Source organism: Puccinia triticina, chromosome 5A (assembly GCF_026914185.1).
Source record: "Puccinia triticina chromosome 5A, complete sequence".
Classification (NCBI taxonomy): domain Eukaryota; kingdom Fungi; phylum Basidiomycota; class Pucciniomycetes; order Pucciniales; family Pucciniaceae; genus Puccinia; species Puccinia triticina.
Window position 1 is genome coordinate 4,372,830 of NC_070562.1, and position 101,509 is coordinate 4,474,338.

The 101,509-nt window shown below is 47.1% G+C and overlaps 14 protein-coding genes across 14 annotated transcripts; 9 read left to right on the forward strand and 5 right to left on the reverse strand.

Annotated features, from left to right (window-relative positions):
- Window positions 1-641: 641 nt before the first annotated feature.
- On the reverse strand, window positions 642-1,787 carry PtA15_5A540 (uncharacterized protein; the record flags this gene model as incomplete). Its single annotated transcript, XM_053169313.1, has 6 exons — window positions 642-668; window positions 763-798; window positions 883-956; window positions 1,043-1,177; window positions 1,343-1,457; window positions 1,584-1,787. 6 exons carry the CDS (start codon window positions 1,785-1,787, stop codon window positions 642-644), a joined length of 591 nt encoding a protein of 196 aa, XP_053020522.1.
- Window positions 1,788-2,554: 767 nt separating this feature from the next.
- PtA15_5A541 (uncharacterized protein) lies at window positions 2,555-3,109 on the forward strand (the record flags this gene model as incomplete). The annotated part of the gene is made up of 3 exons (XM_053169314.1): window positions 2,555-2,717; window positions 2,794-2,861; window positions 2,993-3,109. The coding sequence occupies 3 exons, from the start codon at window positions 2,555-2,557 to the stop codon at window positions 3,107-3,109; spliced, it is 348 nt and encodes a 115-aa protein (XP_053020523.1).
- A 16,401-nt stretch (window positions 3,110-19,510) lies between these two features.
- On the reverse strand, window positions 19,511-24,025 carry PtA15_5A542 (uncharacterized protein; the record flags this gene model as incomplete). The annotated part of the gene is made up of 6 exons (XM_053169315.1): window positions 19,511-19,902; window positions 19,976-20,300; window positions 20,372-22,807; window positions 22,882-23,090; window positions 23,165-23,459; window positions 23,528-24,025. 6 exons carry the CDS (start codon window positions 24,023-24,025, stop codon window positions 19,511-19,513), a joined length of 4,155 nt encoding a protein of 1,384 aa, XP_053020524.1.
- A 5,554-nt stretch (window positions 24,026-29,579) lies between these two features.
- PtA15_5A543 (uncharacterized protein) lies at window positions 29,580-33,623 on the forward strand (the record flags this gene model as incomplete). The annotated part of the gene is made up of 10 exons (XM_053169316.1): window positions 29,580-30,422; window positions 30,675-30,956; window positions 31,022-31,162; window positions 31,286-31,566; window positions 31,645-31,734; window positions 31,814-32,174; window positions 32,266-32,482; window positions 32,567-32,719; window positions 32,798-33,361; window positions 33,421-33,623. 10 exons carry the CDS (start codon window positions 29,580-29,582, stop codon window positions 33,621-33,623), a joined length of 3,135 nt encoding a protein of 1,044 aa, XP_053020525.1.
- Window positions 33,624-42,234: 8,611 nt separating this feature from the next.
- On the reverse strand, window positions 42,235-44,349 carry PtA15_5A544 (uncharacterized protein; the record flags this gene model as incomplete). Its single annotated transcript, XM_053169317.1, has 11 exons — window positions 42,235-42,333; window positions 42,419-42,591; window positions 42,671-42,701; window positions 42,784-42,849; window positions 42,926-43,148; window positions 43,223-43,309; window positions 43,565-43,664; window positions 43,734-43,797; window positions 43,915-43,989; window positions 44,140-44,204; window positions 44,280-44,349. The coding sequence occupies 11 exons, from the start codon at window positions 44,347-44,349 to the stop codon at window positions 42,235-42,237; spliced, it is 1,053 nt and encodes a 350-aa protein (XP_053020526.1).
- A 3,580-nt stretch (window positions 44,350-47,929) lies between these two features.
- PtA15_5A545 (uncharacterized protein) lies at window positions 47,930-48,332 on the forward strand (the record flags this gene model as incomplete). Its single annotated transcript, XM_053169318.1, has 2 exons — window positions 47,930-47,940; window positions 48,107-48,332. 2 exons carry the CDS (start codon window positions 47,930-47,932, stop codon window positions 48,330-48,332), a joined length of 237 nt encoding a protein of 78 aa, XP_053020527.1.
- Window positions 48,333-67,934: 19,602 nt separating this feature from the next.
- Window positions 67,935-68,398, forward strand: PtA15_5A546 (uncharacterized protein; the record flags this gene model as incomplete). The annotated part of the gene is made up of 2 exons (XM_053169319.1): window positions 67,935-67,985; window positions 68,060-68,398. 2 exons carry the CDS (start codon window positions 67,935-67,937, stop codon window positions 68,396-68,398), a joined length of 390 nt encoding a protein of 129 aa, XP_053020528.1.
- Window positions 68,399-68,447: 49 nt separating this feature from the next.
- On the forward strand, window positions 68,448-68,910 carry PtA15_5A547 (uncharacterized protein; the record flags this gene model as incomplete). Its single annotated transcript, XM_053169320.1, has 3 exons — window positions 68,448-68,529; window positions 68,705-68,719; window positions 68,795-68,910. The coding sequence occupies 3 exons, from the start codon at window positions 68,448-68,450 to the stop codon at window positions 68,908-68,910; spliced, it is 213 nt and encodes a 70-aa protein (XP_053020529.1).
- A 6,212-nt stretch (window positions 68,911-75,122) lies between these two features.
- On the reverse strand, window positions 75,123-78,216 carry PtA15_5A548 (uncharacterized protein; the record flags this gene model as incomplete). The annotated part of the gene is made up of 18 exons (XM_053169321.1): window positions 75,123-75,215; window positions 75,285-75,457; window positions 75,543-75,573; window positions 75,643-75,708; window positions 75,793-76,015; window positions 76,092-76,181; window positions 76,260-76,322; window positions 76,401-76,510; window positions 76,618-76,630; window positions 76,702-76,776; window positions 76,843-76,850; window positions 76,924-77,197; window positions 77,539-77,578; window positions 77,643-77,730; window positions 77,803-77,888; window positions 77,955-78,003; window positions 78,059-78,091; window positions 78,157-78,216. The coding sequence occupies 18 exons, from the start codon at window positions 78,214-78,216 to the stop codon at window positions 75,123-75,125; spliced, it is 1,575 nt and encodes a 524-aa protein (XP_053020530.1).
- A 196-nt stretch (window positions 78,217-78,412) lies between these two features.
- On the forward strand, window positions 78,413-83,490 carry PtA15_5A549 (uncharacterized protein; the record flags this gene model as incomplete). The annotated part of the gene is made up of 9 exons (XM_053169322.1): window positions 78,413-78,448; window positions 78,560-79,534; window positions 79,600-79,637; window positions 79,710-80,044; window positions 80,160-80,901; window positions 80,958-81,612; window positions 81,700-81,787; window positions 81,872-83,131; window positions 83,453-83,490. The coding sequence occupies 9 exons, from the start codon at window positions 78,413-78,415 to the stop codon at window positions 83,488-83,490; spliced, it is 4,167 nt and encodes a 1,388-aa protein (XP_053020531.1).
- An 8,748-nt stretch (window positions 83,491-92,238) lies between these two features.
- Window positions 92,239-92,725, forward strand: PtA15_5A550 (uncharacterized protein; the record flags this gene model as incomplete). The annotated part of the gene is made up of 2 exons (XM_053169324.1): window positions 92,239-92,383; window positions 92,457-92,725. 2 exons carry the CDS (start codon window positions 92,239-92,241, stop codon window positions 92,723-92,725), a joined length of 414 nt encoding a protein of 137 aa, XP_053020532.1.
- Window positions 92,726-93,081: 356 nt separating this feature from the next.
- Window positions 93,082-95,634, forward strand: PtA15_5A551 (uncharacterized protein; the record flags this gene model as incomplete). Its single annotated transcript, XM_053169325.1, has 2 exons — window positions 93,082-93,700; window positions 94,451-95,634. The coding sequence occupies 2 exons, from the start codon at window positions 93,082-93,084 to the stop codon at window positions 95,632-95,634; spliced, it is 1,803 nt and encodes a 600-aa protein (XP_053020533.1).
- Window positions 95,635-96,029: 395 nt separating this feature from the next.
- On the forward strand, window positions 96,030-96,557 carry PtA15_5A552 (uncharacterized protein; the record flags this gene model as incomplete). The annotated part of the gene is made up of 2 exons (XM_053169326.1): window positions 96,030-96,244; window positions 96,326-96,557. 2 exons carry the CDS (start codon window positions 96,030-96,032, stop codon window positions 96,555-96,557), a joined length of 447 nt encoding a protein of 148 aa, XP_053020534.1.
- Window positions 96,558-97,122: 565 nt separating this feature from the next.
- Window positions 97,123-99,773, reverse strand: PtA15_5A553 (uncharacterized protein; the record flags this gene model as incomplete). The annotated part of the gene is made up of 7 exons (XM_053169327.1): window positions 97,123-97,180; window positions 97,269-98,061; window positions 98,146-98,713; window positions 98,790-99,066; window positions 99,136-99,323; window positions 99,458-99,566; window positions 99,664-99,773. 7 exons carry the CDS (start codon window positions 99,771-99,773, stop codon window positions 97,123-97,125), a joined length of 2,103 nt encoding a protein of 700 aa, XP_053020535.1.
- Window positions 99,774-101,509: the final 1,736 nt, after the last annotated feature.

Sequence of the window (101,509 nt, forward strand, 5' to 3'; positions counted from 1 at the left end):
CTGCTGCGATGGCCGGTTCGTTCCGGACATCGAGAGGAGTAATAACTCCCCTCGATGGCCGGAACGGAGCAGTCATCGAGAGGATAATAACTCTCCTCGACGGCTGGTTTGTTCCGGTCATTGATAGGAGCAATAAATCTCCTTGATGGCCGGTTCGTTCCGGTCATCAAGATGAGTAATAATTCTCCTTGATGGTCGGTTCTTTCCGGTCACCGAGAGGAGCAATACATCTCCTCGATGGCCGGTTGGTTCCGTTCATTGAGATGAGTACATATTGTAAGATTGGTTCCGTTCATCGAGGAGGTGACCAATGGAGTTTCACAATGTTGTTGTTATGTGACAGTGTCTTTTGGGTTGTTGGAGAGAGTCTCTAGGAGTCCCTACATGTACGGACTCGGGCATGAAATTTGGGGACACCTGTAAAATTTTGACGCTAATAGCGCCCGCGGTGGGTCGGGTTGAGTCGGTAAATTCCAACTAGAGACCCAATTTAGGGCCCGCGGTGGAGTTGCTCTTACCAAAGGAGACTGAAGAGACTTGGCTTTTTTTTTAGGCTTTCTTCTAATTTGCCCCCAAAAGGCTAAGTTTATTATAACACAATCAAAGGTTTTTGTAATAAATTCCAAACAGTAGTCACTCTTCTATTTAGATTGGACAAAAGTCTTGGCCTACAATGAGTTGATTGATTGAAAACGAAGAATCAATAAGAAGATATCCAAGCAAATATCTTTGAATGATCCAATTTAAAGCATCTGTGCTTACCTTTTCACCTTGGGCGCTTGCACCAGTGAACGGGTCCTAATAAAACCGAAAAAGAAACAAGTCAAACACTCCACGAACTGGAAATCATCTCAGCAAAAAAAATGAAGAAAGATGAGGTACCATCTTCTGTTCAATAGCGCGCTCAGTGGCAGCTTCCTGCCATTCCTTGGTCATAGTCCTCGGGAGGTCAGGGGCTGCATTCATTATGGTCATAAACAAGGCGGTATCAGACAGTTGCTGCAATTCACGGGGAGATGATGATTGCTCGAGTCTGACTCACATGCTGATCTGATCAGGACGAATAACGCGATCGCAGCCGAGACGCATCCGGTGATCCCGAGAAGGAGTTTGATCCCTGAGCCAGGGGCGTGGAGGGGCTCACGGGGACCGTGTGGACCGAACGAAACCCAGTAAGCTGATGATTTTCGTAGACGAGTTGTGCACGACGAAACGATGATTAAAGAGCAAGAATGAAGGACAATTAGTCAATCAAAAAGGTCTGAAGGTGATCGCTTTTCTTCCCGAAAGGGAGCGCATAAAGAGATACACGAAAAAAGTCGTTGAAGGAGGAGAGACAAACATGCTTTCTTCTCGTCAAGGCTGAGTTGAGTCCAGTCTTTCTTTTGTAAACCTTCGAGATGATGAAAGATGGCTTCTTGTTCTTGCGGGGACATCTCTTTCCATGCTGCTTCGATCTGAATGATGCAATGGGGATAGTGAATGATGATCAGTTTTGCGTAATTTTGCTGTCATATCACACCAAAGCAAATTTTGTTTTTTGCAACTCCTTGACAAGATAAAGATTATAAATAATAATTTACATTACTGATCGACGGTAAGGACGAAGTTCTGGAGGTGGCTGCTGATTGATCGGCTGATACAGCGACGGTGGCTAGGCTTCGGTTCTCCGCCTTGAAGCTCCATCTCAATCTGAGCACCGCCAGTTTTTGAGAGGCCGGTAATAGGTTTGGGGTCTGGACAGCCCGTTGAAGGATGACTAGTCGGTTAGCAGCGTTGGTCAACATCTTCGGTAGGAGCGGTTCGATCGGATCGGATGGGTGAGATGGTTGGAAAGATGCCAAGTTATTCTTTGTTGTACCGGTTGTTGATGTGCTTCTTCAAACTTTGGCTCTCTCTTGTTCTCCAGCTCAGCGTGGCTTGTGCTTGCCTGCCAGTCGGGAGTTGATGGGACCCGGCTGAAACCGGGAAAACGTCGAGCCGACGAGGCCAAAACAGGATTAAACCTGGCAGAAACACACTCACAATACATAGCTCAACTGTCACACAGCAAGAATAGATTTCCAATTCAAGAAAACACCTCAATCACACCCTGCGCGATTTTCGCCAGCATCCATCCTGTCACAGAAGCTTCAACTGTGGAGTGCCTCTTATCGATCCTCGCCCATCCGCTCCACTCGCGGATCCCCCCGAGGATCGATTAGTCCGGTCAAAGAACTCGGCCGACGTCTCGTTTCTCGGCCCTACCCATGTAATTACCCGGCGGGAGCGATCGATGCAGATGCGTTGGGTCCTGAAACGGCCCCAAATGACGGCAAATTGTCATCGTGATACATATTTAGCTTGCATAAATTGAGGACTTGCGAGTCCCGGTTAGCGAGTCCGTTGGAGATGCTCTAAACAACCTGCTCTATGTAACAGTGTGGTCCGACCTCGCGCAGGGTTTCACCGTGGGATCCACGTGGATTCCCGGTGGGAGGGACTCCCCGAGTGCAGCGCCCAAGCCGGAAGATCAACCAGACTCAAATACATAAATACATCAGCGGGCCAGTCGATGAAATCGGAAATGTACAATCTCATTCCTCCCAAGGCACCGCCGAATCTAACGAACCCAAATCTGTACGCCGGTCGCTCGACAAAACCCATCCCATTGGAACTATCTTTGCCTCTACGCTGGCAAAGAGGAGCTCAGTTTTTAGGTGTTTCACTGTCAATCAGTAAGCCCTCATTTGTTTGTTCTCTATGCCTTGTTGAAAAATGTTATCTGCTCACTTCTCGCATTTTGGTTGACAGCCTGTGGCATCTGGGGGGTACTTTTTGCTGATTTTGGAAATGGCGATCGCGAGATCGTATTCTCACCAGTTAAGTCCAAACACGCGTGTGAAAGCGTTTGAAGATTTTGAGTTTCAGGAGCATTAATGGCCTGCGTTCTTTTTGTGCACTTTTTTGCTGACTGATTTCGACGGCTGCTGTTTCCTCGCTTTCTCAATAGATTCGCCGATGGTTCGCTCCTTACAAGTCACTCATCTTCGGTGACAGTACCAATCATCATTTAACACACGCTCAAGCAGATAATGTGCTTTCGAATACCGAACCTAAGCCGGCTTGAGTAATTAGCCTCTCGAAGGGACCCCGCATCCCCGCGGGACGCTCTCCATAGAAGAGGCTTGTGAGTGATGTTGCAATTCTCGCGGTAACGGGACCCTGGCAAGCGCGGCCAGAGGGTACGCATGAAAATCAATTCAAAAATTGTGGGATTCATACATTTTTAAAAGACATTTTTGGCTTTTCTTGCCAACATTTACCACATTTTGAGGAGAAATTAGCAGTACATTATTCTCCCTTTAAGCCTACATGTGCCCATCTTTTCAGAATCCATTTATCATGTTTGGTTGTGAGCCAAAGTGGCTTTAAACATTCATACATTTTCATGCGTACCCTCTGGCCGCGCTTGCCAGGGTCCTGTGGTAACAGTTTGAGTTATTGATTGCAACAAGATTGAAAATCAGCCGTTCAGGTTATGGGAAAGCTGCTTCCTATAAAATGTAGTCCAGATGCTAGCACATGTTGATGTCTCATGACTCCACTCAAATTGAATAGCCTGATTTTATAAGATACCACACTGCAAGAAAAACTCGCGCAACTGACGCCAGTTGACATGCAAGAGCTCTGAAGAAGCTTGTGGTGCTGTGCAAGCCTCTGTTCAAGGCTTCTGTCCACCAAGCTTCAATGCACAGTTACTGTGCATGATGTGCAGTGACTGTGCAAAAATAAACTGTTGAGTCTTTGGTCAACGCTCAAACTTGACCAAGTCCCTCAAGAATGTGCAGCAATCCCATTAGCATGGAGGGTGGTGGTACATACATAAACAATAAATATAGAAGTATGCACACAGAGTTACTTTGTGCACTGCACAAAACCCTTAGCTCACCACACCTACACCACAGGTTGCATTCCTGGAAATGTGCTGCATCCCGCGGAAGTTTCTGACTGAGAAATGTCCAGAGGATGTCCGTGGAGAATCCAGCGGACGCGAGGGGAAATGAGCATCACTGGGACGCTTCCGGAAGTGTCCAAGTGATGCTTTCTCCTTCAAACCATTGGGTGGACATCAAAAATAGCCGCCGTCCATTGGATACTCTCAAATTGAGAGTGTCCAATGGACATTTTGACAGTCCAAACACACTCAATCAGGTCATCTCTTGATGACCAGTCTGTGCCGGTCATTGAGCGAATCAGGTCTCGCCGGTCATTGAGAGGACTCAGGTCTCCTCTTGATGACCGGTCTGTGCCAGTCATTGAGGGGACTCAGGTCTCCTCTTGATGATCGGTTTGTGCCGGTCATTGAGGGGATTCAGGTCTTCTCTTGATGACCGGTCTGTGCCGGTCATTGAGGGGACTCAGGTCTCCTCTTGATCACCGGTCTCTACCGGTCATCAAGAGGGTCTTGCCGGTCATTGAGGGGAATCAGGTCTCCTCTCAATGACTGGCTCTGCCGGTCATCAAGCAATGGAAATGAGACAAAGCTGTCAACCAGAAACTCTCCGTTGAGAGTGTCTGGTGGACACCAAAACTGTTGTCCATTGGAGCCTCTGGCTGGAGTGTCTGATGGATGTTTGGAAACAAGTCTCCAGTGTGTTGTGGTGGGTGTGTGGGCCCCTTCAGCAATATAGCTGGCATTTTGTAGCTGGTAGCGGCTGCCCTAGATACAGCCATACCCCCACCCCCTCCCGTGTTTGGTTCTGGGTCTGCTGTTCCCCCCCCCCCCCCCCCCCCCACCCCGCTTGCTAATCATCCATCCATCACCAGCCCATTGGGCTACCCGCAGTCAACCACCCCCCATACACTCAGGCCAGTTGGGCTGGCCTAATATTTTGACCAAAAGGGCATGGTGGCTGACATCCCGCTGATGTTTGCTCACCATCCAGCGGATGCATACAAGAGAAATGTCCACCATTGCGCAATGCAAGTGGAATCCAGCGGACGTTTCCTGCCGCGCCAGAGCTGGACGTCTGCAGACATGTCCAAATGCATTTCCAATCAACGTCCGCAATGGCCCGTGGTGTAACTTAACACAAGTCCCCCCTAGTTGAAGACTCACTGTGGCTGGCAGTGAAGCCACCCCTCCAGCAGGGAGGGACTTGTGTATTATCACAAATTTTAAGTGGGAGCAGAAATTTTGTTTGACTGGGAGTGTTTGAAATTTTTTATGGCTCCTCCTGCTTTGTTATTGTCAGAAACCAAAATAGATGTGCACTATGGGAATTGAACCCATGACTCCAAACTTCATGAGTGTTGCTTTAACCACTAACACTGCGGGCATCTCGATGTCTCTGCGGTCCGCAGCGACATCTGACGATTCAGTGGGGATTCAAACCCCGCGCAACAAGTATTGCAGCAACACTTGGCCGGCTGATGGACAGCCGGCCACCGGGGTATGTACACACAACGCACCTCTTGATGGCCGGCACAACGACCGGTCACCAAGAGGAGTACGCACTCCTCTCAATGGCTGGCCCAAGGACCGGCCATCAGTAGGAGTCCTTGTGCCGGCCATTGAGAGTTTTCCACACTCCTCTCAATGACCAGCATAACGACTGGTCATTGGGAGGAGGAGTCCACACTGCTCTTGATGACCAGCACAAGGACCGGTCATCGGGAGAGGAATCCATACTCCTCTCAATGCCAACACAGGCCAGCGTCGAGAGGAGTACATGCACCTCGATGCCCGGTCTGTGCCATCCATCGAGGGAAGTGTGTATGTACTCCTCCCAATGACCAGGCCTTGGGCCAGCCATTGAGAGGAGTGCGTACTCCTCTCGGTGACCGGTTGTTGTGCCGGCCATTGAGAGGTGTCTGTACTCCTCTTGAAGCCGGTGTGTGCTGGCATCAAGAGGAGTGTGGACTCCTCCCAATGACCGGTCCATGAGCTGGTCACCGAGAGGAGTGAGAGGAGTGTGTAATCCTCTCAATGGCCGGCACAAGGACCGGTCATCAAGAGGTTTTTATGTATTGGTGGCCGGCTGTCCAAAGGCAAATTGATCAGCCGGCCAGATGTCGCTGCAGCTGACGCTGCATTCTGATATGCAGCGTCATGATGTCGCTGCGGCCCGCAGCGACAGCGAGATGCCCGCAGTGACAGCGAGATGCCCGCAGTGTAAGCTAAGTGTGATAATGCATGCTGGGCTCATTTAGTCTAGACATTATCCGCCATTATGCTTGTATGCAATCCTGGGATGACAAGTCTTATTGGCATTGCTTATCACTATATCAGGACCATCAAGTCTAAAAAAGAGTGGGTTTCAGAATCCTTAGAGCAGGAATGGAATATAAAAGTTATCCAAGCTATGCAGTCAGTATATTGGTCACTCCATTGAAATTTGTCCTCACCCATGGTCATCATCAAGTGCTCCAAGAGCTCCTCAAAGCTTTGAACAACCAGAGACCTGCAGTTTCAAGCCATCTTGGCCGCCTTGAACAGCCTTGTCAAGATCATGACCCAGCTACATCATGTTTGGCCTGAGCCAGCCAGCCTGACCGCCTCAAAGGGGTGTAAAAATCACAGGTTGTGAAAGGCAGAAGGGAAGAGTCCACTGCACTATATGATTTTTCTACACACTGATATACCAAGTCCAATCAAGCGGAGGCATACAACAGAGTCTATATTGAATGGACACAGTCAGGGCAAAAGAGGGGCATTGATGCCGGTGTTACATTGTATGAAATGCAATGTAGTGGCCGTTTTTTTGGCCCCCAGAGGCTACTCCATGAGTTATATGTAGATGATATACATAAAAGAAGCTTATTTGGAATTTTTTACCCAATTTGTGCATCAATATGTAAAAAAAAAATCAAGGGTTCCCCCTATAAAATCACACAAGAAAGAAAAAAAAAATCAAGGTTTTCCCCTTATTTAAAACTTCCAAAAAATAGCCACACTAATCTCCATACAATAGTCATTCAAAGAAAAAAAATCTTGACCTAGCCCCCCAACAACAGCAGAGCTGTGTACTCAGGCTCACCCTCCAGCCCGCGTCTAGCGCCCGGGTCAAAAGGGATGGACATGAAGGCCCCTGGACCGCAGCTAAAGCCACGGACCCGTGGGGGGCCCACTCTTTGCTCCTTGGACTGCACACGTGCAACAGCGGAGGGGTTGAGGGCAATGGATAGCTGGAATTTCAGCATCCCCAATCACCCTGAGGAACTATCTACAACATGTGAGCAATGGTGAAACAACCCAATACAATCTGGGTATTGTCCAATACGGCATATTGTATTGTATTGAAAAAGAGATACAATACACTGTATCGTATTGAAACAAACAATACAGTGTAGATCCCAGCAATACACAGAATATGGGACTGTATTGGCAACCCAATACGGATGTATCGGACTGTATTGGCAACCCAATACGGATGTATTGGACTGTATTGGATTGTATTGGCAACCTGATACACCGTATTGGATTGGATCAGCCGACCAATACAATACTGATACAATGTATTGGGACCAAAACCAATCCAATACAGATAAATACCAATACATGTATTCGATTGGTTGCAGAGTAGATGTGAGCGTCTTTTATATCCACATGTTAAAAAACCCTGGTCTATAATCTTCTCCCTCTTCATGCCTATGTGCCCCTTACCCATGGTGCCAACTTCAACCAATAACCCTAACAACAATCATATTCCCCCCTGCCCACTTATCACCAGCACGTGATTCTCAAACCAGCAAGTCATTGAAGCGGAAAAAGGAATACGCTGTACCGCAGGATTATTTTGCTGATATGTAGAGCAAGTAAAAGGGGTAGTGCGCACAGGGGGAATCAAACCCGCATCTCCCCGATGCATGCTGGGTTTCTCTACCGTTGAGCTATATCCACAGGTGTGAGGTGTACCAACATATACTACCTCTACACACCCCCTGTACACCTACACCGGTGACAGAGCCCACTAATCCTCCCAGAGGCTCATCCCAGGCAGGCAGATGCCTATAGCGCTGGGCTCATAACCTCTACAGCGAGTAAAAGGAATAGTGCAGGCAGGGGAATTGAACCCGCATCTCCCCAATGCATGCTGGGTTTCTCTACCGTTAAGCTATATCCACAAGTGTTAGGTGTACCAACATATACTACCTCTACATGATACAATAGTGCTTGCAGTGTGCCTGTCCAGCTATTGCCTTCTTCCACTCAGAATATTGGGGGTCAAAGCCTCTCCTCCCACCTTGCTCCTTCCTTCCTTCGTCCTCCTCATCTAATTAATTCTTCCCTCCATATCCCATCATACTGAATCCTAGAACCTTATACAGAATCAACCATTATAGAGATAATATACCCTTATACCAGTAATATCCCCTTATAACACTGCCTTGCTTGATACACCACGCCGAACTCCCCTCCATTCCTGGTCAAGACATGTGCTCCCAATACCTTCCACCTCTTCTATTGATACACCACACCATACTCCCTTCCATTCCTGGTTGAGACATGTGCTCCCAATACCTACCACCTCTTCTGTCAATAACATCCACATAACTCCACCTCCCTGCCATCCTACCTAGTCATGGTCCTCGATTCCATCCATCGTACATAATCCTAGTCTGCTGTTCCATCCGTGATAACACCATCCATCCTACCTCCCTCTGTGATGACTCCATCCCTCCAATGTACACATACACTGCTTGTATTATATATAACTTCCTCCTCTTATAATGAATGATAGCTGTATCTATGCTGTCCCAATACCTCTGGAATTTGCTTTTGGCATTGTCACACCAATAGAGCACCACAACGGAATTGACATACTGACAAGCAACCAATTTCTCCCTGTGTAATCAAATTTTTTGACAAAAACTTAATGTTATAGTCAGCTTCTGAGTTGGAATTTTGGCATCCAAACAATCCATACACACCTGACTAGGTGGCCCAATGCAATAACTATGAAAGAGGGTTAGTTTCACCAACACACAATTGGGGGACTCTTTAAACTACAGCAAGGTGTTGTGGAATTCAGTTTTACTCACCAATGGACAAGCTGGCAACATAATTGAAGGCAACCATTTTGATTGAGATGTACACATGAACAAATAGTGGCTACTGGGCTGATATGTTGCAAATGATTGTTGGATGGTAAATGGATTTGAAAAGGAGTGACTCAAAGGCTGAATGATGGGATTGAAGGGAATAATGATGATTCTGAGTTTGAAAGCAGCTGGCTTTATAGCTGACGGGGTCTAGTACTACTTGAGGATTCTCCATCCTGCTGGTGTGGTGATCAATCTTGTGGCGCCGGTGGCGCACTCAGTTTCCAATCATTTTCCTATTCCAGGCGCAGTGGCAGCAAGATCATCAAGACTCAAGCTTCACCCTTGTTCTCCAAGCCTCAACAATTCCCCCCTCAAGGCGTCAAGATCCTCAAGTTTCATTCACCCCATCCCTGCTCATTCCTCCAACTCTCCTCTTCTTAAAATTCTTTTCCTTTGTCCCTTCCTTTTTTTCCTCTCCTCAGATTTCCACCCCTACTCCCTCTCAGTTCACCAGCGTTGTTTTCAGCTTTTCTTGGTCCTAACACAGCGCCTGCTGTGGGTTTTATTCCCTGTTTGTTTTCTGGTTTCTGCCCCTTTCTGTTTGTCATTGCCTGCCCTAAATGTTTTCTATCTTTTCTCTTTTCCCTTTTTGTTTCACTTTTGGTTCTCTTCTTTCTGCCTCATATCACTGTGTTTTCCTTATTTTCTGTGTTTTGTTTTCTTTTCTTCTGTTTCTCTTGGTTTTTGTTGCGTGCTTGTGCGCACGGGTGTATGATGACTTGTCCGCAGCATGTCACAGTCCCCGGAGTCTGAGTTCAGTTCAAACTCAGATGATGGGGCGGCATGGAATTTGTCTGAACCATAAAAGAATTTGTCTCAGATCATCCATCAATCAGAAGAATCCCAAATCTTAAGTTTATTGATCCTCATATTTGCCGATATACTTGCGGAGCTTCTGAGTTCATCCTCTCAGCCCGCGCCGATCCTCTTACAAATCACCTTTCTTTAGATCACTTCTCCCCGGCTCAGTTCGCCGGCTTTCTTTGTCCTCAGATCCTCAACATCAAAACCACCGCCGAAGGAAATCTACCTTCCGTCGTCTCTCAGAAAAATCCCCTCCCAAAAACGCTATCCCTTTGAATCCCAGAATCCTCAATCTACCCGGACCACCGCGAAGGCAGTGCTCAACAGCGCACATTCCCTTCCAGTAACTGCCGACGGCCCAGCACCGGTCGGAGTTCCACACTGGGTCATGTGTGGATCTTGAGCCATCTTAGCATCCATCACTAACAGCAATCTGTCCATGGCTAGGCATAGATTAACCTGATCACTGTCATTAGAAACAAAAAGGTGATCCCGGAAACATAATGCTCAGGGACAATCTTACAATTCTGAACAGTAATCAATAGAAATTCAACAGTGTCATTGGCTATGTGATGTGAAACAAATGCACCATTTGAGAAAGCTGTACAAGTGTCATGAAATACATCATCCCTATGGGACATTATGATCACCTGGCTTTGTTCTACTTTGGGAAAGATAATTATGTCTAGCAAATCACCCTTTTCTTGATATGAGAATCTCATTGAAGAACTTGGTGTGCACAGCGCTGTAACAGTTATGATACAATACAGTCTTGCTTATCTATCTGTATCATATCAGATAGGACAATGCACATTTTTTGCCAATCATGTATTGTATTGGATATTCTGATACATGTATTTGTATTGGATTGTGTGCCAATCCAATTGAAATCACACCAATACATCATGCGGAGCACTGATACACAGAAATGAATTTCTGTGTATCAACAGTGAAACAATACAATACAGGACTGGCATTGGCCAATACTACGTTAGGGGTGTTCAAAGTTGACTGCATAAAATTATAACACCATAAATTCATAAAATTTCAATCTGAAAAAAAGTTGTAACACCCAATCACTCAAAAAAGAGCAGCAATTCTAAAATGGTACATAAAAAATGATCACTCAAAAGTGTTATGATTTTATGATTTGAAAAAAATATGATTTCAACTTTGAACACCCTTGTTGTGGTGTTCCATATGCGTGACAATGCCAAAAGCACATTGCAGAAGTATTACCGTATAGGGAGTGTGTAATACAGTGCGGGGGAAGAAGGGAAGAAGGAGCAAGATGGGAGGAGAGGCCTTGACCCCCAACATTGGGAATGGAACAGGTTATACAGTGAATGCAGAGTGTGTGGAAGAGGATGGAAGATGGCTTGGTTGCATAGAAACACATGACATCATGCAGCGCAGTACATGCATGAAAGTGCTGTGTAGCTCAAGTGCCTCATGCAGCATATATCCCTCATTGTTTGTACGCATAGTACAGCATATGCAGGTAGATAAGCTGTACAGGAAGTGTCTCCCGCAGCACAAATCCCTCATTGTTTGTACATGTAGCACAGCATATGCAGGCAGATAAGCTGTACAGGAAGTGTCTCCTGCAGCATAAATCCCTCATTGTTTGTACATGAAGCACATCATATGCAGGTAGATAAGGTGTACAGGAGGTGTCTCCTGCAGCATAAATCCCTCATTTTTTGTAAGGCAGTGCAGCACATGCATGCAGATGCTGTGTAGTTGAGTGTCTCCTGCAGCATAAACCCCTTGTTGTTTGTACATGCAGCGCAGTACATGCATGAGAGGCTGTGTAGTTGAGATCCCCTGCAGCAATAATCCCTCATGAGGAGCTTCCCTGGAGCAAAAATCCCTCACCCTTCAATATATAAGGAGGCCCTTTCCCCCCTCATCAGACTTTTCCCCTATGAGCCTACAGAGGTTTGGTCACATATGGTAGTTTAGTCAGCAGTGCGGTTCTTAGCGGTCTAGTAGAACCAAGCATAACACAACAACAAGTTTGAGTTAAACAGCATATTAGTAACGTGTAGTACGAGTATAACAAAGTAAGTATATTGCCTGCAAGCAAAGAAGTTATAACAGATTTGCTAGCCTGTTGAATCAAGTGATCTAGGTCTGATAGAGATTACTATGTGAAAGTAAGATCTATCTTGGAATCAGCCATATCTTTATAAATATTGATTACAAGACTCTTAGATATTTGCATAGTATTATTAGAGGGGCAGGTCTTTCAAACCACCCGTAAGTTGTAATAGCCTTTCAACCTATTAAGCAATTTATTTCCCCCTCAGCGGATATTTCACCAAATTATATTTAGTGTCCTACAACGTATAGTATTGTTTTTCTGATACATCAGAATTCAATACCATGTATTTTATTGAAAAAAAGATATGATATGGTGGTATTGTATCTAAAAAAAACAGCACCTTTTCTGGGCAATTGGCGCTCAATCCAATGGCCCCTCCCAGCAATACACTTGTATTGTATTGTATCAGAATGTATTGGCAATATACATAATACCATGGATTGTATTGGTTTGGTGACTGGATGCAATACCTGTCAACCCTTGAGACATTAATATGTCCAGAAGGGTTTCAAAAACCAAACCATAGAGCAAGAATAAGCGCAGAGCGGGCGCTCAAAGAGATTATGAATAAAATTCAATATTGAATATGTTCTGTTAAACTAATTGTAACAAAATTGTAAAAACCTTAAAAAGATAAACAACAGAAATAAGACTGAAAATATCCAAAGCTGTAAGATGATGAACTCATCACCGAGTTCAGCGATGAGAGAACGTTGAGAGACTCCTTCAACTAGACAGAGGAGTGATTCTTTTCCCCGCTTGTCAGAGAAAACAAGATCATTATTATTATTCCATCCTTGTGATAGATATCCGAATTCAGTAAGAATACTACTTAGATCTCTTTCTACGATAAGACTACATTAGTACTCTACCGTTAGACCATTCTAACTAGTATTTGCATTGAATGCCTTTATCTTTCTATGAGAAGAATTTAATAACTGAACTGTTATCTTTTGATTGATCTTATAGATCTTAACTCGTTATTTAACCGTACTCGTTAGAGATATCGCTGAGGTATACCTCGTAAGTCAACTTTCTAAAAAATATTTAGAAGCATTTATTCTTATTGCTTCTTCGACTTCGAACCTCTATCCTACCCTATCTTATCCCTATTTATAAATCTTCAATACATATAAATCTTTATTATCACTGCTGGGTTTATTGGTAATAACCCAACCGCGTTCTTTAACCGGAAGAAAACCAATTACTTCTCACAAATATCTGAGAACATACCTCCAATAGCTTCTCTATCTGGAGAGGCTAGGCTAGTCCAGCTTAATCAGTCTAACATAGACTAGCAAAAGAAAATTATAATTATAATATTTAAGTCAAAGAATAGAGATTAATCAAAACATATCTTTCTATTCTCACTTTTCTTTTTCTATTCCTTGTATTTAGTCTATAGTAATATATCTTATTACTATACATTTTGTCTAGCCAGCTCTCTACGTGAGAGCACCCGCTGACAATACCAATACAGTGTATTGGACTCAAAAAAAATACCAATACATGTACTGTACCATTTCACCGTTGTGTGTATTGTATTGGTTTGGAAATACAATACAGATACATGTATCAGAAGCAAAAAACAATACAATACCAATACCTGTATTATCTCTGTCACAGCGTTGTTGTGCATAAGCACACATACCATTGATCAAAGACATATTTATAGAGGCTTGGAAAAAAAGACTCTCAAAAATTGGGAAAATGACTCTCAAAAGCTTTTTATGTTGCAAGGATAACCCTTACCGCTACCAACAGTTGCGGTGTGGTGGACAGATCAGTACACGCGGCAGTTTGCGGATTTCATTTGCGCGCGGCGCGCCAGAAAACGTCAAGACCCAAGACTCAAGATTCAAGCTTTCAGCCCTCAAGGCTTTCTCAAGTTCGACGGCTCAGCGGGGCGCGCATCCTTAAGGCGTTTCAGGCTTTTTTTCCTTTTTCTCTTCTTTTTCTTTGTTTTTTTTTGTGTGTTGATGGTCTTGTTTCTCCTGCCAGTTTCTTTTCATCCTGTTTGTTATTTTCTTCTTTCATTGTGCGCGCGTTGGATGGGGATTGAATGAGGAGGGTTTGGTTTTGTTTGGTTTTGTCTTGGTTTTGTCTTCTCCTGTTTGGTTGAGTTGTGTCCGGGGTTCTTTTCTTTCTGTTGCTAGTTGTATGGTGTGCGGGTGTGATGACGCGTCCGCAGTATGCTGCGCCCCCAGAGTCTGATTTCAGCCCGAACTCAAACAATGGGGCGGCATAGGACTTCGCCTGATCAAAAAAAAAAAGCCAGCCTATCAAACTTTATTGATCTTCCTATCCGATTCCCGACTCTTCGCCAATCTTCTGATTCACGGAATTCAAACTCAAATCTGATCCCACAAGCTCGTGGCCACGTGCCGAACTCAGACTCCTCGAGTCTTTCTTTGTTGATCACAACCCAGCCAGGAACTACCCTGGGTTTTCAGCTTTTTCAGTCCCATAAACTTTACCACTGCCGACGCGCTTCACACGCCGTTGTAAAACATTCTCACTACCCCGTTTCCGCTACCCAATTCCTCACGAGCTCTTTCGACCAGATTCACGGAGGGCCATTTCACTCAGTTTCATATTCATCCCTCCCAGCACTGCCGTCCGCCTAGCACGGACGGAGTTCCACAGCGGGGGCACTAATAACAGTTTCAGAGGCACTATTACATAACAGTTGTGGAGGTACTATCAACACTTGCAGAGGCACTATGAACAATATTTTGAATTGGCTCCCTTGGGATTTGGATTGAACTGGGGCAAATTTGTGTTCCCACAAGCATCCTGCAACTTTTCTGTCACAGGTTACATCTGTGGTGGGTGACCTGCCTTTTTGGATGAGCCTGATTAGTATACCAGATAGTTAGTAATCCAATTAACAGCCACTAGACAATAGAAGACAAAACTTGACCAAATTCAATAAGTGCAGGCCAGACTTCATCATCTGCCGTGACCATACCACCAACTTCATCCCACTCAAAACCCAACTGACCAAGGAGAAACCTCTGATCAATGTAGATTTTTTGGATGGAGCCTTTCTCATTCTTGAGTGGTTCAGTTAGGGTGTTCAAAGTTGACTTGCATAAAATCATAACACCATAAAATCATAAAATTCTAAGCTGAAAAAATATGTTGCACCCAAGCACTCAAATTAGAGCAACATTTCTACAATGGTACATATGAAATCATCACTTGAAAGTTTTATGATTTTATGATTTTATGCATTGAAAATTTTATGATTTCAACTTTGAACACCCTTAGTGGCAAAATAAATTTCAATTCAATTGGTCATATATTATATTTCACCACCACAGTCAAACCGTCCAGCTTGATATTTCTGCTGTCACACCCTTTCCAAATCAATCTGATTGATGACGAATGACCGGAGATATGTCTCCTGCTTGTTAGTCCAGGTATGGTTTCCCTTCCTCCCCATTTTTCTGTTGTTTTCTGAACCTTCTTCACTGGTATCTAGAGTAGCTTTTGGAGTTTTCTTCTTATTCAAGGAGGCCTTTGGAGGAGCAATCTTTTTGGGCTTTGGCTGAGGGGTCTTTGGGTTTTTGTTTGGCTGTTTTTTCTGGGTTTGTGGTGGCTTGATGTTATGGTCTGTTCTATGGAGAGGAAGATGGAGTCTAGGTTCTGGGGTTCTGGGGGTTCTGGATCCAAGATGGTAGATTCCAGCCTCTTGAACCTTGAGTATGGTCCGTGACATGTACATGTAGTCTATGTACATGTGAACCTGCGCTGCGGAGTCCGCAGCACGGCTCATAGCACTTGACAGTGGCCGGAGTTACCACAGGAGCTCTTGGTGGATTGGTGGATTGTTCCTTGGGCCTCAGCAGGCTAGGTCCAATCCAAAAAGACTGGGGTTGAGTGTGATTGGATTGGTATTGGCATGACAAGTGTGGTGATGATTGCAGATTATTTGTGATGATCAAGCGGTGAGATAGTAATGATGGGTGATGATGGATGGGCTGGGGTACAATGAGTGTGGTTGAATTTGAGGCAAAAGAAATAGGGGGGAGCTGTTTTTCCAAACTCAAACTCAGCTAAGTCCCTCAATTGGAGGCGCGCAAGCGCTGTTGCAAAGCAACCCTCCAAAGGAGGGACTTAGGTCCTACCTTGCAAAACAGTAGGTAGCAGAAATCCCATTTGGCTGGGGAAAATCTTCAAACAATTCAACTGTTTATATCTCAACTCAGGTAAAAGCTGTTGAAAATCTGAGCAGACAGAATTGTCCGTCTACATCTTCCCTTCCACCTGCTACCTCCCTGAGGCTGCGGCAGTGGTGCTCTATTTCCACCTTTGAATCTGAAAAGGGAAATCAGGAATTTGTGAGTGCCCTAACACAGGTTCTTGGGTAAATCCATACTTTGACACATGCCAAAGATGGTCTTGTGTACAACATCCCTCAAGTCTGACAGACCAATAAAAATGTGCAACCCAATGTGTGTGATTATCAAGAAGGTGGTGTTCAGCTGGCAGGTTTCAGAAAAACATGCACTAAAACATCTGCTAGCACTTGCAAGAAGGCAGTCAGCTATCTTGTCTTAAATAATTGTTTAAAATCAGGTTTGGCTGTTAGAAATATAACAAAAATATAAGCAGAGAGCCATGCTTCTTGCGCATCTTTTGGGGTAGCTCACTTGGCCTCAAGTAAATTTGTGTAGCTGCTACAGAATAAAACAAAACAGAAGGTCCAAAACACCCTTCTGCTGCCTACTGTTTTCTGAGGTAGGGCGTAAGTAAGTCCCTCCTTCGGAGGGTCGCTTCGCGACAGCGCTTGCGCGCCTCCGATTGATGAACTTAGCTAGTTCCAAACTGAGGAAATTGGCCTGTTTTCCACGGATTGTGAGGTTGACAAATAAGCGCTATGGTACTCCAGATTTTGGGTCACTCGGATTTCACAGAAAGTTCGGAATCCCGGGTGAGATCCTTGGAATCCGCGGGCTATGGTACAGGCGCTAAAAATATGTCTTTGCTCAATGGTATGTATCCTACACTGCCCTCTTCAATGAGACTACTGCATCAAGAAAAGGGTGGTTTGCCAATTTAAACAGAACCAAGGCTCAACAATATAGCTTGCTTGGGTGACGATTCATAAGAAACAAGTTTGGGGATCAAGTAACTTGAAGTAGCGCATGATTTGTGGACGGCATTGACAGTTTAGTGGCCACTGGTACAGAATGATGGAACAACAGTACAAAACGGGATGCAAGACTCTTGGAATAAGATGCTTTATATATTGAAATGTCATGCGGAACGGGGGACTTCCAAAGGTGGGAATCGGCAGGTATCTTATATCGGAGAATCAATCCGCACGGCCTGATGGTCTAGCAAATGCCATTAACCGGACATTCTGTATTGATTGAATAGGTCAAGTAAGGAACTCGTAAGGATTTCTGGTACCAGGTTATAGAGGGAAATTTAAGGATTCCTATGCCACTCACTCTTGCCAGGTGAGTCGTATTGCGGCCAAGGGGCTCTCTTGTTGATCAGTGATTGTTGGTCGCCGAGAGGGACAGGAGAAGCACCATACAAGTGTATGGTTGCATTAAGGAAGATTGCCAAAAAAGGCAGGATAGAGCGCATCGTGATAGCTCTTGTGGGGTGATTAGGATCTTGACAGGCTCGATGGAAGGCTACAAGATGGACAACTTGGCGAGTCGGTTTGTTCGTCGTATTGATCTTGTGCGGCTGGAAACCAAGCTGGATAAAGCTCAGATTATATACATCCTTCCTTTCCCTCGTGTCTCACTCATTGTCGAAGCTGTGACTTTTCTCATCTTCATCGTATGTACGCCGTCCCTTTTTCCCTGGACCGTCAGAGAATTTGCGCTAGCCAGTTCAAGCAACCCGGGCTATGGCCGTCTGCTAGCCTGATGTTCCTCCACCTGAGCTGATCAATGCCACCCTCGGCTGCTCCTTTTGGTATGTAAATATTTATGTAGCTTTTGCAGTGCTTGATCGGCAGCTGCCCACGTTCACAGCCCGCAACTTGAACCATGTATGTAGTGTGACAGATCATTCCTGATCATTGACATGGCGGCCACCTCACCCATCAGCCACCTCACCTTCGGGGTGACACCTAACTTAACTAAGTCCCTCTGTAACTGAAGGGGGGACGCCGTCCCGCAGGGACCCTCCGCCTCCCTCCGGTCGGCGCAATGCAACCAGTGTTTTACCACTCCACAGGTAGGAGGGTGGGACTTAGTTAAGTTAGGGGTGACGCGAGGGTCAGTCCTAGCTCTTGTGGCCAGGGTTGCGGCAACAAGATTGTGAGAGCAGCACGGTCAATCAACCACAAACATGCCGGTCTGTGGCCGGGCTGCCACCTGGTTGACTGCCAGGCTTCAGCCGGCTGACTCTTTGATATCTGGCAGAATGACCTCATGAGATTTGAATACAAATATCATCATTTGATGGTCAACCGGCCGGAAGTTGACCTGTTGCTTGTATGTAAAGTTCAACAAAAAGCGCCGCGCATCCCACAAGTGTTCTTTTCCTGTCATATGGTATTCAAAATTGCATAAGATTTTTTTACATAAAATCATAAACTGCAATTTTGGCTGGGAGATGTCACTTTAAGTTTTATGCACGCTGACATCTCCCAGCCAAAATGGGCTTTATGATTTTATGTAAACAGTGGCATATGCAATTTTGAATACCATAACTAAGGTGTTCAAAGTTGAAATCATACAATTTTTGAATCATAAAATCATAAAATCATAAAACTTTTGGGTGATAATTTTTTATGTACCATTTTTAAACTATTGCTCTGATTTGAGTGTTTGGGTGGTACATATTTGTACTGCTTAAAATTTTATGATTTTATGGTGTTATGATTTTATGCAAGTCAACTTTGAACACCTTAACTATGTTTACAAACACTGAGGACTTCCCGCCAATTTAGAAAGCAGGCTGTTTTCTATTTCTTAGCATAGAAACCACTTTTGCTCCCCTTTGATAATAGAAATAGAAAATAGTATTTAGAAGGGAAGTCCTCCACTTTTTGGCTGGATAAAAACAATGAGGGGCTTTGTCACGAGCTGAAGGCTCAGGGCCTTACACAACAATTGAATCCGCCATCTCTCAGAGCAGTGGTCTATGTATGATTGTCATCCCAATGTGTATCCATACATATAATACCGACCCACCCCCAAGAAACGCAGTAACAAAGCTTTTATTCACAGCCAAACCAGACCCCACCCAAACCATCTTTTTTGTGCACAACTGGGATATTCACACGAAACATGTGTTGTGTGCGTCAAAGCAAGACCAAAAAAAGAAACAAGATGCCACCGACAGAACAAAAGAAAGGAAGGAAACAAGAGGAGATGATGATGATGGCGACGGATGAACGAATGAAGCCACAAGCCACCACCAGTGCTCCACAAGATTTTTGGTTATTTCTCAGACATCGATTGGCAATCCTGCAAGGGAACTTCTATTGCGGAAAAGAGGGTCTAAAGAGAGCGCCAGAGAGGAAGCAGAGGCTCATTTTTTCTTTTTCTTAGCGCCGACGACGGCGAATCCCCACCCGTCGTTTTTGGGCGCCGGGGGCTGGAGCTTAACGGCGTCGGCCATAGATCCGGAGGAGTGAGTGATCGGATTGGCCGCGAGATATCCGGGTTTCTTGAGCCCGGCGAGGCCGGCGCCGAGGCCGCCGTTCGCCAGCGCGCCGGGCTTGGGCCCGCCGGCTTTCGCCGTGCCCAGGCTGCCGCTCCCTCGCGAAGCCACATCCGCGATCCGTCGCGCATTGAACTCCTTCGCGAACCGGCGCCCGTCCAGTGTCGCACTCCCTGCATACACACTATCGGAGACGATCTCGAGCACCGAGTCGTCCGGGTTCACCGGGAAATCTAGCAACATCTTCACGAAATCGTCCACTACATCACCCAACAAAAAGAGAAGAAGTCTGTGAGACGGAGGATCGGTCAGGATTGGAGCAGAGCGACTGACCGTTGTTCATTCCTCGCAAGGCTTCGCGGAGCCATTTCATGAACTCCGGCGAGGCGGGAGGAGGGCCATCAGGGTTAGTGGCTTGAGCACCGACGCCGGGGGATCCGTTAGTGGCCGAGGGTGGCGCGGCTTTACTCGCTGGTGCCTTGTTGGGCGCAGTTTTGGGCGCCGGCTTCGACACGCTCGTCCCGCCCACACGCACGACGCCTGTCCCGACCACCGCGGGCCCGGCTCCGACTACCGCCGACCGTACCGGGGCTGGGCCGGGCGGCGCAATCACCTTGCTCTTCGCACCTACCACCGCCCATGGTCCACTGACTGCAGTCTAAAACGATGCGGAGGAACGTGTCAGAAACGATCCCGAGACGGGTCTCTCCAGAGAAAGAGGAGACATACCTTGTTGGACGCTGAAGCGACAGTACCCGCATATCCGCCCACAGTCTTCATAGTTCCTGCAGCAGGTCGGGCCTGTTGTTGCTGCTGGAGCGCGAGACTCTTCTTGCGGGCCTCTTCCTCCTGGATCTGTTTCATGCTCTGTTTAGGTCCATTGGTCGTGACGGGGGCCTCGGCTTCCTTGGAGCCCCAGACGGATCCCGCGCCAGACTGCTTGGTGGGGGAGGACGCGTTGGCGGCCCAATTGGAGGCCGCAGGGAGACTCTCCTTAGCCGCCTTCATGGCCCGCTCGGCCGCCATGGCTTGCTCGGCTAACGCTCGATTCGCCGCCGCGTGCTTCTCCGCTTGTCGCCGTTTCTCTAGTTGCTTGGCTTCGATCGCTTGGATCTCCGTCAAGGATAAGTTCGACGATGCCTTCTGGTCTTCCTTCAACCATGGCGCCGGGGTGTTGAAAGAAGAGGCAGTGGCTGCGGCGGCGGCCTCAGAAGCTTCGCGTGCCGCACGCTCGACTGCTTGAGCTTCTTTGAGTTGCAATTGCGCCTTTTGGATACTAGCCGTTCGTCGGTCTTGTTCATCCTGCTGGGCTTTGCTCAGTACGACAACCTTGCCGGATGACTTGGCAGCGTGTGGAGCAGTGGATGCCGAGCCACGCGGAACACTGGGTGGTTTGGCCGCCGGTTGGTGAGTCACGTTTCGCCAAGATTGATTGGAGTTGGTTTGTTCGGTAGCCGGTGCAATTTCGGGTAGGGCTGTGCTTGGTGATAGCGGGTCGCGAGCAGATTCGGCTGGGATTTGTGCTTGGGCCGGAGTGGTGACTGGCACTACAGGTTCCTTCTCAACAGAGACAGAAGAAACATTGTTAAATGATGAAGTGACGGGAGGCGCTTGGTTTTCGGTGACAGGGAGAGCCTTTACTTCTTTCTCGGAATGGACTGCTGAGGCTGGTTGGGACTTGGGCTTGGTATGGCTCTGGTCAGGCACCGACAATTTGAGTTCTGACGGCGCTTGTGGGGTGGGCGGATATTGGCCGGATTGACGGATCTCGTCCGTCTTCTGAGGGGCAGCTGTTGGCTCGTGAATTCCTCCTTCCTCTGGCTTTGGGGGGAAGTTGTGGTGGTTTGAGGTCGCAGCCGTGGGTTGGAGAGGGTTGTGATCGGTTGTCGCGACTGAAGAGTCATTAGGAGGCGGTGGGGACATTTGCCAAGGATCGGCATGGTGGAAGTGAGGGATGAGATTCTCTTGAGTGGTCTGCTCCGCTTGGGGATCAACTGCCTCACCTCCAGCAGGTGGCGGGTTGTACAGTAATTGCGAATGCATCAGTTGAGAATGGAGTTGTGCTGCGATGAGGGGGTTCAACCTGTTGGTGGCTAAATGCGGCATTGAGGGTATCTGACCAAAGTTGGGGGGTAATGGTAAAGGGAAAGGGTAGCCGTTTGCAGCAGCCATCGACATTGCGGGATGTTGGACATGCTGAAGGAAGCGAAGGGTGTCGGGAGACATGTAGGAGTTGGGTAAGTTGGGCATGAGGCCATTGTTGAGTATGTTGGCGTTGTTGAACTCGATCAGCCCATCGTTAATGACAAAATCGTTGTTTCGGATATTGGGGTGGGCGGCAAATGCTGGTTGGGACGAATTCCACCCGGGCCCAGAGGCCAAAGGCGTCGAGGCTGGGATGTTTCCGGGATGCGGGAGAGGTGATGCTCCAGGGGCGATCCCATTCCAAGGGTCAGAGGCGGACATGGTGGCATGTTGGCTGGGCGCACTGGATAGATTAGATGGAAGGTTGGAATCTACAGCAGATGGACTATCTGTCTGGGACGGAAGACTGGAAGGTTGATCTAAGAAATTCGTTAACGGTAGTCTGGGTGAAGGTTGTGATGTGGGGAGCTGATGGTGATGAGGCTGGGCCTGCGGCAAGGGAAGATTGGGCGGTAAGGCGGGAGGAGGGCGTGACAAAAAGGGTCGATCACGATCGCCGACACGCAGGATCAAGGTTTCCAAGGTCTCAAAGGCCACGTCGATGACTCTCTTGACCAATAGATCGTCACGGAAGAACGTCGCCTTGTACCACTCTTGCATCTGGAAAGCCGTAAAGGGGCCTTGGACGGTACCGGATGGATCGCGGTATTGCCAGGCGATGTTTTCGGGGTTCAGATCGCTGCTGGGGGGTTGAGTAGCGGAAGATCTGAGATCGGTCGGTTCGCTCGAGGATAGCTGATGGTCGGTGGCAGGTTCTGTTTTGACGGGCGACTTGGCCGTCTGATTCTCATCAAAGTGGCGGCCAGCAGCATAATCTTCGACCGATTGCTGTCTAGCTGGTTCGTGACCCCCACGTTGAGGGTTTCCTGCTGGTTGATCGTCTGTTAGCGGCGCAGACTGATAAGGCTGGTGATGGGCTTCTTTGGATGATGGCTCGAGACCACCAGCAGCCTTCTCCCGCTGAGAAAGAATTAGTGGTGAATCAGCGCTAGAGACTCTTGATGTGTAGGCTATGTAGGAGTTTTGAGTCTGACCATTTTGTCTAAAACTGAGTATTTCAAGTTAGGACCACCCGGACTACTGTCTTGTGCGGACTGGCTCTTTTCCTCAAAAGACACGCCTCTCTTCCACTTGCCATCCGAGGGTGGAGCCAAGTCACGAGTTCGGCGATCGCGAGGAGTCGCGCTCCAAGGAGGGACATGTGGGGATGAATCCTCCGCGCGCTGAAAGCGACGGGGGCTCTCTGAAAATGAGAGTTTTGTTTTGAGGATCAGAGATGCTCTAGAGAGGAAACGGATGGGTATGGATGGAACGGACCATTAGAGTCGAGTTCATTCTCGGCTCGTCGTCTAGCATTAGGGTGGGAGGGTGAGGCAACACCGGCGAGGACGCCTCCCTGGATTCCGAGAGTGTTGAATCGTTCGATCGGGTTGTGTTTACCAAGTTTGACGGGGCCGCCGACCGACAGTTTGCTGTTGTTACCCAGGCCATGGTTGACGTTGGTTTCAGGGGAGCCAGGAACACCGAGATGATGATGGTCAGAGTTGGTGTGATGCTGCTGGACCTTATTGGCTGCGGATCGCTTCTCGCTATTGAACGGACCGGCAAATAACTTTGGATGGAGGGATGAGAGTGAGTGAGTGAGTGAGCACGTGGAAAGGGGGCAGGAGGGTCGCTCACTTCTTTCTCGGTCTCCGTCATCTCGACGAACGCCAGGGGGGGGCCGACGAATTCGAGGGTGACAGCAGGGTCGTGGATCGCGAGGTCGGGGGGTAACTTGCTGGCCAGATTCTCGGAGTAGAGGTTGAGGAGCGTTTCCCGAGAGTAGTCGGCGGGGCCTGAGTGGTGCTGATGGCCGTTGAGCTGGGGCGGGACGGGCTCGAGGGCGTGGATGCCGTTGGTGTGGGATCGCTGGTCGGGCTCTTTCCCGGGGGAGACGGCGGCCGAGAAGGATTTGGGGAGGGGCAGGGGGGCGGTGCTGGTTGCCGGGCTGAATGAGCCGAGGGATGGGGCGGGGTGGGTGTTTTTGAGGGCGGTGTTGGCGATGCTGAGTCGGTGGGCCTGGGCGAGTGGGGTGTGGCTATTGGTGGGCGGTTGGCCGGTCTTTGTAGTGAGCGGTGCTGGCTTCCTGCCCCTCATGAAGACTGGGCCGAAGTTGATTTCGTTGGATTGCGACATCTCGGGCAAGATCGATCGAGCGTGGCTGTGTGTGAGGGATGGTCAGCGGTGGTTGTGTGGGGGTGTGGGGGTGGGGTCTGACTGACTTGGGCTTTGGGATGGTTTTTTGTCTGGATGGTTTTTGTGGGTGGTTGGTGGGGTGGGTGCTGGTGGCTTGCAGTTGCTGGTCGACGGGAAGCCGCCCACCGCCAGGGCAGAAACTACAGTACAAAACTACCAAAAAACAGCGAAACTGAATAAGCCGACCTCACTCAAACCCATGCATACGAACCATCCCCGATCCATAAAAGGGCGCGACAAACACTCCGGGGGCAGTCGGACGGCGGGCGGACGTCCGGGCTGACGTCGGCCACCATCTGCCCCTGCAGAAAATATCAGACGCTGGGAGCAAAGTTCAGACAAGCCTTAGGTGACCAAATTATTTGTCTGTCTAAGACACCTGCTCAAAAGAAGTACAGCTATATCAGAAAAGCTTGCTGCTTCCCCCCTTTTTTTCATCTTTTTCGCCTTCCCCCCTCCCCGAAAATCTTTCTCACCCACCGAAGATCAGCGGGGGATGGCCGGTCCCCCCGCCTGCTATATCCGATTGGCCCAGCCAGTGATGAGCATCAACCCATCCCTTGTCGATTGTCGTCTTTCATGGAATACTGGCCAAAACATGGCCAAAAGTTTGTCTATTTCCTCTTCTTACCACCTTTTCTTTGCCGCTTTGAGAAACAACGTGGTCGTTCCGAGTGACTGTATATAGCCTTATCTATCCCTTCTCGCACATGCTTGTCAAGTTGTATTCTTTTCTCATCTTGCCACTTGCTATATCCTCCACTACCACCTGTATTTATTCTTGTCTCGATGTCTTCTACTCCCACCTGTATTCATTTCTCATCTTGCCACTTGCTATGTCTTCTACTCTCACCTCTCCCCTTCTCTACTTCTACAAGCGTACAAAGAAGACTTCATTCTGTGTGGTATTATCTTGTCTTATCCAAATATGCGTACAAAGTTTATATAAGGGCTTGCCCTAAAGTTAACATCAAGGGCGACAAAAAGCTACTTGGATAGTATAGGCTTGAAGAGCGCTGAGGTCTCCAAAACAGGACAATGCTATCAGGCACAGAGCAAAATAAATCGGCAATGATTGCCTGGCACCCATGGTGACAATTTATGATGATACAAACAAGGAAATACAACAACATTGAGAAAACAAAAAATGCGGATAAGTTCAGTTGACAACAGCGTAGCCAGATGCTCGGAAGAGTTTCTGGGTGAGATCCGAAGTAAAAACTAGAGGAATGAAGCCATCGATGACCTCGAAGTCTCCCTCGCCGCCTGTGAGTAACTCTTCGTTTCGCTTCAAGGTTGATTTGTAGACACTGAACGCCTTCTCAATGGGGTTGAAGTCTGGCGAGTACGCTGGCAAGTAGAGCAAAAGGCAACCGGCCGACTCGACAATATCGGCCACCACTCCATTGTGATGTATTTGCGCGTTGTCCATCACCAGGACACTGTTGGGCTGTGGAAAGGGGTTCATCGAGGGAATCTTGATTGTGAAATAACCTTTAATCAGATAAATCCTGCTTGCTGGCAATCTAACCCAATCAAATATGTAACTCACTAGCACATTCTCTAGAAAAAACTGGAAAGCCTCCCGGTCCATGGATTCCTCCTGCACCATGTGAGCAACCAATCCTGACGTCGAAATGGCTGGTACGATGTTGTATTGATGGGTGCTTCGCTCGCGTGGGACTCTAGGGGTTCGTTCGCCAACTACAGCCCATCCTTGAGTTCTTTGGACAACCTCTAGGCACACGCCTGACTCGTCTGAGTAAGCATCAAAGGAGGATTAGTGTGTATTATTAAATTATATTGAATAAGTAGGTGTTGGTCCAGAAGCTTACCAGTAAACACCAGACAGGAGGTTGGCACCGCTCCAACCTGGTAGATGTAATGGGCCCTCTCGGTTTCGTCTTGTTTGGGATGGACGGTCCGCATCGTCTTTTTCGACATGTTCAACCGGCCATGCAGGGTGTTTAAGATAGTCGATACTGATACAGTGATCCCATGTTCTTCGGCCAAGCTGCGTTGGATCTCATCCGCGTAAATTGATGGCTTATCAGTAACGAGCTCTTTGATAAACTTTAAGTCCTCATCATTCAAATCCAACGGACGTCCTCTCTGGAGATAAGTGCTGGGGTCGCAAACAACGGCACGGGTCCTCTCGTACAAGCTGGACCATCGGTAAAGGGAATCGCGGCTGATTGAAGCCCCCAGAATTTCGTTGATCTCGGCTAGATGCTTCCCCTCGATGGCGTGACTGACAGCCGCATGCTTAAGGTCTGGTGAGTATTTTCGGAAACCCATGATTGATATGGGGTATTCTTGAGCGTTACGACGATCGACAAGGGATGGGTTGATGAGCATCACTGGCTGGGCCAATCGGATATAGCAGGCGGGGGGACCGGCCGTCCCCCGCTGATCTTCGGTGGGTGAGAAAGATTTTCGGGGAGGGGGGAAGGCGAAAAAGATGAAAAAAAAGGGAGGAAGCAGCAAGCTTTTCTGATATAGCTGTACATATCAAAATCTTCACCAGGATCAATTCAGGTTGACCCATTTACATCCTGACCTGCATCATGATCTGACAGCAGGGAACCCGGGTACTGCTTGCAAGTACCCCCCTGGCCATGGATACTGTACAGTCTATGACAAGTCCCTCTTGGCTATGAAGCCTCCACAGCCTCTGTGGCCAAGGGTATTCCTTTCTGGCCGTCAAGATTGTGCAGTCGTGATTGCAGGGACAGCTTGGCCATTGGGATGGCCAAAGATCATCCATCTTGGCCTTCAAGATTGTACAGTCTTGATAGCAAGATGGCTCCTTCCCAGCCATCAAGAGTGTGTATTCTCACCCTGAAAAACCTGAGGGGACTAGTTGGTAGGTAACATGAAGCTAACTCCAACCATACACTTATTGAAAAGTGGTAGAATCCCCTGATGATGACAAAGGGGCCATTGTTATTCAAGGGGAGTAATGCTGGAGTACCACTGGAATTTCAGCATATTTTACTGAATGTCACCTGACACCTCATTTTTTCATGGATCTCAATGGCCAGGATGTCTTCAGTGTCAAGATGGCCGCTGAGGAACCATCTTGGCCATCAAGACTGTAATTTTGATGGCATAGACAATTCCTCCACAGCTATCTTGACACTAAAGGCACCCCAGCCATCAAGATATCCGGGAAGAATTTATCTTGGCACCTTGAATTGAGACTGTACAGTCTCAATGGTTAAGAATTTTCAGCAAACAAGACTGCGCAATCCTGAGGGCTGGAAGGGGTGCATTGACATGCACACCTCAGCAATGTTTTGTAGCCTGGTAACCCCCAGTGGAACACGTGGTAACCAACTTAAGTACTGCTGGTACCCGCCAAGCAATGCCGGGTGTGGTACTAGGTACCCAGTGACCCACTTTGGCCAAAAAAACAGGGAGGTACCCGGGTATACTTTGAAATGCTCTAAGCTAGCTGGCCTGATGCACATCCAGACACCCAGGCACCTGCTAAATCTTCAGCTGAGCCAACAGCAGACAGCTGGGCTTTATGCCCTATACAGCCTTCTCCATTGGGGAGGACTTCTTCCCCCCATGAAGCCTCCTGGACAGGCAGAATTTTAATCTGTGTGTAAGGAGGATACCTTCCAGAAAAAAATGTTTTACAACCTGCCCAAACAGGAAGTATAACCTCCCAATGAGAAGGCTGAATTATTTCTGCCAAAATACATTCCAGGAAAATAGAAGCTAAATAGTTTAGCACATTAGCAGTTGCTCTGTTAAAAAATAGTGCTGTAGCAATATTTCTGCTAAAAAATGGGGTATAAAGTTCTTGTTGAGATTCAATAGATCAAATTTAGCACCAATCCATTGCACTAATGTTTTTGATTGCCAGAAGTAGTATGTATTTCATATTATTCAGTGTTAGCAAAGCAGTTTTAGTTTGATCACAGCACTTATAGTTTTAGCAGAGTGCCAGGCCACTGGCAATTCTACTAGCTTGGTGTTTTAACAGAGGAGTACTGCACTGTACTGCCACTGAAACATCCATTTTCTGTAGCACAGTGAAGTGCTTATACTCTGTTGACACTGTCCTCCCAATCAAGCAGGTATGTGTTGCACGTGGGCCTATTTTTTGGGGAGGCATCCTTCCAAATGTATCAGGCCCAGGGTTTATTGTTAGAGATTCTGATTACTAGAAGGGGCCAAGGGTATGAGGTCCAATGGTCAGTCATTGGCTTGGTTGCAGTTGCATGGGTTGTGACCAATTCATGTGCACAAGGCAGCAGCAGTTGGATTGCCTCCTGAATTGCCAGATAGAGTGTCAACTGCCTGCTGGCCAGTTGGAGTTCAAACGGCAGCACCAAGCCGGAGTGCCACCTTAACCGCCAGGTCAATCACAAGGGTGACCATTTGTGCCAATCATACCCATGTTAAATCAAGCTTGGAGAGGCTTACTTGTGCTTACTTGTAAATTTGGAGGTGCGGCCTAGCAAGATTGGGATTTTCATTATATTTTGATGTCTTTTTAAATCAGCTTCATGTCGCAACTTTACCTCAGAATCTCAAAGAAAAATAAAATTGGCATAGGTGAAATCTACCCTCTTACCTATCATTCAAAAAAAAGAAACTATGTCAAAAGTGTCTTTATTGATGCTTCTACATGTGTTTCAAAAAAGATATTTTTCAGTGCCTAATGGAATCTAAGGGGTGTGATACTGTTCTACCAGGTTCTACCTCTGCAACAAATCTCTAATTTTCCTGTGACAGATGATTGGCCCATGGCTAAATTTACAAGAGGTTTTGAACAGATGGATGTTTTGATTATTATTTACAATATCAACAGTTCAGATTATGTAGAAAATGATTAGGATTATAATTAATGGTACCATTGGCTTCCCAAAATCTGATGATCTTGCTGGTCATCTGAGGGATTGTAGGGTCTGTCAAGCCATTTGGCTGGTACTCACACAAGAACCTCAACATTGCGTGCTAGTCCCTCCCTTACAGGAGGGTGGAGAGACTTGTGTTAAGTTCAATGTTGCATGTGGTGTGAAGTGTTGGGTTCTGCCTGGTAGTTCGGTTGGATGGCAACAGTAGCAGGACTGGTTCCTGTGTGGTTGTAACTTTTTGGCCGGCATGGATGGGAGGCCCACGTTGGATAGGTGGCCGACTACAGTGACCAACGGCAGGCTACCAATTGGAGTTCTGGTGACGGCGGGTGGGCGTACTGGGTTTACGTCAACCCTACGCGCTGGTCCAGCCGACGCCGAACCCGCTTTTTCCGCCTCGCAGTGCGCCCAAATTTTTGGGCGGGGCGGGAGGGGCGGCGGGCCGACGCAAATGTTTACGTCAAGTAATCGTCGACCGCGAGCTTGACTCGATCGGAGGGTCGGGGGGCCCGACCCCGCGCCCCGAAGGGGACGCCTTTGCGCCTCCTCGGAATAAGGCGACTTGCTGTTTTAGACGGAAGCAACGAGCACTTCCTCATCCAACACCAACTCGGCTCAAGATGCCCAACGACTCTGAACACATCAACCCGAACTTCTTCGCGCTAGATCCAGCATTATACGCGGAGTATCCTCCATTCGAAGCGCCGCAAGCAAGACCAACAGAAGTCCGATCAACAGCAGCACTCCCAATAGAAGTCCGATCAACGGCAGCGCCATCAACGGAAGTGTCCGCAACGGAAGTGCCAGCAACAGACGTCACAGAAACGGAAGCTCCAGAAACGGAAGTTCCAGACACGGAAGCTCCAGAAACGGAAGTGCCAGACACGGAAGCGCCAGCGACGGAAGTGCCAGCGACGGAAGTGCCAGCGACGGAGCCAGCAACGGAAGTGCCAATCTTATTTGCACCTTCGCCCACTGCCTCCGAGAACGACCCGGCGAATGACCCAACAAAATTATCATCTACTTCCCCCGAGGCCCAACAGCTTCCCGCGCACGAAAGCGAGTCCGAGAACAAAAAGGCTGCTGCTTCCGAAGATAAGCTAGCCGATAATCCATCAATATTATCCCCAACTGCCCCCGAAAACGATCAGCTTGCCGCCCCCGAGATCGAGGAAGTCAGCGTCCCCGAGAGCAAGCAGCCTGCTGTACACGAAAACCCGCTAGCCGATGTTCCATCACCATCACCCCCATCGCCGACTGCCTCCGAAAACAAGCAGATCGATGACCCATCACCCTTACCTCAACCAGTCCTCTCTCGACTAGCTAGTCTTCGTCAGAGGGTTGAAAAGGACCCGATGGATGGTGAAGCTTGGATTGAGTTGATTGCCGATGCTGATAAAAAGGGTGATCTCGAGAAGACCCGTGAAGTGTACTCATCCTTCCTCCAACATTTCCCCGATGCTGTAAGCCTCCAGATTGATGAAATAAATAACCCTTTACATGTGTTCAAGCATGTGCCCCATCTCAGAGTTCTATCTTCTTGCCTCAATTCCCAACTTGGGCTAATCGGTACCAAGTCCTATCTTCACTTGCGCATCTACTAACTGAGCATTAATTCCTACTCCACATTGCCAAACCAACATTCTTTCTCTTTAACCGATGCCTATGGTGTGTTATGTCTTGATGTGACAAATGGTCATTTAAAAAAAACGCAGGCCAATCAATGGATAGCATATGCAGATCTAGAGCTAGGACATGGCCACTTCCCAGAAGTTGAACAGATCTTTTCCCGCTGTTTACGATCATCGGTCTCAGTCGAACTATGGGCCTTCTACTTGAATTATATCCGCAGAGTCAACCCGGTCGAGGGGGATAAGGCTGCCGCCTCACGTGCTATCATCATCTCTGCTTACGACTTTAGTCTCAATCATGTCGGCATTGATCGGGAGTCTGGGCAGATTTGGCTGGACTATATCAACATTGTTAAAGCCGGTGAGGTACATAACATTCCAATCACTGCCTCCGATCATTATTGGTGCTGAATCATTTATCCCCTGGTCAGGCTGCAGGTACTTGGCAGGAACAACAAAAGATGGACTCCCTACGCAAACTTTACCAACGCGCCGTCTGCATTCCGCTGGATAACATCGAACAGATATGGAAAGAGTATGATAGTTTTGAACATCAAATGAGCAAAATGACTGTCAGTTCTTCCCTCTACTTTCCCTCCTCTGTCCAGCGCAGTCTGGAATCTTATACCCCTTCAGATCTATGCCGTCCCAAACCGTACTAATGGCCCCTTCGTCTTTATTTGGAGAGATAATAGGCCAAGAAGTTTCTAGCCGACAAATCGGCACAGTACATGATGGCGCGTGGGGCACTCAAGGAAATGAAGAACCTGACTCATTCCTTACTGCGTCCGAGAGTACCGGTCAAACCAAATTGGAAAAGAATTAATGATCATAAACAGATTGCTCAATGGAAAACCTATCTTGCTTGGGAAGAGAAGAATCCACTGGAGATTTCAGATAAAAACCTGCTGAATACTCGGATCCAGTACGCCTATCGACAGGCTATCATGCACATGCGTTTCTATCCCGAGATTTGGTATGTCTTACTTGCGTGTTTTTCGATCGGCTCACCCGACCAACGCTCAACTTCCTGATTGGGTCTACTTCCTTTCAGGTATCTCGCAGCTAACCACTTACAACAGAACGACAAGGCTGAAGAAGCACTGGCAGTTTTACAAGCTGGCTTAACAGCAAATCCCACAAGGTCCGATAACAGTTTTTTGTACGATTTGATCTGATCATTAGGTATTGATTACTTGAATTGGTCCTCACTGAATTCGTAGCATTGTATTGACTTACGCAATTGTCGAAGCACAAGAAAATCTGAAAAACTACCCAGCTTGTTATGCGGCATTTGATTCACTGATCCAATACTATCATTCAGAGATAGACGAGATCAACAAGACGATCGAGAAGGAGATCGCAAATGGGATTCCGATCATCGAGTCCAAAACTGCAAATCCAACCAGTTTACCAGATGGAGAAGCTGATCAGGAGTTAACCGAGGAAGAAAAACTGCGGGCTAAGGAAGAAGAACAACTCCGAACAAACATCACCGCACTATACAAGCCCAAGATTGATGAATTTCGAGAAGCGGCTGCCAGTGTTTGGATAACAGAGATGCGCTTTGCACGCCGAACCGAGGTGTGTTATCATTCCAGGATTTGTTTTCAACATTTTACAACCGTCCTGACCCGTTGGATTTGACCAATGTCTCTTTTTGATGATTATGTAGGGGATCAAACCAGCTCGAGCGGTCTTCACTCGGGCACGTAAATCACCCTACATCACCAGCCATGTTTTTGAAGCATCGGCTATGATGGAATATCACTGGAATAAAGAGGCTGCAGTGGCCACGAAGGTTTTTGACCTCGGCCTCAAAACATTCAGCGAAGATGTCAATTACGTGCTTCAATATCTCAACTTTTTGATCACCTTGAATGATGATAGTAGTTTGTCTTCGTCTTATTCCTTATCTCCCAATCTCCTTTTTCAGCCCCCGACTAATCGTTGATGTACTTGTCTCTTTTCCATAGATGCTCGCGCTCTATTTGAGAAAACCGTCTCGAAAATCTCCCCTGAATCCGCCCGTCCCCTCTGGCGTAGATGGGCCTCGTATGAATTCATTTATGGTGACAAAGCTGCCAGTGAAAAGTTGAACTCAAGAGTGGCTGAGATCTTTCCGGACTGTAAGTCGATTATCGTGTCATTCCTGCCTGCCTATTTTTGAAACTGATCTCCTTATTTTTCGTTTTCGAAATAAACAGGGGGTGTTGTAGAGCGTTTATCAGATAGGCATGTCTATGCTGATCTTGGAGACGTCTTGGGACGAGAGTTAGGAACGGCGATCGAGCCGATCCCGCTCCGGAACCGATCGCCATCCCCATTCTCAGGGCATCAGGAAGGCTTTGGGTTTAAGCGGGGCGGCGGGGGAGGGCACGAGCCAGGCCACCATCCAGGCGGAATTCCGTCGGGTCCGGCCGCGTACCGAAATCGGCAACAACAGCACCACCAACGTGAACGGAGTTTCTCACCAGACTTCCGGCCCAAGCGGCCCCGTGGCCAGCGCTCGTCCATCTCCCCCGACCGTCGTAACGGCCCCCCCTCTGCCGGTGCTGCAGTCCCTCCTTCCGCCAACGATCTTGCCTCTAACCCTTCTACTAAACGCGGACGCGAGAATTACGATAACAATCCGAAACGCAATCGTTTTTCTAGCCCCCCCTCAAGGAGTAGAGAAAGCCCTCCACCACAGGCTCCGAACCCTTACGCTTGGTTCCCCGAAGGCTTGCGATACTTCCTCAGTATCTTGCCTCTGGCTACAAGCTTTGAAGGTAAGAATGAGCTCTAAATAATCGAATCACATGGTTGCTAATGATTTTTTCATTAATAGGCCCTCGACTAGATACCAATACCGTTCTTCAAGTCCTCAGCGAAGCGACGATCCCAGTCAGTCCAAGCGCGCCAAAGACCAATGTCGGTGGAGCTCCACATGGGCCCAGCAATGTGTCTGGTTGGGGTCCTAATCGGGGCGGCGGTAATGGTACATCGGGGAGAGCCAATCATAACTCTGGCCGTCGTGGAAGACGGAAGTAACTTCCTCCCTTTATTACTCTTTGCCAAAAAAAAAGAATACCTCAATCCCCCCTCCTGCCTTATATTACCTACATCTATATATCCATTGTCAGTAGACCCAAATGGTTTTTGCAGGTTTCTTTTTTTGTTGGTTTCTTCAAAAGAGTATATTTAATCTATTGAATGTCAAGCAGGTCAACAAGATTCAGAAGTTTGTTCCTCTACAATCACAACCCATTTCATCCAGCAGTATAACCAACCTCCTTTTCTTGTCTTCCTTGTTTCCTGTTTCTCTGCGGGGGTACGGAGAACATCAGGGAAGTTAAATAGCTAATGATTACAAACCAAGTCAAAATAAATATATATCTATCTAAACAAAAACTGTAAAAAGGTCACTACAAGAAAAACTCTCTCAACTGTTAGCAGTTGACATATGGGCTACTGCTGTAGAACTGCTGTTCTAGCTCCACCCAAACACATAAGTTTTTTCTGCACAGTCACTGTGCATGATGCACACTGAATGTGCATCAAAGCTTGGACCTGGTCAGCAGCAAGCCTTGACAAAGGCTTGTGGCCAAAAAGCTTGCTTAGATTTCTTGCACGTCAGCTGCTTGCAGTGGGTGCTTGTAGTATGTGCCTCACAATACACTATAACATTTTGGAAAGTTGTGAGTTTCAAAAACAAACAGTTTTTTTTTGCTGCAATTACTAAATCCAAATGAACACTGTCAGATGGCCCAGAGAGGTGCCATAAGGACTTGATTTTCACACTGATCTATATGTGTTCACAGCTTGTGAACAAATGTGATCTTGTGGGGCATGCCATGGTGATTGGTGCAGCATCATCTCAAACCAACACAAAAAATGAACCTTGAATTGTGCACACACCTGGCTGCGCAGCTGTTAAGCTAACCACTGCTTAGAATTTGAAATCATGTGCTTGAGAAACTTTGTGGAACTACTGTGCAGTATGGATGGCAAGGGTTTTAAGGGGGATTCAAAGTTGGTCATGCACAACTTGCATGCACTTTTGCAAGTTGGTGTTCAAGGCTTTTATTGAACACCAACACTGCAAAAAAAACTTGGTCAACTGCTTGCAGTTGACATGCAGGATACTCAAGCCAAGCTACCATTGTAACTCCACCTGAATGCACAAGTGCCTTTGTTGGAACAGTCACTGTGCAAGGTGCACAGTGACTGTGCATTGAAGCTTTGGTTGAGTCAAACCTTGAGTAAGGCTGGTGTAACACCACAAGCTTCCTCAGAGTTACCACATGTCAACTGCTCACAGTTGACACAGTTTTTTTTGCAGTGCAAATTTCAAAAAAAAATTCAAGCAGGCTTAGGGGGTGTAGTACAGTGTGGCTTGCATCAACAGTGGATAGTTACAATACGCTACGATAACTAGCGTTATCCGCGTAACGTAACTTCATCCGTTACTGTTCAGGCCCGTTAACGGTGAAATTCCCTCTTAGAGGGTATTGTACCTTGTCTTTTTTTTTGCCTGGAAAAAACAAGTATCGTACCTTTATTGATAGCAGTTAACGCAATAACCGTGATAACTGTTAACGCGTTAACCGCAATAACTGTTAACGCGTTAGCCGCGATAACGCTTCGCGCCAGCTGCGATAAACACAACCATTTGTGCGTTAACCAAGATAAACAGGGGTTAACTGAAACACGCCAAGCTTGCCTCAGTGCACCCTTACATGTACACAGGGGGTGAAACCCAACATATTGCCCTTGAGTTCCACGAGTCTGGACTCTGAGGCCTGTTGCTTTTCAATTTGTACCGCTTCACCCTCCGCTTGCTGCCAGTGCCAGTGCTGTCAGGTTTTTCCCAAATCAAAATTCATCTTAGATTTCAATTGCTGCTGAATTAACTCAGTCCGAACTCAACAAGGACGGCAATAACCATACCGGAAACTTAACTGACCAATCACAGACCCAACGCCGCCGTTCCAGACGTTCTGCCTCAATTGATTTTGCACCAACTGACTCTGGTGGAAAACTGACCCAGCCTGCTACCTCAAAGAGAGTCATAGAATCTTCTGTTGCAGTGCATGACTGGAGCAGCGAGACACGAAGCAGTGTTGAGATGATGATGGGCGAGGAAGGATCAGACATTCATTTCCCACTCAGAGAAAAGGAGAAAGAAAGATGAACAACAAGGAAGAAAAGAAAAGAACAGAAAAGAAGAGGAAACTAACCTGGACTCTGGAGCAGCTAGACACAAAGCGGTGTCAAGATGATGATGGGCGAGGAAGGATGAGGAAAAGATCTTCCGCGCCCGCTGCTCCAGAACTACACTACAGCATGAATGTCACAGAAAAGTAAGAAAGAGAATGTGTGAAAGCATACAACCTGTGAAACTCAACATCTTCCTCTCCATTGGATTCAGATGTTCCATTGGTCCAAGGAAAGAAGAAGAAAAAAACAAAAAAAAGATGCAAACACAAGTCTCCTGCAAAAGACAATTCACCTGTGTTGGATCCTAAAAAAACTGGGAAGGATCCCAAACCACACGTGTCCAAGAAGACTGAGAATACTAAGAATTCAAGAACTAAAACTAAAAAGGTTTCAAATCATCATCAGACTTATCAATTTACACAATCTGATGATGCTTACTCTTATTGCGCTTTGCTTTCTTTTTTCTCTTCTCTAGGCAAATACAACTGACCCAGGTCACGACTACGACCAGGAAACTGATGAAGGATCCATTGAGATCAAAGAAAGGAACAAAAAGGCTGAGAAGGAATCTTTATACAATGACATTCTCAATTACTTTCACAAGCAGGTATGCAGCAAGACCAACGATGCAGAGAACCCCATGAGCTACCAATGCAAGTGGTGCCCTGCAATCTACCACGTGGGAATCTGAAGTGTCATTGGGACGGATTCACACAGAAAGGGAAGAACAACAAAGGATTTCCCAATCGCCAGAAAGCTATCCTGGAGGGGGCCAAACTGCCTCCTTCAGTTTCCGATGTCCAAAAAACTGCCACAAGCTCCACTAATGGCAAACAACAGGGGATTGCAGCTTTTATGCATGTCGCTTCTGCTTTTGATGTCTGGGTTCTCAATCAGCTGATAATGCTCTGGCAAATTTGTCAAGTGTTGCCATGGTCTCGTATTGAGGACCCTTATCTTTGGGCCGCTTTTAAATACTGTAACCAAAAGGCAAATCTATGTGGTCTCCAATGGGCCGCTGATGAGGCAAAATCTCTATATGCTTTGCTCAAGCAATCTGTCTTTGATCATTTAAATGCAAGTTCTCACAACATTTATTTCACAGAAATTCAAATTGCTCTAGTATTAATTCCCTCCCTTTTTGACAAAACAATAGAATCTAGAAACTAAGTTCACCTTGATCCATGATGTATGGACCACAAAGGGTAACCGCTTTGCCTTCATTGGCGCAGCAGCTGCGTACATTGATTCCAACTGGGAATATTGTGTTTGCCATCTGGCTTTGAAGATGATACCTTGGAAACATCATGGGCATCTCTTAGCTCGACCAATTGCAACTATACTCAAGAAGAAGAACTTGCATCATAAGATAAGTCCCCTCTGTTTTTGATTTTGCCAGGATTTGCAATCCAACAAAAAAAACTAACATCCAACTGGTACTTTCTCTACATGCTTGCCCAGACCACTGATTCCGGATCTAACAACAATACCATGGCAAGCCACATGCACGAACTTACTAATCACAGCCCCGACGGGCAAGCTTCTGTGGATGCGTGGGACCCGACCAATAGTCACATCTGGTGTTTCTGCCATAAGCTTGCATTGATTGTCAATGCAGGATTGGAAGCATTGTCGCTCAAGACCCTCCCACCTGGGAAAACCAAGGAGTCTATCCTAGGCTTTTTCCCCGTCCTTGGTTGACTAACTGAGGAACCAGAGCCAGCCAAGTCAACAATAACCATTACAGCGGCTGATGAGATTGCAACCATTGAAGGTAGTGATGTGAATCAAAAATATGATTCAGCTAGTGACTACGGGAATGCAGACGATGAAGATGATGAACCACCAGCTGGTGGAGGAAAAGATGCAGCCCCAAAAAATGTGAACAGAGATACAGTTGAAAATGATTCAAACAAAGAGACCGCTTGGGATGCTACTGCTAGTACAAACCCAAGTAAACATCAGAAGAGCTTGAAGCTCCAGGAACTATGCAATCAGGTAAGTTCAGTTTTCCTTTTATCCAACTACAATTTATACTCAGTTATTTGCTGATGTTGAATGAATGGAACTGGTATAGCTCGACACAGTTATAAAGCAAATCACAAGATTGGCGGCTCAACACACCAGTTTTGAGAAGACAGCAAGTGATATGAAAATCAACACTGCCAGAATATTTGGCTAGGATGAAGTCATCCTAGGTTAACTGGGATGCGCTCAACCAATCTTAAATGGGTTGATCTTAACCAATGAAATATAAAACCAAGGGGGGTCCCTTGGATTTTTATTTCATCAGTTGAGATCAACCAAATTTAAATTGGTTGAGTGCATCCAAGTTTAACTGGGATAACCTCAGCCCAGCTAATGATGCCAGCAGTGCAAGGTTGACCCTTTGATTGTGGGATACGGAATCAGGTGGAATATCAAGTATCAAAGCTATCAAAAAGCCGTTGACGCCTGAGATGTCATTGATTGCATGCTAAAGGACAATCAAGAAGGAAACACTGCTGTATTTGACAATGTTTTTTTCTTGCCACGTGACTGGAAAGAGATAGACAATCTCAATTGCGAGCTGGAAGTGAGTCTGGTGATTTCCCTGTCATTTGGAGCCCATTATTTATGTTTGGATTCTGTCAATTTTTCTACAGGTTTTTGTTAAAATGACCTCCTACATGGAAGGCAATCAGCCCACCGGAGCCCATGTAATCCCAAAATACCTCAAGCTCAATGAAAGCCTGAATTACAAAATCAACAGTTCCCTCAAAAAGGATACCTTGTACCCCATGTATCATGCAATGTTGAAATGAGTCAACAAATATCTTCACGAGGCAATGTAATGCCACACACTAATCCTGCCAACAATACTACACCCGTGTTACAGGATGCACTTGTTTGAGCTTGCTTTTGGATCGGAAAGCTCTGAAGTTGTTCTGAACCGTGAATTTGGAAATCACAAAGGTAAACTCAAAAAGAACCGGCCAGCGGAGGCTGTGTCCAATTCCGAGGTGATTTTCATTGACAGACCACCTAATGCTCCTCCACAACCCCTTATGGCCCGTCTAGCCTCGCGAATGACCAATCAAACACCTCAGGAGAACAAGATTGAAACTTACTTGAAGGCCAGCTTGTTGTTCAAGGATGGAGCTATCAACCGTCACAAAAAACCTTTAGAATGGTGGAAGGTACAGCAGCCTCATGTTATTCCCTGTCCGTCAAGTGCCATTGCTGAAAATCACTTGGTACCACAGTTTAATCAACAGGCCTATCCTGTTAAGGTTGTGTTGGGGTGTCTTTCCTTTTCTCTTTGTTTTTGTGCTTCGAACCTGTTTCTCACCTGTTTCAGTCTGTGACATTCCATCCTTGTAGTCACCTGGAGCAGCAGACGTGGAAGGCCTTTTCCTCATCCTTCCACGACTCTCACATCATCATCTGCTGTTCCAGGTGAGCCTCTCTTTTGTGTCTTTTTCTGTTTCTCTCTTGTGTTTCTCTCTGCTCACACTTGCAATATGGATCCTTCCACGACTCTCACATCATCATCTGCTGTTCCAGGATTCATCACTGCAACATATCCAACATTGGCCATCATGGCGCGAGCTTAATTAGGATCTGTGGGCTCATCATGTGCAGTGGAGCGACTATTCTCCGCGGCTTTGGATTTGTGTAGCAGTAACCGTGGCCGCTTACTTCCTTTGACCAAGTCCCATTGTGTCAGTAGCCTTATGTGGCTTCAGGAGGAAGTCCCTCTAACTGGTTCATTTGCCAAAGCTGGGAAGTTTTTAGCCGCGGTCCTACCCCATCAGAAGTGATTTGTCAATGTTTCTATTCTATATACATATGTGTTGTTTGTTACTAGTAACGCAAACAAGCCCCAGGCCGCAGTAACATAACGTAAAAAATCCAAGGCCATGTAGTAACGTAACGCAAAGAAAAAAAAGACGTGAAATGAATATCAGTACCGTACCGCTCACGCGTTACGGTTATTGGTAACAATAACAGAGAAAAATCCGTTACAATATTGGTACATTACCGTTACTGGCAGTGTACCTACCCACCGTTGCTTGCATACACTTTTGCAACTTGGTGTTCAAGAATGAACTTGAACACTGACTTGCAAAAGTGAATGCAAGTTGCATCTGGCCAACTTTGAAACCCCCTATTAACTGCCCCAAATTTTGTAAGTTGGTCAGCAAACTCAAGGTGTTCAAAATTGAGATTCAAACGACTGGATGAATTCCTGTGCAATCTGGGACCCCACAGATGTTGGGTCAGACCCAAAAAGTCTAGATTTTTTGAGGGAAATCTAGCTTTTTGGGCTCTGGATCACTTCTGGGAGACCCACATATCATGACGGGAAGTCATCCACTTCCTACATAAAATCATAAGTTCTACAAGTACCTCAATGTAGGCCCCACTGGGAATCCATGTGGATTCCATGGTGAACCTGTGTGCAAGGTCACCTCCCCTCCACCCCAATGATTCCAAGAGATCTTTATGCTCTCTGTCCTCCCTGCAGTCCCCAGGAGTTGTCCCCAGTGGGTGCATTCCCTGGTTGCAAAGCATTCTGCATCCTTTTTCATGAGCATTCTGAAATCACTGGGAAAATTCTTACATCACCAAATAAGCCATAAGCTCAGCCAAATCCTATGGGACTCCATTCATCCAAGGCAGAGGCAGTTGGGTGAGGGGAATGAATCATGTTTAGGATCCTCAGTGTTGTTCCAGATGATGAGGAGAAAGAATTGAAAAGGATAGCTTGGTTTGGCTGGATTTCACAAGATACACTGGGTTTGGAAGCTTGGAGGCAGTTTGGTAATGATTGGAACAAATAATAAGGGTGGAACAGACTCTGCCAGGCTCAAAAACTATGAATATCAGTCAGAAACTGCTGTGATGGTTATTCCATGAATCAGAAATTACCATGCCAACCCATCCTCTGTGTGCAAACTTGCATTTGGACTCTGGGCAGAACATGTCACAGGAGGTTTTATCCTCATACAACAACACCACACACAAAAAGAGAGAAAAAAACTGTGGGAAACAATGACACAATCAGCAGAGCAGGAAACCTTGAATATTGATTGGGCCAAGCCTTGAATATTGAACTCCACCTCTTGCAGACCTTACAAACCAACCCACTTCTGAATCTTGAGGCAGAACCTTGAATATCCCGCTCTGCCTTCCAACATCTTGAAGCGTACATGATCCTAACTTGGCACCGGTGTGAACACCACAGTGTGCATTCCCACCTGGCTATCACTGAGTGTACATTTAGCCAACTTGAGCCTAATCCACCACAATGCTTTGCGCCTCCTTGGAGCAATGGTGGGTAGTTATTGCTACAGTAACACGTAACATAACAAATTTTGGCCGTTATTGTTATCATTACAGGTAACGGCAGTGTGATATTGGTATTGCACCAAGAGTTCTTTTTTTTGCAATGGCCGTTACAATATCTGAGCACGTAGCAACAGATATTGGGCGGGATAACAAGCAATGAAAGGCCAACATGGGGCTAATTTGGCCTTTTATTGCTCAATAACGCGTTACTTTGCCGGTAACGGCCTGAAAAAAAGAGGCTTGTTAAGTTACGCATGATGCCCCTGTTCGCGTGTTACTGCTAACAATAACAGCACAAAAAGTAACGGCAGGTAGTTACTTTACAAAAATCCCGCAGATATTGTATAGTAAAGTAACTACCCACCATTGCATGGAGGAAGGGAATTGTATCAAGTTGGTGATTTTCAATGACCATCCTTCTGTCTCCACCCATTTTCTACGGGGTAATGGGGGGCACAGCGAATTCCACATGGTTTTCACCAAGCCAGTTTCACCTGTTGTATCCACAAACCTGCTTGCCAGGAAGTACCCCCAGTGTGTAGTCCGTTTGGATGTTGCATTCTACCTCAGAAGTATTCAAACTTATAATGCGCAACCCCAAGTCATAAGTATTCAAATTTATAATGCGCAACACCAAGTTCACCCCTTTTCTCCACCAAATTTCCAGAACCCCCGGGGGCTGCGCGTTGTAAATTTGACAATGGAAGTTGATCTGGAAACCCAGCTTTTCTCAGATTTTGCTGGAAATATAGGCAGATCTAGGATTTGGTACAATCAAGCCCAATATTCCCTGCAAAATCCTGAAAAATCTGAGTTCCCAGATTGACGGAAATTCCTCTAATGTATAACATATAATGTGGTGTTCAAACGGGGCAAAATTTTAGTATAGTGACAGTTGAGAGTTCTCTTCATTTCAAACACCTCTCAAAACGGTAATTCTTATGATTTTATGTAAACCAATTTTTAAAAAACAATACTGAACACCATAACTATGTGCTTCTTGGTTGTAAAGTTTTCCAGCTCCCCTGAGGTTGTTGTCGATCACGGCCAACCGAAGTGCTCTACGTAATCGAAATCTCGGGAATTGGCTCACTTAACTACGTGTTCTCTAATTTGGAATTTTTGTTTTCTCAGCGGCCAGTAGTTTTTCTTGATTGTCGATCCAGTCACCCAATATTTTGGTGACTTGACTCCGATGACTTGGTGCCTGAGGTACGCAAGTAGTAAAAGAAAGTCATGCATAAATGTCGGATTGTGGTACATGTTCATAACACAAAATTCTTCCGACTTACTTCCGTGAAAAAGTGATTACCCCCTTCAATATTTATACATTCAATGTTGCCCGAAGGAAACATGATTTTCTTTGAATCTTCTGTGAACATTTTAGGTGGTAAAGGTGGATCATTTGGAGCACCGATGAAGAGACATCGGATGTCGCTACTGAAAGCTACGGGTAGTAGAGCAGCTGGAATCGGACGGTTTGTGAATACAGCAATAATCAATTTATCTACATTCACTTCATAAAAAGAAGTGACGGCTCTTACCCTCTTCATCTCTTTGGTCTACCTCTCGAGCCTGGAAGATGTTCCACCGATGAGCTTTAAATGCCAATGTGATAGTAAACCCACCAAGAAAACAACGCTGAACTTTGACGCACTCGATACCAATTCAGAGCCGACGACAAGCCACTCTTTTTGATTTCTGAGACTACATAAGCTATCTCCTGCAGATGAGGGGGCGGGGGGTAGCATGGAGTTGTAAATTCCTGGTTTGTATGTAATTATATTGGACTGACTCACAGGGTCTTCGATCATCACCGATTCCAATTCCTCCCCCACTTCTTTCAGCTGCTTTTGAAAAACATTCTCGAAGACCATTGACTCGTCCTTGTACTTTGATAGCTTCTGCTCGATGGAGGCCTCCACTCCTCTTTCAAAGTGGAAGTAGAGCAAAAGCATCGCCGCCTTGCAATATCGATCAATCTCTTCGTTCGATTCTTCAGACATAAAATAGATTTGATAGCTGAGGAAAATTTTGCTCGTTAGAATCTGCCTTGAGGAGCAAAGGAAACAGAAATCTACCAAAATGGCTCTCACCCAAAATGCGGTATGAATTTCCTAATCATCTCAACGTAATCTATTCTTTGACCTAATTGAGCTGGTGAAGTGGGGGGAACACAGAGCCTGTTGGTATCGCAAGCAATGCCAAGAAGACATCAGGCACTTTTCGATGTCAAGCTTCAAGGAATTATTTGAAAGAAAATAAAGAGAAGCTTTGCATACGTGGCCCAAAATTTAACTTTCTCAGGATGGTATGACAAGAAACGCGCGGCCAAGATTGAACCCCTGAGCACAACAGTCTTCCTGATAAGCCAGATCCTAGTCCACTCATGTATCTTTAAAGTTGTTTTGACTTGGCTGTATCAAGGAGAGACTTACCAATCATGACTGACAATAGTTATTTTTCCTACTATGCCCTCATGATGCAAAATTTCAACGAGGGATTTACACATACTGGCTTTACCATATGCCTCGACGTCTGTTGGTTTTGACTATCAAGCGATCATCGCAAATGTAGAGAGACTTTGAGAAAAAATAATAGACTGACAGTATTGTTCAAGAAATAGAAAAACATCAAAAAAATCTGCCTGGAGCTCACCGTTCCACCAAAGCTAGATTTTTGCGGTTTGCAATATTCCAATTGAACAAGTCAGAAAATCAGAAAAAAAACTTTAACAAGATGTGGGGAAGGAAGGAATTTAGTTTTTAGCAGGGAGAAAGTCACTTACCCGAGTAAGTCTGGCGCAATCACACGGAACCCCCGTTGCACCAGGTCCACGATTTGATACCTCCAACTGAAAGCCCTATAAAAGAGTGATCAATTGAGCCAGAGAGACCTGAGAACAGAAAGCTGAAGAGGAGAACTCAAACAACTCGGGCTGACAATACGTCACTCAAACTGATCAGTCACCGTATTAGTCACTTTGATAGTTGAGGAAATGGGAAGGGCTTACGAATCCGTGAAGACAAAGCACAGTGGGAGCCGCATCTTTTCGGGCTGGCAATTGATCAATATAACCTGTTGGATAGATGAAGCCAGAATCAATTCAGATCTAGACCAATCACACATTTTTTATGAGTGTGAAATGCTCACGGTAAGTGTAACCAGCGCTGACTTGTATTGTTTTGTACGTGAATATTCCGGGATCTTGAAGGACAAGCATTCTGACTCTCGTGTGTGGAGTTCTCCGGATAATGAGATGCTTCACAGAAACGGTGTATGCAGTAAAGAACGTGTCGCGTTATAAGCTCGAACTGGAACTCGTTTAGGCTGACGGCACAAGGACAAATGTTTACCCTTTTTTCATCTCAGGGACCCCTTGCATTCAGGAACTCGTCGCTGTCTTGTGATCTACCCAGGCGGGGAACTTGGTAACTAACAAAATATCCAGTGAACTCCTGCCGTCATGTGGAATCTTGAGACATCCCCTAGGCACTATGTCCCTGCCACGGGATAAGCATTATGCAGCTGCCCCAGAGTCTATATGTAGCATCCCCTGCTCATCCCTTCATATCTCAGACAGCGCACAGCAGCACACTGAATCTGATCCCTGCCAGTCGAGCTCGCTAGCTGCCTCCGCGTCTTACGCTGGCTGAACCCAATGCCGCCAGTGGCTAAAACGACTCGCCTAGTAGTAGTCCTCCTCTACTACCTGAGCTAAACGCGAGCAAGGCCAAAAAGATACCACAATGAACCCTGGCTTGTCCCAATATTCAGGAACACCCCTGCGGATATTATGTAGGCATCTGAAACAGGAAAAATTTGAGGTGGGCCGGGTGCCCCATAATTTCCGGCGCGTAAACATGAGTGGCAGACATCATGATCTGGTCCCCGGAGCACTCCATTGCACAATTTGGGGAGATCAGAGTGGTAAACAGGGTCAAAGATCTCTGAAGAGACATTGATACAGGGTGGCCCCAAACTATCAAAGACCCTGCGAGGGGCGCCCGAAGGGCCCTCCGCAGGAGGGACTTCAACACCCGGTGAAATTTGGGGTGGCAGGAACAGAAAATCAGCTTGGAGACATTATTACCTTTGGAGACTTAATAGTACCTTCCGCGGCCCGCGGAGCGTAAGAATCCCTTGTTACATTTAAACATCACCGCGGGGTGTAAATACATTACGGGAATGTTGAATTTAACAACCTATCTTTTACATGGTATCCACATAGGATCCTGGAAACCCCCTATAAATGTGGATAATGTAAAATCCAGACTTTTGGCTAAATCCATACATCGGGGGCACCGGGGAATGGCCTTTTTGGGGCCAATTCATACATTTTCATGCGTATGCTTGAGGCAAAATCCCCCCGGGGACCCCCAAAACCCAGATAAAAAGCCGGGTTCTGCGGGTGTAGCAGATTTAACCAAGTTTTGGTGGAACTTTTGTACATTTCTGGCATGTTTGATGCCTACCCTCTTGGGTTTCAAATCCCATTCAAACCTATTTCATGCCTAACATTTTGCAAAAAAATGGAAATATTCATACATTTACATTACCCACATACTTCGGGTGGTTTTCCAGGGTCCTATCCACATTGTAAATCCCGCACAACGTAAGAATGTACTATACCATTATATGGTTGAATTTTACATGTGATCACCAAAATTTGTGTAAAAACCCCAGGGAAGGAAGAAAAAGTACCACCTGGCTACACAATTAAGGTGTTCAAAGTTGAAATCATAAAAATTTTGAATCATAAAATCATAAAATCATAAAAATTTTGGGTGATAATTTTTTATGTACCATTTTCAAACTATTGATCTGTTTTGAGTGTTTGGGTGGTACATATTTTTTCTGCTTAAAATTTTATGATTTTATGGTGTTATGATTTTATGCAAGTCAACTTTGAACACCTTAAATTATAGGGGGCATCAACTCTCTCTCAGAGAGGTATAACACCAGGCCATAACACCCCCCCGCAAGCCAATATCACTGATAACAGAGATTATATTGGATTGGACCCCAAATGGGCTGGTGTAAAACTACATATAAATCTAAGTGTTACTCCCCAACAGACTTGTTAACTGTCAACTTTCACACATACTGGCTTATACTATACCAATGCTATTTTAGAGACTATACTATGTTTTTATCTTAAAATGGGAATTTTGGCACGCATGAACCGTGGAACTATTTTGAGGCAACCACACTCCTAAAGCAATAATCAATAATATACTTATATATAAGACTAGGAGTAGCTAACACAGTTATGTCATGTTATGTGAGGGTTACAAGCTGGGGAGATGTGACATGTGGGAGATGCAGGTAATGGGAATTGAACACACAACAGAGGCAACACTGGGCTCATAACCTGTAAATTAAACCCCGGGGAAGGAAGAAAAGGTACCATCTGACTACACAATTGTAGAGGGCATCAACTCTCCCCTGGAGAGGTACAGCAGACCCATAAGAGCTTGCAACTTTTGTACCGCGCTTTGGAACTTTTGGCCGCAGCGGCCAAACTTTGCAATTGGGTTCAAGAACCCCTCATCAAGTGATGAGTATACTTCCTAGCCAAGTAAGCTATGCATCAGGCCGGACCTTTGGGAATTTCTTTCTTATGGAGCTCCTGTGAAAACAGTATTTTTTATTCCTAAGAACAAAAACCAGAGCTGAATAGAAACATTTAAGAACAATGATAAAGGAACAAATATCAATAAACCAACCCTGAACTATAAAGATAGGAAAATTGGATAAGAGAGTGGAAAGGATTTGGCTGGAAGACTATGAAGAAGTTGGAATTATTATTCAAAAAGATAATGATAGGAGACAACAATAAAAGAAAACAAAACCTATTATTATAGGTAACTAATTAAAAATCACTAATTACGTCAACAACTCCTTTTTTCGCGCAGCATTTCCCCACTGTAGGGTCTGTGAACGCTGCGCAACAAAAGGAGTTATCAATGTAATTAATGATTTTTACTGTAAGACACTCTCTGGGAGGACGACAATTACAGCAGAGCCAGTCAATACCTCCCAGGGGCCTTACCGGGACACTTCTCCGACCACGGCCCCCTTTTATATTTGTTGCCCCCCCAACTTTTGGCCTTGGTGTAGACAGGGAAATGCTGTTGCCCAACCTGACTAGCTATTCCAAGCTTGGCCAAATGCAGGTCACAACAAAAATCTGAATTGATTAAAAAAGTATAGACATGTTGCGAAGTATTTTTTTTGGCAGCACTTCCCATCTGGGTAACTTTCTAAACAAAAGCGAAAGTGCGCGGTGACAGTTCTTTTGAAGGCACAAATGCTGGTTTCATATCAGCGAGCTGAGGATCCATCTCGGGGCTCGAGAGAGCCTCTATTTAGACCCTTGGTTCTACAGTACGAGATAGTGGGCCTCAAGAGTGATGCCGAGACAAAAACCCGTATAGTACAGGACATTAGGCCAAGGATCCGGGTCAGGATAAAAGTGAATACAGCCAGAGGGCGCAGAATGGGGGTTAGAAGATATGTACGGCCAGAGGGCCGGGGAAGGTAATACAAGGAACCAGACGAGAGTGTCCGATCAGAGAGAGGATATATGTACATATTACAACAAAGAGAAGAAAGAGAGGCCAATGCTTTTCTTGGCGGCAGTCCTGGTGGACGGTGACTTCTGTAGGGATTCAATTCCGGATCTGGAGCGGAGTCCATTTGGGACACCACATCATCCCGTCTCTAGTTCCGAGTGGCTGTACTCGGTTTACCACAAAGTGCCATGCACAATACCTTTCTTGATGTTGTTTTACAAAATCATGTCTTTCAGGTCGCCATATGACAGCTTGAACGATTGCTGTTACCTCTATTTTTGATAATTTTTTCCGGTTGGGGTCTTTGAGACGCAAGCTACCATTCTTCTATACATACTACCATCAGCCTCGCAGATGACTAACCTCTTCTTGCTCATGCTATCTTCAAGGAATTCGCATTAGTCATCAGCACCCTACTTCGAAAGCGCCGAAAACAAGCTCTCCCCCCGCCACCGCCAAGGCCCAACGCCAACTGACCAGCAAGACCTCCTCCAGCACTTCCGACCATGAGATCACATCCCTCTACGGAAAATACAGCGAATCGGCCTGCTCAATCAACAAGCCCACAGACCACAAAGACTCACCCCGACACGACCGCTCACTAGACCATGCCAAAAGCTCTTGTTGACAGGAGGGCTCGTTGGCCCAAGGGAACGACGCAGCCAGACTGCTGATGCGAAAGAGCGGGGTGATTGACGAGCTGAACTGGATGCTTGGCAAGGCCATTGCAGATTCAGCCCAGCAGACAGCCCTCGCCAACTCCCAGGAGGAGGCTTCTCCAGAACAACAACATCACCACCACCACCACCTCCATGATCATCAACAGTGCTGATCCTACCAAGGATTCTCATACTGCCCCAAAATTCAATCTACCTCTCTTTTATTGACACTTAGGTCTCTTCTGAGCAAGCACATCTAATTATTACCTTATTGTTCAGCTTTTCAGGCTGCTCTTCCTGGATCTGTTGACTGTTCAAGATTGGGTTTTCTCTGTACGTTTGTGTCACAATACTTCTGGTTGCTAACCAAGAATCAAGCTTCATCAAGCTCCTGTACCATAGTACAGAAATAGTGTTTTGCCAAGGCACTACTCAGCTTGGAGTTTCAATAGCCAGGAACTGCTAAGTTGATGTGATGATCCCATTTGGCCTGCTTTTCCAGAGTGGAGGCCAGGTGGATTGCACAACCAATTCTGTAATCTACAGCAGTTGTTATAGTGGTGTGTGCAAGGGGCCAACAAAGTCCATGCCCTATTTGATGAAGGAACCTACATATGTAACAATAGGGGGTTTCAAACATGGTGCAGGTCCTGTTCCAGGAACCCCCAATTCACAAAATCCAGGAACCTGCAACACACCCACCCAATTTTACCCAAAAAACATACAGAAATAATTTGAAAATTCATTTTGCAGGAAGTTTGTCTTCCTGAACTGGGACCTGCACCATGTTTGAAACCCCCCAATGCCGGCGCGTTGATCTTGTTGAAATCCAAACCCCATTAAACGGTCCCAAGTGGCTTTTGATTTGGGTATGGTGTGTAGGTGATACACACATCAAACTATTGAATATTTTCCGGCAACCAAGACAGCCTTTGGTTCACATCTTAATTAAACAAGATGGTGTTGAAGGAGAAGTTTTGAGATGTTGGAAAAATTTGTCCTGTTCCTCCCCCTATCCAAGCACAACTTTCAACTTTTCTCTCTGACCAAACATGTAAAGTGCACTAAAAGTAATACCAGGTGAGGATTTTTTGCACAACAGTTACAACAATGGTGGGTAGTTACTTTACTTTACAATAGGCGGTTTCAAAGTTGGCCAGATGCGACTTGCATGCGCTTTTGCAAGTCGGTGTTCAAGAATGAACTTGAACACCGACTTGCAAAAGTGCATGCAAGCCACACTGTACTACACCCCCTAAGCCTTCTTGAATGTTTTTTTGAAATTTGGTGTTCAATAAAGCCTTGAACACCAACTTGCAAAAGTGTATGCAAGTTGTACATGGCCAACTTTGAATCCCCCTAATATCTGTGGGATTTTTGTAAAGTAACTGCCCGCCTTTACTTTTTGCGCCGTTATTGTTAGCAGTAATGCACAAACAGCAGCATCACTTGTAATGTAACAAGCCTCTTTTTTTGAGGCTGTTACGGGTAAATTAACGCGTTGTTGAGCAATAAAAGGCTAAATTGGACCTATTTTGGCCTTTTATTGCTTGTTATCTCGCCCAATATCTGTCACTCCGCGCTCAGTTATAGTAACGGCTGTCACAAAAAAAAACTCTTGGTGTGATATTGATATTGCACTGACGTTACCGCTAACAATAACAATAAAGGCCAAAATTTGTTATGTTGTCATTACGTTACACGTTACCGTAGCAATAAATACCCACCGTTAGTTACAACATTGCGTGGCAATTCACTTTGAGTATAAAAAAAATGCTATATTGTCATTTGTTGTAGTAATGATTGTGTCCAAAAAAGTCTTTGCTCATGCTGATTACTACTCAATTTGAATGTTTGAGGTCTGTTCTTTTGAAGAAACTTGTGCAAACTATTTTTTCCGCGGCGCAGCCGCAATTTCCCTAGTATCTTACAGAAAGGGAAATAAGGATTAGGTCAAAGACAAGAAAACTAAAGAAGAAAAGACAAGTTAGTATTGATGATCAGAGAAACCAAGAGATGCCAACAGGAGATCTGAAATGTGGATATTGCATTTCTCACCAAGTTGGAAGTCAGAAAGGCTGTCCAAGTTAATGCTTTGCCGGAGCTTGTTGGCATGAGCAAGAATTGGTCAATGGTGAGTTGTTGAATTAAGGTTTCTTGATCTGAGTTGGTAAAGTAGAATGTAGTCGAGAGAAGAGAGTCTTGAAAATCAATTGATGGAAAGATTTGAGATGAGTAAGGTTTTAAAAGAAGGAGATCACTGATCAAAAGACAGAGACAACTGTGAGAAAGGCGGAGTAGTTAACCGGACTAGTGTAGTATGCATGCTTTTTTGCCAGTTAAATTGTACTCACTTTGTCTCAGAAGAACTGCTCGAGTGAGCCAGGATTTAGAAGTGATGCTTGCATCAATTGCATGAGTAATTTGAATTTCAAGAGAGATATTGAGAGTTGCAGCCAGTAAGAGAGATAAAATTACAAAAATCCAAGACTATCTTTTTGCCTTGGTAATTGTGTATGTATTTTATTTGAAATGAAAAAGTAAAGAATTCCATTATCTGGGGGGGAGGGGGTAGTGGAGATTTCTGTATTTTTTAGGGAAGTCATGCACTGCCGTTGGGGGGGGGGGGGGGGGCAGAATACTTTAGAGAGTTACAACAGGAAAGAGAAACAAAATAATGAAAAATGGAGAGAGGGGATCAGTCAGTGTATCCTGAGCCTTGGAAAAGGCATTGCATTAGCTGAGGGGTAAAGATAAGCCTGGTGAAGGCCTCAATCTGTTCCCCGTCTTCAATGTTGTAACCGCTGCGCTGCACTAAAAAAATTGGTCATTTAGCGCAGCGCAGCGGTCACACCGCTACATCCCAGAGGCATGTAGCGGAAGCTGTTGAAAAAACCGCTGCGCTAATTGCTACGCGCCGCGGTTCACCACTACCCACCCCAGGCAATTAGCAATAGCACAGCAGAAGCAGGAATTCGCTGCGCTATCCGCTAATTTAGCGGATAGCGGAAGTTTATTGTATGTTAAACCTATTTTAACATGATTTAAACCATTTTTTTCTTCTTTTTCAAACCGCTACGCTACAGCTGAAGCGCAGCGGTTCAGCGCTACCTGACCGCTTTTTTTGACGCGCTAATTTTTTTTTTCCAGGGACAAAAAAAAGCGGTTAGCGCATTGGTCTTGCCGCTGCGCACAGTGTTTAGCGCAGCGGCACAAAAAACCGCTGAGCTAACTGCTTCGCTGCGCTAAAAGCAGCGCCGCTGTTAAACCGTTGCCTTCTGTTTGCCATATTGTCGTAAATTGGCCTTTAAGATGCTGAAAGCTTTTTTGATTGGGTTCATGTTGGGGAGTAGGCGGTGTTGTGACTGGAAAAACCCTTGAGTCTGTATTGCTCCTCCCCGACCTCCTCTTGTCTCCCGCATACTCCAAATGTGGAGTTTGTCCACCCCACACTACAACAGGCAGGAAGGTAGACAACATGACAGCCAACGTCCTCAACAAGCTCCTCAATTCAGCCATTGTGATGGATTTGAGCGTTGTCCATTACTAGGACGCTACAGGGTCCTGGAAATGGATTCATGCTGGGAAGCTTCAAGCGTGAGGTATTCAGAATGACTTCAAAAGAAGCCAATCTTACTGTCAAAGGAAAAAGACTCACCCAAGCATGTTTTAAGTAGTGCTCAAAATCAACCTGCTTGAAATTTTCTTGCTGTTTCATAATTGAAACCAGACCACTGAGATCAAGTTGAATCATTGAGTTGCCCGCACCACCAAAAGTATTGATGTCCTCTCACCAATCCGAGTACAAATTACACTGTCCAGGCACACACCACTTTCATCTTTGAGGAAGAATTTACCATAAGCTAAAATCTAGATAAATAAAAAGGAAAAGAAAAGACTCACCGGTGAAGACAAGGCAATTGGGGTCATAGTTAGCCATCATGATGATGTATTTAGCTCTTTGGATTGGGTCTTGGTTGGCATTGACCTTTCTCATTGTTTTTTTGGTCATACACAGACATTTGTGAAGTTCATTTGAGATTGTTTGTAAGGAGATTAAAACATTGTGTTGCTTGATGAGGACATATTGCATTTCTTCTAGGTAGATGGTTGGATGGTTGGTGACCATCTCCAAGAGAAAAGCGTTTTCTTTTTTATTGAGAGCCAAGGGACAACCCCTGGTTTTGTAGGTCGCTGGATCGGTGACAACAGATTGGGTTGTTTTGAAAAAAAAAACGGCGTCGCAGGGAGTCGGAACTGACCCCAGATGCATTTGCAGCATTGATTTTGGCAAGATTTTTGCCATGAAGCAACGATGAAACCGCTGCGCTGCAAACAGCGCAGCGAAGCGGTCAGCGCTGCGCTGTGTTGAAAATCAGCGGGGAAAGCGCTGCGCTAACCGCTGATTAATTTCACCGGAAAAAACTGAAGATTTCAGCGCCGCTAATGTGACAGGACAGGGACATCTGGGTTAGGGGTCACTGACCAAAGTGGAGGAAACCTAAGGGATTGTATATACTTAGTTTAGGTTTAGGTTTCATCTCTCGTTGTACATACAATAGAGCCTGTACTTCCCTTTCCTCTTCTCTTTCCTCACTCACATCGGTCACCACTTCCTCACCTCAATAGGTGATTAGTCATCCTCGTTCTTCTTCCTCGTCTCTCCGCTCCCCCACAATCTCCTCGTGTGCTCACTGCGGTCCTCTGGCGTCTCTTAAGTTTGCTTTCTTTTCCTTTTGTGTCCTGTCTTTTTCTTCTTCTTGCTATGCAATTCACACTCACATCGGTCACCACTTCCTCACCTCAATAGGTGATTAGTCATCCTCGTTCTTCTTCCTCGTCTCTCCGCTCCCCCACAATCTCCTCGCGTGCTCACTGCGGTCCTCTGGCGTCTCTTAGGTGATTAGTCATCCTTGTTCTTCTTCCTCGTCTCTCCGCTCCCCCACAATCTCCTCGCGTGCTCACTGCGGTCCTCTGGCGTCTCTTAGGTTATGAGCCCAGCCTACTAAGAGCACTGTGTCGAGTAGGGCAGCCGTTGATCCAATAGGAACAAGAACGACAAGACATCAGAATCACCATTGTGGCGGGAAATCAGGATCGCAAACCTATCCCTATTATTGGTCGCTTTCCTTTCACTCCCGACCCCGACGAAGACAGTCCAGTCCCAGAGCATCAAGACAACACTTCGGAATTGGACACCGACACCATCATTGCCGCGGCTCTCAACCCGGCCCCAGATTCATCCTCAGATCACAATCTCGATCAATTTCCCATTCCGTCCACCTCAGTCACCAACAATCCAATCAAGATGACTGAACACAATGGTCCAGCCAACATCAAACTGGTTACCAAACCTCTCAATGACTCAAACTTCGCCACATGGCGCCTAAAAATGATTAACGCGCTGGGTTTTCAAATGCTGGACAACTACATATTCGAGGAGCCCGCAAAGTTGAAAGACAATCCCGACTACAACAACAAAAAGAAGTTAGCCACCACCTTCTTAAGACTGCATCTAAACGAGGAGAACACCCATTGTTTTGTCGGCCGGGATTTTCAAACTTTTGAACCCAAGAAGCTGTGGGATGCAATCAACAAGCATTACGCCACTAGGTCCCTTGAGAACGTCGCAAATGTCTGGGATAAGCTATACAATATCCGCTTCAGTGAGGAATCAATGAAGGAGTCCATCAATCTCTTCCGGAATACCTTCGATCTTCTTTTTGAAGTTACAAACAACAAACTCGACAAGCCCACTCTCAAAACTTGCTGGGTGTTCCTCATACTCAAGCGTCTTCCAACTTCCTTTGCCACCTTCTGGACCATCCGATTCTCCAACATGAAGGAAATGAATGACACACTTGAACTCAGCAGTTTTCTCAAGGACGTTGAGGCCAAACTCCGAAGACAACAACAAGCCGATCTCACCTCTACTGGGCCCTCCAATCCAACCGCTCTGGCCGTTTCTTCTTCAACTGGTCATCAAGGAAAACCCTCCGGGGGGCGTCGAGTAAGGATCCGTTGTGAAAACAACAAACACAATCCGGAGACCTCACACTTGGAGGAAGACTGTCACGCTCTACATCCCAAAAAAGCGGTCGCCTACTTTCAAGCAGCCATGGATCAAGCGAATGCAAGGGTATCCAAAAAGGCTATGTTAAGTGTAAACTCTGGGGTCTCTGATGTCTTCATTTTTGACAGTGGAGCCACCGGTCACTACTTGAAGCATAGGTCCTACTTCACTTCTTTCAAGCCCTATTCCTCAGTAGTCTATGTGGCGAATGGGACGGCTATCCCAATAGTCGGCAAAGGTCGCGCGGTCATCCACACCAGCTCTGCTCCCCTCACAATCGATAACGCTTACTTTGTGCCAGACCTTTCCAACTCCCTCATCCCTCTCACCCATTACCTTCAAAAGGGGTTCTCCATCATTCCCATCGACAACGGCTCCAGGTTTAAGTGTGAGAAGAATGGTCGGATCCTGTGCGTCGGCAAAACTGAGGAGGAAATCCTAACAATCGAGCTCGCCTCTCAGAAAATCTTTTCCGTCACCTCCGACGCCCTTGTCCTACATAATTCCCTCGGTCATCCCAGTCTCCCTTACCTCAAGGCAGCACATCCTGATCTACACATCTCAGAGCTACCCTGCCACAACTGCGACGTCTCCAAAATGACTCAACAACCATTCCCCGGATCCTTTCCACAAGTTGATGGACTCCTCGACTGCATCCACATGGATCTCTGCGGACCCATTACTCCCGCCTCTCGGGGAGGAAATCGATATTTCCTGAAGATAATAGACGGTCACAGCAAAAACCCTTTATCTACCCGATGCCAAGTAAGTCCCATACCTTTCAGTCCTTTCTTGCCTTCCTTCTTCAGGCTGAAACATTTACCGGACGCAAATTAAAAACTGTAGTCTCCGACAACGGCGGAGAATTCATCCACAATAAATTCGCCAAACTGTTTGAAGAACGGGGGGTGAAGCACCTCACTTCGGCCCCCTACACCCCACAACAAAACCCATTCGCCGAGCGCGGAAATCGCACAACGGTAGAAAAAACCCGGGCACTCCTTCTGACGTCTGGTCTTGACCTCACCTGGTGGGGGGAGGCCGTCACCACCTCGGTTTATCTTGAAAATCAATCCCCTGACAGCTCCATTGGTATGAGATCACCAGTTGAACTCTGGACCGGAAGTCCTCCAGATCTGTCCCGCCTATATCCTTTTGGGTGTTGAGCCGTCTTCCTGGAGGAAAAGAAATGGAGGAACTCGAAATTTTCTCCTTCAGGAAAAGAAGCCATACTGGTCAGTTTCATGGAGGGACACAAGTCATATAAGTTGTGGGTTCCCGAGTCCAAATCGTTCAAAATTTCCCACCATGTCCGATTCTTTCCCACTGAATTTCCCGCACATTCCAACACAATCAATCGTAGTGACTTAATCGACTGGATGCCTGACCTCCCTGTTCAACCCGTCGATCAATCGCCGGACATCACTCAAGATAGGATCGATCCAATCCCGGGAAATCCAGAATCACTCTCTGATCGCACTGTTGAAAATCCGGAAGATTTGTCATCATCTGATACCTCGGTCGTCGACTCAACTACTCCTGCAGATGGCGACACCCTCACTGTTCCTCTCGAATCTGGCGACGACTTAGACATACCGCCAATCCCAATCATACCATCCAACGTCAAAAGTTACGCGTATGTCCCCTACTACGACGAGGCTCCAAAGAACATCTCCGGTGACGTCGACCCAAGCAACATAGTAGAAGGGTCCAGAAGACACAGGGCCAATCTCGCCGGATACCCACCAATTCATTGAGCTCTAGTCATCATAGGGGAACCGTCCTCTCTCAAGGATCCAAAGACCTTCGCGCAAGCTATGCGACGTCTTGACAGCAATGAGTGGCTCATGGCCGTAGAGGTAGAAATTGGCAACATCACTCGCCATGAGGTTTGGGTAGTCGCTCCTATGAAAGTTGGGACACGTCAGCTCGACACCGTGTGGGTTTTCAAGCGCAAATACAACGCCAATGGGGAACTTCAGAAATACAAAGCACAATTATGCATCCAAGGCTTCCGTCAGGTAGAAGGCATTGACTACGGTGAGACATTTGCTCCGACTGGAAGACTCACCACTTTTTGGGTCATTGCCGGGATTGCCGCTGCGAACAACTGGGAACTCAAACAAATGGATGTCCGTTGTGCGTTCCTCAACGGTGTCCCAGACGAGGAAATCTTCATCAAAGTTCCAGATGGAGTCAACATCAACGTACCTCCGGGATATGGCCTCAAATTGCAAAAGTCACTCTACGGACTAAAGCAAAGCCCCAGATGCTGGTACCAAGCGCTCAAAGACTTCTTTGTCTCCGTCAACTTCCAGCCCGCCCAAGCCGATGCCTGCCTGTTTGTTCACCAAGACCCGGCCAAGCCGTGTTTTGTATATGTACATGTGGACGACCTCATCATAGCCGGCCCGGACGTCAGTTTCCTCAAGACTGCCATCAAGGAAAAATTTGAAATGGAGGACCTCGGTCCCTGTGAATGGGTCTTAGGAATGAGGGTCTCTCGTAATCAACAAGCTCAAACAATCTCCCTTGCTCAAGATCGCTACATCAAGGAAATTCTAACTGAATTCAATGTCTCTGACTGCAAATCTGCATCAACCCCTCTTCCGCTCAACGCACTCACTTGCCCTGTAGACCCTAAACCTGTCTTGGAAAACTTCAATTATCAACAAGCGGTGGGACTCATCAACTACCTTGTTCAATGCACAAGGCCAGATCTAGCTTTCTTGTGCAGCTACCTCTTGCAATTCCTCAACAATCCTTCAAGAACTCATGAACTCCAAGTCAAGCATGTTTTTTGATTCCTTCAACAAACCACCAAAGCAAGACTCACACTTGGTACCCCACCATCCAAGGAAGGTCGAATTGTGGCATTCTCCGACGCCAGCTATGACAGCACCATCAGCTCGGCTGCATTCTCGGGCAGTCTTGTCCAATACTACGGAACAGTGGGCTGGCGCTGTCAGAAGCAAGACGACAACGGACCGGCAATTTCCACCACCAAAGCCAAATACCGAGCCTGCTCAGAAACCGGTCAAGACATACGCTGGCTTGAACAACTCTTGCTTGATGTTCATCCCTATATACACATATCCACAACCACAGCACTTCTCTACTGTGACAACAGGGGCGCTCTTGCTCTACTCAACAACCCGCAATATCAACATTGAACACGTCACATCAATGTCCGCCATCACTGGCTTCGTCACCACATTGAGTGAGAAGGAAATTTCCGACTAGAATACATCAAGACTGACGATAATCAAGCCGATTTCTTAACCAAACCGCTACTGCCTTTCAAGATCCGCAAAGCTCTCGAGAACATCTCTTTAAAAATTGCCTAGCAAGCACAGGGGGCTGTGACAGGACAGGGACATCTGGGTTAGGGATCACTGACCAAAGTGGAGGAAACCTAAGGGATTGTATATACTTAGTTTAGGTTTAGGTTTCATCTCTCGTTGTACATACAATAGAGCCTGTACTTTCCTTTCCTCTTCTCTTTCCTCACTCACATCGGTCACCACTTCCTCACCTCAATAGGTGATTAGTCATCCTCGTTCTTCTTCCTCGTCTCTCCGCTCCCCCACAATCTCCTCGCGTGCTCACTGCGGTCCTCTGGCGTCTCTTAGGTTTGCTTTCTTTTCCTTTTGTGTCCTGTCTTTTTCTTCTTCTTGCTATGCAATTCACACTCACATCGGTCACCACTTCCTCACCTCAATAGGTGATTAGTCATCCTCGTCTCTCCGCTCCCCCACAATCTCCTCGCGTGCTCACTGCGGTCCTCTGGCGTCTCTTAGGTGATTAGTCATCCTCGTCTCTCCGCTCCCCCACAATCTCCTTGTCCTCTGGCGTCTCTTAGCTAAATCAGCGGCCAATCAGCTCCCAACCGCTGAAAACAGCGGCAGCGCAGTGGAATGACTGCTGATTGACCGCTGACAGCTGCTGACCGCTTTTTCAGCGTCAGCGCGCTGATTTTTCGGCGCCCCAAAATAGTCATAAGGACCAATTGAGGTCCCATGAGGGGCAAACAGTTGGTGGGGAGGTTGATTGTGTGGCGGAAACTCTGTAGTTAGCGCGCTGGCAGCGCCACTGTCACTGCAACCATGGTTGTTGAAACTTGAGCTGATTGTCGCCGCGAAGAGAAGAGAAGAAAAGAGATTGAGCTCAATGGCTCAAGAATGACGGGCAGTGAGGATGGTTTTCTCACCGGATGCGGCTCAGTTGGGTGCACGGAAAAAAGAAGGAAGAGAACCAATGGTTTGATTTGCATGACAATGCTATGATATAAATAGACTATGTACATGCAACAGACTTGTGGTTTTGAGATAAATGAATAAGAGACCAAAATGAATATGAATGCTATCACAACTCTACAAATGAAGTCAGACTGACTAACACAATCTCTACTACTCAAGGTTCAAAGACTACAGGGTGTGAGAAGGTTGTACTATTTAACTTACTATTGATGCTAATGATTGATTCTAGACAAGAAGAAATTCATTCTGACAAACATGATTTTTGGGATAAGTAAGAGAGAACATCAGAAATTCAACAATGTTCAGCGCCCAATAGGGCACAGCAAAATCAGCGCGCTGACGCTGAAAAAGCGGGCAGCGGCCGTCAGCAATCATTCAGTGGTCATTCCGCTGCGCTGCGCTGATTTTCAGCATTAGCGCCCTTCAGCAGCGCTGCTCTAACGCTGATCCGCCGCGAACCGCTGAATTCAGCGTTAGCACAGCGCTTTAACTGCTGCGCTAACACTGATTGGGCTGGAGGATCAGTGGTAAGACCACTGTGCTGCGCTAAAAGTGCCGCTGATTTCAGCGCAGTGCAGCGGTTTCAGCATTGCATGAAGGGCCCCCTGAACCACGATGAATTTGAATGATGTGGTATACTTGACAAACATTGCACCTAAAAAGGAGGAGTGCCATCAGCTAGTAGTCAAGGTACAATAAAAGGAAGAAAAACCTGTTTAAACTGTTGAATTACCAGATTTGATTTTGTGGACTGTCTCAGTACAGGATGTCAAGCAAAATTTGCATCTATCATGCTTCCAATATACTGCTGACACACGCGGCCAAAATACAGGGGTAAAACTACAACTATGACAATATAAGCAACTCAACACGCAGGTTTTGGGAAACTCCTATCTCTCCCACAGAATTCTATTGTGAGTCCTGGTCCTTTTTCTTTCTCAAGAGCATTTGTATTGAACTGTGTAGTGCTGTGTATTTCTCATTTCTTAGCTTGATTAAATTTTGTGAAGTGTGCCACAGTTGTTCTCAAAACCTAGTGGATCTTCATACATACCTCTCCTTCATTATACCTGTACTTTTTCTTAATTAACTCAATAGTTTAATCAATCAAACTCGTCAAAGTACTAAGATCAAAGATCACTTTTAGGTTTGTTGTCTTATTGTGTTCATATTAGTTTTATCATGTACGTTTACTGATATCACTGGTACTGACCAAGGACTTCCCATTGATCTGGAAATTCAGATCTGAGCAGCCAGATTTCGGATTTCACAGGGAAATCTAGGTCCCCGAAGATCCTCAAAGTTATCCAGAGTTCCAGATTTTGAAATTTGAAATTCCAGATCTATTCACCATGGGAGTTTGCTTGGCTCTTGCATGCAAGTGCCATTGCACAATATTGTTTAAGAACCCTGTTAGATATATCCTGGAGCTTGAGCCTCAATGTATGCTGAATTCATGATGAATTTATGTTTAACTTATGCTCAATTGAGCTGAAGGCACTTTGGAAAGGAGTTGAATTCAATTGAAAACCAGCTCCAACTTGACTCTGGTTATTACTGGAACTATTTTAGAAAACATTTTCAACTACCTTGGAAAGAAATATCAAATACTTTGCAGAAACAAGGTATTTACCACGGGAATCATATCAACACCGCAAGAGCTGTGCTACACAAAGTGGCAAGCGTAGCAAAAGCATAGCAATTTGGGTCCCACTTCTCTGCACTTTTAGTAGCGGACTGGGCGCTACGCTTTTTGCTTTTTTTTCAAGCAGAAAAGATCCGCAAAAATAGTGAGCTATTTTCAGCGGTGAATAGCGGAATTCCGCTACGCTTATTGCTACAGTAGCATAAAAAACACTACTTTAGCGATTTTGCTGTGCTACTGTAGCAACATTCCAATATCAATCCCCAGCATCATAATTGATGGAGGATTGATTATTAATTTTCATCTAAGGCAGTTTCCACAGAAAGGCGGACTGGCCCGCTACGCTTATTCAAGAAAAGCTGCCCCATTTGCTACACTTTTGCCGCTACAAGGCGCTAATAGCGCCAAAAAGCGCCAATTTCGCCGCTACGCACAACTTTAGCAAAAGCGGAAAAAAATTTGCTGCGCTACGCGATAATCATATTTAAAGTAGTGGTACTGGCGCTTTGCTACTGCTTTAAGTAGCGGCCTTCCGCTCGCGCTATTGCTAATTATCATTTGAAAAAGTGGTACCCCCGCTTCGCCACACAAAAGCACCACTTTTTGTAGCAAAGCCTAGCTCTTGCAGTGTTGATCATACATTTCTAGAGCTGGCCCCTATCATCTTTTGGAGGGTACTTGGCACCCGCGGGCGGGTACCTGTGGAAATGCGCAGGTATCCGCCGGGTGCGGGTGCGGTTGTCCAGTCTGGGTCCAAATTCAGGCAGGTACCTGCGCACAAATTGTCATTCTGCACAGCTCTGCTTGCTCCTAGTGCCCATTGGTGGGTAACCGTGGAAGTATGCAGGTAACAGCCAGCAGGTGAGGGTGTCTGTTCTGGGTCAAAATTCAGGAAGTTACCTGCACCTGCTGCAAGTACCCATGTGCAAAGTGCCAGCTTTATATATTTCATTCTATCATGCACCAGGGAGGGATTTGTTGCACTCTCTAGAGAGTGCCAGACCGTAATTTTGTCAGTTGCTTGGTATGATGTGAGTTCAATGTCATCTGTAACTTTGTTAGACATCCTGCCCAATAGAAGGGTAAATGTAGGTGAAGTTGTTGTGAAATGATCTGTCACTCAATGTCAACACATCATTATTGCTCTGTTGGATTTTTGTGTTTGGTTCATCATGATCACAATTTTGAACACAAGCTTCAATGCACAAAAGTGTTGCCAAGAATGTACCTATCCTTATGCTAAAATATAGCTTTAGCCAAGTGACAGGTAATATTTTTCATTGCAGAATTGTCTCAATTCACAAACCAAACAACACCACATTATGAAAAATACTTGTCAAGTATAGCAACTTCAGAGGATCAGCCAAATGGTGGATGAATCCTAGTGAGTGACATATTTCAGCCATGATATTATTTGGGGAGAGTGGTTTGGTATCAAATTTATATTCTTCAAGAACAGGGAAAAAGGTAGGAAAACCTGTGTAACATGCAATTTGACTCCCAGAAATACAAAATGTGAAACTAATGGATTTAGTTTTCCCTAAACTTTTTACTAAGTGATGGAAAATTCAAGAATTTTAGATTTTGAAGTGTGAATAGCTTATTATCATTTCGGAATACACACCTTGTGTACAGGACTACACATTGTACAATTTTCATACCTTTAATTAAAACTTACTGAAAAATGCAGGGTTCAGAGCCACAAAAAAATTGTTCAATGCAAAAGGGGGCTAGATTGGTGGATGTTAACAGGAAATTCAATATCCCCTTGCTTCTGAAAACAGCTGGAGAAATAATTCAACAGTTTGCCTGGGACCTCCAAGGCAAACAGTCAATTCTTAAATGCTCACACACATCTTGGTTTGGGTTATGTATGCCTTTTGTCTTTTAGATTGATTGTCTTCACATAGTTTCCATACATATTTTCCATGAATTTTCTCCTGCACGTAGGATTCATTAATCACAGGTAAATTTGTTTCCATGTGCATGGTGCAAAAATGTGGTGTTGATTGCTCTTATCACATGCCACTTAAGTAGTACAGGCTGCTAGATAAGCCTTTGGTACTGCAGACCTGCTGTATACAGACCACTGAAAATTATTGGCCTTGGAACAGCAGGAGTGGCGTGCACATGTGAGGAAAAGAGTTATTTTTTTTTTTGTCCGGTGGTTTGAAGGTGGGAAGAAGTAAACTATGGCGCGTGGGGAAAGTTGAATTGGTTTTGTATCCCCCTGTGTCCCCCGGGCAGTGTTATTTTCTTATATAACATCCACCCTCAGGTTTGGGCGAACGTGAGGGTGGACATTGGCAAGTCGCTGGCACATGTACTGCAAGTTGATGAACAGTGTGTACTGTTCATCGCACTGGGAAAGTCCCAGCTTACTCCCAGTACATGCTGGCAATCAAGCTGGGTGTATCCAAGCCTTGTAGGGAGTATAAACTGCCTACCAACAGCAATGGGCCACTGCACTACACTAACGTTATTGGACAATAACTGTTAGTGTAGCCATTTTATTGACTCCCAAATTCATGTTATTTGTTATCTCAGATACAAGTATCCATACTAACAATAACAGGAAATAACAGCAATAGCAACAATAACAGGCCTTTTATTGCTACTAACAGGATACAATAACAGTTATTGCTGTTATCCATCACCATTTCCTGGGCAAGTTCCTGTATTGTTAGCAACACAAAAAACAAGATAACAGAAAATGTTGTTATTGTTTGCTGGTTTTGGCTAAAATACACTACACTAACAAATAATGTTAGTGTATTGGCCCACCGTTGCTACCAAGCTCAGATAGGCCCAGATAGATGACCAGCATGTGCTGGTCATTGGGCTAGGGCTTCTCCGTCTCAATGACAAGCACAAACTGGTTATCAAACTGGCAGAGGCCGCGCTTGGTGACCAGCATGCACTTTTCATCAGCCCCCTGGCTCTCCGAGCTCAAACCTGGAGTACATAGGTCATCGAGCCAGGGAAGCCCTCGCGCGATGACCAGCACATGCTGGTCATCTATCTGGGATTTTACGAGCTCAGTAGGCAGTACATATCATCCACCGAGCTCTTAAAAGCCCAGCTGAATGATCAGTACATGCTGGCTGTTGAGCTGGGATTTTCCCAGCGCGATGTGGGGTGCATGCCGGTTCACCAGGCTGAGAAAGGCTCCGCTCAACAACCATTATTTGCTGGTCATTGAGCTGAGATTTTCACAGCCTATTACCCTGTAATCAATTGGATGGTGTCTCCACTTGATGGCCAGTGCACACTGGTCATTGAGAGAAGAAAACCTTCATGTGATGGCCTTACAAACTGGTCATTGAGCAGAGGATGTCTCAAATCAATGGCTAGTAATATACATGGCCATCAAGTGAAGCTCTCCAATCCGTTGCCAGTACCCAGGCTCATTGATTGGAGTATGTCTCAACTTGATGGCCTTCCAAACCACCATTGAGCGGAGGCTTTTGCCACTCAATGCATGTGCATAGTGGTACTCAATTGGAGGGTGTATCCACTTGATTTCCAGTACACACTGGCCAGTGGAGGATCCCTGTGGGTGCCAGCATGAGCAATTGATTTGAGAAAAACAATATTTGAGTTTAACTCACTGGAACACACAAGATTGGATATGGAACAACTCAGTATGAGTTCATATTAGAATTCTATGAATTGAATGATTTAAAACCAGAACCAGAACTGTAGAAAACAAGTTAGAATAATAGAAATTTAACAATAAGGATAAGAAACCGTACCAGCTGAGACAGACAATAATGTATGTAAATAGTTCAGGCTTAAAGAGAAGCTTTAAGAAAGGAACAAGGCTAAACACGATGAGAGTCAGTAAAGGAAAGCGCAATAAGAAGATTTTGATGTTCTTTTTCTCACCAAAGAACTCAGAATTGATGGCGACAGAGTTCGAGAAGGGAGGACTTGCGGCAATTGATTGAAGCCGATGCAAGTCAGGATTTGACTGAAGAGATAGGAGTCGAGTTTGAATGATTGAGTCGAAGAGGAGATCGCCGATCAAGGTCAATGGACAACGGAGAAAATAGAAATAGAACTGGGTGAGAAGGAGACGACGGAAGAGGATTTTAAGGATGTTTTAGGGTTAGATACAAGATTGATATCGCGTTGATGAAGTTTAGTACGAAGTCAATAAGTAGCCTTCACTTGAGGATGACATTCAAGTGAAGGAAGAAAGTCGAATGGATGAAGGTGTGAGATGGAGGTGGAGTGTTGACTTTAGTTGCGGAAGAGAAACGAGATCGGAGAGGAAGGAAGGAAGGAGATTGAACCAGATAGAATCGGAGCCAATGACGTGATTGTGCAACAGCTGAGAGTAAATCGGAATTGCGTCATCAACCGACGATCCGGGGAAAAAACGTGTACGAGATGACTAAGGTTCAAGTCATGCAAAGGCCAGCAGCGCAAGCTGCTTGTCTAGCGTTTCGGAGCCAGAATTCCAACAGTTCAGTATAAACATACAGCTGAACCACAATAAAGTTACGCATGAGGGAATGGTTCACATCTGGCAGACTTCCAGGGAGAAATTACAGTCTGGCACTCTCTAGAGAGTGCAACCAATCCCTCCCTGGTGATGTGTTTATCATAAATCCCAAAAAGCTCAAGATATGTTAGTGGTACACAAAAAGATACACGTGTAAGTTTGTGTGACACATTCTTTAGTTGCTGAATTTTTTCACAAAATATACCAAGTTCTGGGAAACGTCCAGTGGAAAAAACCTCATATTAATCAGGAGTTGTGTATGACTTCAGAAAATATCCCCAAAATCATTTGTTTACATATGGCTGAACGTTGTAAACAATTTTTGAAGGGTCCACCTAATCCCCTGGCTCTGCATGAGTACTCAGGTTGGCATCACTTAGCTCAGTGATGAAAAATGTGACACACCAGCACACATGTGTAAATTTGTGTGACAAATTCTTCAGCTGCTAAATTTTGTCCCAAGGGAGTTAGAATTCTGGGACAAGTCCAGGGGAGCCTCAGATTACCCATGGTTTCTGAATGAATTCAGAAAATCTCCTCAATAGGATTTCTGTACTGATGGATGAAAATCAGATACAATTATCAAAATATTCAGCTAATTTGCCACTGGGATTGCGGGGCACTCATCTTGGCATGATGTGGCTGGGTGATGGTCTACATGTCACACAAAAGTGCGCGTGTACGTTCATGTGACACAATGTGTCACAGAAACCCGCACATTTTACATGGTTTTGTGATAGTTGGCCCCACAGCGCCAAAGTCAAAGCGTAGTACCAGAGCAAAATCAGACCTCCCACTAGAGCTGACACTTGTACCCGCGGCGGGTCTGGGTACATGCCTCAATTTTGACCTAGAATGGACACCGACACCCGCTGGAAGTTACCTGCGTACTTCCATGGGTACCCGCCCACAGGTACCTAGTACCTGCCAATGGGCACTAGGGGCAAGCAGAGCTGTGCAGAATGGCAATTTGTGCGCGGTTAACTGCCTGAATTTGGACCCAGACTGGATACCCGCACCTGCACCCGGCGCATACCTGCGCACTTCCACGGGTACCCGCCCGTGTACCTGCCAACGGGTACTAGGGACCAGCTCTACCTCCCACAGTATCACTACACTCGATCCAAAGTTTTAACCATGTGTAATATAAACAAATTAAAAAGAACTGGCAGCTTTTTGGTGTGTGCCCTTAAAATAAATACAAAAACAGATTCAGAGAAAACTACTGGGTATGGGTTTCCAAAGAGGTCAAAAATCATGATAATTGAAATATTAGGAACCTCATTGGTCAAGCTTGAGGATCAAGTAAACCTTATCATTGAATTGGCCTGGTTTCAGCATAGGTATGGCATACATTTACACAGACATTGCACCACACATTTGGTATGATTCCAGTTCTTATAAACTTACCTTGTGGCAGACATGAAATTGCCTTCCAACCAGCCTCTAACTGAGATCCAACCAAATCTATGACTGAGTTCAGAGATGGCACTTGCACACAAGTGCTGAGGAAACTCCCATGGTGATTCAAATGTGATGGGAAGTCCCCCACTCAAAGTTTTGTGACCTTATTGTTGACATGTGTACGTTTACTAATATCACCTGTACTCCAAATCTCTGAGTCCGGTGATTTGCACAAAAAAGCGCAGTTCGTGATGCGGAGACTACAGCTGAACAAAATTCTCCACAAGAAGGCCTATATGAGAGTTTCATCCAGCAAACACCAAATCATTTACAGAAAATATAAGAATGGAAATAGTGGAAGATGTTGGAATATATGCTTCAAGCCCCATTTGAGTGGCCAAGCTATATGATCTAATATCCAAAAATCACCAGTAAGCCCAACTGTGTGTTTAGCTCAGTGGTATAAGAGCAGCTCTCATGAATGTAGAAGGTTGTGGGTTCAAATCCCACAACACACAATTCTTTTCACCTGGGTAATTTCAACACATTATCAGTACGGATGTTCTCAGTGAATTGAATTAAAGTTGGCTAAACCCTGTGAATACTTGATATTCATGCTTTCATTTGCATATGCAATATTCAATTTCATGATTGTTATGAATTAATCATTATCTATGATGCATGACACACCTACATGATTTGCATATGCAATATTCATAGTTTGTTCATGGTGCATGAAGCAAGGGGGTGTGTTGGAATATATGCTTCAAGCCCCATTTGAGTGGCCAAGCTATATGATCTAATATCCAAAAATCACCAGTAAGCCCAACTGTGTGTTTAGCTCACACAGCGGGCAATTGGGTGTCGCACGCAGCCCGCAGCAACACCCGCGTAAAGGGGGTCCCCTTGGCTCAGGTGTCGCTGCGGGCTGCGTGCGACATCAGATTGCCCGCTGTGTCAGTGGTATAAGAGAAGCTCTCATGAATGTAGAAGGTTGTGGGTTCAAATCCCACAACACACAATTCTTTTCACCTGAGTAATTTCAACAGAAGACTTCCTATTGAGCCTGGGAGCCTCCCAGATCTTAATTTACACACTCAAATTCTTAATTTTTGACAAAAAGGGAAATGTTTTCCTAACCCTATGGTTCATTAATTACATGTGCACTGCTTGAGTTTTTGATCCAAGTTTATTGAAATCACACAATCCTGGTACCTCAGATCTAAGTTTCTGCATGTGTTCTTTAGCAAAAAGCACACCTAGCTGTTGAATTTAATCCCCAAACACTTCAATGAGCACCTTGGATTGACCCCCCAGCCCGTGCCGCCGCAACACGCAAAAAGGGATCGGTCATTTTGGAAATCAAGGAGGGCCTAATCAATTCATTAGGGCAGCTCCAGGGAGGGGGTAGGACAAAAACGGATCTCCTGGGGGGGGGGGGGCTTTGAGCCCACCACCCCCTCCTTAAATACCCCAAAGCCTTTGACACAATCCACACACACATCACACCCGTTGCCGTCTGTTGAGCTGTTGGATCTTCACTCCCGCCGTTTCTACCCCAACCGCCTCCGCCTTGGTGGTGCCACAAACCTCCAAACTCACCTACCCCAGCTTGACATACCGACAACCAATCAGCCACTAAACCAGACCCTGGCAGCCACTCCGCATCTCAATGGCCACATGCATCATACTACGCTGGCAGTGTTTCACCCCTGCGTTCGCGGACCATTTGTGAGTCTTTGTCTTCGCTCGGCTTCCAATTAGCTACATCTGTACAAAAAACTAACCCACCCTCTGTTTGCCAGAATAACCTGCTCAAGTTGCTGGACGAGGACGCTAAAGCAGGCTGCAGTCAACTGCTGAGCCATCCACCACCCCATTGGATCAAGAAACAAGCGGCCCCGACCAAGCCCATTCTCCACCTGCCCTCCAAGGACGACCAACAAGCTAGCCCAACCACCCGCAAAGGACAGCCCGAGCCACCCGCCCTCCTTGGCCCTCTCTCTGTTCCATTCCCAGCCCCATCCGACCGAGCCGGCGAAGGAGGAGGACGACGTGCTGCCGGAGTACCTCCACTCGGAAGCCCTCCCCGCCTTGACCAGAAAGCCAGCAGACGAGAAACATGCCGTTGTCAGCACCTTTGACCTCTTCTCCATCGGCATCGGGCCCTCCTCCTCACACACCGTTGGGCCAATGAGGGCCACTAAAATCTTCAATAACAACCTCAAGGAGGCCGGCGTCCTGGATTGCGTCAAAACTCTCAAAGTCGCACTCTGTTCGTCCCCTCCCTCTCTCCTCATTCACTTCCTCACTCAGTTATGCACTGCAGCTGACATTAGGACCTGTCTTTTCCCGTGGTGCTCTGGGAGGACCATTGCAATTGTCCGTTCAGATCCACCTCCCACTTAAACTTGATCACTCCACAACCACTAACCTCTTGCTTTCTGTAGATTCCTTCATCAATGGTCAGTCTTCTACCCCCAACCATTGTACTGCCTTCTCATCTCACAGCCTTAACCTCATCCTAACTACATGGAAAGCCTTTGGGATCTTCACGAACGCCGCTGGGGCCAATATCCAATGGTGGATTGACCCGTTGGGTGCAATGCTTATCTCCCTTGCCCTCATCATCCTGTGGGGTGTCAGCATCACTTGAGAAGTCCGTCCCCTTCCTCCCTTCTTATTCTCCCTAGCCATCTCACGCTCTGATGGTTGATCCTCTTTCCCCCTCACTCTTGGAAGTGATGGCGGTTATTGAAGATGTTCTAATGTTTTTATCTTGTTACTGCTGCCGTTACTGGTAAGGGTTGTGCATTACCAATAATTTTTTCTCCCTTTTTTCTTTTGTGCAAATATGGTTTTTTCCTGCAGGTGGGTGGTGATTTGGACTTGATTCCTTGAAGGGAGTAGTTTACATTGAGTTCAACACAATCATGACTGTTGAGCAGAAATAACAAAGTGAGAAGAAATAACAAATCCTGTAAAACCACTATGTTTTGATACATGTGTTTTCAGTCATACCTGTTTCATCAATTCAAAGGTAATGATACAAGTACTCCTGAGTCAATCATAATACATTAGTTTTTGGATTTTCTTAATCTTCAGTTTAAAAATGGGCTGTGTCATGAGGTCATTTAGTTTTAAACAGTGGGTCAGTGTGAACAAAGGTTTGTTTAATGTAAAGGGGAAGAACAAGTGTGGTAAGAGGCAAGAGTGGTGATGAATGTTTGGTCTGTACCTGGATTCATACCCCAACCAAGGTGGTGCTGGCACCACTTTGCTTGTTTCTGTGGACTGACAGATGATGCCAATTGGCCCAGTCTGATTCCGGTTTTTGTTTTCTCAAGCTGTGGTGCCCTGGTGGCCCCTTTGAGGAATCTGACCTTTCATTGGCCCCATCCAAGTTCATGAGCAGTAGATATTCACATTTTCCATTAGCACCAAAGAGTAGCGGGTCTCTTGCCCCCTACTTATTATAATAAAGTCCAAATCACCACCCACCTGCAGGAAAAAATCATATTGGCACAAAAGAAAAAAGGGAGAAAAAACTATTGGTAATGCACAACCTTTACCAGTAACGGCAGCAGTAACAAGACAAAAACATTAGAACATCTTTAGTGTTATTGTATGAGTCCAGTGTTTTCCCAATCCAAGTGTTCACATTTCTTGCGGGTTGGGTAAAATGAAAATCTTGTGTGGTTCACTACATTCAAACCCAACAGAAAGAGGCTTTTTAAAGATTTTGACTTGAGAAAAATCAAAGTGGTTGGGTCCAACCCCCCCCTCAAAAAAAAAAACAAAGGAAAGAAAGAAAGAAAAAGAGAAATAAAAATTATAAAAGAATAATAATAATAATGGCTAAGCTGTCACTGGACTAAAACTGAAAGAGGAGCTGAGAAGGACCAAGGAAATACATGCAATGACCAGGATGGCCTCTGGAAGGTAAGATATTGGTGATCTGATGACTGGGGCTAGAAGTTAGCGGGTACTAAGATGGGAAAAGTTCCCCAAAACCTGCAGCGGCGTAGCCGCCTTGGCCTCTAGTAGGTGTCCTAATTTAGGATTTAGAGGGGCATCTAGAGCTCTCTAAATGACGACGGGAAGTCATCCAGTTAGGCAATGACGGCGGGCACTGCAAGACCTCCGAATGTTTTGCCTGCAAATACAGAGGGGCTTCAATAGGTTGGTTGCGTAACATGTTTCCAAACTTTTCCCGCTGTGATCTTACGAGCATACACTTTATCTGAATTATGAGTTCTTCAACATCGATATCGATCTGCATTTGTATTGACAGAGCGCTTATTTACTGCGGAAGCCGTCATCCTCCGCAGAGATCCCATCAGCTATTTCTTGGACTGATGGCCTAACATGTCTCCAAATGTTTCCCGCTGTGATCTTATCAGCATACACCTTATCTAAAATATCAGTGCTTTAACCTCAATATTTTCTAATTTACGTACTGATAGAGGGCTGATTTGGCGCGGAAGCTGTTGTGCTTCGGGCAGACATCTTGCCTATTTCTATGATTGACAGCTTAAACATGATTGAACCCAGGCTATACTCTGTTTCAGCGAGAAGATATATTCTGAGCGAGTGTCTCCTGCTAAAGATGTGATCTATAAATTGCGGTCTTCCGGAACAAAATCAGCTACTGAAAACCAAATCTTGCTCAATAAGTTTTGGTATGCTTAACACCCCAGGGGCCATGGGTATTGGCATCGCAGAGCATGTATCTTTTCAAAATCATGATCTATCAGAATTTTTTCTACCATCTGCTGGTATAATTCCACTGCCGTCGACCATCTTCTATTGTCACAAATCTCTCAGTTTTGAACCTCACCGCAGTGAGGAACAGACGCGCCACACACTCATTCAACGGATCAAAGCCCTCAACCTTGAGCCTTAATTTGGCAACGGTTCGCGAGCAGAGGCGAAAGCTGTTTCCCCATTTATTGAAAGGCTCAAATCTCGCAAATTTAAACCTAGCCATGAGAACGGGTCGAGGAGGCAGGAGGAGACGGTCCCTGAGTCCGCACTTCTTCTAGCCGGCGGGCGCTCAAGCCACTTGAGCCTTTATCACCATAATCCCACAAAGATTATCAAGGAAACATACCAAGAGGAATTAGATTTTTATACTCATTTGGCACCCAAACTCGATACCTTGTTAGAAGAACCTTATAGGGGCAGTTGGAGACCTTCAATTCATAGTTGGGAAAAATCTTTAGTGAAAAGAGTGCGCACCTTCTTTCCTTACTCATGTGATTGCATGTCAAAACTGATTTGCCTGTTTGATCAAAAATTTATCAACTGAAATTTTACCAAACAAGGGCGGAAGGGATCAAGCTTTTATTGTTTTAGAGAATATAGCTCCAGTATCCCTTGAAAGAAATGTTAGTGAAGACCCTGAATACTTTTGGCATCCTAATATACTGGATATTAAGTTGGGAAGAAGACTTTATGGGGATAAATCAAAGCCTCTCACCATAGTCCGTAAAAAACGACTTGCAATTACGACTACGTCAAATGAGTTTGGTATGCGTCTAACTGGTGCTCAGGTAATTGATTTCTCCCATCTCAAAATGTTTTTTTCTTTTTTTTTCATAATGAATACACTAGCATTTCCAGCTAGTTTATGAAACTTATGTAGATTATTCTTGACTTTATACAACCAAAATAGATATGGGACAATAGTCAACAAAAATATGAAGCAATTCCAAAAACATATGGTCATTATATTCAGAAAGAAGATTTGCCTCAGAAATTCAATCATATGTTTCCAGTATCTGATATAGGTTCAAGTCATGATGAGGAGAGTCAACTGAGAAGCTCCCTGGGTGGTTTACCCAAAGAGATGGTGAAAAGGGTTCTTGAATCCCTTATTCACCAAACAAAGATCTTGATCAAGAATGTGTCCAAGTTTAAGTGGCGTTCATATAACACCAGTTTGTTAGTTGTTTATGAAGGAGACATTGAAAGAATGAAAACTATGGATATAGGATCTTCAACACAACAAACCCAAAAACTTTCTGATGTCAGACTGATTGACTTTGCTCATGCTAGTGAAGCTGATACAACAGACTCAGGAATAAACCTAGGTCTACAAAGTATTCTTAATCTTTTTGAAAACCTTTCTCTTCAGCTCTCCAATTAGTTCATCACTACAAGAAGTAGAAAACTACAAATACTTTCCATGTAGTCAAAAATAATTTCCAGGGAATGTTGGTCACTTCCCTCATTTATCCTATTTCCCACATATCTATTGAAGTCAGCATCTAGAGGTTCATTTTTACACCCTCAATTTCACATGTGATATATCCTGAAGAGTAAAAAAGTGACTGTGAATTTTATTTAATCAAATGTACAAAAGCCCAAAATGAAACTTTGGAGGACTTCCTGTTGATCAATAGAAAACAGACCGTTTTCTATTTTCTATTTCTTAGCATAGAAACTACTTTTGCACCCCTTTGAAAATAGAAATCAGAATTTACCTGGTATTCTAAACTGAAGGGAATTCCTCCATTTATTCTTTGTGATTCCCATGTTACAATCATAAATTCCCCAACAATATTCATATATATCTCTTCCAAATAAAAAAAAGCAAAAACAGAAAATAATAATTTTCAGACTGGTTCACATGTTTTTTTTTTGCTGAGAACAAAGAGGTAACTTGCAAACTTGCAAGCCATGGCCAATGTGTCCAACCAACAGTCAAAAATTCAACAGGATCCCAGTAATGGCTGATATGGGGTATTGTATTGTTTTTCCCATACATAAGAATTTGATACCATGTATTGTATAAAAAAAAGTGATACATTACCCCATATTGTATTGAAAAAATAATACAGTGTAGATCCCCCCCCCCCCCAATACACAGAGTATTAGATTGTCAAAGACCCAATACATGTGTATTGGATTGGCAAACCACTAGTACCATCCCTGATCCCCAACCTTTGGGGCCAAAGTTTCATACTCAGACTGCTTTTTTTACATATTTTCCTGCAGGATAAACCACAAATAAGGTGATTGGTCAATCTCTACATCCAAATATAACAAACGGTTCCATCACCCATTGACCCTACCCTTGGAGTGCCATGTGCCAAGCTTGTTTGATGGAACTAGCCATCTAGTCAAACTTCAAAATCACCGCTGTGAAGCCTTCAATGTGAAGCCAGCAAAGAGAATCAGTACTGGAGGGATCTCTCTTTGGCCCAGTATCCCCAGCAACGGACCAATCTATTGAGTCAACCACCAACTCTCAACAGGGCCAGCTTACCCACTCTCAACAGGGCCAGCTTACCCACTCTCAACAGGGCCAGCTTACCCACTCTCAACAAAGCGGTCCTTGTTTAGATTCAACCTCTGGCCGCCCCGAGGTTCCAATCAGGATTGACTTCATCTTCTTTTTCCCCGCTTCCCCCCACCTTCTCCTAGCAACTCTTACAAGCAAGGAACCCTCATCTCTGATCCCCCACCATACATAAAAATCAGCCCTGATGTGGGTAATTTGATTGTAAATTGGCCAACTCATAATTACAATGTTGGTAGCTTCAAAGCTGCTGTGATTTCCTTGATTTGAAACAATGAAGACAAGGACACTGAAATCTTTGTTCAGGAACTTGAGGACAATGGGAAGATCACTTGGTACTTGATCATCCCACATGGAGGCCCCTCTGCAGAAGCCCAGAAAAGCAACTTGACTCTCTGGAAATATTCAGGCAATTCCTCATGGCTGCCAAGGGTACTGCAGAAAATAACCAGACTCTCTGTCAATTAGTGCAGCAAGATACCAATTTCATTGCTAACGTAAGTGTTATTTTTTTCTACTTGAAGCTGCTATGACTCATTATCTCTATTTTTGGACAAATTACAGAAAGTACCAGCATACAAACACTTCAAGACAGATTGCAATGGCGGAGCCTCAATTTCTACTGCAAATCCCACCAATGAACTCCCTCAAGGTGCCCGGTCAGCCACCTCTACTGTCAAATTGGTCAACTAGCTCAATGATATTCACGGCCCCGCGCAGCACCTCACTAGAAGTCATGAAGGCCATGTTTACATCAATATGGAAAACCCCAATCTTTATTTTCACTTGAATGTGGTTCAAGGAACCTTGTGGGCCAGGGCAATTGTAAGTTTAATTGTTTTTGAAATTTTTGATTATTTACACTGATCTGACTGTGCCTTTTGAAGAAAAAAATCCTCTAGTAACCCTGTGCCTGGTTCTTCCAAAGTCAAACCAGTTCCAGTACAAGACCAAGGGGGATGAAACACTGCGCCCGCCTCCCCTTGCTTCATTGGCACCGGTCCCAGTTGAAAATCCATGTAACTTCCCCGCAATGTTCTTCAGCCCAATGAACATGCCAACCACCTCAATGAATATGCCCACTGCCAAAGCTCCAATGACCCATGTTGTATTTTTTATTGAATTAATCTGTGATTATATCACCTATATTTATGTTGGTGCCAAACAGGGCCTAACTCTTATTTAAAATTTATGTTGTTGAACCTCAATTGAATCTGCAGCCAGGAGTCTGGATTGCTTCAGACTAATTCATCCTTGCTGGACTCAGCCAGAGGCCATCTGCCATCAACTCCTCATTAATGATCTCTCCTGGTGATGCGCACGTGGGAGCTCGAGCTGGGAAGACAATGTAAGACCTGCACATGACATGGGCTCTGGATATACACCCACAAGCTTGTTCGTAGTCCTGGGATAGACATTGATCTACTGATCTAGTCATCCCAAACCTACCACTCTCTCTTCCAGCCAATAATTTATGCACAACTCTAGCAGGGCACTGGCGCTATTCTTCTGCTAATGGTTTGCGTTCCACTTCCCAGAGCCTTTTCAGGGATGTGCGAGAATCACAGACGACTAGGGCGCTTAGGCGCAGAGGAAGCATGGGAATCGATCCACTTTCCGAGGACAGCGGAGACATGATCGCGACAGACAGGATCCTTCCGAACGCCGCGGCACCCGATCAGCATTATTGAGCACAAGCGCAGAAGAGGGGGCGCCGACTTTACCTGGTGCATGAAGTGGTTCCCGCCGCGGACGACATGCGAGCTCAGATTGGCCCCGGGGAACAAGGCCGCTTTGGAGCTCTCGGTGAACAGCTCCGGCGGGAAGGCCGTGTCGGCCGAGGCGCCGAGATACAGACACGGGATGTCCGCTGGATATGTCGCCGGCAGACGCGCCGCTGGAAGACCACGAACACCCAAAGTCCGGCACACGTTTCAGCGGGTCTTTGTATACTGCAGACTGGTCCAAAAGAAACGGCTCGCCTTGCTCATCCCTGTGATCTATCTCGCGCGTCTGCAGAAAACAGACACAAATTAGCTCACTCTCGTTATGGCCAAGTTCCGCAGGGGCACAGAGACTTGCTTTGTACCAGCTCAAAGGGCCGAGCAGTCCGCCTTTCTCAAACTCATCCAAGAAGTAGCTGATTTCCTATACGAATTCGGGTAGGATGTGAGTTCAACAAAAAAACAAGGGGCGCTGATGATGAAAGCTATAATCGGGGGGTGAGCGTACCGGGTCCTGAACGTCGATCTTCTCGAACTGGTCGCGGATCTCATTGACTTGTCGTTGGAGGACATCCTTCCCAACGAACGACTGCTCCTTCAAGCTTGCAAACCGGTCCAGGAGGGGCCTCTCCAGGCCGCGATCGGTGTGCAAATAGAGCAGGAGCAGCACCGTCCTGCGGTATCGGTGGATCTCCTCGCTGTGCTCTGGCGACATGAAGTACAGCTGGTAGCTACATCCCCCCTTTGGTCAATTCTCCCTTTTTTTCTTTTTGATATGTAAGCACTCATAACTTGACAGGAAATTACCCAAGATGTGGGAGACGCTGCTGGATGATTCTCTCGAAGTCTGGAGGCGATTCTCCGCGCTTAGCAGGCCGAGAGGGCGGGACACATATCCTATTGATTGATTGGCCATAGTCAGTCACTCTTGGTCCTGCAACAAGCCAGAGTGGGGATGGATGATGGACTACACACGTTGCCCAGCATATGACTTTCTCCGGGAAGTACTGGACGAACCGGAACGCGAGCGCGGATCCCCTACACCGAAGACAACCAGAGTGTTCAGCTCTTTGCTTAAGAGAGAAAAAGAGAAGACCTGGTCGAAGGCGGGCTGACCAGTCATGTCCCACGACAACAACCTTCTCTATGTTCTCGTGCTCGAGGATTTCGGACAGCGCTTTGCAGCTGTTGAGCTTGGAGTATGCCTGGACGTCAGCCGGCTTGGACTGTCCCGATGGCCATGGCACAGAGGATCGGGGCCCAGTTGTGCAAAGCAGGAGCCCGTCAGGTTTTGCTGAACTGTCTATGTAGGTGGCCGATGAGAAGCGCTTACACTCCCGCCGTAGCTGGATTTGACCAGGGAAACAGCGCTCAGTTTTGGGGGAACGGACAGCTGTGCAGGTAAGAGAGTAGATACCCCAGCAGATCAGGTGCGATGGCCCGATAGCCGCGCCTGGCGAGATCACAGATCTGGTACCTCCAACCGTACGCCCTGCGGGATATAGAATGCAGGATCAGAGCTGACTCGGAAAAAGAGAGTTGGAAACACGCGACTCACAAGTCGGGCTGGATGGAAGTGCGGAGAGCGTGCAGGATGGTCAGCCCGAGGCCGATTGAGTTGGAGAAGAGCAAGACTGACGAAGCCGTGCAAGAGCAAGACGACCGTTGCCGGATGGCCGTCCAAGGAATGGTCGATATACGCTAGCAAGACACACGTTAGTTCCTGGAGGCCGAGGCTGGGGCAGTGGGTGAGGGGACTGCACAGTATCGGTGTCCTGCGCGGACCACGAGGCTCTTGCGGCTGAAGCTTGCCGGGGCCAGTGGGGTCGCCATCTTCTCCGCGCTCGGCTGGTTGTTTGCTGGTTTTTTGGGGGTCGATTGCCGAGTTGGGGGATGACGTCACCGCCCGATGGCTGCCGCGCGGTGCATTCTCTCGGCAAGCTCCCCAGGGTTTTTTACTCTAGGTTCACACTGTGTAGCCCTAGTCGACATTGCTGAAGGATGGCCACCCAGCTTGGCTGCTTGGTGCCATACTCGATTGATGGGAGCTCAATAGATCCTTGTGGATATCAGTCGATGGTCTCTGGTTTTTCTGAGAATGTCCGTGAAGAGGATGTAATGGGTGTGTGCAGTTCTTATCAAGTGGGTGTTTTACACAAGCAGACTAGCACTGCTGCTATTTACTTCACAACAACGAAACTGAAGGAGAGAGAGAGAGAGAGGTTGGTTGGTTGGTGGGGTTCATTCCCCAAACAGCTTCTTGACTCGTTTCAAGACGCTATCTTTCTCCGGATCTGTGATGAAAGCACAACCGCATCAGCTCGAGAGTGACTGGCAGGTTTTGCAAGCGGGGCTGACCGTAGGGATGGTCCTTGGAGGGGATCTCGAGCAGTGCCGGGAATGCGGCCTCGTACTTGTCGACGGCGGGCCGGATCTTGTCGGCGACCTGGGGCAGCAGACGAGGCTGGGGATGAGCATGCAGATGGAAGCTACAGGGGGGGAGGGGGGCAGGACTGACGTGCTGGTTGATGAGGACGATGGCGATGTCGTCGCGCTGGGTGGTGAACTCGTCGAAGGCTTTCTGGATATCCGCCACCGGCGTTTCTGCGGCACACACACTCAGCTCAGGATGGTCTGGCAGCCATCAGGGGGGGAGGGGGGTGGACTGACTGGAGTCGACGACCATGAAGTTTTTCTTGGCGGCCGGGGTGACATGGCCCTAGACGGAAGAGATCAGTCGGCCTGCGTTGCTGGGGAAAGGGTGTTTTGCTTACGGTGCCGGCCAGCAAGAGCCCGGTGATGGAGTCCTGGATGGTGATTGTGATGTCAGTGTGTTTTGTGTGTGTGTGTTGGCTGGCTGTTTTCTGCTGACCTCGTCTCCGATGGTTGCGATCAGTGTGCGTTGGGATCCGCCCAGTCGAGCGTTGGCCATCCTGCAGTTGGTGGGCGAGTGAGTGTCATCTGGCAGTGGGCGGTGAGTTGAGTGCCGAGGCCCCGAGGATCCCCCGAAAACCCCGCCACCCCCGCCACCCCCGATGTGATCGAGTTTCATTCAGCCGGAGTGAGTCGGAGGAAAGAGCTCACTGCTAACTACTTGATTTTGTTTTATTTAAGGTTTGGCTGGAGCGATGCTGCTCAAGAAGATCTCCAAGAAACACCTGCGAGTAGGCGCACGCACCTGGAGACCACCCCCACCACGAGAACAGCGCATCCGACCAACAACAACAACAGAAACAACAACACCAGCAACAGCCATCCAAGAAACACCCAAGCAGGAAACACCCACCCAAGAAACACCCACCCAAGAACCAGAAGAACAGACCCCAGCACAACAGAACCACTCAGCATACTCACAATCCCTGAACGATGCCCACCAGCCGACTGGCTCCTACCGATCTCGCCCAATATCAGAATATAACCACCAGCCACCCACACAGAACGATCCCCAAGAATACCCAGCACTCGACCTACCCCAGGAGAACCGGTCTTGCCACAGCGACTACGCAAGAGAACAACTCAGGATCGCACAGGCCGACCATGAAGCCGCACAACAGAGGGTCGAAGAAGCCACTCGAAAGATTGCCGCCATCGAGCCCCCCTCCCAAGACACAGACGACCTCCTAGAGAACACCAGCATCAGCAGCAGGCCCCACCCACAGAGCCTGGCACAGGCCGAAGAACACCAGAGGCGGAGGGAAGAGATCATGAAGGCACAAGAACTACTGGATATCAGGGAGAAGGAGGTGAAGGCCAGAGAAGAACAGCTCGAACGGATGCTGCGGGAAGAGCACGAGAAGATCGAGGCGGACGAGCGTCGGAAGCAGGAGGAGGCCGAGGCAGTCGAGCGGCGGAGACAGGAGCAGGCCGAGGCGGACGAGCGCCGGAAGCAGGAGGAGGCCGACCGGCGGGCCCAAGAAGAGTCCAGACACCGGACCGAAGAAGAAGAGGAGCGCCGCCGGCTGGAGCGCGAGCTTGCGGAGATCCAGCGGAGGGCGGAGGAGGAGAACAGGCTGAACCGGCTCAAGTACGAAGAAGAGCTCCTCAAACGCACCGAAGAGGCGAAGAAAAAGGCCGAGGAAGAGGCCCGGAGTAAGCTCGAGGAAGACTATCGACAGCAGCGGCGCAGAGAGCAGGAGGCATTCATCGAGGAACAGCTCCTGGCCGTCAGGAAGGAGAAGGAGATCAGAGAGGCCGAGATTCATGCTCAAGCGCTAGCGCAGCAAGAGAGAGACCGAGCCGAGGCCGAGCAGGTCGGCCTTCCTCATTCTATAACACATAGTCAGCCCTACTGATAAGATTTGTCTTTTGTACATAGAATGCTGCCAAGAAAGCAATGAGAGATCGGTTCCTTGCGTCAGTCAAAAAAAAAAAACCCCTATCTCTCGCCGAAAAAGCAAATCAAGCTGATCGTATTTTCTTAAACAGAAAGCAGCTTGGCCTGGAAACCATGCGATCTCAGCAGAGCCAACGACGAGCGGAGCTATTCGCATCCGTCCACCGGACGGCAGTCCGGAACCTGAACCCGGTGTCGTATGCGGACGTGTACACGTCGCCGCTGATGAGCGGATACAGCACCTTCCCAGTGTGTCCGTCCCCGCCGCGGTCGCCCCATCTGGTGCCCGAGGAAGTGCGCAAAGCGGCGCGGGCCGAGCAGCAGCTGCAGGCCAGGCGAGCGCAGGCGGAGCGGGAGATGGTGGAGCAGACGCAGATGCTGCTGCTCGAGCAGGCTCGCCGGCGGGAAGCCGCGTCGGCGGGCGCACGCCAGCAACCGACCGACGCCTCCGCCCCGCCCCCTTCGCCCTCCAGACCTGGCACTGCCCCCCATCGCCGACAGGCCTCCGACTGTCGATCCCCGCTGCCTCCCGCACCCTCCAGCCAACGCTCAACCAGCAATACCGGGCACAATCGCGCCCGACAGCCGTCTGTCGATCGCCGTCATCATCGCCCGGCTCATCCTGACCAACCACACCCCAGCCGACCTCCGCTGGGTAACGACTTTACTGCCCAATCGCCAGCCCAGAGATCCCACCGCTCCAGCCATCCAGACCAAGCACAGGACCAGAGATCTCAGCGGTCTACCTGTCCCGACCAAGGACACTCCAGCCGATCTCCCCTTGTCAACGATCTTCCCGACCACGCCCATGACCACGGATCTCAACGCTCTGGTCATCCAACACATTCCAACCGACCTCCGCTTGTTAACGACTTTACTACCCAATCGCCAGGTCAGAGATCTCACCGCTCCAGCCATCCAGACCAAGCACAGGACCAGAGATCTCAGCGGTCTACCTGTCCCGACCAAGGACACTCCAGCCGATCTCCCCTTGTCAACGATCCTCCCGACCACGCCCATGACCACGGATCTCAACGCTCTGGTCATCCCGACCCAACACACTCCAACCGACCTCCGCTTGTTAACGATTTCACTACCCAATCACCAGGCCAGAGATCTCAACGTTCTAACCATCCCGACCAAGGACACTCCGGCGCCGCTCGACCACCCCATCCCGAGAATCCCACCCGAATGCCAGATTATACAGATTATAGACCACCAGCCCCACCCACAGTTCACAACAGGAGCTCCGAAAACCTATCCCGCCGGCAAAGGGCGCGTTCGGTAGACAGACGAGATGGACTGTCTCATGCCGACACAAGACTCACCCGATCCGCCAGGCCTGCCCAGCTCGACTATACGATGCCCAACCCAGACCCTGTAGCTCAAGCCGCCAACAGCTCGACCTCAAGCCAGGAAACCAGTGAGCTTGCTGCGCGTATCAAAGCTATACTCGAAGCACGAGAACTGCAAAAGAGAAAGCGGGAGGATGAGGAGATTGCGAAGTATGCCGCCGCCCGGGATAGAGCGAGAGAGCAAGTAATCCAAGACTGCACCCCCCCAGACACGAGCTGCACCGGAGAACCTCACTCCTCTGAACAAGACGGGGACTCCAAGGAGAGAGCCGCGCAAGCCGCCGCACACTTCATGAACAAGCAGCCATTCCCGACCCCAGCTCGAAGACGAAAAACCTCGATGCCCCATGCTAGCAGCTATCGCCACGCCAGCGCGTACCATCATCACCAACGCTTCAATTCGACCGAGACAGCCTCGGCCGGCCGCTCGGAAGCGATCAGCGAGTCTGACTCGACCGTCATCGATCATCTAGCTGGCTATCCGAACAGAGCCATCGCGAGAGAAATCGAAAGCTCCTACATACTCCAAATCGACCATCCTTCTCCTATCGCCTACTTGGAGGGCGATCCCCAGGGACTTCAGCTCAAAGCCAAAGGCAACCAGCTGGCTTGTAGGGACCTGCATCGAATCGCCGAAGACGTAAGTCTTTTACGCGCAACCATCAATTCAGCCGTTTGTTTGGACCGCTTAGCTCATCCCCCCATCTCGTTTTCCGATTCGTTTTAGCTTGGCGCGAAAGGTGCCATTGGTATACGCTTCCGGGACCCGGTTTTGGTAGACTCTTCTCGTGTCAACTTCTCCGCCCAGGGCATCGGTCAGTGTTCAGCTCTGTCATGTCTGTTTCAGAAGACGTATCAACATGCTCATTTACCATCGCCGTCTTTCTCTCTCTTCGCAGCTCTTGTCCCCGATACTGGTTCATCCTCAGGAAGGACTGGCTTGGATGGATGTACCCCCGAGCGGCAAGATGTGCCCCGACGATCTGATCCGCTCGATTCTACGACTCACGACCCCTCTTCTGTCTATCAAGGCCAGCGGCCGCCTCATACCCCACAGAGTGAACCTTTCGATCACTCCGAGTCGCTCAAAAGCTCGCCTCAGACCCCGCATCCCGCAGAAGACTTCCATTCCTCTGCCTCCCCCAAGCGCGATGAACCCGCGAAGGTGGACCGGGAAGTGCAAACGTCGATCGGCTCTGGCGCTGCGCCCAATCCGCACCCCCCGGCGACCCACACGAATCCCAACCCCTACGATTCCCACCACAAAGCTCCTGGTATACCTTCGAATCACCCCCGTGAGCGTTACTCACCGAGAGTGCTTGTGGAGGACATGTACTTCGACATCTCTAAAAGACCCGAAGGCCTGCCGATGCCCCCCCATTTGTTCACTCCTAAAGTCACCCTCCAGTCGCCTTCTGAACCCAGTGGCTACTCTCCTGCGTCGCAAGAGTTTGGGACCCCGTCGCCGGGCCCCTCGACTTCCCAGCAGCCCATCTCGCCTTCCGGAGCCCCCACTCTTCCCTTCCAGACCCCTTCTGAAACCACCTCGCCCACCAATCCAGATGATTCTTACTCCCCCGTCACCTCCAAAGCTTCTGGTATTTCATCACCCATCTCAACCTCCCACCAATCCTCCCCTCCTGCCCATCAAGCACCCCCTCCCCTCCCCAGAACAGTGCCCGTTGACACCCAACGTGCTGTGTTGCAGGATTTCGTGTCTGGTCATAGGCCTTCGAAGGCGCCTGTTGATCCGCCTACCTTCTCTGCCCCCTCCAAGCCCGTCGTCATCCATTCTTCGCCAGCGACGACCGCATATCCGCGCACGCCTCGAGTGGTCGTCCAGTCCCCCTCTGTTACCTCGTCGCCCATCGTCCCCGCTGGCATCTTTTCTGCCTCGCCGAAGACCTTCACTCACGACCCTCCGCCCCAGCAATCGTCTCGACCCCGGCCGGCCAACACCTCCCACAGCCGATCATCATCGGTCGCCCATCGAGGTGGGGCACGACAGGAGGACGGCGCGGCGCAGCCCCGCCCGCCCGTCGGCCGCGAGCCGCCGGCGTCCAAGACCCCGCGCCAGATCCCGTTGCCGCCCGAAAGCCCCTGGGAGAGGCCCTTGCCCCCGCCCACGCCCTGCGAGCTCCCGCTGCCCTCCTCGCCCAGTCTTTCGGAATCCGCCCGCCGATCACACCCCGCGCCCTCCTCCTCCTCCTCCGGCGCCCGACCCGACAAGGAGCGCGTCCCGAGCAGATTCTCCAGCCCTTGGATCGGCGACGAGTGGGACATCCTCCGCGACAATCTCGCTGCCATCCATAAGCCCCTCACGCCCGAGCCCCTCCCCGCCTTCCGGCTCCCCCGCCCCCCCGGCCGCGACTCTCCCACCCACGCCCGTGAGTCCTCCCCCCCCCCCCCCCCCCTTTTCTTAGTCTCGCCCCGCCCCCAGGGACTGACTGGTTGTTGTCATGTCGCGCGGCTCGCGCTAGTGCCGTTTATCCGCTTCGACGACCCCTGTCCGAATTAGAACCTCGTCTCTATCGCTGGCCCTCCCATCCGGCCGGCCTCAAACACCTCCCTGCCATCCTGACTACCCCGCCGCAAACGCCGTCCATTGTCACCTCCTCCCGATAAATATACGATCGATTTCTTGCACAAAAACAACTTGTTTCGAAGTTGGATATATATCCATGCTCCTTGTATATGTACTACTATTACGTGCATTCTGCACTTTTATTTATGTCGTCGGGGATGGTATGGGACGGTATGGTTAATAGCCCTTTTCCCACACACACACGCATTACACACACTACACACATACATACATGCGGATTTCTTTGTTGGATCTCGGGTCTCTCGGTGCGCGTTTATGTTGTGACGGCGCCGGCTGTAGCCATTCTAGACACAGGAGGGCATGTTTTACACGCCCCAAACAATGGCAAACAACGGGAAAGGGATTGCAGTATTTGGAGATTTTGTCTATGCTGATTCATCAGGAAGTCATCCTCTACTGACGGGACGGGAGGATGCAAGAATCAATGAGATTATCAGAAAATTATTGTGCAGTTTGCTGTTCACATCAAGACTCAGCCCTACACCACGGGTGCAAAAAGACATTCCGAAGCCGGATTGGTATGGAGGCGCTGGACCGACAAAAACTGCCATATTCGTGTGTTTTTTTGGTGAAATGCTGGTGAATCGACGACGAAATGGACAAATGAACCCACAACGCGGCCATTGTTATGCTTTGAGAGCGACAATCCGGCCATTTTGGTGTCGGTCTGATGGTGCCTCTGGCCCGACAAGACAGCCACCAAGGCTCTGAGCGGACATTCCTAGCCAACCATGGTGCCTGCGCCGACATGCCTAGGTAAAAATGGCTCTGAACCAGAAATGCTGCTCAGTCATGTTTCATGGTTTGACTCTAGCCGTTGAGGCAAGCCAATCCTGGTCTACCCAGAAAGCCAGCAACCATCAATCACAAGGCTGTCGCACCTCAAGACTAAAATCACATACCTCTGGCCCCTTGTCAGCAATGCCCAAGGCCCTCAACATACCCTGGATAATGATATTTCCTCTTGTAAACTCCCCCCTCTTGGATAAACCCTCTCCCAACGGTGGGCCGCTACGCTAAACTACGCTATTTTAGCCCTAACGTTTAGCGTAGCGGCAAAAAGCGCTGGCCTTTTTTGAATAGCGTTAGGGCGCTGTTAGCGCCGCTACGCTACGCTAATTTTTTTTGGCGCTAACAGCACACCAATTTTTGTTTAGCGTTAGCGCTACACTACAGCCGCTATGTTGCGCTACGTTGCTTTTAGCGGAAAAAAGGCCTTTTTTCCTCAAAATGCGCTGTAGCGCAGCGTAGCAAACGCTCTTTTGCGCCCTGCATGCTTAGTGTTAGCGCCATTGCGCAAATCTGCGCTAATGTTACGCTAAAAGCTAAAATAGGATTGCACCCTGTGCGCGTAGCGTTAGCGCAGATGCGCCCGAATGCACTAACACTACACTAAAAAATAGTGCATTTGTGCTGCGCTACGCTACGCTAACAGCTATGGTTAGCGTAGCTGACCCACTGTTGCCTCTCCCTAGTATCAAACATCTACCCAGATCACATGTTACCCCTTTCTTCTAGTGTTTCCTTAGAGCCATGTCAGACACTCCTCCCCACCCAAACGTATGCACCAAACACAGCTTACATAAGCTGTAGGTGCATACAACATACTTACTCATCATTTAAGCCCGCACTGATGCAGTTGACCACCTGGATTAGCGCTAATCCGCTACTCCTCAAGTTACACCTGCACCAATGCGGATGCGCTTAGTCCGACTACATTGGGCCCAATGCGGTTGCCAAGGAGGATTAGCTACGCTAATCCCTCCTTAATCCAAGACCAATGCGGATGCTCTCAACCCTAGCGTGCTTGTAGTGCCAAAAAAGCTGATTGACTGTTTTGTCACTGATTCAACAGCAACAGCCCCAGTATCCAGACCCCTAGCCACTTGCACTGGAGAGCTTTAACAGAGAGGAGACTCCACAAGACCAGTAAGAAACAACTTGATTGCTTTAAGCAACACTGGGTTGCTACGCTACGCTACGCTATTTCAGTGCTACGCGTTAGCGTAGCGGCAAAAAGCGCCCATCTATTTTGCATAGCGTTAGCGCGCTGTTAGCGCCGCTACGCTGCGCTAATTTTCAGCGGCGCTAACAGCGCGCCAATTCTTTGTTAGCGTTAGCGCGCCGCTACAGTCACTACCCTATGCTGCGCTGCGCTACAGCACTTTTAGCGGAAAAAAGCCCTTTTTTCCGGCTAAAGGCGCTGTAGCGCAGCGTAGAGCGCGCTCTTTTGCGCCCTGCATGTGTAGCGTTAGCGCAATTGCGCGCATCTGCGCTAACGCTACGCTATCAGCTAAAATAGCTGCGCACCGCGTGCGCGTAGCGTTAGCGCATATGCGTGCAATTGCGCTAACGCTACACTAAAAAATAGCACATTTGTGCTGCGCTACGCTACGCTAACCACTATGGTTAGCGTAGCGACCCAGTGTTGCTTTAAGCATATCACACCAAGAGCTCAGACGCTGACAAGACTCGCAGCTGTTCCTTTATGTAGTCTTTTTATTCTTATCTTTGTGATCTAGCCGCAAACGCGGCATCTCTTTCTATTCTTCTTTCTCATTTAAACCAAAGTTGGTCCTTGAGCCACCCCTGGGCCCCAGTTCTGTGCATCCTTTCACAAACACTTCCCGGGAACGTCCAAGTGGGATAACTCACCCATACCCCTTGCAGCTCAGGCGAGTCTTCCCAGTCTCCCGTGTCCAGTCATAATGTGTCAGGTTGTGGTTCTGCTACTCTTAGCTTTATCATACCTGCTGGTGTCACTCATTCATGACCTCTCATTCACAGGTCTTACCATCAATTAGGGATATTCATGTGAAACCAGTGGATATTCATTCACCCACCTGCACCAGGGGAGATATGTTCCCACTCCCCAGGCCCACTCCCCAGGGAGTGCCAGAGCTGAGTTTTATGTGAGTTTTGGTTGGATGTGGGCCTGATGTGGATTAGTAACTCATCACTAAATGAATTGTAAAGTGAATGGAGAACTGATTCAGAAGTCAGTCAGAATTGATTTGGGACTCAACACAATGTTGTGTGGAATTCTCTTGTTTTCTAGGTACAACTGTAGGAAAAAATATGATCAGATGATATTTCACCCAAATCCAACTCATCAATTGCTCCTGTTTGCTGATGTTGAAGGATAGAAAAGCAAAATTGACATTCTAAAATGTAATTTCTCTGAAAAAATGAGTTTCTTGTAATTCACATCATATGCCCTCATGTACAAAATTAAAGTAAAATTCAACTTGGTATTAATGGGTTTAGAATTTTGGAATGTGGTTATAATGTTGCAGTAAAAGTAGTGAAACCCACTTTCTTGCAAATGCGGGAATTAATTTGAATTTGGTTAAATAAAATGGTGAAAAACTTTTTCAATAGGGTGAAACTCTGAGCTAAGTCAAGGTTGGACTGCAGTGCCACTCCAGTTTGGCCAGATATCCTTGCCTCCTAACAAAAATTATCTGGTGAATTTTGCTTTTTTTTGCTTTTCAAAATTCACATGTGCACATGCAAGTGAACTTTTTTGCACTTTGCCAATAGTCACCCTGATGTACACGCGTAAATTGATGTGGAAATATCACAGGATGGGCCTTTCAAGGCCACATGAAAAGTAAAAGCTTCACGTTGAGACACCAATGGTCCCCCTGATGTACGCGAGTACATGAGGGGGACAATATCAGAGGCTGGGCCTCTCACATCTCCATGAAAAGGACACACTGTTCACAGAGCCAAGAAAGGCCTATATTCTGGATGAGTTCTGGATGAATTCTGGATGAGTTCTGGATGAATTCTAGATGAGTTCTGGATGATTTCTTGGCAAGTTTTGGTTTATTTCAGGATTATTTCCAGCTGATTTCCACAGCTAACTTCCAGTCTTTTTCATACCTATCCAATTTTTATTTACCAAAGGCCTCCAGCACAGTTATGGAAAAAGGAGTTTTGTCCCTTTTTTCCTTTGGCTATTAGCCAAAGAAAATAATGCATTTTTCTTCAGCTAAAAGCCAAAGGACAGCGGAGCTGGTGCGCTGGCTGGCGTTAACATATCAATACGATGTACATCCCAATACGCATCCGCTACTTACCAATACATATCCAACACATACCAATACGTATCTGATACGTGTCCAATACATACCAATACATTTGAATTTGGTACATGTCCAATACATACCAATACGTATCCAATACAGTGTATTATACACCTTGCCAAGTTTTTTTAAAAGAAACTGCCCTAACCCCTAAAACCCAACCCCCAAAAACCCGCCCCCTAACCCCCAAATGGGGCATGGGGGCAGCGGTAATTGAACCCACAACCTTGCTGTAAGGAGGTTTGCAGCTGCGCTGCGAACCACTAGGCTAACAACCATTGGGTGCGCTGCCCAGGTTTTGTGGCTAGGTTCCTATGAACTCAGCCCCGCCAGCCCGGCCAGCTCCAGCACTCCTTTGGCTTTTAGCCAAAGGAAATGCACTTTTTCTTTGGCTAAGAGCCAAAGAATTATAGTGCCACAGGTGGAAAAAAGTTATGGTAGGGCACTCGCTGAGGAGTGGGAAAATATGTCCCCTGGTGCTGCAGCCATCCATATCCAAGTGTCCTTGGTACAGTGGTTAGTACACTTGACATGGATATAAGAGACATGTATGGTAGAGATGGCCCCTGTGAACCCGGGTACCCACCAGCTTTTTTGCCAAACTTTTGACACCCACACCCGCACCCGCACCGCCTGGGGCAGTCAGAGCGGGTACCTGCCCCTCAAAATCAACCGGAAGGAATATTCCTTCCAGTCAAAGAGGTTACAGAACCTCTTTGACTGGAAAGGCCTTCCAGTTGAAGAGGTTCTGTAACCCCTTTGACTGGAAGGATTCCTTCCAGTCGAAGAGGTTACAAAACCTCTGTGACCGGAAGGATTCATTCCAGTCAAAGAGGTTACCAAAACTCTTTGAACGGAAGGATTCCTTCCAGTTGAAGAGGTTACAAAACCTCTTTGACCGGAAGGATTCCTTCCAGTTGAAGAGGTTACAAAACCTCTTTGACCGGAAGGATTCCTTCCAGTTGAAGAGGTTACAAAACCTCTTTGACTGGAAGGAATCCTTCCGGTCGAAGGGGTTACAGAACCTCTTTGACCGGAAGGAAGGCCTTCCCAGTCCTTCCGGTCGTTGTGGCAGCCGCCACCTGCCCAAACAAGAGCGGGTACCCGCTAGAATACCCGGGTACCAACGGTGGGCTGCTACGCTACACCAAAAAATGAGCTAACAGCGAATTAGGCGGCCCTTTCCGCAGCATTGAACCACTTAAACTGGCAAGAATATTCCAGGAGCCTCCCTGATCAAAATGGTCCAGCAGGACTGTTGCATCAGGGAGTCAGGACATCCTGGTCACCAGATGCAGAGCCAAAATTCCATTTTGAGGACAGTCAACGGTGGGTCACTACTTTACTCTACGATAACCGGGGCTGTAGAGTAAAGTAGCGAGCTGCGCCTAACATTTTTACAGTTATTGTTAACGCTAGCGCGCGGATTGCCGCGTCACGGTTATTGTAACTGGCCTTTTTTTGTACAGCCGTTACTAGTAAAGTAACGTGTTATCGAGAAAATTAACATTTTATTAAGCAATTAAGGGTCAAATTGGCCCTTATCAAGCAGAGAAACCCTTTATTGAGCAGTGAAAGGCCAAATCAGCCCTGAAATGGCCTTTTCTTGCTCAATATGTTGATAAATACCTGCTGCGCTGCCCATAGATATTGTAGCGGCCTTGAAAAAAAAACACCCGCCCGGTGCGATATCGATATCGCACCACATTTCCCCATTGCTACCGGTCCGGTTAGCGTAAAGGGACCAAAAATTGCTACGATAACGTTACAATATCGATAACCGTAAAGTAGCGACCCACCGTTGGGACAGTTCAGCTAACACGTTCTGTTTTGCAGCATTCAACTGCTTGCCTTGCGTGGATTGAACTATAAGCCTCAAAGAGGGATCAGTCAATTAGGACTGCACAATTCAGGGATTTTGTAAAATCTTGTTGCCAGCTGCGCCTCTGTAATTGTCAGTTAGCTGATTTCTAGCGCAGCGTAGCGGCCCACCGTTGCGGGTACCTGCTCAATTTCTCCCAGAAATCCAGCATCCTCACCCAAACACGCACACGCTGGCGGGTACCCGCCAACCATGGGCAGGCACCCGCCGGCGGATAGCAGGGACCCGTGACGGGTTCATTGGGGCCATCTCTAATGTATGGTATTCAAAATTGCATATGTCACTGTTTACATAAAATCATAAAGCCAATTTTGGCTGGGAGATGTCAGCGTGCATAAAACTTAAAGTGACATCTCCCAGCTAAGATTGCAGTTTGTGATTTTATGTAAAAAAATCTTATGCAATTTTGAATACCATAATGGGTTCAACTCCCATAGGACACATAATATTTTATGGAGTTTCACATAATGTCCGCATTCTCTCCCATACTCACACACCCCGGGCAAATTGGGGTCATGAGAGCTGTACAGGTTGCATGGTCCTGTATGATGTCAGGTCATGCATAGAGATGGCTCTGTCACACCCGGGTACCCGCGGCCTGTTTTGACTGGATCCTGACATCCGCACTTGTTGGCGGGTACCCGCCGGCCTGGGCGGGTACCTGCGGATACCCGCCCCTTGAAACTCATCTTGGCGACCGGAAGGGACTCCCTTCGGTCAAAGAGGGATGACCTCAGCGACCAGAAGGAAGCCGTTCTGGTTGCAATAAGACCTCTGCAACCAGGAGGTTTCCTTCTGGTTGCAATAAGACCTCTGAGACCAGGAGGTTTCCTTCTGGTTGTCAAGGTAAATTTGACGACCAGGAGGTTTCCTTCTGGTTGCGGAGGTAACTTCAGCAACCAGGAGGTTTCCTTCTGGTTGCCAAGGTAAATTCAGCAACCAGGAGGCTGTCTTCTGGTTGCCAAGGTAGCTTCAGCAACCATGAGGTTAACTTCTGGTTGCCAAGGTAAATTCAGCAACCAGGAGGCTGTCTTCTGGTTGCCAAGGTAGCTTCAGCGACCAAGGTTAACTTCTGGTCGCCAAGGTAACCTCGGCAACCAAGAGGTTGCCTTCTGGTTGGCGAGGTAACCTCTGCAACCAGGAGGTTACCCCCTGGTTGCGCGCTGAGGTTATTTAACCTCTGCAACCAGGAGGTTACCTGCTGGTTGCGTGCTGAGGTTATTAAACCTCTGCGACCAGGACCATTTCCTCTTGGTTGCCAAGGTTTTACAACCTTCATGACCAAGATAGTATCCTCCTGGTCGCCAAGGTTTTGTAACCTCTGCAACTGGGAGGATTTTTTCCTTCTGGTCGCCAAGATACAGCCCCGGTGACCGGAAGGAATCCCTCCTGGCCAATGAGGTTGTGTGTCCTTGGCGACCAGGTGGGTTTTTCTGGCTGCCAAGGCTGTAAAACCTTGGCAACCGGAAGGGATCAGGCCTTCTGGTTGAAGCGGTGGGCGGGTGCGGGCGGGTGTGGGTTGAATTATCCAGGTACCCGCCCACTTTTTCCCGGGATCTCTGACATCCGCACCCGCTGGCGGGTACCCGCCAGCCGTGGCAGGTACCTGCCAACGGATAGCAGGTACCCGCAATGGGTTTGCCAGGGCAGGACCCCGGAAAGCCCCGACCAAGCCAACATATGTAAATTCCGGGTTGTGGATACGTGGGGAAATTGGGTTTCTCACAATTAGACCCGGTTTAGATACGGTGTACATAAGGAGGATTTTGAACAATAAAGGCCTAAAGGGAACAATTGGGCAAAAAAAAAAACCTTTTTTGGGTGTGAATTGAACCCAAGACCCAAATATTTGGTTTTGGTTTCTAGGAAATGCCAAAAAGATACCGACAACCTCAGGATCATCTTGGGACAAAAATTCAATTTGGATACGTTTCTGCTGAATTACATCAGGAGCATTTTGCAAAAAAAATGTCCCCCGGATACATGTGACATATGTTGGCTTGGTAGGGGCTCTCCCAGGCCATCTCTAGTCATGCAGGTCCTGTCACATATACATGACAAGCTGTCCGGATCATGACATGCAGCTCACATCTCCAACATGTCACATGCACAGTGACTGTGCAGAGGCTTTCACAGACCTGTCAGCTACAGTTCACATACATGAAAGCCAGTCCTGCAAATGATGCATGACACAGGGCGCGGGAATTTTTTATGTGACATGCAGGACTGTGCAACCTGTAGGCCTGTCATGAGATCAGCCCATCTACCACATACTAGACTGTACCAGATTCGTTCATACAGCCATGTTAGAAAAGCTTGCCAGCTCGTGTGGCTGAAACAATTTCAGCATTTCAGCCACAGGCCTGTACAGCTTCACTGTACAGACAGACAAAACCCGTTCGGGCAGCCGGTTTTGCTTGACATGGGTGCCGGGCCGGGCGAGGGGCGAGGGAGGCAGGGGCGGCGAAGGGCCGGATCGAAGTAAAATCGCTCCAGGAATCCAATGGTGGGGCCCTCAAGGCCCCAAAGTGGAAAACAAAGAAACTAGGTTTTTTCTTCCAATGGCATTCCTGACATACAGGAGCCATACAGGCTTTGAGGCTGAAATCAGCAGCCCAAAAGTTGGGCCTGCCCAAAAGCAAGCTTTTCTAACATGGCTGTACCCAAGACTCGCGCTCCTTGAAGGACATGACCGACCATGAGAGTCGAGCCAAGAAGTCAACCACCTCTGATCCACTCTCAGAATCCGACGGGCTTGAGGAAAGGGCCAGACTTCTTCATCCGTCCGACGACAGTTATGACGAGTTTTACAAATTTGCCAAGGAGACGAACGGCACGTAATACTTTGACTTTCTACAACTGCTTTACTGTGCAGATGCTGATGTGAAATTGTTCCGGTTCTACAGATGACCTCGCCGCTAAGTTTCTGGACATGCTTGAGGAACTTTTCAACACTCTGAACTTATCGCCAGATGACTACCGCCGTCGACTGCTGATCGACTTCGCTGTCGGCAAATGGCCCGCCCCATGGGAATACATCATTGCAACGTTTCATGTCGGGGGTAACGTCGAAGGAAGAAGAGCTCAGCGAGTTTTCTTTCATCTGACGAAAGAAAATTCGCTGAGCTCTTCTTCCTTCGACGTTACCCCGATTTCTTCCATGAAGAGCAAATAGATCTGGAAGCAAGACTCCAATCGCTCGGAAAGTCTTTGGCCTCAGGTCGATCTTTCTTGGAAGAAAAAAAAAACCAAACTCATATTTTGAGACCCGATATCATTTCAAAAGGCTACAACTCAGCGTATATTGGACACGACGACATTGTCACTCCAACCTTGAATACTCTAAAGAAGTATGCCTCACTTTGGCAATCACATGAATATTTTGCACCCTACACATGCCTCATCGGTCCGACCATGATTGGCAAAAGTCGCTTGCTGAAAGAATTGGCCGAGGAAGTCTGTGTTGTGTCTATCTGCCTCCGCGACAAGGACTCTAGCGGTGAACCGCCTCGATCTCTCCATGCAGACGAGATGCTCCCAAAGTCATCGGCTGATTACACGAAATATTATGTTAAACTCATCGCAGCCATCTTATCGGTCACCGTCCGATTTTTCGATTCCGCTCAAGCCAACGACACCAAAAAGTACACGGAATGGTCCAAACACCAAACCACGATCCAATTTCACACAGATGTCCAAAAAGAAATGTGCAGTCCGTCCCTTCCGAAACCGAAGTCCGACAAGGATCCTGCTGTCACCCAGCTCCGCCTTGCACTGAGCGCAGTTCAGGCCAATGCCTTCTTCAAAGTTTCAGGCCTGAAGATACTGTTAGCATTCAACGAAGCCAGTGCTATGCTTGAAACACCAAAAGATCAGGAAATCCCGCTATTTCGCTTTGTTCGCCATGCCATGAGAGAAATCCTTGATTCATCTGGCGTCTTTGTCGTCCTAGTCGACACGACTTCTCGCGTGGCGAATTTCTTACCTACAGGCCGAGAGGACCGCAGCTCACGAGCGCTCGGCCCTCGTGGAAAGCCACCTATCAAGCTGTTTGCCCCGATCTATGAGATACGCACGTTTGATCGAAAGGTCACTCGCTCACCGCAAAATTGGGACGAGTTATTCTTGTCGGACCGACTATGCGAATATGGTGTTCCTTTTTTCAGCACATACCTTAATGATCTTATGGTGTTGCAAGCGCGTCTGGGCACTTACCCAACTCCCGCTTGGCCGAGTGCCTCCGGGGGTTGGGTATGTGCCCAGCGGGCTTGATCGGGCAGGTTGCGCGGGGGGCAGAGCTTGGCACACAGCCAAGTCCCGCTTGGCCGAGATCAAGCTCTGGGCCGATGGGATCTGTGACTTGGCATGCAACACGCCGGTCATCAGACGCCGGCCCTCGTCTCTGCCTTGAAAGGCAAGAACGATGTGCCCTCGACGAGGGGAAACGTTCTGCCTTCTTGACATCGCACATCGGACATCAACAAGGGAGCTTTTCCTTCTTGATGGCCGGTCTGTAGGCTGGTCATCCGGGAGGAAAGACTCCCTTCGCGGTGGTCAATACTTGTATCGATCATCAGGAAGGGAGTCTTCCCTTCTCGATGACCAGTTTGTAGACCAACCATCGAGGAGGGAAACTTCTCTCCTTGATGGCCGGCACAGCGTTTGGCGTGCGTGGCACCCTCGCTTGAACTCGGCCCAGCGGGGCTTTGTCCCGAACCACCCCAGCTTTGGACTGTGCCAAGCGGGGGTTGGACGTGTGCCACCCACGCTTTGGGATTGGCCAAGCTGGCTTTAGGGTCGGCCACGCGCGCTTGGCCTTTTTTCGGCCGAACTTTGGTGAGTGCCCAGACGCACTTGCAACACCATAAGGACGAAATAGGCGCGCTCGATTCTGATGCAGCTATACCCCAACTGGCTAGTTTTGCTTTGCGGAAACTTCTGTGTTGCGAAAAGATTGACGACTCCCTCAACCTAACTGACGCTCGAGCACTTGCATTGCTTGGCTCAACTATCGGAGTCCCCCTTCATGGCCATGCGCATCATAATGTGGATCTTACTGCATCACACGCCGCGCATTGCGGCTACCTTGATCCAACCCGTGAATGCCAACGTAGTTTTTATCCGTCTCAGCCAATCTATGCGCTAACTGCCAACGATTATCTGCAGAAGAACGAGGATAAGCTCATATGTTGTATCATGCATCTAGCCTCTGTTCTCTCTCAAGGCTGCATCGAGAAAGGAGAAGTTGGCGAACTCGCGAGCAGAATCATTCTGCTATGCGCCATGAATAAAACTGCCGCTGAGGTGAAGATTGAGGAAAGGAGAGCGGCCGATCTGTTGAATAACTCAAACCAATCGAATACTATGCCGCCCGTGATCAATACAGCGTTTCCGAGTCCTGTTCCAGCGAGCAAATTCTTGGAAACTCTTACCGGGCTGCCAGCAAATGAGCTACCCTTAGGCAAAATCAAAGATGGTCACAAGGAGAAACTGCTTAAAGGGATGATGTTCTGGAATCACTTCTTGCATTGCTCGTCTACACCATCTTTGGGATCATTGATGGAAGGCCTGGAAAGAGGGTTGGCTATACAATGCCATCACCAGCAACGGGGATTCGACCAACTTCTACCGATCTACTTAAAAAACCAAGTTGAGCTGAACCAAGCAAACCTGACATTCTGTGGAATCCAAGTTAAGAACCGAGAAAAGGACGACAGCTTGGCAGTTACTCAGAAGAAAATGACCCCTCAAAATGCTAAGATCAAGACAAACACCTCCAACCCTTACCTTGGGCTTCACTTCAGTTTGCGAAGCAAGCCGCCGCACGGAGAGGTTAACAATACCAGGAACCCTGAAAACTATCGGCTCCGTCCTTCCGGACCGGCACGTGCTCCTCTGCAGGTATCCTTAGTCTTCCATGGATTGCAGGCTTTTGATTTCCTCAGTCCCGAATTGAAGGCCGCTTTGGCAAAACTAATCGATACTCGCACCGATCTCATATCTTGCCATGGCGCCGATTCACATGGCGGAAATTTTGCCAAGGACTTTTTGTTGTGCGATGAACAAAGTTGCCCGCCGATTTGATAGATACCCTGATGTTTTTCTGTTTACCTTCCTATAGTACATATTTCCAATCCTTGATGCAACTTGCAAGTTTATTGCCATTTAACGCGGACTTGAAATGACATGTATTAGCTTTTATAAACCTCTTTCCATGGGCTGCAGTCGCTGTCAGTGATTATTTGTATTTCATACTCCTCTGTTATCAGGTAGCAAGATGTCTGTGTCCTTTCGTTATGATGCCCAGTGATGAATCGTGTCTGCCGGTGAAACTGAGCGAAGCGGTCAGCGCAGCGGTTCTTGGTTAAGTTTGGTAGGGTGCGCCCAAGGCCCGGCCCCTGGACGCGTCGACGCGTCTCTTGAAGACTTCCACAGACTGTGGGAGCCCACAAGCAACACCAGCGACCAGCCACACAGCGATGAGTTCTCGAGCGAAGAAAGCGGCGGACCCAAGCAAGCATCCCGAACCAGCCAAACACAGCATAGCCCACTCCTCCTCGCCCCCGGCCAGGCCTTCGAAGACTACCACGGCCGTCCGTCACCGCCTTCCGAAGCGGAAGGTCAACAATGTCTGGAAGCCACTCTCCTCCAAGAGCTGCGAGATCCTGCAGGACTCCCTCTCCCGAGCTATGAAGTCGGTCCTTCCTCTCTCGCTGTTCGCATCAAGAAAGATCACACTCATCGACCGAGATCCATTTTCTCTCGCTTTCTGCAGGGAACCTCGTCTCGAATATCCCTCCCTACGACGAATCGAAACCATGTCCAAGAAACTTACGAATAACATCAGGGTCCCCCTCGGGGTCTACACAGGACTCAAGGCTAACGATGCGGGCCAAGTCGACCTCATCAGCCTAGACGCCTTGATCCAGAAGAACCAAGAGCTCGAACTCCTTATTCAACAGCGTCAACGCGCCATCGCCAAGCTGGAACAAAAGCTGAACCGATAGCTCCAAGTACATACCACTAAACCAGTCATCCAACCAAGTGACAGAGATTTGTAATACCATATCACAACCCCTTCAAGTCATAGTAGTCTGATAACTTTTTCAAATCGAATGGACGCGATCATTTTTGTGTTTGTTGGATAAATAATGTATGATGTTTTGTATTGGTTTATTTAGGCCCTCAGAAAGGGACATTTCAGCTTTACGTAGTCAATCACGAAACAATTTTCAAAACAACACACGCAGAGATGCATGAACATATCTCATCCTTCATTGAGTTTTTCTGGACCACACACATAGACAAGGGAAGATGATAGGGAAAAAGGAAGAACGGAACATGAGCAGAAACCAAATGGTAGTAGTAAGTGAAAAGTAACAAAAACATGAAGAGCAGCGTTGGCTCGAGATATTGGATTGTCATCTAAAATAAAACATCGATTATTTTGCTCATCTGCTGCTCAGAACATAAAAGAGAGTCGGGCCAAACTGCTTGCATAGTGTCGGGCTTCCATACCCGCGTAGATTGCGTATACGTATGTAGGGAAAGGGGAATGTGAGCAGACCATCTTTAACGTCGGTTGGTCTTTCCCGATTTCCGTTTTCCAGCAAACAAGTGTTTGGGCATTCTAAAAAATCAGGGCAGGGGGAGAAAGAAAAACGAGTTCAACGCGTGCACGAGTGACACGATGAAAGCAGGGGGAAAAAAAGACGAACTTGGTAGGGATATGGCGATCAGCTTCACCAGCCTTGGCCAAACGATTAGGACCCCTTCTTTGGAGTAGTTGAAGCTTTCTGGCCTTGACTTCTTCGCTTGGTCTGCCGATACCAGCGACCCGACGATCTTTCATCGGTTCACGTTTGGGATCGATTCGGCCACCCAGCTTGACTTTGAAGCTTCCATGGTCTCCTTTGCCCTTCTTCCGCTTCGCGTTACTCTCGCCATCCACATCCATCGCATCATCGTCATCCCCATCATCATCGTGAGAAGTCCAAGCTTCCTCGTCTCCATCGATGTTCATCGCATCCCCATCCTCTCCCGCTTTCCTCTTCTTCTGCTTCTTCTCTTGAGTCGACGCTTCGTAGGCTAGTCGTTTCGCTTTCGCCAAGATCTCCGCTCGTTTTTCTAGCTTGTCAGTCTCGATTCCAGATTTCTTCATTCGGCCCAACATGTCGCTTAATTTCATTGCTGGTCGGTCCGGTCGAGCGATGACTGCTCGGTTGAGATTCTGGTGGCTTCTTCTTGCATGATCCGATCGGATCATCTTCTTTTGAGCTTGGATCGAAGTAGCAGTGACCTTAATGGCTTCCTCTTGATCCGAGTTCAAGTCTTCATACTCCTCGTTGTCCGACTCGTAAAATCCTTCAGCTTCTAGCCTTTCTTCTTCCAGCTCCAACTCTTCCAGTTTAGAGAGAATATCCGGATCAACAAAGTCTGCAACATTCTTCCCATTGATGATCTCGGGTATGTTGTCTTGTTTCCAATCTTCATTAGCAAGCAAGTAGGATTCTAAAAGATAATAATAGGTTCCCGTGGGTTAGTCACTAAAACAGACGATCACCAAGACGATGAGCGGAGGCAAAAAGTACATACTCTTGAGATCAACAGAGTATACACCCGGACCGCCATTTTGAGCCTCCAGATCTTTCTCCAAGGTAATACGGTCGGGATCTGCTGCGTCGTATTTCTTCTTTTCCATAGCGCCTTTTGGAACAAATGGCTTTCGCTCCACGTTATCTCGTTTGACAGGCATGGCTACCCGGATACGGTTGGCAACATTTTCGACCCGCTTGGTGGCTTCCTTGGCCTCGACTCGGTGGGCTAAGAGAGCATCGCAAGCTTGATTCCGGACTTCCATCACCCCCTCTTCACTGAAACACGAAACTTGCAGCAATTGGATATCCTCTTGAGATATGATTTCCTCAATCATCTGACGACGCTCGGGTTCCAAATCCTCGATCTTGCATACATCAATCTTATTCACAACGATGAATTTAGGCTTGTTGGCGAACAGAGGTTTGATCGATTGGAATAGTTGACACTGAGCTTCGACGGTGTATCCACATTGTTCGGAAAGATCCATAAAGTACAGAATACATGATCGCAAATGGGCCATGGCGGTGATTGACTGCATCTCAATTGTGTTCATTTCATCCAACGGCTACAGAAGATAATATGTGGTAAGCAGCTATCGAAGGCGGTGAGATATGACTTCAAAAGACCAGAAAGAGACAAACGTGATCCAAAATTCCAGGAGTATCGATGACCTGCCATCGGAGGTACTTGTAATCCATGTGACCAACGAATAAGCTCTTGGTGGTGAATGCATACGGTTGGACGTCCACGTCCGCTCTGGTGACTTTGTTCATAAAACTCGATTTTCCGACATTGGGATAGCCACAGATCAAAAGTGTACGTGTGGTGGGGTCGATGGTCGGCAGACGAGACATGTGTTGTCTGACTTGTTCTAGATAAGCCAAAGGTTCTTTCTGTCGTCTCATGATGGTTGCCATTCTTAATTTTTCAAAAAAAAGATCACCTCAGTAAGATGTAGTAGTGCTGTTGTCAGTTTTAGCCACGTACCTCCCGAGTGCAGCCTTTTTCAACTGTTTACAACGATATAAACTATCTCCGAATTTCAGCAATCTGCAATAATCTTTTCCAACTTGATCGATTAAATGCTTGGCGGTGTTCAATTGACCGAGGGCCAATTTGTAATGGTTTTTGTCATAGAGGATATTAAGTAGCGATGATAAGAATGGATGCAAGTTCTGTTTATGAAAAAGATCATTCAAGTGGTGGCTTTAGTTACGAGGTTCAATTTCAGTACGTCTCGGAGAGCTCCGTCGGCTTATGGGCTGTTTTCAAGCGGGAAGGGATGATGTAATGAAGATTTTGGACTAACGTCAAGGATTGGGAATTCTGATAAAATAGCTTCCAATTTTTCATCGAACGAGTCTTGCGTAAATTTGACTTTTCTCATATAAAACGATCTGATCCGACTGATCTTAAATCTACCATAGTCCGGCCAGATTAGTGAGGTCGATAAGGAAGCGGGAAAAAAACTTGTCCAGATCGAATCAAAGTAGCAAAAAAAGCCAGCAAACGAACCCTTTATGGATAACAGTTGGAGTTTTGCGCTGGGTCTTGGAGAGAACGATGTCCAAAAAATCGGCAGCGGTGGGAACAGGCGCGATGGCCTTGAGTCCCTTTGTGGCCATAGTGGACGAGGTTGTTCGATGAGGTTATCTAGTTGGTTCGGTCCGGCTTGCTTTCGGTGATTCAGTAGACGTGCGTGGTTCAGGCTGAGCTTGTTGGCCCAGGGGAGGAAACCTGGCGGGGTTTTTTTGCTTGGTCGGTTTTGCATATGTGTTTATGCATATGCCGCTCCAAGTCTGGGCCACCCTCGATTGGTGGCGGCAATGGAAGCATGACTCGGCAGATGTTTATGATCTTTTTGGATTCAGCATGCATTGCAAGAAGGTGATCAAAAACACTCAAAAAAGAAGCACAAAGGCAAAGTCAGAGCAGGCTGTCCAACTTGCCACAAGGATTTGCCCACTTGTACCAAGTTGAAGCATATGCCGCTTACCTTGCAAGTTAATCAGGATATTGGAAGTTTTACTATTGTTATTAAAAGCTGAATTTCTCTTGCCCCCTCCATACATAGAGCGACTCCGTCAAGTAAAGTTTCCTAGATTACTCTCTTGACAAGTACGCAACTGAAGCTGGGTTCAGTATTTATTGCCAGTCACCTGCAGATCATCTGAGACTGAGGCAACCTCACACGCTTCCAATCCGCAGACCTCAATCCAATGAGGTGAAGATGAACAGAGTGATTTTCTGGCTGCTCAAGCCTCAGCTTCACACTCGTACCCCACTACAACGGTAATTGTAAGGTGCCACTGGATGACTTCCCGTCGAGATCTGCGGGTCTCCCAGAAGTGATCTAGAGCCCAAAAAGCCCAATTTCCCTGTGAAGATCTAGAGTTTTGGGGTCTAATCCAACATCTTCGGGGATTCCAGATTGCACGGGAAGTCCTCCACTCTTCTATTGATTACGCTCCAAGGCCAAGGCAGCCGGGTGAATCAACAATGAGATGCTTAAGTTAGCATTGGCCATTCAAGCCAAGGGTCTCAGTGCCCTCCGACTTCGCCTTCTATCCATCCATCTTCAAGCGTGCATCGTACCATTCATTTTTCTTTACTGCCAAGGAGGGGGGGGGGGGGGGGGGGGGGGGGGGGGGCCGGGGGGGCAGCATCTGCAGGCATAGAGTGTGATGGAATTTGATGGACTTGCACTCGAAGAGAATGCAAGAGCTTACGCGAGTCGTTAAAATTGAAACCTGGTCAATTATTCTTATATGTACTTGTGGGTTACTTCAGCTAGCGCTAGTATAACTAACGTGTACAAGAGCTTTTTTCAATCATTACATGCAATCTAGTCTGACATGGAAAGATGATTTAAAGAGGAATCTAACAAGATAAAAGGGCTTGAGGTATGGGAAACAGTTGGGTGATGAAGGAAGTTGATGGTATTTTTGTCGGATGCCTGCCAGGATCGCGATATCCGGCTTCGATTTGATTTTCAAAAAAGTGCTCAGGATCGAGACCTTACTCTTCTACAACCGAAAATTGACTTCAAACAGCTCCCCTTCCCCCGAGGCTCGGGGCGCCTCTAATAGTGTTTGCCGTAGCCGTCATCCTTGTCGTCGTAGTCGTCGTCATCCTTGTGCTTCTTGCCACAGTGGATAAAGCTACGGCGGCCATAGGGCTCGGCCTTGAGGCTAAGGCGAAGGAAGAATCTTGATTAGTGGCTGGGTAAAACAATAAGCACGAATACCAACGAAAAGTTGAAAACACTAACGCTTGGGCATTGCCAGCAACCTCGCGCGCTTCGAAACAGTGGGCGGCTGCGAAGGATGGACCTTGGATTAAAACTGGCGAAAACCACAAT